Raw genomic sequence first — 144,179 nt, 5'->3', positions numbered from 1 at the left:
CGGTTCCATAAACAAGTTGTTCCTTCGATATCATAGGACATGTGCATGGTTTTATCTGTGACAGGATGACAGCTGACAAAAGGGAATTAGTGACGATGTCGGGTCAAACAGAGATATCGGTCATCGTACAGAGATACAGGTCATTAGGACATTAAACACAAAACGTTGACCAAGACATGTTTTTACTGATTGGGAACATATGGAGCCAGCACCAGATAGCAAATATGGAGCCAGCTACATGGCCTTGGTAGAGAAAGTATAGTAGAGTTACAAAAGGCATGTTTAAAAGACTGAAGTACAGGCCCAAAAAGACATCACTATATTAATTTGACTGGTTAGATCGATATTTCTAGATCATATCAATCTGGTCCACAAAATATATCTATCAATGGTTGTCTAATTGTGCTGAGCAGGGAGAAACATTTTGCAGAGCCTGAACGCCAAGATAAAATATTATATTCACACTTGTATTCACATTCTATGATAAAATATCGGTTCAATCTATTTGTGAGTTATCTGACTGAACTATAATGGGGCTTTAAGGGTATAGATGTCAGTCTGTCTGTCTGTCTGTCTGTGTGTATGTCTGTTGGTCCAACGCTTAGGTCCCAAACAAGATATCTAAAAAAACTACTGGCTGGATTGCCATTGAATTTGGCGTGGATCTACAAGCCCGGCCTAGAGGATGAACCGTGCTGATTTGACAGACACTTGATGCTATAGTCTCTGACAGCTTGTTTGTACACGATGTATACAATTTTGGCAAGAAATATGCCATGAAGTGCTTGATTAATCTACATTTTAAAAACTCTGAGAGACCTGACGGGTCCATTTGGTTCCATGTGTACACTCTCAGAGTTACAGGCCCATAAGGGCCCATCTGGACCCCTGGTGGACCCCAGACCTGATGTTGAGAAACAGTGGTGTATGCCTAGTTTACGCCTACAGAACGCTTCTGGTTGGCTGCTGCTCTGTCTTGCCACACAGCGGCAGAGTCAAAGTTGAACTTTTCTCAACTTTGACGCTTTGCATTTTACTGGCTCCCCCACCAGCCGTGGTGAGGAAGGCGGCAGTCACTCCTGTCCATAGACAATGCACTGAGCCTCGCCACTTTCTCAGAAGTGAAATACAGTGAAATACAGCTGCTGGTGTCAGCTTTTGTTTTGCATTAATAAGCTCAAATAAACTTTTACAGAGTGATAGTGATAGCACGTATTATAGAGGCTATTTTGCACAGAGATTTTGACTTGCCTTTTGGTGTGTCTAAAGCAAAAGTCTGAAAACTACTGTTGTAGGTTCATTCTGGAGACAGTCTATGGCTGCAAGAGACAACCATAGTAAACAGTAAACAATGTCATGCTAGTTGTCTATTTATGGGAGGTATACTGACCCACACTCAGGGATAATGGCCCCCAAAAGATGCTAATTAATCATCCCTGTCCCGCACCCTCTTAAACACAGTTTAGTTTAGCAAATTTTAAGTACTAGTCCATACCCGTGGGGGGATATGCGCACATGATCTGGCAAACCGGGAGCCAGCGAACACAAAAACGCTAATAAACAGCTGACAGCTGGGGAAAGCGAAAAACAGGCTTTGCTGTTCCGTGCACATGGTAATGGTCAATGGCCATGTGTGCAAATGCAGATCAATTGCTCCAGCCACTGAGGAGAACCGGGCAGAACAGATTTGGGCTCACCCCCCTCACAGAGCTTTGGTTAATTATTGGAGGATGGAGGATGTAGGGATCCTAAAACTGCTGTTTATCATATTATTGAGTGAGGGTTTTTTTCTATAAAAAAGAAAACAAATCTAATCTGCCACATAATATGTGGCAGGGGCCACATATCTCATTTGACAATATTATCATCCAATGAGAGTAGATGTGATTTCCGTTTTTCTTGTGTTTTTTGGTATACGATTAATCCCTATTTTATACTTTGTCGTAAAATGGTGCCATGCCAAAATAGCAACAATAGCAATAACAGTGTGTTGCATTGTGATGTTCTGAGATTGTAGATCAGCTAACTTTGCAAATTCTCTCACTAAAAATGCATTATTTTATTTAAAAAACACATTGATTAGTTTAACTGTTACACCCCCAAATGAAAGTATGATTAAAAGCAAATCAGGGGTGGTGTTTTTCTTTCTTCTTTTCTTTACTGAAATGTGAATGAATTGCCATAGCATTTCTATTTCTAACATCGTCATGAAACTAGGTCACTGTGTTATGAGGAATATTTTGCATTCTGACGGCACTGCCAGAAGGCTTATTTCATCCAAACAATTCCCAAGACATTATGGCATATATCAGAGAGAGAGAGAGAGAGAGAGAGAGAGAGAGAGAGAGAGAGAGAGAGAAGAGAGAGAGAGAGAGAGAGAGAGAGAGAGAGAGAGAGAGAGAGAGAGAGAGAGAGAGAGGGAGAGAGAGAGAGAGAGAGATGCAATGTGATAGATTACGTCATTACCCAGAAAACAGTTTTCCACCCCAAGATTTGTCACATTGGTGACACTGGCTGTTGAAATGGATAGGTCTTTTACCGTCTCTCAAATAAGTTTTCTCCTGCGTATCTGTATTCTCATGGTTCTCGTTGTCTCATTCAACGCAAGATATGCTTCAGAGGGATGTTTTTTTTTTTTTTGGTTTGTTTGTTTTTTGGGGGGTGGGGGGCTTTCTGTAGAATAAGACTTGAATTTCAACTGAAAATTCCCAAGAGAAATAAGTCTGACTTTGTTCTTGTATGGAATAAAAATAGTGCATGCACATATCTACATATTCAGAAAAAAATGGCATTCACTGAGATCGGCTTCAGGGAGGGAAGACACACTGATGAGGCGGCAGGAAGATATCTGTTTTTGGAGTATACCGCAGTGGGAGCTTGATCTGATTTATTTGTTTTGGTCCCTCATCTCCGCAGTGCCTTTGAGTTAAAGAGTCAGATCACTGTTACTACAGAGTCGTATCACTATGTTACTGCTGCATATGTACTGTATAATAAGGTTGGTTGGCCCTCCCTTGCGAATAGGAGATATCAGCATTGATTTTTTGGTTATTTATTACGTTTTAATTGGGAGTTTACCCTCTTATATATATTCTCTTTATATGGAAAACTAGTGCCTATCATACGCGCTTTCAGGACTGTTTGATGCTTGAGATTCTGTGTGTCTCCACTGAGTTTGGAAAGTCTGCTTTCAAGTGTTGTGCCCCGCCTACCTGGAACACCTTACTGGCTTTGCTTGAGTACAGCTCTCTTGTTCCCCTTGGTCGCTTTCAGTCAGATATATCAACTTTGGTCAATCAAAATTGTACCTTCAATTGATGTTGATAAATCAGGTTATTTTATTTATTTATTTATTTCATATTTCATATTCTTGCTTTTGTCGACTTGTAATCTCGGCACCACTGTAAAAGAGGGTCTCAGCCCCTGTGTTTTCTGATGAAAAAATTAAATAAAGGTTGAAATGAAATGAAATACTATAAACAGAGTCAGATGATTACGTTATATCACTGTTACTACACAGAGTCACATCACTATGTATGTTACAGAGTCACATCACTATGTTACAGAGTCACATCACTATGCTACTAACCGAAGTGTCAGATCACCTTGTGTTACTACAGAATCAGGACACCTTGCTGTGACGCTGAGCATCCAAAGTTGCTTATTTTTAGATTGTAGTCAAACAGAAGAACCTTAATAGAACACCTTTGACATAACTTCGTGTGTCAGCCGTCAACTGAGGCAACGTTGCCAGTAATCTAAAACAGAAACACACTGTAGCTCCCATTAAAATAGATTTTATTTTGGATATAAAAAAGTGACGTTTCGAGCGACTGCTTTTCTTCAGACTGTTTGTCTTTGAACTCATTTTTTGGGACCAGCACCTGCCCTTAAGAGGTTATTTGGATGTGCGCAACCTTCTTTGATCTTGTTTAGTACTCTAAAACAGCTTGCACAGCATGTACACACAGCTTTTGTCTTCGAGTAGGGGTCGGGTTGGGCCGAGGTGGGGTTAGTGTTTATTATAGCACTAATGAAGGAGCGATTGAAATAACGCACATTGCATTTCTGCACAGGACAGGGAGCATATGGGTGGAGCTAGAGGAACAGCCATGGGGTCACCAAAATCACTAGAGTTTGTCCTTTTGGGGGGCATAACCAAAGTAGTGGACAGACTTTTCAACACATTAAATTGAATTGGTCACAGAGGATCTCTCCCAGCTAAATTAATATTACAACAATATTTTTTTAAATTTTAAATCATTTCATGTAATATATACCCCCAGGGCTTTAACATTTGATGTACCACCCCCAATTTGAGCCACACACATGCACAGCACACACACACACACGCACGCACGCACGCACGCACGCACGCACGCACGCACGCACGCACGCACGCACGCACGCACGCACGCACGCACGCACACACACACACACACACACACACACACACACACACACAAACACCTCAATCAGCACACACACACAAATAATATGGTTTTCTTATAAGGTTAGGAAATGATTTAGGGCTAGACTAGTCGAGGTAAGAGTTTGTAACATAAAATGTTAAAGGTGTAAATAAAAGGGTGACCAAGCAATTGGTTTTACGATGCAAACATATGTAATGTATTTACAATACAAGTAAATGTAAACATGTATTGAATAAAAAAAAGAAAGACAACTGAACCATCAAAACAAAAGCCTGCCTACTGTACCTAACTACTCTAACCAGTTGGCGACGCCCCTAGTTGCCAAGTTGAAAAGTTTGTTTTTGTACTCTCTTGGTGTTTTGTTGTATTTGGGGATTATGAGTAAAATAGCTAGTCTTTGAGCGAGACCAGATATTGGTACCATTGAGTGGGCAAAACCTTCCAGGTAACTAAATAGTTTATACTACAAACAACATAAACTTTATAGGGTCATTATAAGTAAATTAATATATGATAGCCTTGCCATAGGAGTAGCTTTTTACTACTGTATATACGCAGACTTTCATTATTTGCGAAAAGAGCACAAACAGCCAAGCATATTAAAAATGTAATCTTGAACCTAAGGCAACTAAAACAATTATAAAGGTTGTTTGCTGTAGTAATAGCAGTGTGTTTGAATCTGCATACACATTTTGTTGTTTTGATATTAAATAAAAGCTGTTAAACCGTACAGACTTTCAGGCGCAGGCTCGCGCTCCCCCTCAGCCGCCCAAGCCCGGTTGCAAAGGCGGGTGCGAGTTAAACCAGCACAACCACACTACAAACAGACAGTTGAAGTGGATGAGCACGAGTGGGCAGTTGTCAGCAGATGGATTGGATGGAGTGAGGAAGTGAAGCTTTGTAGATGGAAGATGATTGGACACATACTAAAGGCAGGACCAAAACAACAACTGCAACATAGCAATGGCTTGGGCACCAGAACGAAAAAGAAGAAAACTAGGACCAAAGACTACATGGCGTAAATATGTGAAAGCAAGCAGGATGGAAAGAAATGGCCTGAAGTGTGGACTGCAGCAGCTGCAGCACTGGAAGTGGAAAGTGGAAGCACTCTGTGAAGGCCTCATGTGCCACAAGGCAGGAAGTGGGTAGGTGACAGGTAACAGATGGATTGGATTGGTTCAGTATACGTTCAGTCAGTGGAGCAGAACCAGAGAATGGGAAGGGAAAGCACAATTGGGGGAGAAGGGACCAGTTAATGGGTTGACTGACTGGCAGTAACTGACGAGATGATTGATGACTGGAGGTGCCTGCAGCGAAAGATAGAGGGGGGGGGGGGGGGGACAGACAGGGAGGACACAGAAAACCCAGACACAACAAAACCACATGGAATGTAACAGTGTACGTCTGGGAGTTACAGGTGTTGAACTTTTCTACACTTCATCTGTTTATGTTGCAGTTGTTCATTCACAGCTTTAGGTTTAATTTGTAGTAAAATGTTAGGGAAAACTGAAGGCTGGGCAAAATATATATGAGAGAGACCAGAAAGGAAGATGACACCTTTAGCAGTGAACTGTTCTGTCAAACTTGCCGACCCACGTTCAGGTGCTTCAAAACTATGTTCATGGTTAGAATTTTACAATAATATATTGACGCAGCATGAAATCCAAGACTTTGTTTTCCACTATACTCACATACTTTTAAGTGGTAAAAAATAATCGGGTACATATAGGAAAATCATTTGTATTGCACCTGCGCGGTCTCCATCTGCATTTGGCTCTTTCCCCCCCTGTGTGCCTCTGTATTTGTGTCCCCTGTGTGCCTGATACCCCATTAGCATTCCTCTGTGACACATCCTGACTGTTCCAAATCTTTCCACAGAGCTGTCTCTAAGCCATATCTACCCTGGATGTTTGAGACATTCTTTGGCTTGAACTAGATCATGTCAGTGACTGTGCTATGAAGCTGTACAAAGCTGCTGGGTGTATTGTCTGTAGTCGTGATCTTGCAAAACTAAAGTATTTTCTCTTAATCGGTGAATAAATGCCTGGATTGTTCTTATAAACAATTACATATTTGAAAATAGTGTTGTATTGTTGAATGGCATTTAATTTCCTGCAAGATGAAAAACTTTTATATTTTTTATTTTATATTTCAATTAAACAAAAGTTATCTTTCAGTGGTATACAATAAACCATTCCACATACAACAGTTTTTATGACATACTGTAGGCACCAGAAATGTACTGGAAATGTATTTATTAACTACAACTTGTTGCTGAAATATGTTGTTTATTGTAAAGTTACACATTTAGGGATAGGATTATAGTTCTATAGTTTTAAACTACTAACATCTATACCGTGCCATCTCGTAGAACAAATAACAGATCTACAAGCTCACAACACTGCGCGATATGCAATCAGCTGCTACAGGTGTGCCTTGAGATTTTTTGTTGTCCATTGGTGTGCCTTTCGAGCAAAAAGTTTAGGTGAGGTGAGTTTCTAAGTGGAGTCTTGACCTAACCATGAAATTGACTTTAATATCAGCAACTTCATTGTTGCACTTCGGAGGCCGGCCTCTTTGATGTGGGACCTGAGACGATTGCGTCAGGGACGTGCAGAGAATGTTAGAGAGGCAGGGGAAAAAAAATGCGGATCTACAAGCTCTCGACACGTTGTAGCTCGACACGTTGTGAGCTTGTAGATCCGCTATTTTCGGGGCGCGACCCCGCACTCTTTAGCTACTGTAGATGCGGCCTACGACATGGATTTCTACACAAGAAGACAAATTATTTTAACGCAAAATGCTGGGTTGAAGTTCAGGAGAGTTCTCCTGAATGCTGCCTTCGGGTATGGCATGGAAAGGGAGGCATTTGCATTTCTTTCACCATAGTAAATGCTGCATTCATGGTCTGGAGAGTGCAGGTTTTTACAGATGGGTAAAAGGGCATGGGGGCTCAAGCCCCCTTTGATGTGTATATGTGCACGTGCCTGGAGGGCGTGGCTGCACAACGCTAAGCTGTACATCTGATGATGATACTCGAAAGAAAAAGATGATGTCCAGGAATGGGGCCATGACCTAAAAACTTAACAAAATGAAACAATGAGCTATTTGCTTCATCAGCTCAATCAATCTATCTAATCATTTATTTTCAGAGTTCATAAAAAAAACATGCATTGCCAGAGAATCTGTCCCAGAAACCTTCTGCGGAAGTAGGCAAGCGACCTCATTTTGTAATGGCTGCAGGCCAGATTCATCATTCAGCCCCATGCAGCTCTCCCATTTCTCCTTCACCTGTGCGACTGTGTCCTTGTGTTTCTCAATGAAGCAATCAGTGCAGTCACCCAAAATAACAATACAAGTACTCCACCTGATTTGTAATGTTGTGTGATGGTGCCGTACTACTCGGCTTGTTCCATTGATAAAATACTCTCCTCACCTTCTGCTCAACCTGAGCAAAGAACAGCTTCCTCTTTCCTCCTCGTTCCTCCTCCGAGTTCTGTGTTTTAAAGAGCCTGCAAAGGCCCTCCACAGTTGGCTGCATTCTGCTCAGTTGTGGAAAGTGCTTTTTTAACCACTTAAACCTTATATGGTTTACCGGAGTACCTTGGGGATCTATTCTAGTGTATCTTCTGTTTTCTGTCATTGTGGGGAAAGCTTTCGCTGAAAATAGCTGATTGACAAGCTTGTCGATCTGCTATTTTCTGTGAAAGCTTTCCCACAATGCGAATGAAGGGGTTTAAGTGGTCTACTACATCTCAGAGGCCAATATATATTGTACCTTTTTACAACTATAAAACATTCATCATTCTATTGTATACTCAGGCTATAAAATAGCCAATCTACAAGTTTCACAACACGTTGTGAGCTATTCAGAATTTTTTGAACAAAGTTGGACAAATATTAAATAATTGCGACCGTAGGTCGGACGGACACCTGGAAAGCTGCTCCAGGTGTCCGTCCGTCACTCCGTCACTCCGTCACACACGTCACACTTTTGCCCTGCTCATATCTCCGCACCCATTGCCCCGATCCATGCCACATTTTGCACACACACTCCTTACCTGCCAAACTACACCCTCCAAGGACCCCCGGAGCTCCAGGGACCCCCAGCTGCCTCGGGGACCCCCAAGTGTAAAAAATGAGCACATGTGGACAAATTACCAAATGACCACCCCAACGGGGCTGCTCACGGGGCATTCCCGGGGACCACCCACTCCTGGTGCTCCAGAACGGATGCAAAAGTGGTGGCGCCCCCAGTGGAGGACCCCCTGCCATGTGACCTACGGTCGCTTATCTCCCGATTAGGGAGTCTTACTGGTGTTAGTACCATTGGAAGTATATTTCACCACGTATGGCACCCCTTTCTGTATCTTGACGCAATCTGCTATACTGCCTGTGTGTGTGTGTGTGTGTGTGTGTGTGTGTGCGTGCGTGCGTGCGTGCGTGCGTGCGTGCGTGCGTGCGTGCGTGCGTGCGTGCGTGCGTGCGTGCGTGCGTGCGTGCGTGCGTGCGTGTAGGTGTGTGTGTAGGTGGGGGGGCGAATTGTTAATCATCTTATTTTCATTGTGTGGAGATATGTCTTACATACATTTAGGCCTATTTACTAAATTCCACAACACTGCAAAGGCACAATCAATTAAATGACTTGAACGTTATCATAGACAATGGCCTCCAGAATTACCTCTGTCCCCTGCTGAAACGTCAAATTCACACCAGCGTCTACCGTTGCTGTTGTGAATTGTTGTGAATTGTTGCCTGTTTTCTGCAAGACAGTTTTCCATTACATTTATCGGGTAGATTTTTCAGCTTGAGTGAATGGTATAAAGGTCTTTTTTTCTTCCGTTTCCACATCTCCTGTCAATTCTGCTTAGATGCTGCGCATAAATATTTGAAAAGCAGTGAAAACCTTTTGTTTCGCATGGTGCACCGCTTTGTTACATTTTATATTTGACAGTTACAGATACTAATGTAGCCTATAAGGTCAAAGATAAATTTAGGAAAAAGAGTACAGTTTAAGCCTCCCGTGGTCCAGCAAGCTAAGTCATTCTGAGAAAATAAATTATTCTCAGCAACAGGACTACTTCGTATTGCTTTGTTGAGAACAATGTTCTGATAACAAGTTCATATCCTCTGTAGTCTGTGTGATATGGAGAGACTCTAAAGGTTATGGTTAGGTTTTGTGGTTATCTATCCTGGGGCCAGTCTCACCTTCAGCTGAGGCAAGGTTTACTGCTATTGCTTTACTCCCCTCTGTAGTACACACACACACACACACACACACACACACACGCACCGCGCACGCACGCACGCACGCACGCACACACACACACACACACACACACACACACACACACACACACACACACACACACACACACACACACACACACACACACACACACACACACACACACACACACAGAGAGAGAGAGAGAGAGAGTTTACATAAACCCACGCACAAAAGCACACATGCACATTCACATATGTGCACACATTACTTTTTCACATTCTGCAGAGCAGCAAAACGCTAGTCTTAGAGTAGGTAGCCTAGTTCATCATGCCAGAAATGTGGTGCAGAGCTTCACCTGCACTCTCAATATTTTCTTTTAGATGGAAGCTGGTCAACAGGCCTTGAGCAAGTTTTTTCCTCTATTTCTGGTACAGCAATGTGCCAGCAAAAGTAACAAAAACGCTTACATTAGAGGTTTGAGCTACCTCAACTGATCACATCATGGCAGTCAAATGTGAGCTGTACATGAGAGGGAATTCTCATCTTGGCAGGTCAACAAGAGAAGCTTCTCTTCTATTGAAGCTATCGTCTCAGAGGAGTTAAGTGCCACTTCACTGAAAGGTCTTTTGACGGCTGAATGTGTTTTTGTATAGGTTAGCTGTATTGATTTCAGACGGAAACAACCACAGCATAAGGATGTACAGTATACAGCATACAATATACATCAAACCTTGCTTTATTCTCTTCTCTGAAGACTCAGCAAAGCCAAGAGAAGCATCCACAGTTCTTCCTTACAGTATTTTTTGTAGAGATGAATTTTAGGCTCTGCAGGTGTGACCTTGTGCATTTGTAGAGTGTAGTGGTATTCTGCACCAAGCTTTTTAGCAGTGGTGGAAGAATTACACTGAATCAGATTTTGTACTTTTCATGGTCAGAATCAGGTCAGTATGTCAATATCATGCTAGTATCATGTCAGTATCATGTCAATATCATGCTAGTATCATGTCAGTATCATGGTCAGTATCATGGTCAGTATCATGTCAGTATCATGTCAGTATCATGGTCAGTATCATGGTCAGTATCATGTCAGTATCATGGTTAGTATCATGGTTAGTATCATGGTCAGTATCATGTCAGTATCATGTCAGTATCATGGTCAGTATCATGATAAGTATTATGGTCAGTATCATGTCAGTATCATGTCAGTATCATGGTCAGTATCATGGTCAGTATCACGGTCAGTATCATGGTCAGTATCATGGTCAGTATCAGTTGAGAAACAATAGCTTACATACTCAAAAAAAGTACAATACTCAAGTAAACATACTTTGTTACTGTCCACCACTGCTAAACACTAATGATATGCAAAATGAAAATGTACTCAGCTGTTCTTACCACAGCTGGTGACGGCAGTGATGCTGTGTCACTCTACAGGGGGTCTCTGCACACACACACACATACTGTCCAAGTGGATGCGTCAATTCAGTCGATGCATGTGGCGCTGCCTCTCATGCACTGCCAGATACAAAGTGACGTTTGCTCGCAGCCCGCGGTGCAGCCATCAGAACAATACGCTGTAATTGAATCCCTGTTGCCATTGTGTACATTCCTCTCTGTATCACTGCTACTCTCGCTGTCTCACTCCCTTGTCTCACTTCCACCAAATCTGGTGTTTTGTTGAAAAGCTTTGCATTTGCTTGTCTTTCTATAGGTTTTAAGTGGGGGCACCAGGGAGGGGGAATTAGAAGGGAGAGGAAGGTAGAGTGGCTGTCTTGGCACGGCTTGATCCCCGGCATCTCCTGACATTCAAGGGGGTCTTTGCTCAAGTGTCCTTGAGCAAAGACTCTGAACCCAGAACTGCTCCCAATGAGTGGGATGGTACTCCACCATCTGTGCGTGAATGGGTGAACGTGGTTCATCTTCCAGGGGTCACTCGACCTCATCACCTGACTGGAGTTGAGTCCTCCAATACCTGGCAGCTACCTCCTATTTAACCACTTAAACGCTCTAGTCTTAGAGAACTGGAATTGAGTTACAACTGTACGTTGCTTTTTTTCCATCTACACCAAATCTCTTCACCAAACTGATTGTGATGTATAAACAAATTTAGCTGGGGACCGCGTGGAACCCCTTCAAGGACTCCTGGTGGTTCCCGGACCCCACTTTGAGAACCACTGCTTTACCACACTGTCAAGTCCTTTTGTGTGAGCCGTTGTTAAGTGGAAAAGGAATAGGTAAGATTGGGGTTCCCTTTACATGTTGCACACATACTGTAGGTAAACTGTGTTACTACACTAGGTTAGGGGTTAGAGTGCCACCCAGTGTACTGTATGTTTTGTTTGGCTGTTGTTAGTGTTTTTGCTTGTATATTTCTACTCTGTTTAGTGCATGTTTTTTAGTTTTTTTGTTAATTACTTTGATTTGGTACCATCAGTCCTATCAAATGGGGCTTTGTAAATATTGTATATTTGTTGGCACCGGTTACCTGTGCACTCTTTCCTTTGTAAATACCCACTAATAATCATGGATATCCATGAGGCATGTTAGATAATTTGCCTGCTGAAGACCTATAAGGTCGAAACATTGTGCCAATAAATAAAATACATTTTGGGAGCTTTAAACCAGTGCGCAGATGTTTTTACCTTCTTCTCCAGCAGGTTATGTTTACATTCTTTATCCAGGATAGTGTTATTGTCCTTTTGCCCCACCACCATTGTGGCACATTTGCCCTGCTAGCTAAATGGTAAATGGTATATATAGCACCTTTCTCCAAAGTCTTTACAATGTGCATTACCAATTCATACACACTGAATCCATTGCATTTGTCAACAAACTATTCTGCCCTGCCAAGGCAGAGTGCAGTAACTACGAAAACAAAAATCACTGAAAAATGGGTTTAAAAGTGATTCAACTGGTCAGCCAAATGAGATATCGGCATACAAGTGATATTACACTAATTGTACATCTGTTCTTGAGGTCATTGTTTATCCCCCAACATCACAAAGGCTAATTTGACCTTTGGGATACCCAAATAAGTCGGTGTGTCCAAAAACGTAGTTACTGCTCTTTGGCTTGGCAGGGCAGTATTGCCAATTGTGTTTTTTGCTCGGCACAGCTAGGACATTGTTAAACTAGTGTGGATAATGGATAGTCGCAATCTTGTGGCTGCTGAATAAGGAGCCAAACAAATGTGTCCATATTATTGGCTACAGCCTGAAAAAGGTTGTTGTTACGGTGAACTTGGTGACTAGTTACAGTATGTGAATCCGATGCAGTCCCGAAGATCAAGGAACGATGCTTCTAACAACAGATCAAGAGCTGTGGTTCCCATCACGCAACTTCATTATTGAGTTTGAAAATGCTCATCCAAACTAAAGTTTTAAGGGATGGCAGAACTTTAGACAACAACGCTGCTGGAGAAACAGGCCTGTAGCCATCCCTAGCCTGTTTTCACCTGTACAAAGCTAAATGAGAAAACTTTTAGTTGATTTTAACTTTACATTTCTTAAATAATAGAACAGTAAAAGCCTTATAAGAATATAATTGAGTGTACTGAAGTGGAATCCATTGCATTTGTCAACGTGCACTTTTTTTTTAATGAATGACAAAGTTGGGAAATAATTGAGACTGAAGCCAGCCAGCCATATCAGACTCCCAACTACATATCTACCATAATTACACCTAGACGCACAACTTAACACCAACGGTCATGGATACACAAACTGTGCCACACTTGACTGCAATTTTAATGCAGGATGAACAGAAGTCTAATGATGAATATGTGCACTCTGGCATAAATAAATAAATACAATAAATAAAGAAGAAACACAAACACCCTGAAGAGCACCTCAAGTTTGCACACACAGTGCACATCAAGTTTTCTAAAGTGTAAAGGTCGGCAACAAGCCATACAATGTAATAGTCCCACTCACACAGGCTACGGGCATGTGTTGCTGCAATAGCAGTAATGACGAATGATTGATTTTCCTGGAGAAATACGTTGTTCGCTCTGTGAGGAAGGGTTATTAAAGAAGTGAAAGGTTGAATTTTGACTGATGACGTGCTATGTAAGTAGAGGTGTCTGTGTCTATTAAGTGGCATACACACAGTATATTGGATGTCTTCATTCTTCAACATATAGGTCAGTCTTGTCGACATCCACTTGAAAATTGTAACAACATTTTCTATGACTCATTTCCCATAATCATTGGGACACATTCTGGTACACACACACACACACACACACACACACACACACACACACACACACACACACACACACACACACACACACACACACACACACACACACACACACACACACACACACACACACACACACACACACACACACACACACACACACACAGCTCTGCACACATCCAGCTACAGCTTCAGTCTTGGACTTCAACCACTATTACTGAAATTACAGGCAGCAATCTCCTTCCGTCTACTAAAACTGCTCCTCTGGGACTTAGGACTAAGTTCCAACTCAGCACTGACAGGCTGTCTCATTCTTCTGAACATTTTGCATCGGCTATTTTTGTCTTTAGTCTTCTCGACAATTTTTCTCCACCAGGTCAGGTAGGTAATTGTGGGCCGGCAATGTTTGGAATTCAGTCATGTCTAGACATAATGTGTACCGATTTGCATGATATTTGGACAAAATATGTAGAAGTAATATAAAAATATTTGTTTAGCAAAATTCGGCCTCCAGGTGGCACTATAAAGGCCAATGTGAAAAATGTGGGCAACTGATTCTTCTTCATATTCACTCATGCTACCTTATTAGACCAGAAGCAGCTATCAGTTAATATTGACAAATAGGGACTCAAAACGCAAAATACGTAGACCTGGTTGTGGAGTGCATGGGAACTGGATGGTGCGCAAGGACTCTGGCTGGGACGACGAGACAAGGGGAGTAACTAAGATCTAAATAAGTTCAGCTGCAGGGGGTGTCAGAGAGACGTCCCAAACCACTGGTCCCCAGCTGATGACCCTGCAGCTAAAATGTTTTGGTATGCGGTCAGGCTTAGGCCTGGCTCAGGGAAGAGGACGGCCCTGCCATGCATAGGGTTAGGGTCTAACATGGGCACCGTTGGAAGGTCGACAGGCCTAAGGCCTAGCAGGAAGACCATCCCTCTGTATAGGTTAATAATAAATAGGAAAAGCTCATGCACAAAAGTGGAGATTTACACATTATAAAAGGCAACTGCATGTTATCTCTTTTTTTTAAATTATTATTATTAACAATTTTAGAAAGGGCAGTAATAGAAAGGGAAATATACATAATATATGTTTTTATATGTTATCGTAACGCAGAGAGAGAATATTCAATTCTTTCTTTTTTAAGACAATAGTTTGAGGGCTAACTTTGGGTAGAGAGTTGAAGAGGAGGGACAAAAGGGAATAGCGCCAAAGCAGGAAGAGGAACACTTTTTGATCTCGTTCTAAGAAGACAGTTTTTATATTTGAATGGGGAATAAAAAAGAATAGCAACTGAACCTTATTTTTGTCTGGACCTGAATTATTCATCTTAGAATATTGGTACTGGTAGTCAGAAAATGTGATGTCTTAATGCTAACTGATGGAAAAAGGAGCAATTAGGCAGGCTGTGAAGAGAAAAATGTAGAACAAGTAAAGAGCGGGAGGATTAACAAATGAGCACATGGTGGCATTTAAAGAGGTGGGTGAAGGTCACAGTTTCCCTGCAACCACTGAAAAACGTATAAGTATAACGCAGACGTCTATCACCGCCGGGCAAATCAGAATCGGCTTCATTATCACATCACAGGTTTACAGAAGTAAAAAAAAAGTGGGTGAAATTAGTTTTTGTGCATAGTTCCCATCATATCGTTATTTCCATAGAAAAGAAAGGGAAGAGGAGGAGGGGGAGGGGGTGGGGGGCAAGTGTGAAAGGAGATCAAAGAAGAGAAAAAAAGCTATCTACATATTCACACACAAGTACCTGAGATAAGATAAAGGTGTGTGAGCATAGCAACAGATGTAGCCTACAGTATACTGTGCATGATATACTATGGACGTATACTAACAGATCTTCCATAATCTTTCACATAGAATGGGAAACGCTGCAATCACTATTCACCACCCAACCAGTCTGGACCAGGGTATCCCTTACCTGGAATCCGGCAAAATAGTGGCCACAACAACCAGCATGATCCGATTGGAGAAGAAAGATGGAGCTGCAGTGGGCTGTGGTGGCCGGGTCCCATTCAAGAAGACAGTGTCGGAGAGCAACTGGACCTACAGCGTCACTAAACAAATCTCTAACAATTTTGACATTGGTAAAGAAATAACTGTCACAGCCTACACCCAGCCTGAGGCAACACGCAAGATTGCTACGAAGTTTGGCATCTCAATATCTGAAGCAACAGAGAGTCTAACCTTTATCAAGAGCAATGTATCTAATGAAATACCTACTCTGAGCTGTACTGTTATGTCGACTACCAGGGAAAGAATTGCGGAACGCACCGCTGGACCAGGAAGGATCTAAACCTCAACGCTAAGCACAGATGGGCTGAAGATTCAGAGATGATTACCGACATCACTTTTTAGAAAAGTTGCAATTCTGTTTTCTCTTGTCCACATTCATATTGTTGTACTCATATCTACTATTAAAAGGCTCATAGCCGAAACGCGTAAGCCTATAAAAAAGTGGAAATGTGAGTACTTTGTCCTCCATTGATTTGCTACCTTTTTGGGATTTTTTCAATTCCTATTTTTGATATGTATACTGTATTTTGGGTCTAGCACTCCACTGAGAAAACATTTTCTTATTAACCTACTATTAAGGCTTGCTTGTGGTAATAACTTGGTCTAATTAGCTGATTTATTTTCTTGAATATCAGAAATCATTGTAGAATGGGAACCCCTTTTCCTTCCTGAAGGGAAAGGTATACAGAGCCTTGATCAGCCTGATCGCCAGAGAAAACGTTGGTGCTGTATGTTTCTGCAAATCAGCAACAAGGGCTAACTGGAGAGGGAAAGGGAGGACAGAGTGAACTCAGAGGCAATCTGGAGAGGGACAGAGGATGACATTCATTTTGTATAGTAGATTCAAGTAGGCTATAAAGTCAAGAATCTCTGTCTGTATATCTGTGTGTGTATCTGTCTCTCAATATGCCAACATATTGAGGTGACTGATGTCATAGTGGTGACGTTATAGACTGGTCTCTAAGTACTCTGACAATGGGTTCTGACGTTGTAGTATTGGCGTCATTGTACTGATGTCATACGATTGACGTCATAAACTGTCATCTCTGACAACGAGTACTTCACTAGTATACCACACACACACACACACACACATCGCCGCTGCTGGGCGTCACACACACACACACACACACACACACACACACACACACACACACACACACACACACACACACACACACACACACACACACACACACACACACACACACACACACACACACACACACACACACACACACACACACACACACACACACACGTATAGATATCATCACTCCCGGCCGAAAACCTCTTATCTCCATATTCTTTTGTAAACTAATGCCCTCCTAGGCTACTTCATAAAATAGCACATCTAAGATCTCACAATGCATCGCAATGCGACACGTTGTGAGCTTGTAGATTGGCTATTTTCACTATTTTAATAGTTATTTTTGGGGCGGTGTAGCCGCCCCCTATAAGTGAGTTTTGGACACCGACCAAAAAATGTGTGTACCCCCTAACCCATCCATTGTTAATGCAAATCGATACTTTTTTCATATCAGCCAATCACATTACAGCTAGTGTCATCACCACTAACTGTAATGTGATTGGCTGACTTTGCAAATTCAGGACTGTGATTGGCTAGCGAAACACATGACACATGTGCAGCCCTATGAATAGCAGTATGGACTTTAAAAAAAGTCATTTATCCTTTTTTTAAAGTGAGTCATGTTGTGATGACCACACACCGCACACTTCACACTGGGTGTGATTTTTTTTATAATAATAAGAAACAAATGGTTTTGTTACTCAGGTATAAAGAGAGAGAGAGGGAATGAGACAAGCTTTCATTGGGACTGGCCCCCCCAGCCAGCAAGGACAATCTGGTGACCGCCACATTCTGGAGGTTGCTCAGGTTGCTCACAGTGTGACAGTACAGATGCAAACACACACACACACACACACACACACACACACACACACACACACACACACACACACACACACACACACACACACACACACACACACACACACACACACACTTCATGTCCTGGTGTGTGATAAGGTAATCCATTTACGGGTAGAGGCTTGTATCCTGCCATCATACTGAGCCATGAAAACCAGCCTTCATCTCTGACTGTTTGTCACACACACACACACACACACACACACACACACACACACACACACACACACACACACACACACACACACACACACACACACACACACACACACACACACACACAACTTCACCAGTAAGGAGCTGATTCCAAGAAAAGTCTTGTTGACCATTAACCCAGTTATTAAACTAAGACCTCTCAGTCATTTAGATTTTAGAACGCTGATTATACAACAGGTAGTTCCGACCAAGCAATCTGATTGGTTGAAATAGCTTTCTAGCCGTGCTTCAAACCAGCATCATAGCACGGGCCTAATCACATTAATAAATCACTCCGCAGTGCAGTCCAGTCCGCACCTGATTAGACCATTATATGGCACAGCTGTGCTGTGAAGTCACTCTGTCCCACGGTAGGAAAACAGACAGACAGTAGCCTGACCCACCGCCGCCACCGGAGAACAAACAGCTATGCAAAATGGACTATGTTGTTAATTTGGTGGATTTACGGTTGATCAATGGTTAGAAGGTTATAAATATCCTCCTGTGTAAAGTAAAATGACTCCCATTTCGTTAACAGTCCAGTAGGCTATATGCTCCGTCGTACGACCGTGTCACGCGGCCAAAATAGCCGATCTACAAGTTCACAACGCGTCGCCATCGCGACGCGTTGTCAGCTTGTAGATCAGTTATTTTGGCCGCGTGACACGGTCGTACGACGGAGCATATAGCCTACTGGAATTCATTCCACTGCGCAAGCATTGATAGCTCAGCTGTGTTGATGAGACGGTGCCTCAAACTCAAAGCACTGCTACAGGGACTATTTAATGTCTCTCAGTCAAAAACTCTTCTCTTTACAGGGAAACGGACAATAGCGAAACATTATTATTATTAATTGCCCCACAATATGAATACATTTGGATGTGTTTTGTTGGTAACTGTTGTATAATCGCAATATTACACTCGAGGGTGTGCTTTACCTTACATTATTGGCACTTCAGTGATGCTGGCGGAACTCGGCTTTGCCTCGTTCCTGACCGCATCACTGGCGTGCCAATAATGACGGTAAAGCACACCCTCTCGTGTAATATTGCTTAATTCTAAACCTGTGGGCCGCCAAATGACTGATAAATGGGAATACTGTGTTAGTTCCATGTTCCCTGATCCAGATAAGGATAACCTTAAGAACTCTAAGTCTGTCTACAGTGTGACACATCGTAAGCCAAAGGGAAGTGATGGCATTAACTCTGGGGGTATCAAAAGCAGAGGCATAGCTCCCCCCCGCCACCAAACAAATCTAACCCTGAAGGGTTACACGTTAAGAGACACCTAAGACACCTGAGACACCTGTTTCAAACTCCTCTATTGAGATCAGTTCCTGCCCACCAGTTAGCAGAATCTGACCACTGCCCAAAACATGTAATGTTGTTGTTAGTAGGAATACACACAGAAGCACCCGGGAGGAAGTGGACTAAGAAAGGGGAGGAGCGAAACCGAGTTCCTGTTTCTACACAAAAAAGGTGGTGCCCTCAGAGGAAAAAATATATGTTTTTATTTTTCCTTTTTTTGAAGAGGTAGTTTCCTCATGCAAAATGTATTTGGGGTTAAACATTAATAAGCTACTTTATTTTAGTGAAGACGGGTCATTTTAGTCCTGTAGGACAAGGGGAGTGAACAAAATGTGAAGACTATACAAGGGTATTGCTGCTGGATGGTGGAATGTAATTTTCCGAAGCAGTTTGCATCTCCTCCACATTTGTTGTTCATTGCGCTAGGATAAAGGCGCAGCTGCTTCTTAAAGGCAATGGCTGCCAACACTCCGATTGGTTTTATTAATGTAAAACCCAAAACACACCCATGGCTAAGTAGAGGGTTAATACCAACACCATTAGCACTGTGTGCTGATGTAACTATTGGGGTGGACACACATCCCCGACACAGTTTGCACCGTTGCACAGTTTGTCCGACAAGTCTCCTATTTTTGTCCATTTTAAATCTGCCAACCATTATCTGAGGAGCTTTTGGGCAGTCGAGTTGATCATCAGCATGATACCTAATGCTATGAATGAGGGCTGAGAGTAAGGTTAACACCTTTGCGTGTGTGTCCGTGCGATTTAGTGTGGATATGTGTATGTGCGTGCCTGTGCTTGTATGTGATGTACTGAAGAAATCACAATTTAGTTTTATGTAAATGAACGTGTTCTTTGTCCTACAGCCTGTTTCTTTGGCAGTGGATTCACCTTCTATTATTTGATCGTCTGTTATACAGTACAGCTAGAGCTCAGTGAGTAATGATTCTGTCCCATGGCCATTTGTGCTTCAGTCTCCCCTTTCAAATACTTGTTTGGCTTGGAAGAGGCTTATGCATGATATATACTTGGGTGCCCTCGAAATAGACGATCCACAACGCATAACAGCGTGATGCGTTGTGAACTTGTTGATCTGCTATTTCCGGTGCACGACACTGGTATGCAACCAACTCGGGGTTTACAATGCTTACGGTATAACGCGATCGCAGTTGTGGGTGACATTTAAACCTTCACAATCTGAGGTGGCATTGTGCCAATGCTTGGCTGGTACAGCAGCCTCTGCTTGAGCGACAGTGCGGGGGCGAGGAAAGGCAGAATTTTGATTCCTTTTAAAATTAAATCACTCTTACAGATGTAGTTGCGCTTTCTGTATAGAACTCAGGGAGGTTTGATTCCTAACCAGTAGGCTACGTACCTCCGGAGGTTCTGTGTGTATCAGACTTGAAAATGAAATGAATTATTCATTTGGATTTGTTCTTTCAATTTTGACCACTGCTGCAAGACGGTCTTAAATCTGAGCAATCAAGGCCATAGTCTAGAGCTTTGTGGGGAAATGGACCAGGTAAGTGGAAGTGGGTTCACCCTGAGTACCAACATCACTTTAGAATAATTCTTTTTTTTTATATCATATACTACATATCTTTGACCTGACTGAACTCTCACTGTGCGATCTGCAATATTTTGGTGTCTGTACTTTTATCTTTGCACTTTAAGATGTATTATATTTTACTTATCATTACTATCATTTATTTTCATCTGGAAAGATGTATTATATTGTTGCACTACGCTCTATAAACCAGTTGCACCCTGGCATCAAATATTGTGGGTATGTCATTATAGGCGGAAATGTAAAAAAAAAGAAATCACTTTATAAAGATAAAAGGGGTTGCACAGCTCATAGTCACGATGCAGAAAGATATTTACAAAACAGGTAACCAACATTTCAACAAAAGTCTTAAATCTGGGTTATTGATTTGTTTTGATTTTTAGTGTTTGTATTTGCTGTGGTCAGCACCTCTTCAGTGTTGGTCTGCTCACCATCTCCTTTATCCAAAAAAATCTAACTTTTCTTTAAATATTTATCAATATAGAATTCTGCTATTTTTGAATAGCTGAATTTATAAATTAGGGTATACAGTAAGTGGTTAGTTCTCCACTCTCATTATTCTTTATTTTCTATCCATATTATCTATGGGCATATTGTCTTTTTATTTTATTGTGTTCATTGTGTTGTAGATTGAGACAGATGCATATGGGAACAATTAATCTTACTGTCATGTCTATGCCGTTTGTGTGTGTGTGTGTGTGTGTGTGTGTGTGTGTGTGTGTGTGTGTGTGTGTGTGTGTGTGTGTGTGTGTGTGTGTGTGTGTGTGTGTGTGTGTGTGTGTGTGTGTGTGTGAGATCAATATCCGCCTTGGACCTCCCTCTCAAAGTAATGATACTTTACCACAAACAATACCACAAAGGCACAGTACCTCCTCACAGGAAGTTGAGGAGCCTTTCTCCCCAACATGGAGATACAGTAACATTTTTAAAGCTACAATCCGTAGTTTATTTTACTGAACTTTATTTCAACCAATCTGAATGGTAAACTCAGGCAGTTTTTGTTTAAGCAATAAGTCTGCAGTCTTATCCACCATACTGGCTCTGCCAGTCTCAGTGCAGACTTTACTGATGGTGGATAAGACTACTCATTCACACACACACACTCACAAGCACGCATGCACCTTTCACAGGAGAGCAACTTTTATATCTTTGTTAAAAGGATTTCAGTGCAGTGGCTGTCCATCTGTCATCCACTTTTAAAGCTGTCTGACTGTCTTGGTGAATGCAGGTGAGTGCGCACGCAAACACACACGCACGGCACGCACACGCACACGCACACACAACGAGGGTCTTAATGATCTGCACTGTGTAACCTGTTGTTTTGAGGTTTTATTACATTTAAATGTAGTGCAAATGTGTGGACGTGCGAGCCACTCCTGCAAAGTTTGGGAGGCACTCATAGCCAATTGGAATGCAATATGAGAAATCTGACAGTCACATCTTGATCACATGACGACAGAGATAAGGTGTACCGAATTGCGTGAGGTTTGGACGAAATATGTAGGAATAATAGCAAAAAAAAAGTTTTGCAAAAATCGGAACAGATTTGAGACGTTTGGGGTGAAGGTTCTTCCTTGGCCTACTGGGAGTATGCGTTCAAAGTTTCTCACCAATTGGTCCAGCTGTGTTTGTGGCATTTCGTGGGCCACTCCTGCACACTTTGAAAGCCACTTCTAGCCACTCATGTTTGGAAAAATCTGTATGAGTAATATCAAAAAAATTGTTTTGCTAAAACCGGTCTCATGGTGGCGCTATAACAGGCCAATGATACAAAATTTAGGTAGAGGTTTTGCTCTGGCCTCCAGGGAGTGTTCCTGCAAAGTTTCACGCTGAACGGACCAACAGTCAGTGCCGGAGATTAGTTGCTCTAAAACAGACACACGACAAACACATAGACTGACAGGGGTGAAAACATAGTCTACGGCTACGGCCTTCGGCCTGGCGAGACAATAATTAAATGGCATTCGTAAAATCACCATCCTAACATGTTGATGTCTTCACAAATATGGTTGTACAAACATGTGTGCGACACCGTTGTACGACAAAGTAAGTAGCAGGGCTTAAGTAGCTAATCAGACTAATCGACAGACAAAATTTTACGCGTCGATTCATTCATATTAAAAAAACATGCTTCTTGATTATTCGAAAAAGTAAATAATCGACAGCTGCAGCCCTACTCTCTGACATGTTCTGTAACAACACAGCGCCCACACAGTGCAGGGAAGCTACAGCCTTTGGACACCCTGAGGCTGTGATCACACGTAGATGCTCTGAGATGTGCATGTGCCTCGGCACATAATTGCGGTAAGCATGCTGACACGCATATTCAGCCTCTCCCCATGTTGACGGATGAAAGTGCACCTACATCAATGGAAAGGGAGGCGTGTGTAAGCGCTTGCATTGGAGAGATAAAAGCAGTATGAAATGTGCGCCATCCTGCAACCAACCACCCTGTAAAGAACTTCGGGTGACATACGCATATCTGCAGATACACCAGACAAAACAAAACAAATTATCCATTTCACATATAGCACTACTGCAGGGATGTGTTCCTTTTTAGGGCCTCCATGTGTCTACTGTACATCTGTACAGGGTCTGACTAGAGTGAAAGATTGGACGGTGTGCTCCATTGAGAGATGGCTTCTATAGCTTAGATGGACAGAGAGACAAATAGACTGGGAACCAAACAGAATGACAAACAGAAGCAGCTCTGATGACTTCATATCTTTCCTCTATTTATCCAACATCAATACTGTGCGCATAGTAGAAGTTCCTTCTCCATGGATTTATCCTGCATCCTGCTTGTCCCATTATTTATTTACTATACAGTGTGGAGACAATTCTTTCTTGAGCCTCGGAGAGAAGAAACTAATTAGAATGTCGAACGACAAAACCACAGTATTTACTAACTGGAAGAAAAATAAAGTAGAGCAACACTAACATCAGCTGCATAGTGACTGTTTGTCCAGTGAATTCCTCTTGCGGATGCATCCAGCACGCTGAAGCTGTTTCCCTAAGCGTTGCGGTAAACACTAGGAGATCAACTCCTCTCTGAGTCTACAGGTGCTTGGCCAACAATGATGAGGAATTGTTCCTTGTGGATTAAAACTGCGTTCTTCAAACATTTTCATGTCAAGGATTCCCAAATTGAGGGGGAGGATTTCAACTGAAATACTACCTACAATTCATCAATTTCTGTCTCTCGCTGATTCTGTTCGCAGATGACGCAGCTAGTTGTGACCCACACTCAGCACGAACTTCAGAAGCTGATGGACAACCTTTCCTAGGCCTGCAAAGACTTTGGACTGACCAACAGCCTGAAAAAGACAAATGTTCTACCTATAGGACAGAGCCCTGAGGCTCCACCAGTAATCACCATCGACAACTACGATCTGGATGCTGTCCATAAGTTCACCTACCTCGGGTCAACCATGCATGGATTAAAGCAAAATAAAATCTCACGACTGACAAAGGTTGTATGGCCAAGGCCCAATGTGTGATTTGAGAAAGGAGCCCCCACACTAGCACTCTTTCCTAAACAATTAACACAATATGTATAATTATGTTTTAGTAATATATTGTTCCTGCTGTACAGCCAACCAGGTGAATAAATCACAGATTGAGGCTTTATCCTTTGCTTTTATGAAATATCTGAGGCCATTAGGGTTTTATGGATGATGCCTCTGAATACATTGCTAGTTTGACCACTTACTGTAAATAACTCATCTTAAACTATAATAACCAAAAATAGCCTATCTACAAGCTCTCATTTGTAGGTAGGCAATTTTCGCTGCACAACATGCTTCCATGTAGAAGCTGGCTTCTATGGAATGCAAATGACTGTATCAAAATGTACTTAAAGTACCAAAAGTAGAAATTACTCATTATGCAGAAAGTCCAATTTCACAAGTTTTCAAATGTATAACAATCTTACAGCAGCTCACAAGCAGCTCACAAGCTCACAATGCGTCGCATCGTGACGCATTGTGAGCTTGTATTCTGACGACACAGCCATCCTCTCACTCCTCTCCGATGGAAATCAATCCACTCTGGACTACCATAACACTGTTTCCGTTTTTACCAAGTGGTGCTCAGACAACCATCTTCAAATTAATGTAAATAAAACAAAGGAACTACTGATCAGCCCCCCCTCCCCCCAGCCCCCCACCATCATAAACACCCAAACAGTTGAAATAGTGGACACTTTTAAATATTTAGGAATCACCCTGGACAATAAACTCTCCTTTGATCAGCACACCACGGACATCCAAAAAAGAAGTCAACAACGCCTGTCAGCCATCCGCAAACTCAAAGGACTATATGTTGCCCCACACCTCCTGTTACTGCTATACCAAAGTATCATTCAACCCATCCTTCTGTACTGTTCTACATGTTTCTTCACCATGCTTTCTGTCACAAACCTGGCCAAACTCACACGCATCACAAAAACAGCTGCTAAAATCATCGGTCTCCCTACACCCAACCTCACAGAACTGAACAATAGATCCATCACACGCATAGCCAGCTCCATAGTTCAAGACACCACCCACCCACTCAACAAATTCATCAATCTCCTACCCTCAGGGCGCAGGTACAGAACACTCCCATTTAACAGGGCCCGCTTTAGAAAAAGCCTGGTTCCTGCAGCCATCGAGGTCCTGAATAATAGGCCCCGCTGAAAAAAGATATGTCCTATTAACACCAGTTGTCTTGTTGCTTGTTGTCTGTCTTGTGTGATGTGAAACTGTCCTTTATGTAATGTACAGTCAGTGAAGACAAATTTCCCCACGGGGACCAATAAATCTAATCTAATCTAATCTAGACTGGCTATTTTCGAATGGCCGAAATGTATATACAGTAGGGCTGAAGTGGTTATGTATTATTATTGTTTTGTAATAATAATCTACAAAGTAACTAGTAACTAAAGTTTTCAAATAATTGTGGTGGAGCAAAAGTATAATATTTGCCTCCGAGATGTAGTGGAGTAGAAGTAAAAGTACTGAAAATTGAAAATACTATTTATTTATTTTTTAAACCCGTAGGATGTGCCGGCTAGGGTCAACCCTGACCGACGGAGGCCTAACACAGAGAGATAGAGAGATAGAGCTATAGATAGATGTATATTGGACCCATTTTTCTCTTTCATTTTCTTTCTTTCTCTCTTTATACCTTTCCTCAATCTGCAATGATGGAGCTAGTACGACAACTGTCGTATAAACCTGTAATGTGACATTAGGGCTGAGTTGAATTGAAATGTTCCCTGTAGAATACTTAAAGGTAGGGTATGTGATTTACTTTGGTTAAAATAAGTGTTAAATAGCTCTATATTCTGATAGTCCTCATTGCTATAGAGTGTTTGTTCAGTAAAAGGAGTCTCCCATGTCTCTCCAGCTCTTTATCAAACAGAAAATGCATTTTCAGTGCTCTCTCCTGATTGGCTTACATTTTGTCACATACCTGAAAATGATTCTGTTTACTAAAGAGCTGGAGAGACCCCTGTGACCAAACAAAGGCTCTGTAGCAATGATTACTATCACAATATAGTACTTTAACCTTTTTAACAAAAAAAAAAAGGACAGAGAGGGTCCATATACAGGATGGTCTCCATCCATCCATAAGGGTCAGCAAAGGACAATGAGAAATCGTCTACTCCAATTCTAAATCTACTAAAGCCATTATTGTAGCATTGGGAAATCTTCTCAGCCATTGTGTCAGTCGACTACATACAGTTGGCCTCAGAGTTCAGAGAGAAAGCCAGATAATGAGGTGGGGAAACAAGCCTCCTTTTCTTGCATCATGTGACAAGCTTTAGGATAAATCCCACGCTGTAACTGAAATAGAGCACAATCCCACATGAGGAACAACCACTTACAACACTACTCTAATCCACCCTTTGTAAGCATTGGATTTCAACTGAGATACGACCTACAATTAATCAATTTCTGTCTTTGTCTGTCTCTGTCTCTCTCTCCAAGTCGAGTTTTAAAAGCACACCCCCTGGTTTTTTAATCAGTAAGAATGAGTCGGGGCATTCTTTCAGGGAGGTGGCTCGGTATCTGGTTTTCAACCTTTTCTGGATCCCAGGGCCCACTTGAAAATCTTGAAAGCATTCACGACCTTTCGGCTCCCGTGTTAAGTGGTCAGATGGGTGGGCCGAGTGCATTTTCAGAGCATGTTTATTTCAATGATCGATCAATCGATTGTGTTCTGGCTTGGATCAGTGGAACAATGGAACAATTTATTGGCCTCACAAATGAAACACATTTTCATAGAGGTTTGAAAGAAATAAAAATACCATGACATTTAAAAAATATATATATTAATTCTATTATATATTAGTTATATTATCACTCAAAATCATAGTGTTTTGTCAATGATTTGCGGGCCCACTTGCAATGCCCTCGTGGCCCACAGGTTGAGAACCACAGACGTGGACCCAGAAGCAGACGGCAGGGTCACGTCCAGTATTCAAAAAGACTTAAAAAGACTTATGGGTCTGTGATACAGGCAAGGGGTACAAACACAGAAGCCGTCCAGACAACAAACAAACAAATGCATAAGAGCAAGCAAACTCCAGACTCCAATGTAAAGGCCAAAAAGAGATAATAGCAGATAACAAAACAAAAACAAGTCAAGATACAAAAACACACAGTAACACACTTTTAGCGTCTGATAGGGAACAGTGAAAATGGAAGTAGTACACGCACGCACGCACGCACGCACGCACACACACACACACACACACACACACACACACACACACACACACACACACACACACACACACACACACACACACACACACACACACACACACACACACACACACACACACACACACACACACACACACACACACACACACACACACACACGATTCTGCAGGATTGGTTGGAGGGGAATGACATGAACAGGAGAGTCAAGACCAAGGACCCCAATGGAAACAAGGACTTTTTTGGACGGACCTTTTAGACAAAGTATTATAAATGTAATTGCGATGTTTAAATTTTTTTTTTGCCTAATAAAATATTCAATCAATCAATCCCCCCGCCCAACATAATTATGCAGATAACCACACCGCCCAGGTAATTTCATTGGCTAAGGTCAATGTCACGGGCGGAGCTTAGCGCAAAGACGAAGCCAGAAGATGAGAACTACCATCAGTTGTCTATATACATTTCTTTCCCATAATAGAAACAACAAAAGTAGTTTCTGATAACATTTAGATGCTAATGACCTATTACATATTTTATTTTTACAAGTGCACCTGAGCTGCTGTCGAATCAGAGCCATTTGAGTTGCATACCAGCTGGAATCGGTTATGTATTCTGGAATAAATGTTGTAGTTTGTTTTAGTTTTATAAACATACAATACATTTTCAGTTATTATTTATATATATGTAACCAATAACCTTGGCGGGAGCTGTGGCAGACTAAAGCTTGCCCACAAGAGAATCAGCAAAAGGAAGAATTCAGCAATCAATTCTCGCCCACATTCAACTGGTTTCTCTCACACACACAAATCTGTTAAGGTTCAAGGTTTCTTTATAGTTACATCTTGTGTACTAGGCAATGCAATACAAAGATGGTTGACAGTCTTGACGGTGGTTGTATTCTATTGCACGTTACTTTTCCTGTCACAACAGCTCACAAATATTGCTGCTGTGTTGCATTTCTGTACTTCTGTTATGGAGATATTTTGTTATTGGTCATGTTTTTATGCTCTTTTTTGGTGTTCTGACAACATGTCACGCTGCGATGTGAGCTTGCAGATCTTGAGAGAGCTTGGGAGAGAAGGCATATTTTTGATTTGATCTTTTTTGACCAAAATGCATATGAACCTGTACATCTGTCAAACGGATTAAAACACAATGAAGCTTTCAGGGAACTACAAAGCCCAAAAGAAGCGACTTAATAGGCCACATAAGCACTTTAAAACCAACATGCATCAGCTATTTGAAAATAGGCAATCTATAAGCTCATAACGCGTTGCATCTGCTATTTTCCAAAATAATCTTGGACAAATACATATTAATTTGGGGGTCCTTGACAAATGTTTGAGAACCATGGGTTAAACAACATCAAAAGCAAGCAACTTGAAGAAACAAAATGCCCAAAGTCGCTTATAATAAGCAGACATGACAACACTGGTCTCTACCCCTGTGAATGGGTGAATGTAATGCACATCGTAAAGCGCTTTGGAGAAAGGCATTGTCACACACAATGTCACACACGCAATGCACACATGCACGCACGCACACAAAAACTGCATATATTGTGCCAGGAGCTCTGGTTGAATGGCCTAACTCTCCTCACAGTGTGTGTGTGTGTGTGTGTGTGTGTGTGTGTGTGTGTGTGTGTGTGTGTGTGTGTGTAGGATGGAAAGAATGTGTTTGTTTGTTTGTGTGGTGTAAAGCCCAGGTGGTACTTGTTGTCCTGGATAGAACTATCACCAAGGGGACAACTGTGCCAGCTTAGCTGCTCCCCTGCAACCTACACACACACACACACACACACACACACACACACACACACACACACACACACACACACACACACACACACACACACACACACACACACACACACACACACACACACACACACACACACACACACACACACACACACACTTACTTACTTAGTGGTGTCATGGTGTTTGAGAGGGGCAAGAGAAGGAGAGAAAAACAAAGGGAGCGAGACGTGGAAAAAGGAGGGAGGGAAGCAGAGGTCGGAACAGTAGAGCGGAAGGAGGGATGGGGTAAACGGAGAGAGAAACAGGCAAAGTGAGAGGCGAGGGGAGCGAAAGTAGAGGAGGAGGAGAGGAGGTGAACTGGGATGAGAAAGGGGTGGAGGAAAGAGGGGAGGAGGGTGGGCAGTACTCTCATTTTGAACTTAAGTAAAAGTATCAATACTGCAGTGCAGAAATACTATGTTACAAGTAAAAGTCCGGTAATCAAAATGTACTTGAGTAAAAGTACAAAAGTATTGGCATCAAAATATACTTAAAGTACTCATTGTGCAGAATGACCCATTTCACAAGTTCAAAATGTATAACAATCTTTTGAAAATAGCAGATGTACAAGCTCACAATGCGTCGCATCGCGGCGCATTGTGAGCTTGTAGATCGGCTATTTTCAAATGGACGAAATATATATAGGGCTGAAGTGGTTAATGTATGTTTTGTGATAATAATCTAAATCTGCAAAGTAACTAGTAACTATAAAGCTGTCAAATAATTCTAGTGGAGTAAAAGTATAATATTTGCCTCTGAGACGTAGTGGAGTAGAAGTAAAAAAATGGGAAATACTCAAGTAAAGTAAAAAATCCTCAAAAGTGTACTTAAGTACAGTACTTGAGTAAATGTACTTAGTCACTTTACACCACTGGAAATGGGGAGGATAGAGTTTTGTTTGAGGAGCTTGGGTAGAGGGACGAATGGAGGTTATGGATGCGGTGAGACAGAGGACATGCAGGTGGCAGCTGGAGTGAGCGATGAAGATGCAGAGAACAGAAACATATGGAGACTGATGGGAATCAATAATGATAATAACTTTAACTTATATAGCGCCTTTCAATACACCCAAGGATGCTTAACATCAACAAATAAATAAACTAGCTGCCAAACGCCTGTGTGAATAAGTGTCTCTTCAGTGCAGGCTTAAAAGAGTCCAGTGTTGGCGGCTGGCGAATCTCCACGGGGAGCCAGAGCGTTAATTTTCATTCATTTTTCATTTATTTATTTAGTTCGAACGTATTAAAAATATAAATGAGAAAAAGACAAAGGAGAAAAAAGGGGGGAAAAAACGAATAAACAAAACAAACAAACAATCAAGCATACAAGACAGTGGAGATGATGCTCCAGAACTAAACCTACATCTGTTATACTTAGCTAGTTCCAGAGGCTAGGGGCATTAGCCAAAAGAAGAAGAAGAAGGGTAGATGGATGATGGACCACTTAAGCATGGTTTATACGTTGTTGTCTGATAGTGTCGCACGGCAAAAAAAAGCTGACCGACAAGCTTGTACAACAGCTATTTTCAAGATGTCATTTGACAAACATTTTGTATTTTTTTCCGCCTATAAAGGATATAGCCAAAAGGGAGAGATTTCAAGTGAAATGCCAGGAAAAAACTAATATTTGAGAACATCAGGTTCCAGTCAGAAAGGTACTTGAAGGGTTATTATCCTCACCTGCTCCGTACCATGCAGAGCGGCCTTGTGGGTAAAATGTATACAGCACACGCCCCCACAAGTGAGTCTGTTGGAGTAGTGTAAAGTAACTATAAGTTCCAATTGTCTATACTTTTACTTCTATTCTACTACATCTCAGAGGCAAATATTGTACTTTTACCCCACTACAATTATTTGAAAACTTTATTTACTAGTTACTTTGCAGATATAAATTATAACTATTAATTAAAGCTAGAAAAGATAGTTGTAGTGGAGTAAGCAGTAAAATATTTGCAGTGGAGTATAAGTAAAAGTACAGTACGGAAATCCGGAATTCAACATTTTATGTCAACATAGTTAACATTTAATGTTTGAAAATAGCAGATCTACAAGCTCACAACGCGTCGCGATGCACCACGTTGTGAGCTTGTAGATCTGCTATTTTCAAATAGCCTATGTATAAAATAGGGCTAAAGTGGTTAATTTATGTTCTATAATGTAGTTACCCTGCATATTTAGATTATTATTACAAAACATACATCAAACACTGAAATCCCATTTTATGATTGATTATGGCTATTCAAAAATAGCCGATCTACACGTTTTGTACTGTAATCTTGATACCAATACGTTTGTACTTTTACTGAAGTAAAACTTTGAACAGGCCTCTGAGTTCTGCTGGGTCACCTGGGCGAGGGTGTACAGTATGTTGCGAGACCGAAACACCCAATGACCCCAGGCTACAACACTGATGATACGTCCTAAGTGCATCCACGTGATGTTTTTTATTTATACTTATTCTATTTATAGTGGCTCATAGGAATAAACTACGTGACAACCAGGAACAGTCTGGTGACCACCGGAGAGACGGTTGACAGCCGGAATGTAGATGGCACCCGGGAGCAGTATGGGTTGACGCCCCAGCCTGTGTCTTCCGTGAGGAAGAAGCCCACAATGACAATGAGTATTTGTATTTCTACATTGTGATAATGCTACCTTTACTTAAATAAATAAATAAAGCGTGGTGTAACGGAAGAGTATACTTCCACCACTGCTTGAAAATTGTCAAAATAACGTTGTCAGTGACTGGGAGCTACAGTCTGGTTACTGAAGCGCGTGGAGGAGGTGACGTCTGTGTGTGTTCCCTGCCAAGATCAGCACTCCTGCACCATAAAACGTGCACACACACACACTCGAGCAAACACTCAAATATGCTCACACATGCAAACAAATGATCTCCCTGTTGTCTCCGCCGTTGACAGCAGCCTGTACTCCTGATGTACGCCGAGTCCTGCTCAAACAAACAGTGGCAGCAAGCAGGGCTCCATGTGCCTGATGATGACTGAGCATGCCTGGACCAAATCCCAACCTCTGTTGTTATAGTGCATAATACTGTCAAGATTCCAATCCTATGAACAACACTTAACCACTTAAACCCTCTATTCTTAGTGAAACAGACCTGAGTGGCAACTGTGCTTGGTGTCTACACCGAATCTCTTTGCCAGAAAATAGCAGATCTACAAGCTCACAGCGTGTTACAATTGCCAAAACAACAATATTATTACATATTACTGATCCAAGTAATGGTGCATTACTGCGTTACAATGAACGCGATTTGTTTTTTTGACCGAGGTAAGAGCTCTCTCGTTTCTGTATTGTTTGACTATGAGCCATCCGGCTGTGTGTGTGAAGTGCCATAGTAAGAGGTTGTCACATGCGCAACAAGAACAGATCTAACTAGCCACTATCAACATGTTGCAATGCATTGTTAGCTTGTAGATCTGTTCTCTTTGAGCATGCCCCATGTGAAAAAGTAATATGTAATATAATATGTAGGCCTAATATAAGTAATTGTATACCAAGTAAAACGTATACAATATTATTACTTTTTAAAGGAGTAATAAGTAACTAGTAACATATTACTCTTCCTGAGTAATAATGCCCAACACTGTTCCAGAGTGGAAGAGTCCTGACAGCCTTTGTCTTCAGTCTCCACTCAGGAAACAACCAGCAGGTTTAATGACTATAAAACATAATTAGGAACCAGGCAATGGAAGTGCCTTAAAAACAATCAGTAAAATCTTAAAAATCAATTCTAAAGAGATTAAAATGTTATTTAACTCTACTGAGTAGGCTACATTATGCACAAGCAGCAGGGCAAGAGATCTGGGGCAACACTGCCCCCCTATGGTTTGCTCAAGGAGGTACGCATGTATAATTCTCCCCCCAAAACCTGACATGATTCAAGGCCACACATGTGGGGAGTGAATTTCATGTGTGGGTGAGAGAATACATTAAAACATTTGCATAGATATTAGAGCTCTTTCATGTCTTCTTATATGGCTTGTCAAGCAGCGTCATTCATCCTCATGGTATGAATGTCCTCATGCTGAACCAAGGGCTTCCCATTTGTCTCCATCTCACATTTTCTTCTGTCTGTCTCCCTCTTAGCTTCCTTAATGTCTGTCTCAACTGCAGTCTCCATCTCAGCTTTCCTACGGTTTGTCTCCCCTACTCTGTGTCCCTCTGAGCTTTCCTTCTGTCTCTCTTTCTCTTACACTGTCATTCTTTGGCATTTTACCATGCTTCAGTCCCCTGAAATAAGTAGCCCTGATCATCTTCATCAAACAGTCAGCCAGACAGACAGACAATCGCTGAAGTACTTTTCCTTCCTCACTCACAAATCGGATTCAGAACACAAGTCTTCATGCTTATTGATTTTACCGCTCTGATTTTACTGCTCTCTCCCCACCCACACTGAACAAGAGCTAATCTAGCGCATTGTCACTCGCTCACAACCAGTCACCACTTCCCCAGCCTTCTTAAACAATAAGACAATCAATCATGTGACTATTATTTATTTTTCGGAAAACATTTATTTAATTCCAATTGGATAGTTCTACCACGATCAAGAGATCCCTGGGCACATGCCCAAAGTGCCCATATGGTAGATCTGGCCCTGGTCCTAATGAGGATTTATGTATGTGTCTGGCTACCATTTTTTTTATGTAGGATCCACAGGCTGGGCCATCCCACACCCAGGACATAAGAGTTTAGCCAACTTCTAGTAGATAGACACATGGTGACATGTTATTGGTCCAGAAACAAAGGAATGCTACAATATTGTAATTCTATTCATTCATTATGGGGCCATGCCTGCAGGTGCGTAGGCACCCTACAGTATGGTGTATCAGTTAGTTTTATTCTTCCGCTGTTAACTGCATAACTTCCCAGTCACTTTTTATGAACCTTTTCAGAATAGTAGAGGGTCATGCTAAATGGCATTGAGACGAATCATACTCAGATTGGCCAATCTCAGCGGAATATGTTCTCTTATCGAGCAGGGTGAGGGGTGCTGCCGACGTGATTGGGGACAGTTTTTACCAAACTTCAGCAGCCCCAGGACATTATGTCGGCGCTGCTACTTGCAGTAGTCCAGTCTTTTTTAAATTTTGGTCAGGCGTTTTGATGGCCCCCAGAGCTTGGTTCCCTGGGCTGCAGCCCCTAAAGCCCATGCAAGAAGCGGGGCCTGGTTATATTTTGTGATTTCCTACATTTGTGGGTCATGTAATGTTCCATTTATTTTCATTTCACTTTTGTTGATTGGAAAGGGTTTTGTAAACCTTGATTTTGAAAAGGAATACACTAATTACCCCCACCCTCCAACACCTACACTGGCTTCCGGTTAAGTTCCGCATCACCTACAAACTGCTCCTCCTCACCTACAAAGCTCTCCATGCCCTAGCCCCACGGTGCCGGTCAGACCTCCTCCAGAATTACATCCCAGTGTGGAACCTGAGGTCTTCTGACTCTTGGGACTCCTCTCCATCCCTCACACCAATAACGGACCCTCTGCGATAAGAGCTTTCCGTGTGGCAGCCCCAACCCTCTGGAATGCTCTCCCCATGGAGACTCGCCAGGCGCCAATATTGGACTCTTTCAAGTCCGCACTGAAGAGACACTTGTTCACTGGGGCTTTTGGCAAATAGTTTGTTTATTTTTGTTGATTTAAAGAGTGCTTGGGTTTTTGAAAGATGCTATACATTCAAGTTATTATTATTATGAAATTAAACCAAATAGAAAGAAAAGCCATCAGTCTGTTCAAAACTAACACTAAACCCAACTCTAACCGGAAGCCTAACCCTAAACCGAGGGAACAAAGGGAGGAGTGTGGCTCTCCATGGATAACAGCTGCCAAAAAGAAAATGTTAACATAATACACATTTAGTTAACACACAACATAGTTGAAACATACACACACACACAATGTGTGTGTGTGTGTGTGTGTGTGTGTGTGTGTGTGTGTGTGTGTGTGTGTGTGTGTGTGTGTGTGTGTGTGTGTGTGTGTGTGTGCGTGCGTGCGTGCGTGCGTGCGTGCGTGCATGTATGTGTTTGATATCAATACAATCACGGTTCAGGCAACTGAATACCAATCCTCGCAAGTTAAGTAATCACATATTTGGCCTCTGGGGGACCTATCTGCTTTGTGCGTAAATAACGTTTTCTTATCCAGCCAGTGATGGGGCCACCCACCCTCGCTATGTGACATTTCAGGTTGAGGGAGCCACTCCACACTGTTGTGTTGGATGAATAATACTATTGAACGCCTGAGGGTCAGATGGGGAACTCGGCGAGAAAAGGAATAATAGAAATATGCAAATGCACTTTAATATCATCACAGTGCACTTTGAAGGGTGGCGAGGGGGTGTGTTGTAATCTACGAGACGTTGTGGCTTATAGACTGAGACTTGAGACAGGTTGCGGTGCTGAAGCTCTGAATGCCGAGTAGATGATGTGCGTGCAGTGGTGGAAAGTAACTAAGTACCTGTACTCAAGTACTGTACTTAAGTACACATTTATATGAACAAATCAACTCGACTTTTGTATAATCTATTACATTGATTAGTCTGATTCAAGGTAGGGTAAGTGAAATGTTTTGAAATGTTAAAACAAAAACTTTTTTTGTTAGAAGGTTAAAGCACTAGATTCTGATAGTACTCATTGCTATAAACATAGTGTATGACTATGTTCAGTAAATGTCCTGTCCCCGTCTCTCCACTGCTTCAATAAACAGAAAATACATTTCTAGGGGGGTTGTAAATTGTCAACCAATCAGGAGAGAGTACCCATTCATCAGCTTACATTTTTATAGTGTTCCAGTTCCAAATTTGTCTGCTCATTTCTTTGTATCATCACTTCCATTTCCACTTGTTGTCTCCGCCAGGCCGAAAGGCATGGCGAGAGAGTATGTTTTACCCTCCGTCCGTCCGTCCGTCCGTCCGTCCGTGTGTCCGTCCTTCTGTCTGCGACCAGCTAATCTCCGCCACCGTTGCCCCGGTCGCTGTGAAACTGCACACACACACTCCCTCGATGCCACAGCAGAACCTCTGCCCCAAAATAACACATTTCTTTACGTTACTCCTACAGATTTTATCCAAACATCACGCACATCGGTACACAGTATCTCTATAGTCATGTGATCAAGACGGATCTGTCCGATATTTCATATTCCATCCTGATTGGCTAAGGTTGGCTTCCAAAGTTGGCAGGATTGGTCCGTTTTGAACAAAATGCCTCAAATCATGAACGCAGCGTGTGATTTCCGTGAAAATGTACACGCACATTCCCACTAGGCCAAGGAAGAAAAGCCACCCTTTTCACATTGGCCTGTTATAGCGCCACCAGCAGGTCTAATTTAGCAAAACACATTTTTGCAACAAAATGCCTCAAATCATGAATGCACGCTCATTCCCACTAGGCCGAGGAAGAAATGCCACCCTTTTGTTCACATTGGCCTATTATAGCGCCACCAGGAGGCCACAATAACGACGTGACCTGGCGGAGACCTGTGCTCCGAGAAGCACTTTTTCTGTCCTGTCTGAGTTCTCTATCCTGATTGGACAAAAATGGTATCCTGACCTGAAAATGCAATGTCTGTTTTACTAAAGTAAAACGGTGCATTTATATAGCGCTTCTATCCGAAGCGCTTTACATAGATTGTGCCATTAACCCATTCACACACACTTCCATACACCGATGGCGGAGGAAACCATGCAAGGCACCAACCTGCTCATCGGGAGCAATTAGGGGTTCAGCGTCTTGCTCAAGGACACTCCGACACTAACTCTAGGGGAGCGCCCCAGCCCGGGATCGAACTGGAAACCTTGCGGTTTTCCAGTTCACTCTACCCGGCCACTTTACCCCTGAGCCACTGCCGCCCCAAAGTGCTGGAGAGACAGGGAGACTCCTGTTACTGAACAAACACTGTACAGTATATCAATGAGGACAAGCAGAATATAGGGATATACTTATTTTAACAACAAAAACATCACTTACCCTACCTTTAACCACTTTAGCTGTTTTATGTTTTGTGTTAAAACGGTGTGTCGCAGAAATTGTGAAAATAACCGATCTACAAGTTGTCGTTTCTTTATGTTGAATACATTAAATTAGATTTGCAAACCGTCTTAAGCACGCACTGACACGCACTCAGACCTGTACGGAAACAGTGAGATGTGCGAGTCCCTTTGCAATGTCAATGTGTCAAAGTCTTACTTCTAAAGCTCTGCTTAATGACAGATGTGGTTTCAGTAAGAGAAAGCAGTAAGGTTTTATGCTTTCATGAGGAAAAGCAGACACTTTAAATAGCTCATACGCTGTGTCTGAGACCAACACTTCAAAAGCTCAGGTCCTTTCATTCAAATTACATACTTTCTACCTTGCAAAATTGGGAGAAATATGCCCCTGGGACAATCGTACCAATTTCTGCCAATTGTTCCGTATTGCAAAATATGCTCTGGAAAGCCTTGAATTCGTATCAACTACAGTAATTGTAAGCAACTTGGACCAACTGGTCCATTCCATGGTCAGAGAAACGCAAATCAACTTCAACACCCTCATCAATAAACATGAGAAGCACTCCTCGACCAGAGGGTCATGAGATATTCTCACAGATTCACAAACCATCTTGTTTTCTAGCAAACAGTGTTTGAACCAATCCCATGGTTCTGTTTCTTTGTGCTTAACCACTCACAATTAGGCATTTAGCAGAAGCTCTCATCCAGAGTAGAAAATAATAGTCTATACATTGAAACTATAGGATACCAGGTAATCAATTAACTTATATATCTGTTTAAATAACATTAACATTATAATATAATATTAAACATTAAACCCTATACTTAGTTGACAGAATACCCAAGTGCCCTATACTTTGATCGCATTCCCAAGGGCAAAATGTTTTTGCCGGGAAATGGCTGATCTACAAGCAACGAACTGTGAGCTTGTAGATCTGCAATTCTTCGCCTAATGTCTGCCCCAGAATAGGGATGCATGCTACGGTTGCTAACGGGATGATAAGTGGTTAATTATTCACTAAATACAGATACTTTGTACAGTATATTTATTATGAAATGATAATAGGAAAATGGACGCACGCACGCACGCGCGCGCGCGCGCAAGCACACACACACACACACACACACACACACACAATTACACCATCGTGTAATTCACTGTTCCTCAACATCGCGTCCGGCGATCACCAGGGGTCGACATCATGGTCGACATGGACCCGTGCGGTCGGGGTCTGCAACTCTGATGGTGTACAAACGGAAACAAATGGACCCATAATGGTTCCGCTTGTACACTGTGAGTTAGATAAACACGGAGGATTTTACAGTGCAGATTGGCGTCGCAGAAATGAATGAAAACAGAAATTGTATCAAATAGGGGTCAGTGGCCTAGTGCACATCAAACTTGGGGTCCTTGAAATAAAAATAAAAAAAGGTTGAGAGTCACGGTTTGAGAGTTCACGCTGTGTAAATCCATGGTTCTCAAAGTGGGGTCCGGGGACCCCCAGGGGTCCTTGAGTGGGTTCCAGGGGGTACCCAGATAAATGTTGGATAGTTAGTAACCAAATGGACCCTTATGTTGGTGTAACTCTGAGAGTGTACAAATGGAACCAAATGAACCCTTACGGGTCCATTTGGTTCCATTTGTACACTCTCAGAGTTATGGTGGTCCGTGGTCTAATGCAGGGGTTCCCAAAGTGGGGTCTGGGGACCCTCAGGGCCCTACATACATCAGCTATTTTCCAAAAATCTTGATATTCTTTTTAAATGTTTGAATATTTTTTACATTTTTAACACCACATCTGGAACTCTTTTCAGATGGGGGTCCGCGACCAAATCCGCATTCATTTAGGGGTACTTGACCTGAACAAGTTTGAGAACCACTGGTGTAAATGAGTGTCTCCTGCTGAGTTGCAAAGCCTTTGGTTTAACTGGGCCTCCGTGGGCCGGACTCCAGGGCGGTGGACACCTGGTACGTCTGAGTCTTCATCCTCCTCTTCATCTCCCTGATCATCTGACAGACGGCCAGGGGATAGCAGCAGCACACCGTGGTCCAGTCCTCACACACACTGCCCTGTGAACGTGGTGGAAAGTTACTATGTGCATGTGCATGTACTCAAGTACTGTACTTGTGTACAATTTTGAGGTACTTTTACTTTACTGGAGTATTTCCAATTGTCAATACTTTGACTGATACCCCACTACTTTGTAGATTTTGATTATTATTACAAAACACACATAACCACTTCAGCCGTATATATATTTCGGCCATTTGAAAATTACAGATCTACAAGCTCACAATGCGAGGCATTTGCGTGCGAGGCATTGTGAAATGGGACATTCTGCACATATTTATGGGGCCAGGCTTCCAGCATGGACCCATATTGTTATTCGCATTATTCCATTTCTTCTTCTTCTTCTTCTTCTGCCACTTTTGGCAGTTCTGGCTGAACCGTGCAGTCGCTTTTTATGAAACTCGGCCATATGGTAGATGGTCATGAAAAACGATCAAAAAATAAATCTCACAATCTTTCGTCAAAAGGTGGCGCTATAGCACTCAGTTGAAAATGACAACTTTGAACAGGTACAACTCATGCCCTGTTTCACCTACAGCCATGAAACTTCGATGCACACATGCGTCTCCTCATGCTGAACAACTTTCACACTCTGACTTTTGACCTCTGACCTTTAGATCTCCCACCATTTTGAATTATATGAAAAACAGTTAAAACCTATCTCCTCCTGGGATTTTTGAGTAATCTGCACGAAACTTTTTACACATGAACTTTGGACCTATACCAAAAAACGTTTGCAAAATATCTTCCATAAGTGAAAAAATGAAGCTTTAATGAGCCAATGAATATTGCAGTTTTATGACAATTATTCATCTGCCCCTAACGCATACATGCAGACTTACTATTCTTTGAAACTTTGCAGAAATGTAAAGGGCCATTCCAAATATCACTGAAACCAATCTTACTCCAATTGGTCAAACGGGGGCGCTATAGCAATTTTTTGAAAATTGAAACTTTAAACAGGCAAAAGTCATGCCTCGTTTGGCCGACAGCCATTAGACCTGCTTACACATGTGCCTTGACTAATGAGGAACACATCTATCACGTTGACCAGTAAGCACCGCCCTTAGATTGTCCGCAATCTTGAGCAGTTTGAAAAACACTTAAACCCAGGATTTTTCAGCTATTTGCGTGAAACTGTATGATCTGTGTGATCTCCTTTTTCACAGGTTCTTGTCTGTTGGTGGCTTCTCGCTTAAATGTGTGCCCCACAACCTGAAGGTCACCAGTTCAAGCCTCACTTGGTGCAGACTTCATCTGAGTTGCATTTCACACAACATGACTATCAATGAATACATCTGCAATTGTTAAAGATAACATGCAATACTTAATTGAGTGTTTTTTACATACAGCTGATCTACAATCTCACAACTTTTCAGATAGCAATGAGAGTATGTTTTTTCAATGTATAACATACTTCATTGTGAAAATAGCCAATGTACAATCTGACAACTTTTAATGGTTTGTGAGCTTGTAGATCGGCTACTTTCACTAATTTTGGTTCTGAGGAGATGTACAATTTCTTCATTGGTAAATGGTTTGTGAACGAGTGATCTTAGTGTTAGTGAAACAGGGGCTTGGGTCATGACAGAAGGCAAGAGTTTGTGATCCTCAACAGACAATATCAGCCTGGACAAAGATATAGCACTATAGGTAGTGTTGCAGCTACCTAAGAGTGCTTCATGACCGTAAGGTTGCCGGTTCAAGCCTCACTTGATGCAGACTCATTTAAGTTGAAATGCAAAAAACATGACTCAATCTATTCCGTTTCCATGTCTTTCTCTTCAATCTATTCCATTTGTCTCTCTCTCTGTCTCTTCAATCTATTCCGTCTCTCTCTCTCTCTCTCTCTCTGTCTCTTCAATCTATTCCGTCTCTCTCTCTCTCTCTGTCTCTTCAATCTATTCCGTCTCTCTCTCTCTCTCTGTCTCTTCAATCTATTCCGTCTCTCTCTCTCTCTCTTCAATCTATTCCGTCTCTTCAATCTATTCCGTCTCTTCAATCTATTCCGTCTCTTCAATCTATTCCGTCTCTTCAATCTATTCCGTCTCTTCAATCTATTCCGTCTCTTCAATCTATTCCGTCTCTTCAATCTATTCCGTCTTCTCTCTCTCTCTCTCTCTCTCTCTCTCTCTCTCTCTCTCTCTCTCTCTCTCTCTCTCTCTCTCTCTCTCTCTCTCTCTCTCTCTCTCTCTCTCTCTCTCTCTCTCTCTCTCTCTCTCTCTCTCTCTCTCTCTCTCTCTCTCTCTCTCTCTCTCTCTCTCTCTCTCTCTCTCTCTCTCTCTCTCTCTCTCTCTCTCTCTCTCTCTCCCTCTCTCTCTCTGAGGGGTGGCCATAGCTGAGTGGTTAGGGAGCCCGCCTAGGGAGCCAGAGACTCTGGTTGCCCCAGGTACGATTCCAGGCCAGGTCAGCAAATGTGTCGATGAAATGAAATTTGTCCCTGAGCAAGATTTAACCCCTAATTGCTCACAGGCACTCATTGGAAACAAGACCGCAAGGACTTTCATGAACTGACCTGTTAAAGGAATTATCATTTCTCTTTCTCTCTCCTGGCCCCATATTATCGCTGCTTGCAGCTATATTGATACTTGAAATTCATAAATGAAATTCATAAAACATGCGAGTACTTCTTCCATCACTGCACACACACACACGCACGCACGCACACACACATATCTGTGTGTTAACATCTGTCCTAAGTATCGGAAGTGCACCATCAGCCCCTATAGACCACCCGCGTACGCTGGATTACAAATTTGACTGGGCAAGGTTAATGCGGTGCGGGCAACATGCGCCAAAAATTCATGAATGAATGAATTAAACAAACAACCATAAAACAACAGTAACAACACACTCTCCCAGTCTTTACTAGCACCATAATACTGTGTTGATAATCTACATGGTTCCGTGTCAACTTGCGTCTTTGTCACTTGTCACAGCAAGTGAGCACACACACACACACACACACACACACACACACACACACACACACACACACAGATAACTCAAATCTTTTCTTCTGGGGGGTCCCTGGAACAAAATATTTCACAAATGTTTAAAAAATATATATATATTCAAAGATTTGCCCACGTTTTCATGATTTAAAAAAAATAGCAGATCTACAAGCTTGTAGCGAGGCACTCGGTGCAGCGATATGAGCTTGTAGATCTGCTATTTTTTGAAAAACCAAAGAAATAAAAAAAAATGAGACGGATGCATTGCATGCACGGATAATCTTAATGGATTAAAGAAAAGCTTTCCCATCTTTCTTTACCCAAGCCTGGTTTTCTTCTTTCATTTAATTTCCTCAAACTGAACTGATTCAGTTTGAGGCTTTAAAGGTCCCTTAGTATAATACGATGGCAGAATAATTGTCATTATTTATTATTTTTCATCACAGGTCATTCTAAGGGGTCATGGAATCAGGAACTGTCTAGAAATGGGCCTGTTTGTCTGAGCTTAGGGCTCCAGAGAATGCCTACATTTCAGTCAGTCATCATGGTATTGCGAGACACCATCACACCTAAGACAGACAGCCTCTCTGGCACAGCTCAAGACCTATTTCTTCACTCTTCATTTTAGCTATAAAATAAGGGTTCAGGTCAAATTATGTGTACCCGTTGTTACATTTACTTACATAAACATTTTACAAACACAGACAATAGACAAACATGATAAAGTGCTAAAAGAATCAGACGTAAAAGGAAACAAAAACCCTCTAAACCAAACTCACCACACACGGTCAAATATAGCTAAAGGAATAGAAAAGTGCACGCCTCTGAGATCACACTGGGAGTGTGAAGGCAAAGTTTAACGCTGATAGGTCCAGCAGTGCCCGAGATTAACTGTAACACGCGTGCGCGCACACACACACACACACACACAGACACACACACACACACACACACACACACACACACACACACACACACACACACACACACACACACACACACACACACACACACACACACACACACACACACACACACACACACACACACACACACACACACACACACACACACACACGTCACCTATGTAATTTAATTCATGAATCCCAGGACCATTATCCATTCTCTTTTGGACTGCTTCAGGACATCTGACAGTAAACTATGCCTCCTACAGACTACAGTATTTAACAGGTCACACATTTGACATGCACGAGTCAGCAGCTTTTGGAGCTTGGTAAAAGGTGCGAATGGGGCAGCCAATGTATCTATTTGTCGGAGGAGCAGAATTTTTTTTTGTTGTCTTTCAGCAGCTAGACTGGGCCAATGCTCCATTGCCTGGGCCGTGGCCCAACAGACGCTACGCTTCTGCTATATAGACTATAGGTGTCTCGCATCCTCTATTTGGAGGCCTTGCGGTGCAAAAGGAAAGATTTGCACACACACTCACCCGTATTTTGTATCTCTCCCTGATGCCCACCCGCATGGCGAAGGTGGATCCAGGTAGCAGAGGCAGGCACAGACACTCTCCAAACTGGTGGGCTAAACGCAGGTCCAGACAGCATGGCACCACGGCCCCCAAAATACCTACAAGAACAAACAGATACAGCACAGCTTTATGTTTCTGACAGCCAGTGAAATCTATTCTCCACAGGTCTTGAACAACTCAAAAATCCTACATTTGATGACATTTGATGTTTTTAAAGTAAAATTATATAATTGTAAAAGTGGATAAATTAGCGCTCACATTTCTACTGTGTAATTGATTTAACCTGTTTCACCAGTTCAGTGTCTGGCAATTTCCCAGATTAGAATCCAGGGGGGTTTATTTGTTACTCAGTCACTAATACAGGCAAAAGCAGTGTGGCATGCTCCACTAGACTGCACAACATCACCAATGCAGTATAAACATATTACATTCGGTAGATAAGATGAAAATATGGTTAGAATATACAGACACACACTAACCCTCTTTAAAAGCTCTTAGCAGCCATGGGGAATGTACAGAAAGGAGGGGAGGTAAAGTATAAACACATACATCAAATACACTTATCTATGTGTGTATGTAGTGAAAGTACTGTAATAGTGTGAGCAAAACAAGCACGGTTATTTTCCAGATCAATGCAGTTGTTATTGTTTGGTCTTTTGTTTTGTTTTTGTAATTGTTCAGGGCTATGAAAAAGCTCTCTCTAAGCCTTGAGCAGGGCTTTGAGAGATTATATCCTATAGTATGCACATTAAGCTACTCCACACCCAAACAGTAAACCATACTGGTTAAACAAGTGCGGAGGATAACTGTCTGGTGGTGTCTTCTTTCCTGATTGAACCACTAAGGTGACTGAACAATGTAAGGGATAATATACACTGAGGCGGTCATTACTGTAAACTAAACCCAGACACGATGATGTGATTTAATTTCCAATAATGACCCCCTCACGGTACATTATCCTCGGCTACTTACAAACAAAATCAATAATTTGAAATGAACGTAAGCCGAAGCAGATCTCTGGTCAGTTCTACGAAATGTGCCTTGAATAACCATATTCAACAAAGCCAGATAAAAGGACTAAGATGTGAGCTGATTGGTCAGCTGCCATATCTTCCCTGAGTTGGGATAATACAAGTCCGGCTATGTGCCTATCTTAGAGTTATAAAGGTGCCTATAGCCTGAATCACTTGGTTGGGCAACCGTTTGACACAACGGGACTCCCCTGCGTCGGACATTGACGCGACAGGGCCCTCCTGTCTCGTTGCATGTTGATGAGGACGGATGATTTACAATTCCAAGCCGATCGATATGCAACTGGCACAGCTCAGAGTCGTCAGAAGCAGACATTGCAACCGCTTGGTATTTGGCAATCAGCACGGCCACTCGCTCAGCTAACGGCTCGCTCAACTTAGTTCACTTCTGATAGCTTTTTTTATGTTTTTTTCTCTGATAGCCTTTTTTATGTTTTTACCAGACACGTCAAGGTTGTGCGAGTTCAGAGTGAGAACAGCGGTTCGGCATTCTAGTCTAGTGGTTGGGAATACCGCGAACATTGAAAGCGGTCAAGGATGACACAATGGATGAATTATATAGCAGGCAGCGACCTGAGTGAGGTTATGTAGGTCTATTCTGTTCTTATTGTATTTGTGAATGAATAAGGCTATAGATGTGTGATAAACAAACTATCATTTAACCTTCAGTTGGATAACAACTGCCTGGGTAATATTATATCATTTGACAGTATTCTCCTGCTCATTGTACAGATTCGCACCTGGGAACTGCCCTTTACCACCACAGTCTGCCAAGTTCAAATCAGTTCCCATGCCTTACTCTACTAGTGTGTGTGTGTGTGTGTGTGTGTGTGTGTGTGTGTGTGTGTGTGTGTGTGTGTGTGTGTGTGTGTGTGTGTGTGTGTGTGTGTGTGTGTGTGTGTGTGTGTTGTACAGGTAGTCTTGTCTCTGCAGATATCAAACAGGCCAGAACTCCAGTCCCCTCCCGTCTGTGTAATGGTGGTGATGGTTGTCGTAGTGATTCCCAGGCCAGGCTGTGTGAGGAAGGGGTCCGGCGAGCCCTTCGTTGCACGGTCATCACCAACACCCGTGGTGGAACTGTCCGCTTCCTGTTCCACAAATGTCTGTTTTGGTCTGGAATTAGAGGGGAGACAAAAAATGACAACAACACATAAGTGTGTCAGAGACAAGAATGGCTGGGACACTGCTTATATTTTCCCCAGGACTTTTTTGCCTTAATGTCTTTTATATTTACGGCTAATAAAGCGTTCAATCAATCAATCAAAACGACTGTCTGTTTTCCGAGGAACATATATATAATATATATATAACTATATATATAACTATGATTACAATATAGATTCAAAACAATATTCTTCCACAGTTGACTAGTTGGCTGTCTGTTTACGATACTGCGTGTCCCAGAGCACTATTCATGGTTCTGAAAGCTTTCGTTTTGACCTCTGTACTTTTCAAATACAAAATAATCCTAAATTACTCATTTGAGTTATCCCACACATTATTTTAGGCAAAACAACCATTAGCACTATTAGCATAATGGTGGACGTGCTTCATAATTATAGCGTGCACTATTAGGGCCTGTCATAATAACGTGCACTGGGGCCTATCGTAACTATCTTACGCCACTTGGAAACACATAATGTAATGGCGTACCGTACCACCAGCACCGATACAATCCAAAAAATAATGCTGCTACCTAAGTTTTGGGGGTCACTGCTGCCAAGAAAAAACTATAATAAAAGTACGCCAAATAAATATTTGAATAAGTTGGGCTCCGCTATACACATTTATTATTCACAATGTGGGAAGGGGAAATAAAACCCAGCTCATTTTTACAACTCAAATGAGCAATTTATGGGCATATGTCCCCTTTTATTTCTCGAGTCCCGTTCCCTCCATCATTATGCATAATTCATAAAGGTAGTCGCAAGTTCCACTTCTTAAATTAGCTATTGATTATGGTCTGGCGGCTGGCCTGCAATCTAATGGCTTAAAAATAAAAGTCCCGAGGCCAAACTTAGCTGCCGACCCTTGGTCTAAGGCTAGGGTGCTAGCAGGTAGGCTTTAAGCGCCTCATTTTGGATTCAATGATTCTGAACAGCTTTTTTTCCCCCCGGGCAAATAAAGAGTTTGGTTATACGCTCTCCTTTTTTTCCTGTATCAGCAATTCGTTTTATTTTGTATCTGTCAGGGGCAGTGGTGGAAAAATACTGTTTTACAAGTAAAAGTCCAGAATCTACTTGAGCAAAAGAACAAAAGTATTGGCATCAAAATATACTTTAAGAACCAAACGTAAAAGTACTCATTGTGCTAAAATGTATACAAATCTTTTGAAAATAGCCTATCTGCTATTTTCAAATGGCCGAAATGTATATAGGGCTGAAGTGGTTAATGTGTGTTATGTAATAATAATCAAAATCTACAAAGTAACTAGTAACTAAAGTTTTCAAATAATTGTAGTGGAGTAAAAGTATAATATTTGTCTCTGAGATGTAGTGGAGTACTGACAATTGGAAATACTGAAGAAAGTTAAAATACTTTAGTTAATAGACTTAGTCACTTTACACCACTGGTCAGGGGATTACTGGCACCAGCATTGCTATGGTGTTGGGAAGTGCGCTAGATGTATACATTATTTGGCCTCATCCTAAACTGTGCAGATCTGGTGACTGTCTACAGAGGACAACTACAGGTCCTTACCCAGGTAGTCCTTATCAGACAGTTAACAGCACTTGTACACCAGCCTCCTTTGTTTGCACCCATAGAAAGGCCCAATTGTTTAGCATTTTCTAATCTTTCTATATATTTTAGTCCATATGAAAAATACGCTTTTTACTTTTATTTGAGGAAAATTGCCTTTTTTGCTATCTAAGGATGACCAGATTGGTCGGTCCATCTGTCCATCCAACACGCAAAACTACTTCTAATACTGGAATTTGGTGTGCACCTTCATGCTCACCAGAGGATGACCCCTCCTGAAAGGCAGATTCTAAGATGAACTTTTCCGTAAGGGCCACACTTGAGCCAAAATCTCCATTTCCCCAAGCCATTGACCGGAGGGGATGTGGTCCTCTCTCAACTTGCATGTGACAAGATTTGGTCAACTCGACGTCATCTTTTATTTGCATGGCACATTTGATACAAATGGAAACCCACCGAGAGAGCTACAGGTAGAAAGGAAAATGTGCCTGATGTTGAAATAATGTTTTTTTGATTTAACAATCCCCTTAACGTTACTGTTAAAGCAACATTTTTACCTTACTGTGTACATAGAACCTCTTACATTCATTCTCGGTGAATGTACTTCAATTCATTCTACTCATTCCATGTTGTTACATTCCTGTCCTCAGATAACATAGAAACTCCACAGTTGGTACTGTGAGTAAATGCACATTGGGAACCCTCTGTAAATAAGTGATACAACACTTTCAAAGATCTCATAATGTATAGTGTCACGTGGCTGACCGTGACACTAGAAGGATCATGATTGGCCGTGAAGGGCTCGCTATGGACACAATAACACAGGAGGAAGCACCCTGATGTATAATAAGAATTATGATAATTGTGCAGCCGTGACCCATATGTGCACTGATAGGGACAAAAATGACACTTACTGCTCTGTGACTGTCGTCTGTTCCATGGCTGCAAACAACTCTACCCTTCTTCTCCCTGCCAGGGCTGTGTATGTGTTTGCATTTGTGTATTAGCGCGCATGTGTGTGTGTGTGTGAGTGTATTTGGAGGCACACGCATGCATGTGTTATGGTGATTCAAAATGAGGAGCAATAGAAAGGGAATTAAAGGAGGGAGAACAAACGGGTACGAGGGGAGAGAGAGAGAGATCAGGATGTGATGATGGTGGGGGTGAGTGGGAGGAGGAGATAATGTGGCGTGGTGCTGGCTGGACCAGCGGCTGTGTGGCAGAGATAACCACTGTGGCTCTGTAGTCTGTGCTGCTGCATGAATGAGAGAGGCTTACACACACACACACACACACACACACACACACACACACACACACACACACACACACGTACGTACGCACACACACACACACACACACACACGCAGATGCAGGCACTCCAGGCACACACACTGACAGAAAAGTATGTACATGAAGGCGACTGCATGAATGCACATTTCTGCATGGCGAAGATACACACACACGGTAAGCAGTTCATGCAAACACGCCAAAGCGATACATGGTCTAAACTGATGGCTCCAGCATGACTGTATATACTGTACACTGTATAATCGTGCTGGCCTGGGTTTGAATCCAGTTGAGCCAGATACAAAACCCAAGAGCAAGCATTCTACTGTATGACCTACAGCATAATGAACCCTCACCTCCTTCTCTTGCTACTCACATCCGAATACAACAAAAAGGATCAGAGTAAATGGCATGAACCCTCAACAAACGACTAACTAATGCACTGCAAAGAAAACAGAGGCTATACCAAGCACTATACAGTATAACAACAGTTGTCATAGTTGTAGTGGATTCTGCAATCCACTCGAGTTTTTTAAAAAAGTATTTTTTTAATAGTTATTGTTATAGCTGTAATGGTTTGAACTATAACTATACCAGGTACAGCACGTGATGCGTTACACTAGGTGACTGCACTTAACTACCCGGGTCCTGGAACATGTGGATTTAGAACCACTGCCTTAACCTGTTTAAGACCGGGAACAAATCTGTGTCATTTTAAGATTTCTTTGGCTATTGCAATCGGTGCTGCGCAATGAGCTTGTAGATCTGTGCAAACATTTTGTGCAAATCTTTGAATACATATATTTTTTGAAACAACACTTTTAACTAAAATCTTTGCTTCTGGAGGTCCCTGGAACAAAATATTGTACAAATGTTCGCTTTAAACAAATAATATTGTAAGATTTGCACACATTTTCACGATAAAAAAAAAATAGCATATCTACAAGCTCATAGCGTGGCACTCAGTGCCACTCTATGAGCTTGTATATCTGCTATTTTTGAATAGCCAAAGAAATCTAAAATGGACAGATACTTTCCCGGTCTAAATGGTTAAAAGACTGTCAAAGCAAGACAGAGAGAGAGACAGAGACAGAGACAGAGAGAGAGAGCGAGAGCGACAGATACACACAAGTGGCTGCGGTATCTCAACCAGTCGGTCAGTTTGCCTGGGAGCATTTGACAGAAAGAAGCAGAGGCAGTGCAACCCAGAGGATTAAGCTTGGCAGGCCAACAAAACAAAACGCCACACAGAGATAGTCAAACACACACACACACACACACACACACACACACGATTACCTAGAGACTAGTGAGACAATGTGGTTCAATAGGTCATCCTTGCATAATGATCCACAGTTCACATGCATTAGAATATTTATAGCATTAAAAAAAACAGAATTTGCTTCAGGGGTTCAATCAGGGTCAATCATGCCACATTGCATCATGAGAAAAAAAAAAAGGGGGGGGGGGGGGTTTCAATGCGAAACAAACAATTTAAATTAAAACAGGAGTGCAAAGGAACATTTGATCTGTTCCCAAATGCTCAGTTGCCATTGGATGTGTAAATTAACCCATATGGGTTAATTAAAATAATGATTTCAATACATAATAATTATAGCCACCAATGGGTCTCTGTTGAATCCATCTATTGAACAGAAATTCTAAACTCCCCAGTAGAAACACACGCAGACGCATGAGGCTTAAGACTTAATTTATAAATCACTGGAGGAGGCTGTCACTTGTCAAAAAGAACAGATAAGCTATAAAAGCGTTGAGATGCAATGCATTGAGAGCTTGTAGATTTGTTCTGACTGAGTGAAACCATTTTAAAACGGAGTACAAATTAGAAAGGAACCAGCTGCTCAAGGACTAAAAAGTTCCCCTTCGATTTCCTGTACTCAGACATTGACCTCGTTATAGTCTTATTTTAACTATCTTATAGCGCAGCACTGGCGCCTGCGCAATGGAGCCAAGGAAAGCACCGGCTCTCGCACTTTATTAATGGGGGGAGCAGCCGGGCTGACCCCACCCTGTGAGTTATTTATGGGTTATTTCAAATCATAATAAATACATCATTTTTAAATACTTATTTAAAGAATCTGAACCAACTTTTGAAATCATTCACACAAACAAGATGCTTTTTTAAACACAACAGTGGAGTGCAAACACGGAAAGACAAAAAACATGTGGAATTGGCAATAGGGGCGGCAGTGGGCTCAGGGGTAGAGTGGCCGGGTAGAGTGAACTGGAAGCCGCAAGGTTCCCAGTTCGATCCCGGGCTGGGGGGCTCCCCCAGAGTTAGTGTCGAAGTGTCCTTGAGCAAGACGCTGAACCCCTAATTGCTCCTGATGAGCAGGTTGGTGCCTTGCATGATTTCCTCCGCCATCGGTGTATGAATGTGTGTGTGAATGGGTTAATGTGATGCACAATCTATGTAAAGCGCTTTGGATAAAAGCGCTATATAAATGCACCATTTACCATTTTACCATTTATTTAAACGGACTGTCACACATTTTGCAATTTAGTTAAGTTTGAATGACAGTAGGCTATGTGTTTCCATCACCAACGCAAGACTAAAACGTTATCCAAAAAAATTGCGGTGAGGTTTTTGCCCCCCCCCATCAATATATTCTTATCTTAATCTATAAAAATCTAAATTATTTGTCATTATTCATTTGCATTGTTAATCTAAATAGCAAACTATAAGGCATAAAGAAAAAAAACTACAACATTTACAGTGCACACCAAATTCCATGGCAATCCATGCAGTGGTGGATGGATAAACCAACTGACTGACATATCCATCCTTAGACCCCCACCGATAGTGGGGTTAAAAATAATGCATGACGCAGAGGCTAACTAGTCAATTAGCCTCCGCATCATGCATTTCTTTTTGATAACCCCGCGGCTAGTTTCCTACCACTCCGCTTGCTTGACTGTGTACAGTATGAGCAGAATCTTTTAGGAATAATTCGGATCCCTCCTGCTGTATTTGCTCAAGGCCACCCTTGACGCTTCTTGTCAAGGCACTGCTTTCATTGCAACATCTCGCCTTTCACAAAACAGGGGCCCGTGGCTACAAAAACGTACCGACATCTGATGCAGGTCTTCCGTCTAGGGGGGGCGACGCTCTGCTTGTTTTATATTCTGGAAAGAAACCGAGCAGAACAGGTAAACAAAGACCGACTGCATGTTTCATGTTTTTTTTATTATTATTTCCTTGAAAAAAGCACAATCCAATTTAACTGTCAACCACTGCTAGAAAATAGAAAAGCTGTCCGACATGCGTTTCTCCACCAAACATCAGGGCGAAAAATACTCCCCGATGTAAAAAATAACAGCAGACGTTTTAACATGAGTAATCAGAGCGATGACCCCGCAGGCAAGGGCTAGCCAACAGCAACGCAGGATGACAGGACGGCAAAGGGACGATCTATTTCTTTTGATCTTTTCTCCTTAACAAGTTCAAGCAGACGCTCGTTGAAAGCTCATTTAATTTCCCAGAGGGCCACAAAAAGGCCGGACGAAAATGCTCTAGCTTTGCTGAGCTCGCACTTTATTTGGAGTCGAAATGAGCAGACAGAACAAACTGAGAAGTTTTGTTTTCTCTATGTGACCGTGACAGAAAGGTGAACTTAAACGTAAGGGAACCAAATAGCACCTCCCACTGAAGGACAAGCAAAAACGTTTTGCACCTCATAGTTTATTTAGCAATCAACATGAGGCTTACGTATCCGACTCTTAAAAATCCCCAGACGTCCTCTGCTTTATTTCGTACGAAGCAGAGTATCAAATCTAACATGTTGCTAGAGTCTAAGTACATTAATAGGTCCCATATTCATCTGGTTCTCCAGGCATTTACTGTGACCATGTTGGGGAAAACTTAGTTGAAATGTTCAAAAACAGAATAAGGACAGACTGCATACTGTATCTGATAAACCTCTGTGTGTATGGCAGCGGATGGTACAAGTACAGGAGCACATGTGAAGCCCGAGTTATACTTGATTGTGCGCCGTGTCGCAACACCAGCATGCAACTAAGTATAAATCACCCTTAAAAGAAATCACATAAACCGCCTCCGTCTTGTTGTGAAGACGTGTGCTTCTGCTGGAAGAGTGATGTGTTGTTCTACTGGAGGAGAAGGTAAACCAGGGAGTCTCCGATTTCCACGGTGAGGCCGTTATCAGCCATGGTGACCCTCTTGTCTTCCAGGTTGATGCTGAACACAGACTTGTCTGAGACAGGCAGCTTGCCCTCTTCCTCGCGACCCAGAATAGGAACCCGTCGGGGACCCAGGACTGGGTCCTCATAACGCATCAACTTCACCCTGGACAGGTCTGAAGGAGGGCAGGGAGAGAGGGTGGGAGGGAGAGAGAGTGTGTCAGAGAGAAAGACAGTGAGACAAGGAGAAAGACAGGAGAGTGAACGTTGGGTGAAAAGAGTTAGAAAGTGACATTTGAAGGGAAGAGTAAGAGCTATTTTTGAATGTCCAAAAATCAAAAATGAAACAGATGCTTTGAAGGGAAGAGGGAGGGAAGCAGAGGTGAAGGGCAGCACAGCGAGAGCGAAGGAAAGAGGTAGGGCCGAGCAAGGGATGACGGAGGACAGAAGAGAACGCTGGTTAAGAACCCAGGTCAGAATGACAAGCATCTTTAAACGGCGCAATGATGGGAGAAACAATTCACCAACATGAACGGTTTCACTAAATGAAGGAATAGAAAACACAGAGGTACTGTAGGCTGTGGAATTGTGTCATTAAGGAATAATTAAAGAACAGTTCACCGCACTCTGTGTGTGTGTGTGTGTGTGTGTGTGTGTGTGTGTGTGTGTGTGCGCCACTGCTAGCATCGCCTGTGAAAGTCCACAACACTTCTTCCCCCGGCGATATCACCACGGACAATTTCCGGCGTGTTGTTTATTGCATTCGGCGAATACAGTGATTGAGATTAAATGAGCCACGACCCAAGGACACTGGCTTCATAAAATCTGGGCGGAAACGTTGGGGGATGAATGTACCGTCCTTACACTACTGACCTTTTATGAGTCTGTTGACTTTGGCTAGTCGGCGGATGACGCTGTCTCTGTCGTCTCCTTGTCGAATGTCAACGCTGGTTGAAAACAACCCGTTGAACGGCTGGGGGTTGATGAAAGACACAGACACGGCAGGCTAGAGAGAGAAAGAGACAGACAGACAGACAGACAGACAGAGAGAGAGAGAGAGAGAGAGAGTTCTGATAGGCTGTACCACAGTGTGGTTCGGCAACCTGACTGCTCAGGGCAAGTCATTATAGGCAAAAACTTTTTCAAAAATAGATACGACACGATGGTTGGAGGAAAACAAATCTACCTGGTTATGGATTTTAGACCATACATACTCAGAGTGCTGTAACTATTTAGGTCTCATAGTAACATATATACTATATACATATATAGTAACACATATATATATATATATATATATATTTCTTTCAATTAAAATAGCTATTAAATTAGCCCATTATTTCAAGCTTGCTGCGCTATTCGGAGGTTGTTTCTGGGCCAGATGTGGCCCGCGATCCACCAATTGAATAGGTGTGCCAGAGCACAAGTATTTAATTGTATTTTTAATACACATGACAATTAAGTTGAACATGAAGATAAAGATAAAGTGAGAGAAACATGCACTGCATAAGAATGGAAGACTTATTGGACAACAGTTCATCTTGTTAGTCATGGACACCCAGACACCACTCCAGAGATGGTGCATGGACACACACACACACACACACACACACACACACACACACGGTTAAAAATAACTGTTTGTCAGGTACACACTTAGCTGCAGACACACAAAACTTTCCATTGGGTGGCTGATGCAGAGACAAGAACACAGAATGCTTTTACAAGAAGTGTGTGGGTTACATATACTTGTTAAAGTAGTGTGTGTTCCTTGAAACTACCCAGTGGGTAGTTTTAAAACACCTCTCTCTGTGTGCGTGTGCGTGTGTGTGTGGTACATACGCATGCGACAGTTAAGACACAAGCGCCTACCTCTGATCTGAACACACTGAAGGGTTTCCCTGGGCAACAGTCCTCCTTCACCTTGTCATCAGCCTCCGACGCAGGCAGCACGTCAATCTGATCCAGCTGTCAGAGAGAAACAAACACACATTCATTCTGGATGACAAAAAGGCCTTGCAATAAGAACACCTCTCCAGAGAGAGAAACACGGAAATTGCTTTCAGTTTATTGGTCTGATGCTCGTTTTCCTTGAGACTGGGCTGGGGTCCATTAACCACCCTATATACTGTACTTCGTTGACCAGGGTCCCCCTGGGGTCTATACTTGGTGGCCCTCTCTTTTTCCCCCCCTACATCAAATCTTTTCATTTTAGATCTGCTATTTTCGGTGAAGAGTTCTGCTATTTGTTGCCAAATGTCTGCCTATTTTCGATGAACGTTCACCTAATATGACATGTCCAGAATAGGGACAGTAGGGTTTAAGTAGTTGCTGAGGTTTAGCCAAACCCAATCAAATGAGATGAAAAGTTTGGTTCCGCTCTGGACCATGGCAGATCTACAACATGGGTGCCAAAGGCTAAACCATATTTTATTAACCACTTAAACCCTATGTGATTAGCTGACCCGGGTTCATCCATGGCTTTATAGAGCGTAATAGTGGCGGCCATGTTTTTCACCGGTATAGTTTCCACCGATGCATTTTTCCATAGTCAGAAAATCCTTATATTAAGGGTTTTAATTGATATTTGATGTTTATTGAGTTTGCTTTCCCCCCACCCCTAAAATTGTAACAACCCCCCTAACAAACGCTGTGCACTTGAACTGCCTCTGCCTCGGTCTTCAAAGTACCTCCAGGGAGTTGGTGAGATACACCAGGTTCTTCTCCAGCACGTCACACTCGTCAAACTCCAGCTGCAGGTCCAGAACCCTGGCGCCGTTCTTCTCCAGGTCCCCCTGTGGATCACAGGTAAGGTTGTCACCATCATTACAACGTAATTGACGATTAACTGTCGCTAACTTGACTATTAATTGGGATGGCTGAAGGGGGAAGACAGAGTCTTCCACCTGGGCCCGGTCTTTAAGATACTCAAAGGAGCAGTGCCCCCTGTACCTGTCAAACTACTAGTGAGAGATGCCCACAGGCACAACACTACAGGCAGCTCCTCTGACCTTGTCCCCCCCAATATTCAGCACAACCATGGGGAAAAATGCATTCTACTATGGTGCCACTAAAATGTGGAATGCCCTTCCAACAGCCATTAAAGATCTTGACTCCTATGCACACTTAAAACTAACCTAAAATCATGGCTGACCTCAAATTACAACTGGTCTTAGATTCCTACAGTACCCCCACCAACTTGCCCCCTCCCCTACTTTCTCAGTAAATATATGTTTCTGCTACTGGAGCTTTTACCGTTATGTAATGTAACATATGTATTGTACAGTATGTCTTACTTAACTGTTGAATTGAGTACAATGGACCACCATGGAAACAAGTCCCCTGGGGTTTTTTGTTCAATCAATGAATCAATCTAACTTTCAAATCAAATCTTTGCGAAAATACATGACAAGCTCACAACGCGCCACATTGCGACGCATTGTGCGCTTGTAGATCACCCACCCACCCATCACTACTTTTCAACAAATTTAATTTACAGATGAATGGAAATTATTCTGATGATCGTGCTAAATAATTGAGATTATCTCAAATAATTCTGATCAGGTGATTATTATGTCATAATTGTGACAGGCATAATCACAGGGAGGTCAGAACCCATTGACACGTGTAGTTGCTGTCGAGCAGAAACCTCTCATCTCATTGCTACTTTTGCGATTTTTGTTTTTGAATCCTGAAAAGTGATTGTGTGTGTGTGTGTGTGTGTGCGCGCGCGTGCGTGCGTGCGTCTGTGTTAAGTGAGTGACTGAACTCTGGGGAAATGTATTGTTTTCTATTTATCAAGTAGATGAATGAATGAGTGAGCGAGTTACTTTGTGACCACATGCGTGATTAAGGACATGAATCGTCTGCACAATAACACAATAAAACCCACGCTGTCATTATTTACTCCCACAGTTGACAGCAAAGGACAAAGGACGACTAAACCGCCCACATTCTGTAAAGATTCTTTTTTGGATTTTGGACAAAGAACACTCAAGCAAACTCAATTATCAGACAAAAGATTTCATCTACAAACAAGTCAACAAGAACACCGGCAGGGAGAGACCAAAAGACCTGACAACCGAAGGGACACTATCAGAGTTGCACCGCAGGCTATCGCTGGGCCATCACTGGGTTCATCAATATTCATTCGGTATTTGTGGCTACAGGAGCACTTCAAGTTGTCCGTTAGCAACATGACACGGTATACAACAGTCGACCAGGATCCCCAAACGCTCTATACTTGGTCCCCTCCTGTTTTCCCCCTACATCAGCTTCAAGTGTTTTTTTCTTAGCTCTGCCAAAATCACAATGACAAACGTCATGCAGTTACTGTTTGGTTCATGATACAAACTGTTAATAGATGGAGAGAAAAAGAGTATAAAAGCAAGGTGACGTCGAAATCAATCATGGCTGCATAATAGAATCTACTTAAAAACGAAAGTTTAAAACACTGAATTTATTGCACCCACCAAGTGCCTGTGTACACACAGGGCAGGCACGGGTGCAATAAATTAAATATTTTAAATTGTCACAGTGTGACAATATTCTTTTTTTTTTTTTAACTCTGTTTTGTTTTCCGCTCAGCACCTGCAACATTATTCCACAGATCTCAATAATAAGACTGAAATTCCATGCGTAATGACAGCCAATGTCCAGGGTATCGTTAATTAGTTATTTGATGGGAGGCAGGAGAGGAGAGGAGAGGAGAAGAGAAGACGAGAGGAGTGAAGCGGGGGGGAGGAGAAGAGGAGAGGAAAATAATATTAAAGAAAATGAAGGAGATGAGGCAACACGAGAAAAGGGGGGTCTCTGGCAACTTGCCAAAGCTATACCTCTACACACAGACACTTTAATATACACACACCCGTCTGCCTTCAATCTTACCTTGATCATAGCTACGAAGGGCATGACTCTTTTCATGTATTTCTTGAGTTCCGGCAGGGCTCCCAGCTCAACGGCGATCACCTTGTTGTCTGGAAGGACTCCGCTGTTACTCTGAGAAGACATCAATCACACAGGCAAGGAACACCAGGGAGAGAGAGAGAGAGGGAAACATTAGCTTTCTAGTCAAGTTCCTGTCTAGTGTTTTAACAAGACATTCACGTCCTAAAGAGCATTACAAGCAGACGGTTACATTACACACAGCACTTTTCAAAACTGCCGTAAATAATAATGTGAATAAAGAAATATATATATATAAATGAGGAGAATAAAAAGGTAAAAATTAAAATTACAGTGAGAACAGCCGATGTACAAGCTCACAACTGAAAAGGCCTGGACACCTGTAGCTGTAGTATTCTACAGTCAAACTGACCCTGCCATAGGAACCACAGGCAGTACTTAAAAGGGGCTAATACCTCCAATATGTAACTGGAGGGAGAGAAGAGCTAGGGAGATGCGATGCTCATTGATTTGGTCTCGGTAGCTAAAAGCGGGAGAGGTTTTTGTGTGCGACTCAGACAACAAAAGGAGGGAGTTGCAGCCGTCTAGGCCTGAAAAAAGTGGTTGTCAATAGTTGGCTTTTTGAGGTCCACACTCCAACGATGATAGGAAATTACCTTCAGCTGGAAATATTTATTGACAAAAATATGTGCCTGGGAAATTCCACAAAAGTATAAGTGAAAAAGGCACCGCCTTTAGCAGCAGAAGTTTACTACGTTTAAAGATGAACCACTTAAACCTTATACTTCGTTGACCGGGGACCCCACAGGGTCTATACTAGGTGCCCTCCTTTTTCCCCCCTGTATACCAAATCTCTTTGAGGAAAATAGCACGTTGTGAGCTTGTAGAGTGTCTATTTTTGCCAGAAGAGGGACAATACGGTTCATGCTGTTAACTAATTCAGTGCCAAAACTATTTCTGGCTATATCACCCCTGTGCCAGAGCCAAAAATCCATTGTAAAAAAAAAGTGCTTAGGAAGCGAGATACAGCTTTTTTTCAGTAAGATGTTAAACAAGAAGTGAATGGAGCAGCAAATCTTCAAACCATGATATCTTGGGTTCTGAACATTTTTTTTCAAAAAAAAAAAAAAAACATTTTTTTTTTTCATTTTTTATTAATTGTTTATTCATGACGTCTCAGACGTCATTGGCACTCTGGGCTTATGAAAAACGTGACGTCTCAGACGTCATAGGCACTAAATGAGTTAAGGTTTAAGTATACAGGTTGAATGGACGAACTCTGGTGACCTTGATCTGCCACCAGTTCACCCATCGTATATAGTCTTTCAAGCTATCTCTTCCACAATCCAATGCTAATGTAAATAGTGTTTAATTACTCCTGCTAAAAGTTCAGAGGAGGAAGCTGTCATCTACTCTTTAGACCAGAAGGATATTTGACCAGTCATTCACGACACAGTGTTCACGAACATATATTATATTTTAATTGAATTTCTATTTCTAGCAAGATACTGTAGGCTTAGACCAATTTGTTTTCTAGTAGGAATTATTTACACGACTGCACATGCAAAACGGAGTGTGTGGGTGCTTGTCCATCTGATGTGTGTTGCGGACTTTTTCCTTACCTTGTAGTATTTGCCTAGTAGTGACAAGGCGCTGTGCTGCCAGGGAGGGTAACTCTTGGCCACGTAGACGGTACAGTGGGAAGGCTTGGCTGGGGGCTTGCAATCCCCTTTCTGTAAGGGGGGGGGAACAGAGAATATATAGCCATTGCATATGATTCATATAATTTGTCGAATTAATTGTATTTTTTTTCGTGTCAATTCAGTGATATACAATATGAAAAAGTAAAATACCATATCAAAATAAATAAGCAAATAAATGAGCTTCTCAATTATGTATTTATTCATTTTTTCTAAATTTGTATCCCACGATTTTGAAACCCCATTTTTCACCCAGTGCCAATCGTCTAAGTAATCCTGGGCGCTACACTCCCTCTGCCAGCCTAGGGAGAGCCCAGAGCCGAGCTCATGCCTCCTTCAATGCATGAGAGCTAACAAGCCTTCGTATCACCCGGCAGGGAGGAGTTTCCCCGGTTGGACGTAGCGCGTGGAAGGAACACGTTATTCCAACCAGTTTCTTTCCCCTCCATCAGGCGCCCCGGGTGAGGCAGTATAGAGACCAGGATTACTGCACACAGCAAGGCCCTTTCACCAACCCCACCTAGGGTATGGGCACTGATGACGCGGAGGAGAGGACACGCCCCCAGCGCCCACAGCGTTCCCAGCGGGAATCGAACACAGGACCTTCTAGCTGTGAGGCGACAGCGATACCGACTGTGCCACCGTGCCCCACTCAATTATTTGTTTAATCGAAAAAGTTGTCAATATAATAATCGCTAAGATGATAATCAATATTTGCAATTTTCCTTCCAGACATTACTATGCTGCTATATCTTGTGTCCAATATGGTGCAATGATAATCTACTATGCCAATTTTCACTTTTGCATAAGCCTCAACTTTGGTCTACACATATGCTTTTAATTATTTAAGGCGGCTGTGTGTGATGGTGCGTCACCTTATGAAACTGAACATACACTCACTCATTTTACAAGAAAACTGTCAACTCCGCTATGCTGCGTGTGCACACATTTCCTCAGATAAGTGAGGGGATGTGGCAATAGCTCATCACGCTGCCTTCAATTAAATATGTTCTTGCTCCATTTCAATCTGTGTGTGTGTGTGTGTGTGTGTGTGTGTGTGTGTGTGTGTGTGTGTGTGTGTGTGTGTGTGTGTGTGTGTGTGTGTGTGTGTGCATGCGTGCTGCAGCTATTTAGATTTTTTAACCGATTCAGGTTTTAAAGGGTTAGGGTTAGTATACTGAATAATATCCATATACCATTTACCAACAGCATAACACATTAGAAAGTACTGCTAACCCATCATCAAAATGATTTGCATTAATTAATGCTATTAGTGTCGAGTCAACAGTGATCGGAATGTTGTATTTATTATAAAACCATTAGCAATACTAGGCTCCATTCATCTTGCTTTGTTTTGTTTTTGTTGAACCTGGAGTCACCAGGTTTAACAGTAGATGACAGGATGCTGAGAACAATTAGTAAATGTCAGATCATTTCAGTAGAAAATTCTTCCAGGAAACTTTGCTCTCTGATATCAAGGGCATGTTGAGATTTCAGCTGTCATTTTTGATGAGGTATTTACACTATAATAACAAAAATGCTTTTTCATACATATAGCTCCGGGCGCTTTAAAGAACTGAAATACACAAGCCAACATAGAAATGGCCTCAGGCGGTTAAAGCTTGCTTCAGACGAATAATAATAATGATATTTATAAAGAACATATATATGTACACTGCAGCACTGCAGTATGTAGACTGCAGCTCTGTATGAATGTAAGAAAATCAAGTAAAAACCCAAGACAAACAGATCAATAATAAATGAACGAATGAATTCCCTCAAATAATACGTCGCATTAGAGGAGGATCAGCTCTAAGAGTCAACCAACAAGTAGCTCTCAAAACACTGGTCAACTTCAACTGATGTACTGTGATGTACTACTGTTGTGTGTAGGGCTGGGCAGAATTCTCCAAGATGAAAATATATGGCGAGCGACTGAGCGTTATAATTCATTAGCATGTATCAGACAGCTTCATGTGTTCTAGATTCAGCATTAAGCTAATGTAATGGGTCTGTCAATCATACAATGCTGTCTCTGGGGGTAATTTACAAAAGTATGATCCTCTCTCTCCTCTTCCCCGCTTTTCCTTCAACGGTAACAAGACATCTCCTGCCCAGCATGAATCAATCGCAGCAGCAGTCTGGCGGCCTGAGATATCTGCCAACATACATCTTGTCAATACCTTGTTTTATGTCGTCTGCTTTCTACCTGAGGCCACTTATTGGAGCACTGAATTGTTAATACACGATAAACTAACTTTCCTACCATGCAAATGACGGGGCCTGAAGGCATTTCACTTCTTACCAAGCACAGCTCAAGTACAATTCCAGAAACTGCTGACCTCTCCTGAATACCAAACCTCAATAATGATCAATAATTTGGAAAATGGGACACAATTCCCAAAGTTGCATTCAAGTACATAATCCAAGTTCATTGTTTTGTTTTTGTGATTGTTTTTCTGCACGGTAATTTTATAATCTTATTTTCTGTTTTTGTTTCCAATCTACAAGCAGAGTAGATTGGCTATTTTTGACTAATGTTCACCCCAGAATATGGATGCTGGTGTTCAAAGTGGTTAAATGGCCCGTCATAATGTGTTAATTTTGCTGCCTGCATGTCTTCATGCCTTATGTTTTAAAAAATTTAAATAAAGCACTTTGAATAGCCTTGTTGTTGAAATACTATAAATGCTATAAAAAATAAAGCATTACCCTCAACTGATTTCAAACTGGTAGAGTTTGAGCCATGACCATCAAGTCAGACCCAATAAATCACATAACATTGCTGAATCAAAGCAGTTATTTGTCCACAACTCTTCAGAGAACACTGAACCGTCCTATAATGCTGCTATGCAGCAAATAGTGGAAAATCACATTTGTAACAAGCACGTCTTTTATTACTTTCCACCTCGCTGTGCTGTGCCACCCCCCACAACCATGAAGATGCTACATATCACCTACACAACACATTGCCGACTCGGTCTTCAATCATCAAAAACATTAATCCATTAAGACCGTGAACGCATCTGTATCATTTAAAGCTTTCAAAAATAGCAGATACACAAGCTCATAGCGCAGCACTGAGTGCCGCGCTATGAGCTTGTAGATCTGCAATTTGTCTTTAAATCGTAGACAATTTGTGAAAATCTTTGAATACATATATACATTTTAATGATCTGTGCTTCTGGGGGTCCCTGGAACAATATATTTTGAGATGGGGGTCCATGTTCAAATACATATAATTTTGGGGTCCTTGACATGGAAAAGTTGGAGCACCACTGATATAGCAAAATACTGTTAGGATTTAGAAATCATTTCTAGATATGTATTTGGCCACAGACCCCCATCTCAAAATGTTTTGAGAAGCAAAGAGAAATATTTATTCAAATATATAGACAAATGTTCAAGATTTTTTTTTAAATAGCAGATCTACAACCTCATAGCTTCTACTAACTCATAACTCGGTGCCGAGCTATGAGCTTGTATATCTTCTATTTTTGAATAGCCAAAGAAATCAAAAAATGACACAGATGCGTTCCCGGTCTTAATGGGTTAATCGCCTTCACGACAAGCATCGCCTTTCAAAGACCCATTTTGAAACATCAATTGACAGCTCTATCTCTGCCTCTGAAATTACTTCAAAACCAATTTCGTGACGATGACCGGGGCCACGCTGACACGAGTACACACACTACCACGCATAAACCCTGTGCGCATACAGATGCACATGCATGCGGATCTTACTTTGCTCTTTGGCGGTTGCAGGTAGGCCTTCAAGCGCAGTCGGAGGTCGTGGGCGGTCTCCATCAGATACTGGGAGGAACGGATCAGAACCTCGTCGACGGGACCCGCCGCGGGCCATGACGCCTTCATCAGGGTAGTGGGCTGCGAGGGTAGGAGGAATGGTTGAGAAAGAGCTGCTATTTAACCAGTTAAACCCTATATACTGACCGGGGTCCCCCAGAGGTTTATACGTCCTTTTTTCCCCCTCTACATCAAATCTCTTTGCCGAACATAGCCGATCTACAAGCTGTAGATCTGCTATTTTTGTTCACCTATTATAATAGGCCCAAAATAGGGATGCTGGGGCTCAGGTCGCATCCATATTTTGGAGGGAACATTAGTTTCCCCCCCAAAATCGGCTATTTCTGTGGAAGAGATTTGATGTACACGGAAAAAAGCGGGTCCAGTTTACTGTCCAGAGGGTTTAAGTGGTTAAGCTGAGGGACTGCCTTGGGAAAAGCAAGAATTTAAAAATAGCAACAGAGAATCACTGATGGAAAAGAACCAGAGAGGGTCATTATCATACTGGAGCCGACTCCAGGGTCACCCCGCCTTTGTAGGAAACAAGGCTACCCCCACAAACTACAGAGGGTAAAGATACACACACATACATTTGTGCATGAGGCTCTCCCTGGTGTGCAAGTCTGGTAGAACAGAGACAATATGGTTAGCTATCTGAGGAGGTGTGTCCACAGAGATAGTCCCTGCAGATGAAGCCTGTATTTCTTTCTTTGCTGAGCAGACCACAACTCTATTCAATAACTTAAGAACTAGCATCCCTCGAGTTAAACTGTAGATTTTTTTTAATCGATTGTGCTAAGGTGTATTATTCACTCAAGTGTAGAGAAGTGTAACTACACTAGTCCCTACAGTGACCTCCAGAATTGGTGGCACCCTTGGTAAAGATGAGCAAAAAAAGACTATGAAAAATAAACAACAGGCTGCCACCAGGGTGCCACCAATTGTGGAGAACACCGTGTCACCTACAGTAGAGTGTGTAACTTGTGTGTCACCTTGCCGAGGAGGCCCCAAGTGTACTCGCAGAGATGTGGGCAGATGGGTGCCAACAGTAGAGTCTGTCTCTCAATGAACTGGAAGACAAGGTCTCTGTGCATACCCTCGATGGCCAGCTCACGATACTTGTCCTTGGCTGCCTGCAGAAGTGTACAGAAAGAAAAAAAAACACACACACACACGTAAGAAAGCAGAGGGGAGCCGAACAAAACAAAAGATAGGGTCACCGGCTTTCTGAGTTCTTGCTCATCGTTAAAATGCTACTTTGCAGTCAAAAAGCTGTTCAAATTGTATTTTACTTCTTAACAATACACAAAACAAGACACTGAAGATAATTCCTAGGACTTGATCTGGCCATGTAGATCTGGCTTGGATTTCCTTGAGCTTTTGGGATTACATAGCGTTTTTGGGCCTGGCACACAGAACCACGTTGCAATCTGGCGTTCTGACGTTTTATGCTTTATCGTTAGCGCTAAACATCCAACCTAACAATGTGCTGGACCAGTCAGGCTGCATTTGTTGATGAAATATACATAGGACCACAATGGAATTTTTGGATTGTTGTTATCCTTTTATCCTTAATGTCTGACTGTACCTCGTGCTGTTTACATTTCTGACTAATAAAGTATTCAATCAATCAATCAAAAAAACGAACATAAAAAAACAAAACAAGCAATAACAAGAGACATTAAATCACTCAATAGCTATATACAGTATAGCCGACTGGGGTCCCCTAGAGCTCTATACTAGGTCCACTAGCATTTCCCTCTACACCAAATCTCTTCACCAAAAATAGTCATATCTAGAAGCTTACAACGCAACACGTTGAGCTTGCAGATCTGCTATTTTCGCCCAACGTTCTCCCCTGTTAGGGAGTGTGGTTAAGAGACATTTCTACAAAAGGTCAAGTCATTTACCTGGAATTCGAAGAAGCCGCTCTTCAGTGCCTCCTTGTACATCATCCTGTCATAGTGCTGCTCTGTCTTCAGGATGCCTGCGTTCATCTCACTGGACAATCACACACAAACAGATGAGTCAGATAGTCAGTCAGTCAGTCTCTTAGCGCTGTCATCAGTCATTTGGTGCCATTCAAACATATATTAGTGAAAAAAGGAAAGCCCTCCAGACATGCAGATGGACTTCAGTCGATCTGCATGTCTGGAGGGCTTTCCTTTTTAGGACAGCTCAAGCGAAGCGAGCTGTCCTCTATGGAGAGAGATGAAAGGCATCTGAGGTATGTGGGATGTAACCTCTGCAGGCTTATAAAGAGAGGAGGTGGCTTAGGCGAAAAAGGGGCGTAACGGGGCGTGATTTGGTCAGGGACTCTCTGTTTGTGGGAAAAAGTGGGCCGGCTTGCTAAAAAAGGGTCTGGTTGCCACCGATTGGTTGCTGCAACTTGGATTCATGCAGGGAGACGCCCCCTCTTTGCTCCAAACACCGATTGGTTGCTGCAACTTGGATTCATGCAGGGAGACGCCCCCTCTTTGCTCCGAAAAATTTGGAACGGATGCCTGTTGTCACAGGCACTCAGGCACTGCAGAGAAGTAGACACAGTGGTGGAAAAAGTACTCAAATTCTTTACTTAAGTAAAAGTACCAATACTGCAATATAAAAATACTCCGTTACAAGTAAAAGTCCAGAATTAAAAATGTACTTGAGTAAAAGTACAAAAGTATTGGCATCAAAATGTACTTAAAGTACCAAAAGTAAAAGTACTAAATATTTGAAAATAGCCGATCTACAAATATTTGAAAATAGCCGATCTACAAGCTCACAAGGCGTCGCGATGCGACGCGTTGTGAGCTTGTAGATCTGCTATTTTCAAATAGCCTATAGGTATGAAATAGGGCTAAAGTGGTTAATGTATATTTCATTATATCATAGTTTATATCTGAAAAGTAACTAGTAACTAAAGTTTTCAACTAAATGTAGAGTAAAAGTGCAATATTTGCCTCTGAGATGTAGTGGAGTAGAAGTAAAAGTATTGTAAATTGGAAATACTCAAGTAAAGTACAAATACCTCAAAACTGTACTCAAGTACAGTACTTTAGTAAATGTACTTAGTTACTTTCCACCACTGAGTAGACATGTAGACTATAGACTATGGAGGCATCAGAATTTTGTATTAAATTATAGAATGCACCAAAACATTAATAAGTGTTGACTTGAATCTATTTAAGCCACAATAAAGCCCCGCTTTTATTTTTGATTTTTATTTGGGGTTTATTTAGCATAGTTTTAGATGATTTTCTGTGCACATTTCTTCATTTAAGCATCGCAAGCTGCGAACGGCCTTTTTGCATGTAGTTGAAGCGCAAGGGGCGGCGGGGGGGAGAGAGTCGCAGATAGACAGCTGGAGAGTTGAATAACCTCCTCTTCAAATAACCAGATTTATTTACCAAAGTAGCCTATGTAGGCGACCTACATGTTTATGTTTTAGCTTAGACACGGGTAGCCTACAATAGTTGGTAGATGATTGGTAAATTATTAACCACTAGAGTTTCGGGGGGCTACGCCCCCCTCAACCCCAGCCGCGCACGGGGCTTTGCTTTGTTGGTCCCTCCGTGTCCCTGTGTCTGGTGTGTATATGGGGGTAGACAAATTGTCTAAGTAACATTTGCAAAAACGGGAAAAAAAAAAAAATTGTAAGAAAGTGTAATGTAAAAGTTACAAAATGATGAAAAATAAGTAGAAGAAATTATATTTTGTATGTTTGGCGGACCACCAGGGGGTCCGCGGACCCCCTGGTGGTCCGCGCGGAAATCGTGGGATGAAAATTTCCAAAAGGAAAAAAAAAAAAAAAAAAAAAAAAATATGAAGGTGGTTGCTTGTTTTTCTGAAAGCTGGCGAATGGCAGCCCTTTCTGCAAGATGGCGGCCGCCTGGTGTTGTTGTGAGTACGTGTATTTGGGGGGGGGGGGGGGGCTACATAGTTCTCCAGAAGACACACACAAACATACACCATCTACAATGGACGAACTGAGCAGCAATATAGACATTCACCACACGAACGTGCATTGTTGACAAAGTGATTGCACAGCCGCTGCAGGCATGACAACCAGGTTAGCGTTAGCGACATGGCAGCTATCACAGCGCCCTGTCCGTCGTGCTGCAACTGCCTGTGATGGCTACAGCAGTAACAGCAAGCTGTCTGCGATGCCATTGTCTGGAGACTGCTCTTAGCGTGACACGACCAATGAGAGTGAGCGCTGTAGTTGTTGCTAAGATACGGTGGCGTCTCTGCCCCATAGCTTGTAGATCTCTCACACATGATTGGCGTAGGCTGCGTTGCCAGGTCTGACTTTGTGTGTAAGCAATGGTCGGCTTATTTTTGCGCGCCTTTGGGCTCGTTTGCATTGTGCGCACGGCAGCGCTTGTTTAGCGTACGTCAGCGCGACGTGGCAACGGACGTGGCAACGTGAAAGGTGATTGGCTGGTGAAAAGAAACACCCGACGTTACACCAGAAATGGTGCCTGGAGAAAATGGTGACCAAAGAAAAAGTTTGGAAAAAAAGGAAAAAACCCCCGCAGCGGCTGCCTGGTGTTGTGGTGATGAGGTCGTGCGCACGGTAAACGGTACGAAGCTGCCTCCCCTTCCGTTTTGTCCGACATTTGGTGAGTAGAATTAATTATGTTGCGCGGTGGAAAAGGTGTAGTGAACAGTGAGATGTCCCCTACGCGAGGCGTAAATTCAGTGCGGCCGCCGTGGCGAGTCAGTAGGCGACATGTGGTCTGGCGGTGCGTTGTTTATCCGATAACAGAGCTGTGGGGTGTCACCACCGAGGGTGCGGAAGTTGCTCGCCATTTATATAGTTAGATGACAACGACTCAAAGACTTTTATTTTGTACTTTCTTGAACCACAAGCATATCGCTGCACCAGTAGGCTACATGAGAGAGAAAAAGGGGGGGGGGACCACTTGATACACAAAAACAAAGCTGGCAATGTATTGCTAATATCCAGGGATGCTTTGTTAGGCTACAGAGTGCAAAGCACTACATTTAGCCAGTGAGAATTGCAGTGTACATAAAGTGCGCTCGGAAAGGTTTATTTTAGGAGCGCTTTGTGATGCACCGTGCAGTCAAATCCGCGGTGTCAATAAATTCCACTGCCCGCTCTTTGATGAGTCCTCCATCCTCCATGAATCGAATACAAACTGCAACTAGTTCCCGTTTGGAAAGCGGGATATCTTTATACGCGAGTAGGCCTATTGCAAAATATTGTCCAATGTCCACTGAGTTCAGCCTTTATTTTACCAAGCAGGACTGATGCTGCAGCCTGAAGCAGCTTGCCCTGAAAGTGGTTTAGGCGACCGTTCGTTTAGGCGTCCTCGCGTCGCTGAGTTTGCTCTGGACAAACTTTTTTTTTTACGCTGGTGCCATTGCTGCCTCTCTGCTGTCTCAAGAATCAAACATGAAGAGAACGAGGCCACTCAGGCCAGGACATGTGTGTGGTGTTTATATTGTGCGCTTATGTCAATAAACCGGTTCTGTGAATGAGGGACACAGACAGACACATTTCACACTCGAGTGTGAAATGGGATTCTGAGAATACACATTGGCTCAATTGCTCAAAAGACCCAACATCCTCCAGACACGCAGGACGTAGAGAGAGAATGGATGTGTATTACGTTATTTGTCAGCCTTAAGTATAGGGGCGATATTCATAGTAAATACACAAAAAGCTGTCTGGCGGAGTTAAGGCACAGTGGCCCTCATTTATCAACGCGGTGTAGCCCGAATAATGAACGTACGGCGATATCACCGCACCTTTCGGCATTTATCAATATATCCTGACGTGGGCTTCATCCTACTTTACGCTGAGATCTCACGTCTGGTCGAGACCAATTGTTGACGTTGGCTGCGCCCGTTTATTCCATTCTAGACCTGCGGAGCAGACGGTCTGACAGGCATCTGGACACATATATCCACTCCAAAATGTATATCTACACTAATAAATAATCCCTGTGAAAATATAACATTTTATAAAGTAATTTAAACAAACTGCTTTAACAGTCATTCGGTTAGGCTTGCAGATCTGCATGGCTGCGTTGGCTATTTGAAAATAGCAGATCTACAAGCTCACAACAGGTCCCATCACTACGCGTTGTGAGCTTGTAGATCTGCTATTTTCAGCGCAGCAGCGATTCTGCGAGATAATTTTCGGGAGCCCCGAGTCCCCGACATTCTTTTCATGGACAGTGAGGTCCAGAGAGAGAGAGAGAGAGAGAGAGAGAGAGAGAGAGAGAGAGAGAGAGAGATAACCACGATAACGCAATGGTGATTATGAACCACGTACCCAAACCCGTTAAAGGCTGCTTTTCCCAAGCTGAACTATACTATTGTTCAATGAAAAGCATTGTAATCCGATTAGTGGCCATTTTTTCATAATGTATTCGAGTGCAATACACCTACCAACCGATAGGGTCACTCTGTTAAAAGCATATGGCCACCGATCAGATTAAAATGCTTTTTATTGAACAATACGGATGATACAGGTACTTTTGAGAGCCCATATATACATGTAACCTCCGTCGCCATGGGATAAGCACTTTATCTTTGAAATATGAACGTTTATGTAGATGTACGGGTCATAAATGGAGAAAGTGCAAACACTAGGTTGAAGTTCATCCATGACGGTCGTGACAGTCGACCGTCGTGTATCCGTGGCTATTACTCCCTCTAACATTTCCCATGTTTTTAGCAGTGGTGGAAAAAGTACTCAAATTCTTTACTTAAGTAAAAGTACCAATACTGCAATATAGAAATACTCTTGTTACAAGTAAAAGTCCAGAATTCAAAATTTACTTGAGTAAAAGTACAAAAGTATTGGCATCAAAATGCACTTAAAGTACCAAAAGTAAAAGTACTAAATATTTGAAAATAGCAGATCTTCAAGCTCACAACGGGTCGCGATGCGACGCGTTGTGAGCTTGTAGACCGGCTAGGTATAAAATAGGGTTAAAGTGGTTAATGTATGTTTCATTATATCATAATTTATATCTGAAAAGTAACTAGTAACTAAAGTTTTCAAATACATGTAGTGGAGTAAAAGTACAATAGTTGCCTCTGAGATGTAGTGGAGTAGTAGTAAAAGTATTGGAAATTGGAAATACTCAAGTAAAGTACAGATACCTCAAAATTGTACTTATAAGTACAGTACTTGAGTAAATGTACTTAGTTACTTTCCACCACTGGTTTTTAGTGTATTGAAATAATGTCATGCATATTTGTCCAGTGCATAGCCTACTGCAGGCCTTGTTGACTAGATTTAGAATAGATTTTTAAGCTCTTGCTCCTGAAATGATCGATTATTTTTTAAGGGGAAACGCCATCATTTAACATGCAAGTCAATGGGTGAGAAGGACATTGCCAGGCACAAGTGTAGGTAATTAATGTATTTGTGCAAGATGACCCTGCTACTGTATATAAAATGTGTATATTACTCGTTCATCATGGTTCATGTTCAAATAGCTCAATCCAAAATATAATGCTGTAGGCCTAAGTGTTAGGCTGTATTTACGCACCTGCTTAATTGTAATTAATGCTTAAATATAGTTATGACCGGTATTTTTTATCAGATGTCTGATACATTTGATTCATTCCGGACATTGGGACCAGCAGGTTACAATCCTATATCGTAACCCCTGGTATTGACCACATTGCTTAGCAGAGTTCAGTGATGCAAATGCATGTCAAGTTGATCAACAGATTGTATTATTCTCCAATGCAATAACAGTACTGAAATGAAGGCTATAAGGGCAATAATGGGAGCCCTTTCTTTTTTAAAGTAACTTCAAAGTTACTTTTCACAGTAACGCATTACTTTTTGGTGTAAGTAACTAGTAAAGTAACTGAGTTACTTTTACATGACAAGTAACTAGTAATGGTAACTAGTCACTGGTTTTCAGTAACTAGCACACCACTAGCACAACACTACAACGGTGTCTAACCGAGAGTTATACTTCTCCAGTACAACGGTGTCTAACCGAGAGTTATACTTCTCCAGTACAACGGTGTCTAACCGAGAGTTATACTTCTCCAGTACAACGGTGTCTAACCGAGAGTTATACTTCTCCAGTACAACGGTGTCTAACCGAGAGTTATACTTCTCCAGTACAACGGTGTCTAACTGAGAGTCCATGCAGATCACAGTTGACAAATATTATATATTATCGGAGCTATTATTAATGTTATCGGTTTTATCGTGATGACGTCATAATTCCTGATATCGAACCGATAATTATCGGGCCGATACTTATCGTGCACTAATAATTTTATCGCAAATTATTGTCTCCGCCAGTCCGAAGGCATGGCGAGAGAGTATGTTTTACCCCCTGTCCGTCCGTGTGTCTGTGTGTGTGTGTGTCCGTGTGTCTGTGAACAGCTAATCTCTGGCACCGTTGGCTTGATCGCAGTGAAACTGTGCACACACACTCCCTGGATGCCAGAGCAGAACCTCTGCCCCAAATTTTTCACATGGGCCTTTTATAGCGCCACCAGGAGGCTGATTTGTGCAAAAGACATTTTTGGACAGTACTCCTACAGATTTTATCCAAACATCACGCAAATCGGTGCACAGTATCTCTATAGTCATGTGATCAACACAGATCTGCCTGATTTTCCATATTCCATCCTGATTGGCTAAGGTTGGCTTCCAAAGTTTGCAGGATTGGTCCATTTTGAACTAAATGCCTCAAATCATGAACGCAGCTTGTGATTTATGTGAAATTTAACACGCATGTTCCCACTAGGCCGAGGAAGAAATGCCATTTGAAAATGTTCAAATCAGCCTCATGGTGGCGCTATAAAAGGCAGATTTGTGTTTTTAACTATCTGCACCGATCTGCGTGAAACTTTGCACACATACTCCCTAGAGGCCAAGGAAAAATATCTGCCCTGCATTTTTCACATTAGCCTTTTATAGCGCCACCAGGAGGCCGACTTATGTAAAACTTTTTTTTTTTTAGATTAAGCCTTCACATTTTTTCCAAATTTCACGCAAATCGGTACACATGATCTCTATAGTCATGTGATCAAGATGCATCTGTTTGATATTTCATATTCCATCGTGATTGGCTAACATTGACATCTAAAGTTTGCAGGAGTGGCCCGCTTTGAACAAAATGCCGCAAATCATGAACACAGCGTCCAATTGTGGTGGAACTTTGCACGCACATTTGCACTACGTTGAAGAACAAACGCCACCCTTTTAACATTGCCCTATTATAGCGCCACCAGGAGGCAGATGTTTCTTTTTTATATTACTTTTAATTTTGTCCAAACATGCAAATCAGTACACATGATCTCTATAGTCAAGTGATCAAGATGGATCTGTCAAATTTTTTATATTCCATCCTGATTGGCGAATTCCGAAAATTGCTGGCCCACAATAACCTACCTGACCTGGCGGAGACCTGTGCTCCGAGGAGCACTTTTTCTGTTTTTTATATTTTTCTCTGTTGTTGGTGACAACTCTAGTGCGACGCCACGACGGCACGACGGTGTCATGAATGCGTCCTTTCACAATATTGTGCGTCAGCGACGCAGGACGCAGGCCTATGAGCATCTCTGCTCAGTGCGGCTGCAGAGTTCATGTGCAACATCGCATGGCTGTGGCTTTACAGTTTTCCTTCGCCGTGTCTGTAGGTCACCCCCAGGGACCCCCAAGGGTCTCCAGGGACCCCTAAGGGGGGGGGACGACCGCGGACCTCCTTTTTTTTTTTTTTTTTTTTTTTTCATCCCATGCTTTTGTACCCCCAAAACTATTTTCTTTTTTTTGGGGGGGGGGGGGGGTCCTGCGCTGTCCATCATGACATCTATGTCATTCTTTCTTGTTTCACCTCACGTACCTGAAGCAATCAGTCTGCTAGGTGAGAATTGTGGCTTATACCACGTAGCATTGTCTTTCATTCCCAATGGACATGAAATGAACATAAAACAAATGCAATCTATTCATCAACTTACACATTAGCGTGGCGGTCATTTAAAGAATGTGCTGAATTATTTCTCCCTCTCTCCATCTGCTGATCCTAGCCCCTCTCTCTCCTTTTTAACTCTCATCCCTTGCTCTCATTCATTCATCTCTCACTTACATCCCCGCCTCCCTCAACAGTGTGCTCTCTCTCTTCATTCATTCATCCATCCGTCCATCCACCCATCTCTACCTGGAGAACACTCTGTCGTTAAAGGTGTCTGCGGGGCCGGTCCTCAAGTTGTTCTGGTTGGCGATCATCTCCTTCACCCACTCCACCCAGGTGTAGAGGCGCAGGATGCCCGCGTCCGCCATGGTCTCCACGAAGTTGGCGTCCTCCACCGTGTCGCCGGCGTCGGCCAGGGCCAGACGCATGCCTGGAGCAGAGGATGGACCACAGGGACAGGGTGGAGGGGTTAAAACTACAACACGTTCCACCAGAAGGGTGCCAGTGCTCAGGAACCAGACACCTGCTCAAGCGTGACACTGTATACAATAGTGGAATAACTGCTTCTCACATGGCGTAATTAACTCTTGACTGCCATGGACGAGTTAACGCGTCGAATTCTGCCAAGGCTCAGCCTGCCGTCGGCGAGTTTGGACGAGTTTTTAGGGGTCCTTGAAATGAAAAAGTTACAACTTTTGCGTTTTTCAGAAAACAGTTAGGTTTTCGATTTTACTTTTTAGAATCGGCCTCAGGTCTTAATGGGTTAAGTAGGGTAATATGCTTCTAGGGCTTCTACTGGTTCTACCGAGTGAAGAGCCACCCTCGCTGCCCTTCCAGCCAATAGCATTTGTTTTTGCTAGTATAATAGTGGCTTCAAAAGGGGTCTGTAGAAACCAATGGGTGACGTCACGGCTCCCTTTGTACATTTTTTCCATATTTTTATGCTAGTAACGAAGATGCCACATTATGATGACATTAAGTTTTCCCCAGGACCTCTTTCCAAGGTTTTGAGGTGGGGCCAAATGGAATATTTAACAATCCTCTGCTAGGGAGCCGTTACAAGTGTGTCACCGGCATGCCCTCTCTAATGTAAAATGACCCACCCAGTGAAAAGAGCTCTTCTGAGGCTAACCTCTCGCTCTAATGTCCTCATAAATATTCCTCCCATCATTTCCCTTCCCTCTCACATCACTTAGTTGCCATCAAAGAGCACAACAGCAGTGGTGCAGAAAGAGAGACACAGAGACAGAGAGAGTGAGAGAGAGAGAAAATGAATGCATCACTGAACATTAAAACACATAGAAATAACGCCTATTCTGATGTAACAATTGTATTTCAAAGGACTGGACAATGTCTCTGTAGAATTATAAACTAAATGAGGGAATGCTTCAGAAACAATCAACTCCTCATCCTCTATAGTAATAATAATAATAATACAATTATTATTATAATTAGACTCCACAGAACTCTTTCAAGCAGCTAAATTATACAGAAGCAACAGTATTTATTGTTGGCTGTATAATCTGCCATTACAATATCCACAGGAGGCTATAAGAATGACAGGTGAGATTAGCTGAAAGCCAAACAATACAATTACAGGCTGAAAAGAAACGTACCATCTGCTGAGAACTTCTCAATAGCTTCACTGAGGGTGAGGAAGTTTCCTGTAGATTTGGACATCTGGGGAATATTAAAAACAGGGATGTTAGTAGAATATTGCACGCACATGCACACTTTAAAAGTTCCATTGACCATATTCATACCGCTGCCTTTTGCTCTTATACTATTAAATCATACTCTGAGGTCTGGCGTGATCACAACGCAATGCAAAATCCAATTTAGATTTAGCAACTTTTACAAACAACCATGCGACAAAAAAACAAGCGTGGAGGAGACTTTAAGGGAATAACTAATGACGCACCTTTTCAGAGTTGAGCAGCAGGTGTCCGTTGGCGCGTACCGCCTGTGGCCACTTCCCACTGCGAAGAAGAACACATCGGTGTCACCATCACATTATTCAACATGCATTAGGACTGCCATTCAGCAGCATCGTGCTCATGTTCACTCAACGTGTGAGGTGGCAGTTGCAGATACGTTATGGGTTCGCAGTAAACCAACCACCAACTACTGGTAATTGGCTGATGAATAAGATAGTTGCTGTCGGGCAGAAAACATATACGTCTACAACCGTTACTTTTCAGGAAATGGAGAAAAATAAATGTACTTGTGTTCCAATGGATTATTTAGTCACATTTAGTTGTATTATTTGTATTATTATCATTACAAGAGCGGTGCTCCGGCCTACTCGTGAACGATGCAAGTCGGGAACATGCAAGTTGGAAATGCATGCCCCACCCAATTATGCAAACCCGTTGTACCCGTTGTCAGAGTACTCATTGTATCCGTCTGTCTGTGTCCCTTTTATGCCTGTATACTACTGTATACTGCCCAACAGTGACAATATAAAAATATGGAGCTGGGGGAGTTATGTTTTTGCCCCATCCATCCATCCATTCCCGTCCATCCGTCCGTCCGTCCATCTGGATGTTAGCTAAATAACTTTAGAATGGATGGAGAGATTTCTATGATTTGTTGGAGGTAATGATCAGTAGGCAGCCCAGAAGAGATGATAACTGGTCCAAAAGTTCAGCATTCAAGGTCATATTTTGAATTAACAGTTGTCCAGATTGTCATAAAACTTGGTGGGAATTAATATAGGTAATTGGCTGTCAAAAAGATATTATGAACAAGTTTAACATTTTAAAAAAGGGTGAATTTTGATGAAACTTGGTGGGAATTATCAGCTGGCTGTCCCGAAGAAGTGATGGTTAACTTTAGAGTCACAAGAGACCAAGGACAAGGGGAAAAGAAGTCAACATTAATGTACACAATTTCAAAGTGCTAGCAGAGGTGCGCACTCTACAGAGTACAATATTTATAGTTAATGGACATACAATGCATGGACTAAACTTTCACATTTTTTATCTAACTATATAAATGGCGAGCAACTTCCGCACCCTCGGTGGTGACACCCCACAGCTCTGTTATCGGATAAACAACGCACCGCCAGACCACATGTCGCCTACTGACTCGCCACGGCGGCCGCACTGAATTTACGCCTCGCGTAGGGGACATCTCACTGTTCACTACACCTTTTCCACCGCGCAACATAATTAATTCTACTCACCAAATGTCGGACAAAACGGAAGGGGAGGCAGCTTCGTACCGTTTACCGTGCGCACGACCTCATCACCACAACACCAGGCAGCCGCTGCGGGGGTTTTTTCCTTTTTTTCCAAACTTTTTCTTTGGTCACCATTTTCTCCAGGCACCATTTCTGGTGTAACGTCGGGTGTTTCTTTTCACCAGCCAATCACCTTTCACGTTGCCACGTCCGTTGCCACGTCGCGCTGACGTACGCTAAACAAGCGCTGCCGTGCGCACAATGCAAACGAGCCCAAAGGCGCGCAAAAATAAGCCGACCATTGCTTACACACAAAGTCAGACCTGGCAACGCAGCCTACGCCAATCATGTGTGAGAGATCTACAAGCTATGGGGCAGAGACGCCACCGTATCTTAGCAACAACTACAGCGCTCACTCTCATTGGTCGTGTCACGCTAAGAGCAGTCTCCAGACAATGGCATCGCAGACAGCTTGCTGTTACTGCTGTAGCCATCACAGGCAGTTGCAGCACGACGGACAGGGCGCTGTGATAGCTGCCATGTCGCTAACGCTAACCTGGTTGTCATGCCTGCAGCGGCTGTGCAATCACTTTGTCAACAATGCACGTTCGTGTGGTGAATGTCTATATTGCTGCTCAGTTCGTCCATTGTAGATGGTGTATGTTTGTGTGTGTCTTCTGGAGAACTATGTAGCCCCCCCCCCCCCCCCAAATACACGTACTCACAACAACACCAGGCGGCCGCCATCTTGCAGAAAGGGCTGCCATTCGCCAGCTTTCAGAAAAACAAGCAACCACCTTCATATTTTTTTTTTTTTTTTTTTTTTTTTCCTTTTGGAAATTTTCATCCCACGATTTCCGCGCGGACCACCAGGGGGTCCGCGGACCCCCTGGTGGTCCGCCAAACATACAAAATATAATTTCTTCTACTTATTTTTCATCATTTTGTAACTTTTACATTACACTTTCTTACAATTTTTTTTTTTTTCCCGTTTTTGCAAATGTTACTTAGACAATTTGTCTACCCCCATATACACACCAGACACAGGGACACGGAGGGACCAACAAAGCAAAGCCCCGTGCGCGGCTGGGGTTGAGGGGGGCGTAGCCCCCCGAAACTCTAGTAAAATATAGTTGTTAAAGGACAAAGTTTCCAAAGCTGTTAAAGAGTCAGACGTATGGTTTTGCCGTAATTGGCGAAGTGTCTTAGAAAATAAATGCTCGACTCTGCTACATTGCTTGGGAATAGCGTCTTTTCCTTGCTTTCGTTAACACACAGGTGACACAGAAAATGATGACAGTGTAAATCGCAAACTTGGGATCAGCCAACCATTTTTCGAAACTGCTGAATATTTGGATTGCTCAACCACTTTTTGTATTTTGCTGCACCCTAGTACATCGCAGGGCATACCAGTCCTCATTATCCCTCTCCGTCTGTCTCACTATTTTTTATTTCAGTAAAGAATTCTTAAGCTATGGACTGGTACTATAAAAACACAATTTATTATCTTATATCTTTCTCTTATCTTTCTTTTATTACTATATTTCTCTCGTTCTCTGTATCTGTGTGTGTGTCTCTCTCTCTCAGCATCCCTTATGCTCATTTATGAGGCACTAATGACATATTTACATCTGAAATTCAATTTAAACCAGGCCATTTTGGTCAAGCAACACTTGTGTAAAGGCTCTTGAGTAGTAAGTAAGTAGGTCGGAGAGGCGCATTGTCGGTATCAGCCAGAGTGCGGGAATCTATCCCCGTTTCGCAGTGCGCTAGACCCCTGGGAGATGGACTGCTGAACACCTACCAACACCTATCCTCAGCCCCCAGGACTTACCACACCACATGCCACACCCAAGCCGGCGACTTGGCGGTGCCCGGGATCGAACCCATGTGGTCAAGAGGCGAGTGCTCTACCGACTGAGCTGAGACAAGTAGTTTTTTACCAACGTACTTGTCTTTGGGCCACATGGCCACGTGGTTGTACAGGTAGTAAGACAGGTGGTTTGGCACGAGGTCTTTGCCGGACACGCGCACGTCCACGGGATACCAGTACGCAAACTCCCTCCGCAGCTTCTGCAGGTGCTCGTTAGGAATGTCCGTCTTAGGGAACGGAGACGTCTTAAAGAAGATAAAGTCCCACACCTCTCTGGTCATCTGCTCTGGCCTGGGGGTGGGGGGGTGAGAGAGAGTGAGAGAGATAGATCTTTATTACGTGTGAAAGGAAATGGCCCTCATTTACAATAGTGCCAAGCTAAGAATACACTTAAAACCAACATTTGAGGGTAAAATAAATACATAAATAATATTAATGAAAATTGCACTAGTTGTCGTCAAGTAGCCAATGTGGAACTGTGCTGACTACAAGGTTCCTCCGATTCCGGATCCCAACCCTAGTTGTAGGCGTACCTGATGCCCAGCGGTGAGGGCCCCTGTCCGTTGAGCACGCCACCCTGCAGGAGGTGAGCCACCGTGTAGTACGCCATGTAGATGGTGGAGTCTGACAGAGACTCGATCAACCACTTCTCGTCCCACGGCAGACGTGTTCCTGTAGCAACAAAGGAACAACGTTACAGGCCTGTCACATTTGGTACATAATCAACCGATCGCAATTGTTTGAGATAATCACAATTGTTTTTGCGCGAGCGTCAGAATCGTTTCCATTCATCGCAGTATAAATTAATCCGTTGAAAAACCATGACGCGTCAAAATGTGACTCATTGTGAGCTTGTAGATTAGCTATTCTTGCAAAACTATATTTACAGGCCGCTATGTGGCCTTCAAATCTAGTCCCGTTGATCAGAGCAATAGTCACCGGGCTATGGACATTTGAAGTGTTAGATACAGCTGTAACACTGCTGTAGTGCCCCATATGTGTGCAATTTAAGTTTTTTGGTTTGACTATCCATGCCAGACCCCTGAACAGCGTTTGTGCCAGATTTGGTGTGGATTGGAGAAACAGAGCCACTAGGGCCACACTTATGTGACTATTTCCATGGCAGAACCTTGAACTGAGTGAGTTTTGCCAACTTAGGTCTGGATCGTAGCAAAGGTGCACCTGTGCCGGGGACCACATGTGCAGGGGTGCACATAACTGGTGCGCAGGTGCGCATGCGCACCCAAAATAAAAAATGCGCACCACATCAGACGACGCGAGGCGCTTTTGCGCACCAACAGCTGGGACAGGAATTTCCAAGCTTTTATTTTTTAGCAAAACTAAAAAATAAAAGCCTAGAGATCGAGGCTAGGAATTTACTTCCTGTAGCTACACTCACACAATCACGCTAAAGCACCCGTCGGCCATTAGGCCAGTACAGCCATTAGACGCAGGGGTAGAGGACGCATGCTGCACGTGATTGTATGAGTGTTGCCTCGCATCGCATTGCCTCGCTGCGTGCTGCGTGCACGCTGTTAGAGGCACTCGTCACCGATGATGAACGCACCATAATGGTGCAAAATATGCCGTGAACGTCCCAATCTGGCGGATTAAATCAGCGCAGCAGCACAGGGCACCAACCTTGGGGGCTTTACCTAACAGCGTGAGGAAAAAAAAAAGCCAAAATCGGCGGAAATAGAAGCAGAGCGTCATTTTATCTCGCGCAGCACCCCCCCCGTCGATAAAACTGTCCGGTGGGCACCGTGCTGAATCCCCCCCGCCCCCCCCCCCCCCCGTTGACAAAACGGGACGGGACCATGCGCACCAAGTCACATCTCCAGGTGCTCTTCTGAGCACCAGACCTAAAAAGTTATGTGCACCCCTGCACATGTGGCCCCTGGTGTGACTTTTCTCATAGCAGACCCCTAAACAAACGGTGCGAAAGGTGCGTCTCGCAAGTCCAGATTTACGTTTGTGAAGTCCACTGTCGGTCCACCATCGACCAACGCTCTAAGCAATTTTAATATAGGATGATTTTTGGAGTAAGAATATAGTTAGACGTATTAATGCCCGTTTTAGCCTTTACATCTTTTGTTTGCAAAGCTTAAAAGGCAAAAAGATCTTTCAATATTTAGTGCCAAAAATACAATTCAATTGTTAATCACAATTAATTTGTACGACAATTAATTGCCAACAAAAATTGCATGATCGTGACCAGTTCTGACAACCCTACATGCACACGCACACACAGTGATAAAAATGGGCAGTGACAAGCACATAAAGCCATGCAAAAGCAAATCAGTCACAGTCTACTTTGTACTGAGCGGGAGGTGTTTTATGTGAAGTTTGCCCTGCAAAGAAAAATCTTTGGACGGAAAATGCAACAAACAGCATGAGCTGATGTTTGAACAATTTACCTGTGGGACTTGGTGTTTTACCTTGCTAAATATATGAGGAGTCACTGGCGGTTATTGAGTTTGTTTAGCATGTCTGTCTATTCCTGTGTGGCAGTGGTTTCATCAGAAGTCCTCTAGCTCCCTCTACAGTCCACAGACAATCTACCATTAAACAGCTTAAGCACATGAACCCTACTGTCCCTATTCTGGAGCAAACATTCTGCAAAAATAGCAGATCTACAAGCTTGTAGATCAGCTATTATCAATGAGATTTGGTGTAGAGGGAAAAAAGGAGGGGGCCAATTATAGACCCCCGGGGGCCCCTGGTCAACGATGTATATAGTTTAACCCACTCAGAGTTACTACAGGGGGTCCGTCAAATCAATGTGATATGATTTTTCTTTTTACCATAACCACTCGAAACCTAGCATCCCTTTTCTGAGGAGAACTTTAGCCAAAAATAGCAGATCTACAAGCTCACAACGCCTCGCGCTGCTGTGTCTGTGCACGCCACTGTCTGCAGTGGTTGGAGGTGCTACTCTTCAACAAACCGACATACACGTCACACACACACTCACCGAGGCCATAGGTGCGAGAGCAGGCGTGCTCCTGGAGCCAAGCCAGTGTTGCTTCGAAGTTCTTCCTGGTCTCCTCACAGAACCTGCACAGTGGAACCAACGCACAGCACATACTGTCAGTGGTGGAAAGTAACTAAGTACATTTACTTAAGTACTTTACTTAAAGTACAATTTCGAGGTAGTTTACTTGAGTATTTCCAATGTCCAATACTTTTACTTCTACTCCACTATATCTTAGAGGCAAATATTGTACTTTTACTCCACTAAAATTTGAAAACTTTAGTTACTAGGTACTTTGTAGATTTTGATTATTACAAAACATACATTACCCACTTCAGCCCTATCTACATTTTGCCCATTTGAAAATAGCCTATCTACAAGCTCACAATGCGTTGCAAACTTCAACTGGGACATTCTCTGCATAATGAGTACTTTCTAATTTTGGTACTTTAAGTACATTTTAATACCAATACTCTTGTACTTTTACTCAAGTACATTTTGAATTCCAGACTTTAACTTGTTAACAGAGTATTTCTATAATGCAGTATTGATATTTTTACTTAAAGTAAGAAATGGGTGTACTTTTTCCACCACTGCATACTGTGTAGAGAACACTAACAGTACACACACACACACACACATAAAAACTATTGTATAGAACACTCTACTCTGTAAAGGATGCTCTAACAGCAGCCCCACATTGCAGAGAAGGCCAGGAGACAAGGGACATGCAGGTGTCTTACGTCTCCAAAGACTTGAGGGCTTCATTGGCCTGCTGCTTCCACTCCGCGTTACCATAGTCCAGGTACCTGAAAGACAGGACAGAAATACAATCGATGTTCATTAAAAACAACAGCTGTTTTGAAAAGAACTTTCTGCTGAATTGAGATTTGAACCTGCTGGTGTCAGACTACATAATGTGTGTGGCTAAAAGGACCAACCAACGCAGGATTAAGTAGGCATTTATCACCAATAGCACAACAATTATTATAGTAGCAATACAATTTAACTTTCTTTAAGAGGACACTTTTTTTACGTTTCAGTTCAAAATTTGTCAACTCACTTTTTTGTTTGATTACTTCCAATTTCCCTTGTTTATTCTGTATCGTGAATGAGTTCTCTCTCCTGAATTGGTTAAAATTGGTATCCCGACCTGAAGAGCTGTAGAGCTCTTATAACAAACAAATATCAATTACAGCACCTTTAACTAGTGTTATGTAACCCAGTGGTTCTCAAACTTTTTCATGTCAAGGACCCCTAAATTGACACTTATTAGCCCGTGGACCCCCATTTGAAAAGATATGCCAGGGACCCCCATAAGAGAAGATTTTTACGGCTCAAGCTGTGATTCTCAGCCATTTTAATTTCATGGACACCCAGTTTGACATGCATTAGGCTACAGACCCCCATTTAATGCCATTTCTATCTCTGGGACCACAATTTATATTTTAAAATTAATTAATTAATTAATTCAACTCAGTGTCCAAATGTTCCATTTGTACACTCTCAGAGTTACAGACCTATAAGGGTCCATTTGGTTCCTAACTATCCATAATTTATCTGGGGACCCCCTGGAACTCCCTCAAGGACCCCTGGGGGTCCCCGGACCCCACTTTGAGAACCAATGATCTAACGCTCTGACATAAAGCTACTGAGTTTATCTTAGAAACATTTTTCTTTTTTTCCGGCACTCACCACTGGTCACAGAGGGCCACCACACACTCGTCGGCTGACCGGGACATGACCTGCTTTTCAGGCTCCATGTAGACCAGGGCATCTCCCTGGGATGGAGAAATAAACAAGATATTACTCCACTATGTTCAGCTTCATTTACTGCATACTCCATCGAACGCTGTGTTGCTTGCCAGCCAGCACTGAGCTACAGGCTAACACAATTTAGGCTTTAATCAGCACATGCAAACTCACAGACAAGACTCACAAAATAACCATGGAACTTTGTGTGCACCCCTGGAACTTCTGAACTCTAAAAAGGTACTGCTTTTTAGGTTTGTTTACCACTTAAGCCTTATATAATAGACCAGTGGTTCTCAACCTGTGGTACGCGTACCACCGGTGGTACTTGAGCCCCCCCCTGGTGGTACGCGGAAGAATCTTCCCAAAAATGAAAAAAGTGGGGGGGGAAAAAAAAAAAAAAAAAAATTATATATATGAAAACATAATAAAACTATCGAAATACTACTTTGAATGGAAATAACATCACCATAATATCACTCAAATTTAATTTAAAAAAGGTTTTGTTGAACACTTTGTCAGTGTGGGAACAGCGCATTTCCTGGCTGTTACTTTGAATGCGCCGGTACTGGTAGCCACGATCAAAACAAACACGGTGAAGGGCAGGGGCATAGAGTTAAAAATAAGGGCAGGGGTGAAAGTGGGCCGGCACGGTCCGGAACGGCGTTCCGATAAAAGATTCGGTGGCGGAACGCCGTTCCGTTAAGAAAAAGTCAAACGGGACGACGGGACACTCTCACAGATCCGTGATTTCCCCCCACTGTTTGTCTGACTTTTTTTTTTCTCCCCCATTCCGCATAAACAGCTGCTTTCGCGTGAAGTTAAGTAGTTTCAACTAGGCTACCTGGGTACTTCTACTTCCAGTAGTATGATTTCAAAATAAAACGTGTGTTGAATTGTAACATTACAAGGATAGAGTTTTAAAAAACCTCTTATTCTGAAATGCACATCGTTTTGAAAGGAAACCAGATTTATTTTCTGGAGGCCACTTGACAGCTTTCTGCTCACGGAACACAGCTCCACTTGACTAACGTGCATCGTCAAAATGTCAATAACACGGACGTGGGTCATGGGACATTATGGAATATAAAGACTTTGTGGCAAAAGTTCATATTTACAACCATGATCTCTGAAACCAAGACAATGTGGGGCTATGGAACAAAAGTGTGTTTTCTTTCATCTTTTCAGAAGGTGAGTAATTCATCTTATCTAATGCTGACAGTGGTGGAAAGTAACTAAGTACATGTACTCAAATACTGTACTTGAGTATAATTTTAAGGTAATTTTACTTGACTGGAGTATTTCCAATTTGCAATATTTTTATTTCTATTCCAATACATCTCAGAGGCAAATATTATACGATATATACGAAAATGAACTGATATCTTTGCTTCTGGGGGTCCCTGGCACAAAACATTTTCAAATGGGGGTCCACGGTTGAATATCTATCAATTTAGGGGTCCTTGGCATGATAAAGGTTGAAAACCACTGCCCTAAATCCATCCTAAACCCGCCCAAAAAGCATCAATAACCGCTAATAACCGCCCAAAAAATCACGCGCGCTTCGCCAACGTGCACGCGCTGCGCGCGCGTGCACGTTTGGCGGTAATGGTACTTGGAATGACAGATAAAATCTGAGGTGGTACTTGTTGTAAAAAGGTTGAGAACCACTGTAATAGACGATCTACCTGCTCACAGCATGTTGCATCCCGATGTGTTGTGAGCTTGTTGATCAGTTTGCTATGTTTTGAACATTTTTGCCTAAAATGACCAGGTTCACAGTGGTTAAGTGCGCACACAGCTTTGAATTCATGTTGGGGTGGCAGTACCTTGTCTATCAACATCTTCTGGATGGGTTTCTTGACATCCTGGACCTTCTGGCCCTTGTAGCCATCAACCAGCATGATCTAAAGGAGAGAGGAACATAAACAGTTTACGTGACCGACTGTCCGTAGCACGCAAAAATGTACAATTCTCTTTAGGGATGTTAACAATTAATCGATTTTCGATTAACTACCGTTAAGAAATTATCCGATTAAATCAAACAATTAACAATTAATTGAAAAAAATTAAATAAAAAAAACTTTTTTTTAAATGTTCAGAACCCAAGATATGATGATTTGAAGATTTTCTGCTCCATTCACTTCTTGTTTAATTTACTGAAAAAGGCTGTATCTCGGCTTCTAAGCACTTTTTTTAAAATCTGAAATTAACACATTGAGTGCCAGGGTTTTTTCAAAACAGGGTACCTCCAGTGCCTGGAATTTTAACCATTTTTGGACCTTTTTCAAGTAGTCACAAAACATTTTCAGTGATCACCGTCCTCACGGTGATCCCCTCATTACACACATAGAGGTCTTGTACAATCCGGGGAAAAAGATTAAAAACATTCGGTAATCCGTTCCATAGTTGCAGCCAGTTGAAAATAGTCGAAAATACATCGTAAAAACAAAAAGTACACAGGAGCCGAGATACAGGCTTTTGAAGTCATAACTTAACCAGGAAGTGGATTGGAGTCTAAATCTTCGTAAAATGATATCTCCTGGTGCTCAAAAAAGAGATTTTTGCTCAAAAACGGCCATAACCGTTTTTGGCACACCTCGTTTGGATTATGAAAAACGGTCCGGACCGTTTTTGGCACTCAATGTGTTAAGATTCTCAGATTTAAAAAAAAAAGCCGCTTATCAGTTAACCGGTTAATCGGTCGATAAGGTTATCAATTATCAATTAATGAATTGATCGATAATTTGCATCCCTAATTCTCTGGATACTGGGTTGGACGCGTCAAAGGTTTACTCAGTGCTGTTTTTCCCGACTGAAAAATGTTGTTAGGCCAAGGTCCTATGAAAACAGTGTGAAAGGAGCCACCACACTAGTTTTGGTGGCCATACAGCCAACCAGTTGGCTGTATGGCTACCAAAACTAGTGTGGTGATCTGCTTGGAAATTGCAGGTTGAGGTTTTAACCTTTGCTTTTATGAAATACTTGAGATCATTAGAGTTTTCTGGAAGATTGAACATAATATTCTATTGCTAGTTTGACCACTTCAAATACTCTTTAATCTTAAAATAACAAATAACCGTAAATAGGCTATCTATATGCTTACAACGAGTAGTAAGTATAGTAGCCTATTTTTGGTGCGGGACATGCTTCCATAGAAGATACTGTATGCTGACATAGAATGCAAATGACTGAAATCAGTCGTGGTCACTGAGAACTTTAATCCATGAATACATAAACGTATTACACATACAGTATCTAATGAGTGCCCGGGGGCTAACACCATTATGGACAAATTAATTTGCATTAATCTGGCCAAGCCTAATGCACAGCAGAGGAATCAAACCATAGAATCCTTCACGGTAGAATGAAACTCACGCCCTCATAGAATCCTTTAAGGTAGACCTTCTCCTTGGCTTCGGCCAACTTCTCTCTGTCATTCTGACTCTGAATCTTCAGTTCGTCACACACCAGAGGAGCAGACAGGCTCCCATAGCCTGGAATTTCAATTATGGGAACCTGACACACACACACACACACACACACACACACACACACACACACACACACACACACACACACACACACACACACACACACACACACACACACACACACACACACACACACACACACACACACACACACACACACACACACACACACAGAGCATTTCAACAGACTGAACCAAATTACTTTCTCTCTGTGCTGAAGATGGTTGGGTGAAATATACAATTGTAAGTTCATGGAGGATATTAACTTACTGGCTCAAAAGGCAATACCATCTTGTCTTCAATTCCATACTTCTCCCTCAGGGCCTTTGGGAGAAAAATAAAAAAAGAAACTGCATCAATAGCCACTTGATTAATAGTGTGCAGAGTATGTTATGTGCAGTGTGTAACATAGCAACATCAAAATGGAACACTTCGCAAAAGCTACAGGCAAGCCTAAAAAAAATGATTCCTGTTTCTGTGCTATTGAATGAAATAGCAGACCTTAGTATTTACCTGGCATTCCAAGTCGGCAGCTTATATTCTTTCAAGATATGTCAATACCTTCTCAGATTTCTTCCTATGCTGAAGCTACAGGTGTCAGGTTACCACATATTGGACCATTATTATGTTTGACCTATTAGTGACATCATACATCGTCCTGGTTACATTACACATGCAACTCAGATTTCAGGGGAGGGGACCTTTAAACGAACCTGTTTCTTCTTGATGTCTCTAAGAGCAGCGATGTCATCAGGAGCATCAGATGGAACGCTGGTCACCACCCCGGTACCTGAGGAGCACAAGGAACACCACACAGGATAGGTCCTGGTTAAGGGACACGTTTTTGCTGAGCGGGTGCGTGTGTCTCATTCATGTTATCTGGCTGGATGTCCCTTGCTGGTCTAGGAACTCAAACAAGCAATTTTCTGGGCCCAACATGTTTGCCATCGTCATATGTATAACAAAGAAGTGTTACTTCATCAAAACGCTGTAAACCAATGCAGATATGCAAACATCTACTGAGATATTCTATCATCCTCATGACAGATGGAAGTTGAAATCCCAATGAAATCCCCAAAGCAACAAAGGCTGCTATGATTCATAGAACTGACAAATCAGAAAATAAATGAATAACAAGCACATTTTGAAGTGTATGGGTATCCCAGTGCACAACCAGCTGACAAATATGATGATACATATTATTAATGTAATGTGTGCACCTGTTGTATTGTACTTTAGTATTTTGCAAATATAAAATTTCAGTATCCTTTCTAGCAGGTTGACACATACAGATTTTATGCCTCGATTATCACAAGGGCATTCGCCCTTGTGATAATCGAGGCATAATAGGGCAAGGGCGAATGCCAAATGTTCATCACATATCAATGCCGCAACTGTGGCGGACAAGAGTTCCTTCCACAGCAAGGTTGCACACGCTCAGCGCGTGGTGACATTATAGCTTGCGTTGATGGGTCAGTTACGGCCCTATCAGCCCTAGGATTGATAACAGCTATCAGCCCCAGGGCTCAGTTATCACTCTCTCAATCCTTTTATCACACAGGATACGTGATAAACATGCATAGATGAGGTGCACTTTCCGAGAGGCACGCTGGCAGTGTTTAGCAGTAGTGTTCTGACATCCATCGTTTTTTTGTAATACATCATTTGGATTGTGTTATGACATAAATGTCTTAAACCCATACCTTTGTCCTCCTTGATGGTGAGCATGGGAAGAGCATAGATGACCTTGTAAGAGGTCAGAGGGGCATTCAGTGCACAGCCCAAAATATCCTGGTGAGAGAGAGAGAGACTTAGAACCACTCGTACAAATTATATCTGTTACTGAATGAAACCTTCAGTGACAGAACCTCGTACACAACCTAATATACAATATGTCATGCAGCTGGGAGCTACGATTTAGGTACCGGTATACTGATTTCAACAACGTTTCCAAGGTCCCTCCAGGCTAACAAATAGAAAAATAAAAAAAACATCATCTGCGGTAGGGCTGGCCAATAGTGACATGAGAGTAGATACCATGCGTGATTTAGCATATTGTATTATTATGATATGGCATAAATGTTGTCTTTTCCTGGTTTTAATGGCTACATTACAGTGATATTTATTTCTAAACTTCCCTGACTGTTTCTAGTTGTTCTATTATTTGCTTTTTCCCAGTTAGTTATTATATAGGAGATGATTATTTATCAAAAATCTCATTATTTAAGTATTGTGTGAACCCATAGTCATCCTCACAATATCGTCACAAAATCGATATCGAAGTATTTGGTCAAACATATTGTGAATTTGTGCCCATATCGCCTAAGCCTAATCCGCAGGAGAGCATTAAGTGCAGCGTTAACAAGCCGGATACCTGTCCCAGTATCTCCATAACCACTGGCACCACTCCATCGTCCTTGGTGAATCCCTGGTAGCTCATGTTTCTGGCAGACCTCCTGGTGCTGATGAACACGTCTCCGTTGGCCGTCTCAAAGGCGATGTACTTCATGTCGGGCCTCACCCAACAGTTGGTCTGGCCGAACATGGTCTCTGGTCTCATGGTGGCTGCCACCAGGTAGATGTTCTTACCTTTCAGAGCACTGAACGGAAACCATGATGATATAGTGTCAAAGTTGCACAGGTGTTATTATGACAGTGTTGTTAACCACACAAGCTGTAGCATCCCTATTTGGGGCATGTCACAATAGGTGAACATTCAGCAAAAAAAAAGCCGCTCTTCACGTCGTGAGTTTGTAGATTGGCTATTTTTGTCAAAGACATTTGGTGTAGAGGGGGAAAAAAGTACTACCGACCCAGGTGAATGAAGTATATGTGGTTTAGGTGGTTAATTCAATGAGAAGACAGACTTGAAAGGGCATTCTGACTGTTTCTCATTCATTCTCAAAAGTCCAGTTTAAAGGGTAAGACCACTTTGGTAGAGGTTTGGGTTGTGTAGTTACCTTGCCATGATGTAACTCCAAAGGTGGGCAAGAAATAAAAAAAGGATCCTCAATTGATTAGAAATTGATAATTCAAAATATGCTCCTCATTGACTTACATTGTACGGTGAAACAGCTCTCAAAGTCACTCTTTTAGCACATAAATGAACCCAAACATAGCTGATTCAGACAATATAGAACATCACCAAACCCAGTACTGTTTGTTTTTTTAATAAAAATGTCAACTTCCTGTTGATTTTACTATTTGAAGGTCTGGATCCGGATCCGCCGATCGAGTCCGGGTTTTCTACTTATTAAAAATGGCAAAATCAACAGGAAGTTGACATTTTTATAAAAAAAAAAAACAGTACTGGGTTTGGTGATGTTCTATATTGTCTGAATCAACTTTGTTTGCGTTCGTTTTTGTGCTAAAAGAGTGACTATGAGAGCAGTTTTACCGTACAATGTAAGTCAATGAGGAGCATATTTTGAATTATCAATTTCTAATCAATGGAGCAATTATTTTTTATTTCTTGCCCACCTTTGGAGTTACGTCATGGCAAGGTAACTACACAACCCAAACCTCTACCAAAGTGGTCTTGCCCTTTAAGCACATCTTCAAAGGTTTTACAAGCACCTCAGAGATCAACTCGCTTTCAAAAAGGTAAGTACTTCAAAGTATTACTTTGATGTAGCATTCTAGAATATAACAGCACGTATAAACGGTTAGAATCTTGTGAATAAATTCATGCATCATTTTCCAGTAATTTACTCAAACATCAATCATCTGAAAAGCCTTAAAATAACATTTAAATTCAGGCATTTTTTTACTGCTGCTGGCTATGCGTAAACATTTGACAAATCAGCTTAACTGAAACCACCAATTGGCATTTACAAAAACACACAGTAACCATTTTGACAGGTAAGCGTAGCTGCAGGTAACGTTAATCGTGGATGTGTTTCATTGAGGTGTTTGTAAAGGCCTTGTCCATGCTAGTAACACACAAAAACAATTCCACCATTATGCATGTTTACCTATTCAAATGGCTTCTGAAGAGGGCCTATAGAGTGTATAGCAGAACTGCGCTGTTGTTCTTGATATGCGGTTTGTACTAAAACAAGAATTGCTATATACAAGTACTTGAATTTGATCGTTACCCCCTCTTTAGAAACACAGGAAATTAAGTTCACGTAAGCTAGAGCAAAGCTAGTATTGTCAGAGCATATCCTGGAAATAAATCAAAGCTACTACTACCAGAGCAATCCTGAAACTAAATCAATGCTTCCACTATCAGAGCATATCCCGAAATGAAATCTATGCAACTACTATGAGAGCATATCCTGAAAATAAATCCATGCTAGTACTACTGTCAGAGCATATCCTGAATATAAATCCATGGTTCTACTGTCAGAGCATATCCTAAAAATAAATCCATATGACCTAGAAAGCTGAGACAGGAGCAACTAAGGACAAAGTAAAATAAATATAATTGTTTTGAATGGTCAGTATTACTTATATTTCTGAAATATTCTTTAACAATGCAAAGGAAAGAATCTTTCTGAATCATCTCCCGAATCCATCCAATGAACGCTATTCCTCTTGAGAAATGTATTAGAGAACAGAGCTCTGCACCTCCAGCAAATTCTATCAGAATCACATTTCTTTCCTGTGCTCATACATTTCTCATTTCAGCAGTAAACGTGTTATAGTTATTGCACAGCTTGGTTGAATGCTTGATTCTGATTGGGCAATCACAACGTACTATGACGAACAGACTGTTGCTTTGGATAGAGACTGAGGACCTGGATCATATCAATCCAAGGTGCTTGGTTTTTGCAGTATCCAACATGCCGGCCAAATAAACACACATTCTCATTTTACAGCTGAAGCAGCACACTAAAACAATGTCTATAGATGAGAAATAACATAATCATGGTTCCTATTTGACCTCATTGGCATTATCGAACTATTCTCTTTACAGTGAGCAATCCAGTGAGCAAATCATTTAAAGAAAATCAATGACATAATGTTGTTGTTATAACTTGTGTTGTAAGTATTGATTTGTTGGCCTGGGCCGTAGCTTGAGGCTCCAGGCACCCTAGGCTAAAATGCCAGCCTGACAACGTGTCGCGGGTTTGACTCCCGTTCCCGCCGACCTCTGCTGCGTGTCACCCTCCCTCTCTCTCCCCATTTCCTGTCAGCCTACTTTCCCTTTCTAAATAAAGGCATTAAAAAAAAAAAAAAATCTATTAGAAAAAGTATTGATTTGTTTTTTAAAGGACCACTTCACCCATTTTCAACCTATCTGCATATAATTGGTCCTCACTAATGCTCATTATAAGTATAATATGGCACTGTTTACATCTACTCGCTCTGTGAGGAGGGCTGTGGACAGTGCAATAACCTACCAGTGCCTACCAGTGACATCATCAGTAGGCAGGTTTGGTCATTTCAAACAAGATTCCAAACTTTTTTTTAATTATTAATGCAAGCTTCTACTTGGAAACCCGATGGACAATGTCATTGGTAGGCAGGTTTCTTAACTGTCCACAGTCCGCCAATGAGACGCCAAGTGAGTAGACCGAAATTTTGCCATCTTAAAATATAATAACTAATTATTATGAAGATAAGGTTGAAAATGGGTGAAGTGCTCCTTCAAGTAGCTGTGAAATAAGCGGTATAATTGAAAAGTGAGCAAAGTGACCCCTTCAGGGAGATCAGACCCCTTGCATCACCCTGTCAGGGTTAATTTCTCAATAATGACTGACTCATTGTTCATTATCCCTTACATACTGTGAATCCCTGGCGACGCTTTCACACAGCATTACCTTTTCCCTGCACAGTTGCAGGCAGAATAAGCAGTAATAGCTTTACAGGCCAATTAAATGAGAAGGCAAACAGTTTGTTACCTGCTATAGAATACTTTGGTCTTGAATTTCGCTGGGTAGGGCTCAACAATCTTCATCTTGATGAGAGTGTACTCTTGTGGTCCAACTCCCTAGAAATGGAGGGTGGGGAAGGGCGGTGTTACTATCATAGCAGAGCCCCAATCTTTGCCCAGCTTTTTCCGCACTATAACAAAAATACGGAATTTGGCAATGGCTAGCTTTTGTGAACATTTAAAAGTGCTTAGTGGTATGTGGTGGTAAAAACTGAAGTCTCTAGTTGGTGGGTGGTAAATTGGCATAAACAAACCAATGCTGTGTTTGTTAACGAAATATCCCATCTACCTACAGGTCGAATGCACTGGTGATAACTGATCAATGAAGCATTTGAAGCAATAGCACCACTACTAAAAGTATATATATGAAGCATTACTCTTCAGATCAACCCCCACCCCTTCCACAACCAACCAACCAGTATAACTCAGGGTTTAACCTTGCACACCGAGTCCACATTATTATATTACTTGCAAAACTTTCACCTAACAAACAAAACAGAGTCATCAAGCAGTGAGGATGATCGTGTGGTCCTCTAACTTGTAAAAAAAAAAAAAAAAAGTATTGGATCCATCCAATCCTGAGAGTGAATAAAGGAGGAGAGTTTCACCTGCTGATCAAGAAGCTGTGGAATTATCCCGATCGTTTCAAGGTTTATTTCAGTGGCCAAGTTTGATGCTTTGTTAGCAATACTGGAGCCACAAATTAAAAAGAAAAAACGACCAATTTCCGTGACCCGATCGATCCCCAATAGTGGCTGGCAGTAGATGTGCGTGCGTGCACACACAGAGTTTAACTGGCATTTCAAATTGTGTCATCGCACTGGAAAAGTGCACACTAGGCAATGAGGCTTTCCTGAATCCGCAGATATTCAGGGCAGGGCAAGACGATGCGAAAAACGCAGAAAATCAAACCTTATCGGACATCTTGTATGACAGATGAAAGTTTTGGAGGCGGTGAGTAAACGTGATTGACACAACATGAGATCGGATAAAAAAAAATAACTTGTGCCAATTTCGGACGAAAAATACGGACTCAGTATGCAAGAGCCTTTAGCGTCAGCTGTGCTGATTCCGCTGCTGTGTGTCAAACTTCCAAACCCATCAATAGCCAACGGACATTACTGCTACCACCTGAAAAACTAGAAACCAGAGTTACAGTAGCCACAGTTGCTATACCTCTCCAGTCTGCCTGTCATGGTCCATGCACGGCTGTCCATCCTTGGGCGAGTAGATGGTGTACCTGCAGAGGGTCAGTGAATGGCAAAGCCTTCAGAAATACATAATTCGCCACATTTAACACAATGTTTCGCGACAAGTTATAAGCTTGTAGATCGGCTATTTTCGGCAAAGAAATGTACAGGGTACAATTGACGATAGAGAAAGGTAATAAGACACAAATGTCTTATTATCTGACCTTTTGCCAAACTTGATCTTCCCCCTCTCCTTTAGAGTCATGAACTGCCATCTGACGAAGGAATCATAGAAGGGGTTGACATCTGTGGTGATGAATGAACGCCTCCAATCCACCTGAGAGAAGCACATAATGTTATTCAGCTGAGGAGGACAAGTAACCCGTTATCAATTTATTATAGCAATGGTTCTCCAACGTTTTTTTTGGTTTGTTTCTTCACCAATTTCAGCTTAAGTTTTAGGTCTTGTCTCCCTCTACTGACAGAGAGAGGTAATTGCAACAATGTCCAAACTACAATAAAGACACGTTATCTACTGTTCAATCCGGTGCAACGTCTGCTTCAAACAAGGGAACCAGGAGACCTGGTACTGCCAGACCCCTAGTGGTTGAAATCTGAATGGCCGGGCTTCGCATGACGTGTGTCCCTTCTATGTCCCTTCTATGACGAAAGGGGGACAGACTTTTTTGGCTGGGGCCGGGGGACAAAGTGACCATGCCCATGTATGGAGAAAACGGATACAAAGCCTCATGTAAGCCCGACCCCTTGGGTCTGGCAACAAAAACTTAACATTGACATCCTCAACTAGTAGGTGTCCTACCCTACACCAGGGTCTACATTTCTCAATTTAAGAGTAGGGGGAACCACTTCCAAACATGTGCTAGTTATATTGTATTACTATTAGCATATTCTACCATACATACTGGTTAAATTATTACGTTTTATTCATTAAAATAAGTCCTGGATTATAGTTTTAACTGAAACAAAACACTACTTTCAGCAAAGAACTCTATTATTATTACCAATTAGAAAGTGGTAATGTATTGCAACGAAGTGATGATAAAACTCAGTGGAAAGAAATATTGAAAAAAAAGGAGGCACATACTTTTGAAGCTTCAAATTACATCCTCAAATAGGGATGAAATCATTAATTGACTGAAGAGAACATTAATCAAATTAATTTGAACAAAATCAAATGAGTTAATCAAGAATTGTTTAATAAGAATAATTAGTATAATAAAAAAGTCAAATACTAGCTAAGTAGGCTAATCAGTTCAGTGATGAAAGTACACATCACTGAAATATACACATTTATAATATTGACAGAAATCTAAATGTTAATGCTTTTCTTTGTTCCAATACATAATACAATTAATGACTTGTGTTTTTCATTGCTGGGTAAACATAGGTCCACTCATATTTTCCCACTACACCAAATCGCTTACCCGAAAACAACTGATCTACAAGCTCTCGTTTAGCAAACACTACACATTGTGAGCTTGTAGATGATCTGCTATTTTTTGCTAGAATAGGGACAATAGGGTTCATGTGGGTAATATGCAGCACATTCAGCACTTTGGTCAACTATGGTTGTTTTTAAATGTGCTTCATCAATAGAATTGGCCTGACTATAATAGTTCTCCTCAGCAGTGTGCAGCTGGAAGCGGTCTTTTTCAACTGCACACAGAAGCACAGTGACTTTACAATGTGTATTCACTATACCAGCTAAATGATAGATTAGGCACCAAATGGACCCTTATGGGTCTGTAACTCTGAGAGTGTTCAAATTTGTACACTCTCAGAGTTAAATTGACATTGATTTTACAATATAAATTGCGGTCCAAGTGATAGAAATGCCATTAAATGGGGGTCTGTAGCCCTAATGCATGTCAAACTGGGGGTCCTTGAAATTAAAATGGTTGAGAATCACTGCTAGAGCTGTAAAAAAAATCTTCTCTTATGGGGGTCCCTGGCATATCTTTTGAAATGGGGGTCCGCGGGCTAATAAGTGTCAATTTGGGGGTCCTTGACATGAAAAAGTTTGAGAACCACTGCACTATACACATATATGCTAACCAAAGCTCATCATAAGAAGAAGCACAATATACTGAAATGTTAAGGTTTTATGAAGGTCTGTTGTACACCAGTAGTCACTTACCTTGACCCCCATGTCTTTGAGGTCTTTGATGGCCAGGGGAGGAAAGTAGTCCAGCCAGTGTTCAGCGTGGGCAAACTTGACAATGTCTCTGTCCGCCAGCCCGAGGGATTTCATTATGTCCCACTGGAACTTGGAGCCGCCAGCCTTGGCTGCCGCTTTACTCTGACAGAACCAGAGAGAACACAAGAGAATGGTATTGAGAACAATGCAAATTGGATATACTTGGCATGCCTGGCATGCTGCTTCGGAGACGGAAAGGGGACAACGAGGATGAATGCACAAAATGCTGTGTTGAAATAGCTGTCAATGCTTATTAAAGCCTACAAGGGTTACCAGATTGGTTTTCCACACCAGATTAATTCAGAGAGTGTCAGGTACATTGTTTGATCCCACAAAGTATATTAAACTGACTTTCACAAGTCTTCTCTGCAAATATAAACGCTGTGATTGATGTTGTCCTATTCGCCCACTGACAAGAGTCTTTGTAGGTGAAAAGTGTTCATGCACAAAAAGTTTAGAGAGTTTAGGTAATAACATATTACCTAAACATAGTTTAGGTAATATGGCGACTATGGGAACGGTCATGTAAGGTCACCATTCCCTATTCATCTTGATATGTAAGAACCTTGGTATTTTTTATGGTCACATGGGTACATTCACCACCAGATAGTAGACACCCTATCCAGAACCAAAAAAACAAAAATTTGTTTACATGAGGTTTTCAGAAGTGTAATAAAAGTAGACTAGACCAGGGGTTCCCAATCTTTTAGCTCAAGACCCAACCCAAAAGAGAAATTAAGCGTTTGCCTGGGACCCAAACTAGTGAAAATAGCAGATCTACAAGCTCACAACATTGTGAGCTTGTAGATCTGCTATTTTCATTACTCCTTATTTATGGAAATTATTAGATTATTTAATTTTAATCATGAAATACTTTTGAAAAATGTAGGAATTGTTCTTAATTGTAGAAAGTTTTTGTTTAATATTTTGAAATATTTATAAACGGAAAGAATATATTTTCTTGCGACCCATACAAATTGGGGTCCGTGACCCAAAGATGGGTCCCGACCCACTGTTGGGAAACAATGGACTAGAGTAGACAACACAAACAAAACATACTAAGTGTCCCAACATTGTACAGCAGAGATATCTATATTACTAATGACTGATCTTAATGTTTTTACGGTGTCACACAAGGATAGTGAAAATATCTGTAGATCTGCTATTCTTTCTCATTTTCAAAACTTTGGAAAATCTTTTTGTAGATTTTCACCTATAATGGCAAGATAGGGACGACAGGTTGAAAGTGGTTAACAGACATATAATTGTTGTAACTACTGATGATTATCTTGCTGTTCAATCTCACCTTCTTGCCCTTGGCCTTGTCCTTGATGATGATTTCATCAGCAAACTTGGGCTTCTCCTCCTCTTCTTCCTCCTCGTCTGGGAACTGTGGAGGGTTTCCATACACCTCCATCTCTCTCTTCAGCTTGTCTGCACAGGCCTGTGTACATGAGAAGATGGAGAGCAAGAGAGCCACGAGGAAAAGTCGTTAGTAGTGTTAGGGAATTAGGGATGGCCATAAATTAAAGTACCAAAGTACTGCCCTAGGGGCCAAGTGGCTTGGAGGGCGATTTTGTTTTCTAGTGACACAAGTATACTGTATAGCTGATATCAAATTAATTAATATGTCAAGGCCAAAAGGATCAAACATTACCAATACAACTGTACAGTATGAATTATGGTGAATTAATAATTGAATGAATGGTTTGTTTTCCTGTTTGAAAACTTTTTTTTAATGTAAACCTTATCTAGGCTGGTGTGTTAAGAATGCCAATCACAACATAGAGACATATACAATTTACTGTCATAGGTCATAGGAAAAAAGTTATGAATTGTTTTGATGCTTTGTGACTAATCATGCCATGCCTTTATTAACTATCTTAACAACACTTATTGCGGATCAGAAAGATATTACCAAGGCACTCCATCTTGCATATAAAATAGCTATTACTTGACTCAAACTACTGGACCACAACGATGACAGTCCAGAAGGCAACAATGTTGCCTCAATAAATGATTACTTTATAAGTCAATACACCACAGTGTTATTCCTTTGAGGCTGTTAATAAAAGCCAAGGAGTTTTAAACTATTGCTATGTTTAGGTACACCTACTACAGTATTGTGACTATGCAGTGGAGTGAAAGATAAGAAGACTCACTTTGATGGGCATTCCTGTGCAATGCAGCCCAAATGGAAAGAGACATTGCTTCCCTTTCATACGCTGGTATCCAACACCAAACTGTAGAGCATAAATAAGAGGGCAAATACAGTTTAGAGTTGAGTGAATCCACATGAGTCAACATGAGCAGATGTGTCTAATCTACCAGCATCTCCAACAAGTTACAGACAATCGGAAGCAGATACTGACTAGTAGTGGATGGAAATTATAGTCTTTTGTTGCCTGCCTGAAAGCTACAATCCGAGACTTATTTAACCCATTAAGACCTGGAACTGTGTCATTTTTAGATTTGAGCTAAAAAGCATTATTTTACACTTTGGGCTATTCAAAAATATCAGATATACAAGCTCATAGCGCGGCACCGAGTGCCGCGCTACGAGCTTGTATATCTGCTATTTTTGAAAAATCGTGAAAATGTGTGCAAATCTTTGAATATATATACATTTAAAGTGAACATTTTTAACTAAAATCTTTGCTTCTGGGGGGTCCCTGGAACTAAATATTTTGATGGGGGTCCGCGGCCAAATACATATAATTGTGGGGGTCCTTGACATGAAAAAGTTTGAGCACCACTGATATAGAAACATATGTTTTTCAGAATACTGTTGAGATTTAGGAGACATGTAGAATCGGCTTCAGGTCTCAATGGGTTAAAAGAATATGTATGGTAGAGCAGGGTTTGCTTTGTAAAAAAAAACATTTTCTTATATGTCCCTTAGTCCCTATATACAGCACGTTGTTGTACGGCAAATAGCAAAAAATAGCATGTATACACATTGGTGTGACTTTTACATCACTTGACAACAAGGCAGGCGTTGAGGCTTGTGAGGTCAATGGCCTTGTATTGTGCGTCGAAAAGCGCGCTGTCTGAGTTGGCAAGCCGTGGAGGATGGAATATGTTATCACCCGTTTCCAAATTGCACATAGTACTTGAATGACATGCACATTAGGCTACCCAAAGAGGGTGCAGCATAGCCACAGCCAATGAAAACGATCGGAGTGTGGTTTGCAGAATAATTTTACAATAATAAAATAATCATTATTTGTTGGAGGGAATAGCATATAAACGCAGATTGGATACGAGAAGCTCTGCGATCTTGATTGTCCTTCAGCCACCATTAAAATGGCCTCTCTCCATCAGGGGAGGGAGACAGCGGACACAAAACTTAATTGGAAAGTAGTTTGTGCAGGTGTGCTGTGGGATTATGAATCATTGTAAATCGATCGTAAGTGACCTTACCTCGCACTTGGACATACTGAATGTGTGGCCTAGATGCAGTCTTCCATTCATGTACGGGTAGGGGAAGGTGACAAGGTACTTATTTTTGCTGTGGTACACAAAAACAAGTGAATAAAAAATGCAACGGTTAGACCACCAGGGGCTGAAATATGAGAAACAGCATAAGAAATATAGCTGCTATCTAAACACTAAACAGCTAGTATAATTACTTTGTGCTTTCTCCAATAGTTGTTGGTGCATCACACTCAAAAGTCTTCTCCTGTTCCCATTTCTGCTGGATCTCCAGCTCGATCTTCCTCAAAAAGTCCAACTTCGCTGTACCCTTCCGCTCCTATCATGCAGAGGTGAGGGTGGAATTGGAATCAGCATGGTAAGGAGTAAGCACAATCCCTAGTTCGCCAGTCGTCTCCACCAGAAATCCCCATTCCCCAGATACTTTATAAGTCAAAAGCCTGCTCAGATAATAGAATACACAGTACATTTGTACACTCTCAGTTATATTAACTGATGATTTTCCACTATAGAATAACACAGAACAGCTATGGCTTTAAAGCTAAACTAACTTGGATATTAGTCCATTAAACATTATGGCTGCATGGAGTTTATTGCCAAGTTGCTCATAACATGATAACGGTGGATTTAATATTTTACTTTATTTTTTAAACAAAGTCTTGACAGAGACAAAGAAGATAACCCATGCTGTCCGTAGAGGTGCAATATTGGTGAGTTTATCGCCATTCAATACAATCAGAGATAGGACTTTTCTCTTTCATGAATGGGCTGTCAATGTTGCTACTTAGATGCAGATAGTGTCTAAGTTGCTTGCAGCTATAGGGGACCCCCATGGATGCTTGAAGAGGAGGTCCTCATGCAAATGAGTAGTTTAATTTAATTATTTCACTTGAAATTATTGTAATACAAGAACAATACATGTATGAATAATGTATGCATAATGTCAACTGTATTCAATATGCTTCAGTATCACCACCACTATGTTTTTCATGTGAAATTATGACATTTACTTAAATGTATCAAGCATAATAGGAAAGTCAATTTGGGGGTCCATGTCATGATAAAGTTAGAAAAACCCCAGAGATAGTAAACAGCTCAGTTATTATTACACACATACTCTGCATCTAGCCTTGGCTCAAGACAATCATATATGTATTTAATCAATGTTGACATTTTTATAAATATAAAAATACAAAAATACATCTATGATAGTCTAGATCCAAGGCTAGCTCTGCATCCATCTGTCCAGCTGCTGCAGCAGAGCTAACGTTGGCTAGCTAAGTTAGCATGCAATGTTATGTTAAAAACTACAACCACATGGCTACACGTCAACTCAACACGTTTGGAGTGGAAGATGATGACATGGCTGGCTGCGACCTACCGTCATTTTGATTTTGCAACGTTGAGTTACTTTGCTGTTGTTTTAATTCACACACAAGAAGAACCCACAGTCGTAACAGTTGTAGTGAAAGACCCACGCGATAGCAGGCACCGAGCTGTGTTCCGTGAGCAGAAATAACGGAGCAGAAATAAGACTTCCGGTTGACGATCTCTTCAGAATAAGAGTACCCTCTAGAGTAAAAAGAAACCATTGAAAACCATTGAAAAACTGTTCATTTGCACATTAAAACTATAAATGAAGCATTTAAATTAAGCTATACAACACATATTATGTTTCTGTGTAACAAAAACGTTTTTTAAAAGATAAAAAATGTATCTAAATGGATAAATGCTGTTCAAAGGAGTGCATAGCCTATACCAATTGGACACAGCACCGGAGACGGACACGTGTGCCAACACTTGTGACATACTCACGCGTTCGGGGAGACCCCCTCTACAACGCCACACTCTCCGCTAAGTGGCACAGGTGTAAAAAAAAGTGTGGCGGACCGTCCAGTGAGGTCAGAGGACAGTGCATAGCCTATACCAATTGGACACTGGACCGGAGACGGACAGGTGTGCCAACACTTGTGACATACTCACGCGTTCGGGGAGACCCCCTCTACAACGCCACACTCTCCGCTAAGCCAGACAGGTGTATTTGGAAAAGTGGCGGGCCGTCCAGTGAGGTCAGGGGTCAGAAAACAGCCATTTTCAGTGCATAGACTTCACAAATTGGGCGCTGGACACGAGACAGCTATTTGCCGGGGCACGTGTGACATACGCACGCGTTCAGGGAGACCCCCTCTACAACGCCACACTCTCCGCTAAGCCAGACAGGTGTATTTGGAAAAGTGGCGGGCCGTCCAGTGAGGTCAGGGGTCAGAAAACAGCCATTTTCAGTGCATAGACTCCACAAATTGGACGCTGGACATGAGACAGCTATTTGCCGTGGCACTTACTATTACTTACTTACAATTATAACAATCTGTTCTTGCTTACAATTGACCGCTGATCATTCAGGCTACAGTCACAATTTAACACAAAAAAATGTAGATTAATATCACAGACTGAGGTTACCTGTTGTCATGTCACTGTGACGCAGTGTTAATTTTCATTTAGTTTTAGTCATAGTCTTTTGAATAACATTTAATTTAGTTTTAGTCATATTTTATTCACCTGAAATGTTTGTTTTAGTGTAGTTTTAGTCGACTAAATATAATACGATTTTAGTCGACTAAATCTACAGTTGATTTTGTCGTCAAAAATGTATTTTGGCGGGCCTTGATGGCACTTGGTTGCATGCTGAAATTAGCCAATCTACTGCTGTGACTTCACGTATCAAATTAAATAAAATACCGTTTAAAAAGTTCTATTGATGTCACCTCCTTATGACTCCATAATAAATCAAACCTACTCATTGGCTTTTTGGAAGAGGATGCAAGTCCCAGGAAGTGCCACAGAATATCATCAGGAAGTTTTAAAGCATCTTCTGTGTATACAGTACTGTTGCGTTGACCAGTTATTGATAGATATGTGTGGATACTCCCACAAAACAGACATGGCTATGGACAAGCCTTGCTTCTATTTCAGTTTCCCAGTTTGACATCAGTATAAAATTTCAATACCATTAATGAAGGCACACACCAACATCTCGTTCTGTGTCTCTCCGTTCCTGAGATATGACTGATGTAACATCGACTGTGACTATGATGACCTTGAGCCATTTTTATAGGGCAGCCTAGAGATCATTTCTACCAAGTTCCATGAAAATCTGCAACTCTCTTCTATCAGGTAATGGATGTGGAGCCATTTCAAAATGTGTGACATTTTCAAAGAGAACTCTGGAACTAATCTGAACAAGAATCAAGAGGGATTTATTTGTCACTTACTCAATACAGGTACAAGCAGTGAAATGTTGGGAGCTGTTTCTACAGAGACTGTGCTAACACAACCAAAGTCTTTTTAAAATTATAGATAACAGAAATAAAATTAAAGTACAGATGGAATGGCATGTATGATAAACCTCTTAAAACATGTATGATCATCTGTAGCAGCAGTGCCAAATGTGCAAAAATAGAAGATAGCAACGCATTGCAGGCTTGCAGGCTTATGCAAAGGCTAAAATGTAATTAGATACCATGTTATGTAGACAGATGCCAGGCCATTGTTGACCTGGCATCCTATAGTTTGAATAGTTTCAATGTAGAGATTATAGATTTTTTTGGGGGGATAGGGAGCTGTTAGACTGATGATTCTTGGTTTACATATGATCCTAGATTACTATTTCTATGCATTTGATGTATTACCTTGCTTACTGCTTACTCGTAAAACAGTCTGCTCTGTTAGAGCCTCCCATCACTGGAACAGTCTTCCTACCGAAGTAAGAGAGACCAACAACTTTCTAACCTTCAAATTCAACCTTAAAAGATGGCTAAAAGCTAACCAAATTTAAATCATGAGTAAATTTCGGCTCCATTAATCACTGATGTGTCTTCTCCTATTTTACTGTATTGTTTTGTCTTTTGCACTATGTCTACTTGTTTTGTATAGTTGACGATGTCTCTTTTTGTATGGATAACTATACCACTTTTTTAACAGCCTGCCCAGGGACTACAGATGAAAATTAGCCAACTCTGGCTCATTTACATGGACGTGACTAACTGACATGTTGATCAATGTGCATTGTCCCTGTTAAATAAATAAATAAAAATAAATGTGCACTGACAAGTGATTCTGACGTATATCTGCATGCTAATCGTCTATTTTCACTATTTCAAAAATGTCTGAAAATGTTTTCTGACCCCTGACCTCACTGGACGGGCCACCACTTTTCAAAATACACCTCTCCCGCTTAGCGGAGAGTGTGGCGTTGTAGAGGGGGTCTCCCTGAACGCGTGTGTATGTCACACGTGCCCCGGCAAATAGCTGTCTCGTGTCCAGCGCCCAATTTGTGAAGTCTATGCACTGAAAATGGCTGTTTTCTGACCCCTGACCTCACTGGACGGCCCGCCACTTTTCCAAATACACCTGTCTGGCTTAGCGGAGAGTGTGGCGTTATAGAGGGGGTCTCCCTGAACGTGTGCGTATGTCAAAAGTGCTGGCGCCAACAGCCGTCTCCTGTCCAGTGTCCAGTATTGTCTGAAAATGGCACTTTTCTTACCTCAGGCCGCACTGGGCGGCCTGCCACTTTCCTTTTTTTACAAATTATCTCTCAAATGTTCACCAACATTCTGTACTGGTCTGTATCCATTTTCTATCAAGTTTAGGGGCGCTCAGTCATGGAGAAGTACACACACACACACACACACACACACACACACACACACACACACACACACACACACACACACACACACACACACACACACACACACACACACACACACACACACACTACAAATTAATATTATTTCTGTCCCCTATCTTTTTTTATGCTGTGTTTCCATGTTTTATATATGTTGTTAAATAATATACATTTTTAATGATTTTTTTCTGATTACATTTGTATTTGTATTGTATTTTAGTTTTTAAATAGGTGAGATCAACTTTATAAACCCCAAATTCTTCTTTTTGTTTTATCTCACCTGCACTATCTACTATTATTATTTGTAGCATATTTTGTGGTCTCTTTTATCATTGTTTATTTGCTTCTGCAATAAACAATATTATATCATCATCATTTTCCAAGAGTGACCTGGCCTAGAGTCAGCATTATTACAACAATGGACAAACAATACAAAAACAATACATATATGTAACACACACAAATCAATATCCAGTTAAAGTGCAAAACAGTGCTAAGTGCACATTTAATGGGGGTCAATAGCCAATTTCAAACTGGAACAACCTGGCACTTAGAAGTGATCTAGTATAAGCCATTTAAAAAGACATACTGTTCATCATAAATTTATTTTTTAAATACAATTGTGTCTTTTTTTTTTAAACTAGCCACTTAGAAGTGTTTTAGTATGAGCCATTTAAAAGGCATACATCATAAATGTATTTTTAAAATAGATTTGTGTCTTTTAAAAAACATAAAAAATGTACGATCTTATTTTGAAGGCAACCGGAAACCTTATTTCTGCTAGCTCGAAAACCGGAAGTCCAATTTCTGCTCACGGAACGGAGCTCAGGCACCGGTACCGATGACCGGTACTCTAGTCGGCTGATGACATCTATCTACGCCGGGGCAAAGCCCACCCGCATTGACTTCTGGGAAATGTAGTGCATGCTTGTGTACACTTTTTTTTGCCCTCCCCAACGAAACCACCGTTATTATTGTTATTATGATTTTGTGTGTATTTATGTATATATATATATATATATATATATATATATATATATATATATATATATATATATATATATATATATATATATATATATATATATATATTATCATTATTTTTGTATTATTATTATTAAGCTCAGAGTCACAACGCGTGTTGTGTGCTTGTAGATCGGCTATTTTCACTACTTCTTAAACTTACAAATATATATATAAATATGGAAATTATTAGATTTATTTTTTATTTTTTTTTCATTTTATTTATCAAACACTTTAGGGGAAAAAATGAGAAGAAGAAGAATGTAGGGGGGGCGACATTGCATCGGCGTTGCGACAGCGCCGCTCTCGTTACCATGCCGACGATGCCGTAAATCGCCTCGTCCCGACCTGACTGACTGACTGACTACTGCTGCAAAGTGAAGAAGAAGAAGAAGCAACGAACGAGGCCTCTCTCTCGCTCGCTCTCTCTCTTGCTGAAGCTTCAACATTTATCCCTACAAATGAAGAGAGAAGGATTCACACTGTTATAGTCTCTCTCCCCCTCGAACCCACACACCACGATGATCATAGACAACGTGGACGCTCTGAAGTCGTGGCTGGCCAAACTCCTGGAGCCTATGTGAGTTTAATAGCAGCATGCTAAGTGATGATGCCTCTCTAGAATGAACCGTTAGCCTGTTAGCCTAGCCATGCTAGCCAGTGTGACTGTCTGTGTGTGAGTGATGCGGTTGGTATTAATGAACCAACCGTTAGCCTGTGTTGGACATGCTAGCGCGCAGCAGCTGCTGCTGCTAGCCAGCCACAGCAAGACAGCCGTGTGTGTGTGAGAGTGTGTTGGCACATTAAATCCACGAATTCGTCCACTGTTGGCACAGACAGCCTGGCCCGGTTCCAAGTCACTTTTGTATAATGTAAAAGTTGCATAACCGGTGCAGTTTGCGGTGTAAAACTGTCGTCCCAGGTTGTTGGTTTAGTTAGCAGTACTATCAGAGGTGTGTGTGTGTGTGTGTGTGTGTGTGTGTGTGTGTGTGTGTGTGTGTGCGCAGCCTGGTGCTGCTGCTGCTTGCAGGGGTGATGTTCACGTAAGCTTCATGCTGTCACTGTTTACTGAACTCTGAGGGCCTCACAGAGACACCACTCATGTTTTACAGGTGTTTTAAGTGCATCACCTGGGGACCAGGTGACACATCTGGAGGATTGTGCACAGCAGTGGTTCTCAAACTTCTTAATGTCAAGGACCCCCATAACTCCGAAAGTGTACAAATGTTTGTACACTTTCTGAGTTACATACTTGTATAAGGGTCTATTTGGAGCCCTCTCAAGGAACTCAGAGAGTCCCTGGACCCCACTTTGAGAACCACTGGTGCACAGTAACGTCCCCAGAGTTCATGTAACTCTTGAGTGTACGAATGGTTACATTGTTTGTACACACTCTGAGTTAAAAATGGATACTTTTTAATGCTGAGATTGCTACTTAGTATCGTTGAATGAATTGAGACATTGTATGTTTTCCAGTAGGTTTGTGATGGACATCTAGAGTTGCGCAACAATGGCATCTATGATCTGGCTATGTCCTGTTGACAGTTTGTTTTAACAAGTCACCATAGTGACAAAGTCCCCTCTCCCCCGTCTCTATCAATTAACAACTAATTCTTTCTTTGTCAACTAATGGTCTTAGGAATTTGTCAACTAGTAATGGAGTTGTTGATTTTTAATCAACCAATCTGTACTTTTGAGTTAGCTGCATACTGTACAATCATGCAGAGACCAACCTTTTAAGGTTGGTGTCTTGGTGAGGTTGATGTTCTAATGTTGATTTAGCAATGGCTAAATAGACTGGTAGAATGAAAAGGTTAGTCTTTGTCGACAAAGATCAAGCCGACCAATTCATCGACTATGAGGGAACTGTCAATTAAATGACATAACTTAGAGCAGTGGCTTTCAAACTTTTTCATTTCAAAGGCCCACAGTTTACTACTGTATGCATTAGACCCCTGTACACTCAGTTACCAATCATTTAGCTGGGGACCCCCTAGAAACCCCTCAAGGACCCCTTGACTGGGGGGTCCCGCACCCGGACCCCACTTTGAGAACCACTGACTTAGATTTGAGAAGCCAATCTATTTAATTGTATTTTTTAAATATATATTTTTGGCATTTTCATGCTTTATTCAGACTGATACAGGGAAGAGATAAATAGGAAATGCGGAACGAGAGTAGGGGAGTCATGACCATGCAGCAACTGGTCCCGCCTGCCGGGAATCAAACCGCGTACTTGTCAGGCATCAGAGCCCTTGTGGTATGCAGTCTAATCACGTGGATATTGGGTTGTCCCAAGAAGCCAATCTTAACCACTTAAACCCTCTATTCTTAGTGAAACGGACCTGGGTCCGTTTTTTTCCCCATCTACACCAAGTCTCTTTGCCAGAAATAGCAGATCCACAATCCCACAATGTGAGCTTGTAGATCTGCTATTTTTTGGCGAATGTTCCCCCCCAGAATTGGGGTTCAATTTGTTGAGTAGAACTGATGATGTGTGTTGCTCCACAGATGTGATGCGGACCCCTCTGCCTTAGCCAACTATGTTGTAGCTCTCGTGAAGAAGGACAAGCCTGAGAAAGATCTGAAAGCTCTCTGTGCTGACCAACTTGACGTCTTCCTTCAGAAAGGTAAAGACTGTATACGGTTTTGTCGACTAGTGAATGTCCGAAACATTGGACACAACTCTGATTCTTGATTATTATTTTTTTTAAGGATGCACGATTAATCGGCCGTAAAAATGCAACATCGAACCTATATCCAAAATGATATATTGGTCTTAGCCGATATTTAATTTAGTAATATAAAGAGAAGAGAAAATAAAAGCAAACCAGTTGGATTTTTTTTTAGTACATTACAGTTGTTTGAACTAATATGTGCACCAGTAGGCCTAATAAATCTTTTTTGGAAGTCTGAATCTGCACCCAGAATCACAGTTACTATACAACTGGTGTAAGGAAAAACCCTACTGGAAACTTGTATTGCAATATCGGAATAGGTCGATTTGACCATGCAATCTGATATTGGCCAAAATTTCAATATTCAATATTGTGCATCCTAATATATTATAGAAAATAAGTCTCACAACAGCCACAGTAAACAAACTCTTCCTTTCCTCAAGGCCATAGCCTACTGTATATAATACAGTGGTGCATTTACATGATGCTGAAAGACTAGCCTGGAATCCAGACTGAGTCGCTGCGTTTTTCTTTTCACTGCTCTTCTCAGTCTGGTACTCTTCATAATGTGAAAGGGCCGGTTTCGGACACCAGGGAGCTGAGGATTCTGATTGATCTGTGGGTCGGGACCACAGACCATAGTCTCCCAATGTAAAATTCACTATCCAATCAGCAATGCCATGCCTACCTAACAGGTGACGTTAGGAAATCGGGCTCAAATGGAAGCTCTCAGACTGAAAAGTGCAGTAAAAAAAACACCAAAAAAACGCAGTGACCTGGATTCCAAGACATCATCTCCCAGTGTGTCAGCTGCCTGTTGTTTCAGAGTTACTGTCAATATTTTACTTTTTCCCTGTGAGACTCGCCTCATTCATACCTCTGACCTGTTCCCCTTTTATGAGACAATGCACAGCCTAAAGGCCAGACCGCACCAATGCAACTAGTCGCAACTCTTTGCAACAAAATAGTTTTAAGGCCAGTCCACACCAATGCAACTCCTTGCAACTGCCATTGGGGATAATGTTTGCAAGTAGTTGCTAGTAGTTGCATGTTGCAAGGAGTTGTATTGGTGTGGACCGGCCTTAACCCATTGTCTAAAAATGGGAATTCAAACACATTTCTTAGCAGCTTATTTTAACTCATTGTCTGCCAATCACGCATATATGCGTTCTATTGAATCCATCACTTGCCTGCCAATAACGCATAAATGCGTTTTTAGAAACTTTTTTTTTTTTTTTTTTGACCCAAAGACCAAGGAGATATGATTTTTTGAAGATCTAGACTCCCATCCACTTCCTTTTTTTTAGTTGGCAGACAACTGCAAAACAATCTGAAATAATTCAGGCAGGTTAAGTGTTAATGTTAGCTGCTTTTACTTATGCCGTTCAAGTGTAATTGCTGTGTTGACTCTATTTTGCATTCATTGAGGTTTTATTTTCTATGGAGTTGTTTTCCCCCCTTTTCTTTGTCATTGCATGCTGTCTCTGCTGTTTTCTCGCACACTATTTTTTAAATTACTCTTCTACGGGGAATCTGCCTGGGATACATTGGCCTGGCATAAGTAATTCAGAGGAAATGTCGGGTTGTTGAGTACCATGGGTTGGTATATTAATGGAAGAAGATTCTGAATGAGATTATTGATAGAATATTAGTCACAGAATAAGTCTTAAAATTGTAATCCGCCATTTCATTGCAGAGACAACAGGATTTGTCGATAAACTCTTTGAATGTCTGACAACCAAGAACTACTTGGGAAATCCTCCTGCCACGGACACACCCAAGGAGGAGGTCAAACCAGCTGTGGTCAAAGTAGAGGTAGAGGTAAGAATTGTAAATGAATAGATTCAGTGCCCTATCTTGCGTTCCGTGCCGCCTTACCCCTTATGCCTAAACCTTTTATGCATGTTTTACTATTTTAAAATGATTCAAATAGCCGAACTACAAGCTCTATTACTGCTATTTTCACTATTTTAAAATGTTTTTTAAAATAGTAAAAAATGCCATAAGTGTTTAGGCATAATTGGTAAGTGGCGTGCAAGATAGGGCGCTCGATGTCATTACATACTAAGGCCTCTTTTGCAGTAGTCGTGTATAAATGTAAAAAAAAATAAAAGTGTGGGGATGTATTAGATGCCAAAAAATGTAATATTGCTTGATAATTGGAAGCAGCTACAACTATCTTGCCTCACAACAAGTACTTAGGGGGGGTGCAACCGTTAATTGAACTAATCAATTGAATGCATTTATTATAATTTATACTTAAATATAGTTGCATAAATGGACCGTAATGGATGTAGTCCATTTTCCTTTTTTTTTTGTCTCATCCATTTGGCCCTTTTAATTCAATGTACTGCTGTACTTTAAAAATGTCAATAAAATATAATATTCGATCAGTCAATCAAGTAGGGCCGCAACATTTAATCGCTTTCATCCTGTCATAGCTGTTTTTGGGCATGTCATTATGGATAAACATTTTCAAAAATCCCTAAAATTGCAAGCTCGGCTACAAGCTATGCTAGCTTATTTTGTAAAGTACTTTCTATATACTGGTAGAAGGTCACCATGGGTGGACTTGAGACCACAAAGGACTGGAAGAGTTTAAGTTTAAATGTCTGCATTTGTGTGGTTTTGTTTTATTTTCCTCTCAAGGCTGAAACGGCCCAGGAGCAGAGAGACGTCAGGCAGAGGAGAAGTCCTCTTAGAAACCGTCCCGACTTCAATGAGTCCAGGTATGAGATCTAGATTGTTTCTCAATCATTGGGTTCGTGTGATTCTCTGACGGGGTCAGGGACAAATAAATGATGAAGAATGTAACCATTCAGGCTCAAGTTTCAAGTTCAGTGCATACCTCTCTTAGATATATATACATACGTATGTGCAGATGAGCAATCATGGCATCAAAGTGGAATGGAGCAGACTTGACTTTACAGTAAAAATTCACCAAAAAATAAAGTCCAAACACATAGAGGACATGAATGGGCAATATGGACTAATATTTTTGACTAAATACCTCTATCTTCAAAAATAACAGATCTAAAAGCTCACAACGCATTGCGATGTGATGCAGTGTGAGCTTGTAAATCACCTACTTCACATAGTTTTGAACACATTCATATTCAGTCATATCACAATATGACAACATCCCAGACAATATCTATTGTCAGGTCACGATATAAGACAATATCTATTCTCAGGTCACAATATAAGACAATATCTATTATCAGGTCACGATATAAGACAATATCTATTCTCAGGTCACAACATATTGCCCAGCCCTACCTGAAAGTCTCACACAAAGTAAATTGTCACCAACCTTTTGCTGCTTGTACCTGCAGGGGTGAGACAAATAAACCTCTCTTGATTGACTAACTACATATAAGACAAATGCCACCCTCAATCCTCCTCATCCACCCAACAAAACATAGTTAGTCTGTGGTTTTCTTCATAGCCCCCTTGAGGCCAACTGTTGCTATTTTCTCTGTCATTGTGTGTGTGTCCGGTGTACAGGGATTAGCACCTTGTGTACATCTCCATGGTTACATGGAGGTACAGTTGATTCCTGTGAGACCCACTTATAGCTTGATTAAGGCCCTGGTGTCCCTTGTCCCTGAAACACCACATACATCACTGTCAAGGAAACATTCTGCATACTGGGGATGGCATGGCAGAAATGGCTGAACCCATTTAGACCTGAGGCCGATTCTGAAAATAGCCTCTGAATCCTGACCGAAGTTTTCAGAAAAACTTACATTTTTATTCAAATAAATTACAAACAATAATGTTGCTATATACTGTATACAGCAACAACTACACCAAAAGGGGTTCCCGGATGGAAAGTTATAGTTATGTAGTGGTGTTCGATGTCTAAATCGGTTAATTCTTACATAAAAGGTAAATTATCACAAAATCCGTCTACAGTACTAGTAGACCAAGAAAAATATGTTTCCAACACTATGATAGATATTAATATGTATTATTAATTATGCCCATAGTTGAGACGAAATGTGGATCTACAAAACTGTATTTCCTACCTAGACTATCCCTCAGTTTTAGGATTTCGATGTTGTACGTGTCACCTATCGATCTATAACTAAATAACACGCACACAGGAGCCACGACGACCGGCGGCGAGATGAGCGCAAGCGGCGCGAGCTGGAGCGCCACGGGAAAGGCGGCGGCGGCGGTGGTGGTGGCGGCGGTGGTGGTGGCGGCGGCGGCGGAGTCGGTGAGTACCACCGGGAGCGAGAGCGTCACGAGCGCCGCAGGGGAAGCCCCCGCAGGCGGAGCTACAGCCGGAGCCGGAGTCGCAGCGGCAGCCGAGGGAAGAGCAGAGAGCGCGAGCACAGAGGAGGCAGAGGAGGTGAGACGCGAGCCAGCAGAGACCTGACCCCCGCACCCTTTTATGTCTAGTTTTCTTTCTCTGGAGAAGCCTTTGTGCAGCATATAGGCCTTTAGTGTCTCGGAGAGAGCACTGGACGCAGCAGGTTGCATAGTATTTGTTTGTCTACGAGGTGCCATGCAGACGATGCTGAAGACTTATAACTGGGGAGTTAACAACATGGACTGGAATTGGGACTGTTACCTACAAGGTTGTTTGTTCACCACAACGATCAGCTGCTTTTGTCGGTTTGTCCACCTCGCGTGGATAGCGTAACGTTTAGTTGAGATCCAGATACATATATGTTTTTTTAGCTTAACATTTGTTGCTCCTTAACCGCTTAAGCCCTATATACAAGTTTCTTTTATGATAATAGTGAAAATGTCCGCTCTATCTGGAGCTTTTAGATCTGCTATTTTTGTCCAAATGTTTGTCTGTTTTCGCTGAATATTTGTCTGTCTAATAATATAAGGTGACAATATGTGTCACCTTTTACGACATGCACAGAATAGGGACGCTCGGGTTCATTTGGTTAATTAGCATCACAGCATTGCCATAGCAAATATAAATGTATCTATCTGGAAATGTGCATTACATTTACATTAATTTAAGAGGACAATTGACGAATCAATGAAATTGGCCAGTTGAAAGTATGTTGTTGAACCACGGTGATACTAAAAGAAATTGGATCAGTTGTCTGACGTTTCTCTGTCTCTCTCTGTGTTCTCTAGCAGACTTCAAGTCAAAGTTTGAGGTAGAGAGGAAGGACACCTCCGGCACCTCTGGCTCTCAGCCGCAGCCGCACCCCTCCCCTCTCCTCCCAACCCCCCAGCACCCGTTCACCTCTCTCCCCTCGTCCTCTGCCGCCGGGGTGCCGGGCACCGGGGGCGTCCCCATATCCACCCTGGCTCACCTGCCGGACAGCACTACGGACAGCTGGTCCGGTTACTACGGAAACCAGAGGCAAGATGGCAACAAAGTGTTCAACAGCAAGGGCGCGTCGCTCAAGCAGCGCTGTCGGGACTACGATGGTACGGACCATGCCCCGTTTGTTTTTATGTGACCGTGCATGGGGTTCATTTAGGGGTTACTGTGTGGCAGCATGAATAACTCCTGTACCGTTCACAACGTCACGCTAGCACACACACAAACCTCAATGAAGCAAGCACACGACAGACACAACTAACATTATTACCTTCAGCTGTGTTTACTTGTCAAAATGACTTTTTTTTGTTTGTTCTGGTTATTCTGTGCCACTGCTGTGGTCCTTGTTTAGATTGCTGCTAATGACCCCTGTTTAATGTTCTCCCTCTCCTGGGTCCCCTGCCACCCCTCCACAGGGACATACCAGTCACTTCATACTTATCTCAGTGTCCCACAGGCTTAAAACAGACCACCAGCAACCACACAGCATTTAACAAAATCCATAAAAAAAATAATCTACAGAAACTGAAAACTAAAGATCTTTTGCTCAATTTATTAATTTCGCTTGCTGTTTGTCCATCTCTCCCTCTCCCTTCACTTAACTCTCCATCTCCTTTTGTCGTCTTGCCGCTCTACAATCATACCAGAGCGTCAGGGAGCCAGTCTCGCAAAGAAGTCGTTTGCTAGTGGATTCCCAGGAGGCAGCACCTTAGAGAGGATATGCTGGAAAAGACGCCCCATTGGATTATATTGAAACATTACCATCTTAGATAATTCTAATTTCAGCACACTCACCCATAATGAGATATGTTATGATCTTAATATATTAAGTTGTATATGTGACATGAGTCGACATACACTTAAGACTCAATTAGGTACACCTGTGCATTAATGTTGCTTGTTTACACATAGTCCGCTCCTCCGAATAAAACGGCCATCATGTGGCTGAAAATAAGTGTATGATTCATGCAGACATGGTCAGGAGGCTCACTTGCTGTTTGACTGAACACTAGTGTAAGTGCAAGCCACGTGATGTAAGCGACTTCGAACATGATATGATTGTTGGTACAAGACTTACTGGTTTCAAGTATTATTATTTTACTTATTTTTCCATGTTCTATCTTTTTATCAATGTTAAAAGTCTTAATTAAATCCACTGTGATTCAAAAGATGAAAACGTACAATGGGGTGAACACCTCATATACCCACTATAATATGCTAGAGGTACCTTGTTTAAGAGTTTTAAGTTTGAATGCAACAAAATGGAGAGACATGTTGGATATTATCGTTGGTCCATGCATGTGTTATACTGCTCAAATCTTGGGTCAAGATGGCGGTTATTTTGTTGGTGACATGTTTGTGCTCAACGGTCTCTTCCCCTCTGCTTTTCAGAGAAAGGTTTCTGCGTCCGCGGCGACCTTTGCCCTTTCGACCACGGCAACGACCCCCTTGTCGTCGACGACGTGACGCTGCCGGCCATGATTCCCTTCCCACCTCCGCCCGTCATGCCCCCCGCCGGGATGCCCCCACCTGCCGGAATGCCCCCACCTGCCGGGATGCCCCCGCCTGCCGGCATGCCCCCCCCTGCCGGCATGCCAATGCCCCCCATCACAGAGCCCCCGCCTCCCCTCCGGATGCCCTCCATGCCCCACTACGGCCAGCCACCTCCACCTGGGGTCTTCCCCTTGACTGGTAAGCACTGGTTTGGTACATGCACAGAAATACAATCCGAAACGTATCAAACAAAACGTATCCCAGCTACGGTCTTATATTGAATATCCTTGCTGTCGGGCAGAAACCTTGTATATCCATATTTCAACTTTGTATGTGTTTTTTTCCCTTCCATAAATGGATGCCCTAGTTCGTTGTACAGCAGTGTTACACGAATAGTAGCGGAAATAGACGACCTAGCTCACAACGCGTCGGGATGCAATTTCCATTGGAACACAGGTTCTTTTTTCCACTTCCTAAAAATAGTTTCAAACATAAAATGTTTCCGCTTAACGGCGACAATATGCTGTTTATATGCAATCTTTTTTACAACCCAAATAAACTGATTTCATGGTTAACTTTGCTCACTGTTAGCAAGTGACGTAAGCTAGACGTAACAGAAATGTATTGTTTCCAGTGGCAATTTACTCCTTTAGACAATACATTTACGCGCAATCCCCATATATAGTACCTGACTATCGCTGTGATTAGGGATGTCCGATATTATCGGCAGTTAATGGCATAAAAAAAAGTCATTTTGACAAAAAAAAAAGCAGAAGAATCACTAGTTTGTTTTACCGTCTGTTGCGCATCTGTGAGGTCTGAACTGATTCATAAGTTGTATTTTGCTATGCGATGCTTTGTGAGCTCATAAATCTGCAATTTATTTCTTCGTAACACCAGCACGCAACTACGTCTAAATCACTCTTAACGTTAACACATTCCATGCCAGAGGTTAATTTCATAATGTACTCACCAGTGGCAACGTTTTATTGTTGTTTTTTTCACGTCGCCATAGACCTTGTTAAAATCCTTAAGATTGAGCTCTAAACTGTTTGTTTTGTTCGCGGAGATCTCCCTGCATCTACCAGTGAAGACCACGTGTCAAACGGTGCCTCCATGTTGTAGTTAGAACGGTTTATGTTAAACAGTGATCAGCGAGGAGAAAAACTACAAAGAGAAAATGGAGTTTCAGTTTCATCATTAGAACGGAGGCCGACGGGATCGGCAAAACCGGATCCCGAATAATTCCGTTTCCGGTGGCGTTACAATGAAATGTGCCGTGTCGAAAATTGAAAAAAGTGCAATGTGAACTTTTTTTCGAGAAAAAGCACCCGTTGGCGTAGATCTACGCGACTGGCACGTGGCGGCTTTAAATAGGTTCGCGTAGATCTACGCGACTGGCACTCAATGTGTTAAGGCATCAGTTAAGGGCCCTTGTGTCTCCTTCAGGGCCCCCACTGATAGCCACCGGTGGGATAGAAACCCCCACCCACCAGTCGGCGATCACGGCCGCCGCTCCCATCGGACCGCCTGGTGTGGGGCTGCCGCCTACTCTTCCTCCTCCTCTTCCTCCTCCGCCTCCTCCTCCTCCTCTGTCCTCCTCGTCATCTGTGTCTCTGCTACGTCCCCAATATGTCCAGTCTGAATGTAAGCAGCGATGCTTTTCCTCTTCAGATTGTGTCTTTGGGGGGGGCACTTGCCCTCATTTCTGTCATTTATGTCTTTTTTTTCCTTCCCTGAAGTACTTTTTTTTTTTTTGTGACAGGAGTGTTCTTGTAAGAAGTACACGCATGCTTTGGCCATTTCAGCTTGCAATTGTAGCTTTTGGCCCGAGAATATTTAAAGCTGCAATGCTTAACCCATTAACACATTGATTGCCTAGATCGAGTTAACTCGATTTTAGCAAAAAAATGTTATGAATTTCCCCAGAAGCAACGATTTGAGTTGAAAATGTTCGCTTTAAAAATATATATATTCAAAGATTTGCACACATTTTCACGATTTTTCAAAAATAGCAGATCTACAAGCTCGTAGCGCGGCACTCGCTATGAGCTTGTTGATCTGCTATTTTTGAATAGCCCAAAGTGTAAAATAATGCTTTTTAGCTCAAATCTAAAAATGACACAGATCCAGGTCTTAATGGGTTAAGACATGTCGCAGATGAAAAGAAACACTAGTATGAGATATATTGAGGGCTTTTGTCAGACTGTAGGCAAATCTTTATTTGTGTCTCCAATATGGTATTTCAACTGTCCATTATTATTTGCAAGTAATCAGATTATGTATTCAGACGCTGAATACATAAATCGCTGAAAATGTCAGATAAAGAAGCTCGTTAGGCTATTTATTTCAGCAAGCAACATCGTTAGACGAATTATGAATCGGGCGTCAGCGTCCAAGTGTCCAGACCGAGACACATCTTTTGAAATCAGATTTGAATGGAATTTCAAAGCACATTCTTTGGTGGTTTGAAATGCCACCTAGGAATGTGGTTCCTAAGTTGTGATGTTTGGCCTATCCAGAATGGATAGGCTACCACTCTGAACATACAGTGGCTCAAGTTTGTCCTATTTGCAAACAGAGGTGTTTGCTTATTTCTTTATGCTGCTTCATAATTTTCTGCATTGTATCCTAGCATTGTGTCTTAATTCCTAAAAAGAATTGTAGTAGTTGTACAGTATGTATGTATAATGCATATCCATTTCTATATACTAAGTGTATATACTGTATACTGTGTGTTTTAAAGAAAAATGTCAATCTAGTAAAATCTGTGTGTGTGTGTGTGCGCGTGTCTGCTTGTCTCTCTCTCCATTAGATAACTACGACCCAGAGGGTTACAACCCAGAGTCTCCAGGTCTGACTGGAGCGAGTCGTAACCAGTACCGTCAGTTCATCCCTCGGGTCCAGACCCAGCGCTCCAACCTCATTGGCCTCACCTCAGGAGATGGACAGAGCTCCAGAGGTAGTCATTATAAAAGCCTGATAACACGCATAGCATTTTATTTCAAACAGCCTAGCCTAGAACAGTGGTTCTCAACCTGTGGGTCGGGACCCCCAGGGGGGTCCCCCTAGATGACAGTGAAGTGACAATTGAAGGACTTTTAAGACCTGTTTAAAACCTAAAATCAAATGCAATTTTAAACTATACTATAAAAACTGCTCAAACATTGGCCAAATTGTCATATAAGAAAGAGTCAAACATTTATCTGTGGAACCCGAGTTAAACAAAATGTAATGCCTCAACTCCTGCAATTCCAAGTGCTTGTCAGGATGGGGGTTTCATAATAGGCGACCATTCGGTGAAAGTAGTCGATCTATCGGCTATTTTCGGCAAAGAGATTTGATGTGGAGGGGAATAAGCAGGGAACCAAATATGCACCCCTGAGGGACTCTGGTCAACTGTATACATAGTTTAAGTGGTTAAAATGGTAGTACACAAATGTCAGATGTCTAGATTTTTAGGGCAGAAAAGACTAGTTTAATTTGTAAATATCATTGCCTAATTCAGATTAGGAATTTATTTTGAAACTAGTAGATAAAACCATAACGTTGTAATCGTGTCCTTGTGATTTTTGTGTGTGTTTATTATCTAGCTGCCAACATAGTGATACAGACAGAACCTGCGGTCGCCGCCAGCACTGCCATCAGCAACACGTCACGCTTCAGCGCCGAGCAGGACAACAGGAAAAGACCCATGGGAGCCGTTATAAATGAGGCTCCGCCCGTTAAAAAAACCTGGATGGACAAGTAAGGATTCACCACGATACAGGGTGGTGCTTATTAATAGTACATTTGTGTTCAGTGGTTCATTTCAAACAACATTGCAGACCCCCAATTGACGGAAGAACAATGGCTTCTATTTCAGCACGCAAACTTTCCAGGAAGAGAGAGCTGCCCACAGCCCACCTCTGACACACAGAGCGAGTAGACCATCTTATAATGAGCATTGGTGAGGACCAATTGTATGAATATACGGTTGAAAATGGGTAAAGTGCTCCTTATAATCATAACCTGAATCTGTGCACGGTGTGGTGATGGCATCGGCCTGGGGAAAAACATCTGTCGTTCATAGGAACACCTCTCCCCCTTTGTTCTTGTCCTAGTTATCGGGGCAGTCTGCTCAATGTTGGGAGAACCCCTCGGGTGAGTCTGGAACGTAGGCGTTCATCCAGGCTTTCGCCCTGACTATCGATCGCTCATAGGACATCCTTGGCATACAATTATTAAAATGAGGCTGTAAAATAAAATAAGTATGAATCATTCATTTGATCTCGCAAGAGAGCGCGCTTCTCAGCACCAACCGCGGCCAGCACATATAAAGAAAGAAAGAGGCTTTAGCTGTGTTTGAAGTTTTACGACATACAATATTTTATATTCAAAAGTAATATACTGTACATTCGAAAATCGATAGGTTCAACTGGATCGAACCCACGTGGTGTTTTAACCCATTAAAACCTGGAAAGCATCTTTGTCATTTTAGATTTTAGCTATATATATAGCACATTGGCTGGCTATTCAAAAATGGCAGATATACAAGCTCATAGTGCGGCATGAAGTAAAAAAATCGTTAACATTTGTGCAAATCTTTGAATATATTTTTTAAAGCTCTTTTTTACTCAAATCTTCACTTATGGGGGACCCTGAAACAAAATATTTTTTATGTGGGGGGTCCGCCGCCAAATACATTTAATTTTGGTTGGTCATGAAAAAGCACCACTGAATCTGATATAGCAACATACGTTTTTCAGAAAACTGTTTAGAAGACATTTGTAGACTCGGCTTCAGGTCTAAATAAGGAATATTCAAAACTCTGCCGGCCTTACCTCTAAGAGGCTATGTCTTAGCCACAGATCTAGATCCCATACCACTGATTGCAATTTCTAGTAACTTTCTAGTAACATGGCGATGATCGACATGATACAGGCTTCATCTTTTCCTGGCATTTTCTTTCTAAATTGTCTGCCAGCAAACCAAAAGATATCTGTACGCTAACGCTTTTCTCTCTCTCTCTCTCTCTCTCTCTCTCTGTTTTAGGCCTAACTTCAACAACCAACACAAGGGCAGCTTCCCTAAGAGGAACCACTACGTCAACACTAAGTTGGAGGTGCGCAAGATTCCCAGAGAGCTCAACAACATCACCAAGCTCAACGAGCACTTCAGCAAGTTCGGCACCATCGTCAACATCCAGGTAACGTCAGTGAAACCATGCACAATACCTTGACTTGGAGCTGGAGGTTTACACCATTGGAGCAGTTAACCCATTGAGACCTGAAGCCGATTCTACATGTCTCCTAAATCTCAACAGTTTTCTGAAAAACGTATGTTTCTATATCAGTGGTGCTCAATCTTTTTCATGGCCGCGGACCCCCATCAAAATATGTTGTTCCAGGGACCCCCCAGAAGCAAAGATTTGAGTAAAAAATGTTCGCTTTAAAATATATATATATTCGAAGATTTGCACACATTTTTACTATTTTTCTAAAATAGCAGATCTACAAGCTCATGCCGTGCTATGAGCTTGTAAATCTGCTATTTTTGAATAGCCCAAAGTGTAAAATAATGCTTTTTAGCTCAAATCTAAAAATGACACAGTTCCAGGTCTTAATGGGTTAAAACCCATGTCTAGAATAGCGTTGGGTAAAGTTGTATTTACGTGGGACGGGAAGAGGGAATAAAGAAATAAGAAATCCGCTCTCTGAAAAGTGACTTTCTCCCAGTCAGTTGGGAGTTTCATTTAACATACGGTTCGACCAAAATAGGGTCTTCTTCATCATTCTAATGAAGACCACACTTGATGAGCCTGGATTTTTATAGTGGATATGCAAGCTGTTTTTCTTTTTAACGTGAAGAGCAAATATAACATGCAAATCGGGTCTTCAGACAGATTTCACACCCACCTTTCACATGGTTCAGCAGGGTTCCCCCAGAACAATCCATACATCCACAGAATGTATGGATTGGACAATCCATAGAAATTACGGGGGGTCATTGCCATGCTGGCTTGTGGTGGACATTTTTGACAAAATTCTATTGTTGCCATGGACATACAATATAGACAAACACATAAAGAGCTAGCCCTAAATGACCATTACAGGTCTGTAACTCTGAGTGTGTACAAATGGAACCAAATGAACCCTACGGGTCCATTTGGTTCCATTTGTACACACTCAGAGTTATGTGGGTCCTTGAAAATAAAATGTTTAAGAACCACTGCACCAGTGGACTCATTAGCTAATGTGCCATACAATACATAGTGTCATAGTAAATCAGTTTCATACATAATCTGAAGAAAACCTGGAGAACGACATTCAGTAATTGGGTGATATGATCAAAATATAATGGTGTGTAACAACAAAATCTAACATTTGGCACAGCCAAGGCCATGTCTTGCCACGGACACATTGATGACCCCTGATGTAGACTCAAGTGCTACATCCCTGGAAATGTCCAGTTCTGTGGAGAAATGTGTTTTGTATGTCATGCGAATCCAAACACTGTCTCCCTGTAGGTGGTGTTTGGTGGAGACCCAGAGGCGGCGCTGATCCAGTACACGGCCAACGAAGAAGCCAAACGGGCCATCTCCAGCACCGAGGCCGTCCTTAACAACCGCTTCATCCGCGTCTACTGGCACCGCGAGGCCGGGGCCATCAACACGGCGCCCCAGCAGCAGGAGCAGAGTTCTGGAGTGACTCAGGGAGGCGTGCCGGGCCCCAGCCTGGGACCACAGCACAGCACTTTGCATAAGGTTAATACAGGGAGCATAACCACATAAGCCCTATTTTATACTTTGTTGCACAATGTTGTTTTCTGCGAAAATAGACTATCCATTTTGGCCTTTCACTTAATACATAATGACACCCAAAATAGGGACACCAAGTTGAAAGCGATTAGGAAAACGTTCGGCCGCTGCGATGAAAGAATAAATACTATTTCATCGATGAATTTCATTTGGACTTACACATGATTTTAAAAGTAAATTAGCTGGGACATGATGAGCACCTGACATTTGCCAAGTGCAAATATTTCGGTTCCGGTGTCTCGTTATGAAACCATGTGAAAAAATATTGCCCCTGAGGGGCTGTGGCTGTGTGTGTCTGTCACAATCTATTGGACCAATCAGTTTCTTAACACATTGAGTGCCAGAGGGTTTTTAACACATTGGGTGCCAAAACCGTATATATACGTTTTTTGCAATACTTACACGGAGTGCCAAAACCGTATATATACGTTTTTTGAAAAAAAATATTTTTTGGTTAACTTATGACTTCAAAATCCTGTATCTCGGCTCCTAAAAAATGGTTAAAAAGTCCTGGCACTCAGTGTACTCTGTTTTTAAAAAAACCTGGCACCCAATGTGTTAACAGCATACAGCCAGTGCCAGCGTTTTTAACAATTTGTGTACCTTTTTCAAGTAGTCACAAAATATTTTCCGTGATCACCGTCCTCACGGTGATCCCCTCATTACACACATGGGGGTCTCTAAAAACATTCGATAATCCGTTCCATAGTTGCAGCCAGTTGAAAATAGTCAAAAATACATGGTAAAAAAAAAAGTACACAGGAGCGAGATACAGGGTTTTAAAGTAATAAGTTAACCAGGAAGTGGATGGGAGTCTAAATCTTCGAAAAAGTCTAAATCTCCTGGTGCTGTGAAGGATTTTTTTTGGAAAAAAAAAAATATATATATATTTTTTTAAATATATTTTTTTCAAAGACGGCCATAGCCGTTTTTTGGCACTCAATGGTTGGATTATGAAAAACGGCCAGGGCCGTTATTGTCACTCAATGTGTGAATTTTTATTTTTTCATTTTTAACTTTTTATCTTATATTCGAAGCCAAATCTGATGTGGCACAGTTTTGCTGTATGAAATGCCAAGCTATCATACCACATTAGACAGTTTGACCTACTTTATTTTCCATCGTAACTCCTTTTGGCTGCAGGGAGCAAAAGGCTAGTCATTTCCTCATTGTCTCATCCTCAATGCATTTCCCGCACCATGAACACCTTTTTGTTTATTCTCTCTACAGGGGATCAAGCAACACAACCCGGCAGCTTATGTGTTGAACAAAACCATTCCCAAGCACCGGCTAGTAGGAACGACGGGGGCCGCGGCAGCAAGCAAGCTGGACGGCTTGCACCCCAGCACGGACCCTGCCGCGGTATGACTCGCTCTCCTTCCTGCACAATGTCATTGGACTGAGATCCTGTCCTAGGTCAAACAACATGTGTTGTTGTATAGCTGCAATCCCCCACTTTTTTTTTTGTGAATAAAATGTTATTTTAACCAATCTGTATGGTAGAGTAGGTTAATGCATAATATTTGCAGTGGTTGGAGGTTGTGCAGTGGTCATCTACTGATTGAGAGAGGTATTGCCTGAAGCTCAAAGTGCAATATATCCCCTGCCCAAAGCCGGCGTTCTGTAGAAATGTCCGCCCTCGCACGAGAGACCCATGTTCGAAATCGCACGGAATGGCCGCTTTAACCCGTATGGGGTTAGAATATTTTAGGATTTTAACGATTTACTAACTATATATATACATATATACAACAGGGTGGATTAACGCCACCCTGTTGTATATATTTTTTTATCTTAATCTTTTTTAAATTTTCATTAAAGTCTTCATTAAAGTTTTTGATTAAAGGTAAGGTAAGTGATATTTTTTGGTTAAAACAAAAAGTATTTTGTTAAAAGGTTAAAATACTGTATTCTGATAGTAATCATTGCTATAGAGTGTTTGTTCAGTAACAGGAGTCTCCCTGTCTCTCCAGCTCTTTAATGAACAGAAAATAAATTTTTCGGTAGGTGTCAAAATCTCAGCCAATCAGGAGAAAGTACCCATTTTTAAGCGTAATTTGTATAGTGTTCCAGTTCCAATTTTGCATGCTAATTTCTTAGTGTCATCACTTCCAATTCCACTTGTTTAATCTGTATCCTGATTGAGTTCTCTGTCCTGGTTGGATAAAATTGGAAATGAAACTGAAACGAAAATGCATTTTCTGTTTAATAAAGAGCTGGAGAGACAAGGAGACTCCTAATACTGAACAAACACTCTATAGCAATGAGTACTATCAGAATATAGAGCTATTTAACAATTATTTTAACCAACGCAAATCACTTACCCTACCTTTAACACAAATTCAATCGTACATACAATACAGTATTGCATACATATTATTGTAGTAATTCAAATTAGTATTGTAGTCAACTAGGCGGAAGCAAGCATTTGCTTGCTTCCTTCCGAGGATGTTGGTTTTACGTGACCGTCGCCTGCCATTACATTGGCATCTTTGTCTGCAGTCCTAGACATTGCTCCAAAAATGTTGTTCTCATCACGTTTGTGTCCTAGGTGTCCACATCAGCGCTGACGGCCACCCAAAAGGGCCCCTACGCGTCCATGGCCCACAAGTCCTCCAAGAGCCTCGGGAAGACGGGCAAAGCACTGGAAGCACAGGAGGCCCTGAGGAAAAAACAGGCACGTTCATGGGTCACCTCCAAGCATTCTGCTAGATTATGAAAAGGATCCATCTGAAATGCATGGCAGAGTCAGTGGTCTTCAGGCTGGTGTTAACCCATTAAGACCTGGAACTGTGTCATTTTTAGATTTGAGCTAAAAAGCATTATTTTACACTTAAGGCTATTCAAAAATAGCAGATATACAAGCTCATAGCGCGGCACCGAGTGCCGCGCTACGAGCTTGTAGCTTTTTTTAAAAAATGTGTGCAAATCTTTGAATATATATATATTTTTAAAGCGAACATTTTAAACTCAAATCTTTGCTTCTGGGGGTCCCTGGAACAACATATTTTGATGGGGGTCCGCGGCCAAATACATATAATTTTGGGGGTCCTTGACATGAAAAAGATTGAGCACCACTGATATAGAAACATACGTTTTTCAGAAAACTGTTGAGATTTAGGAGACATGTAGAATCGGCTTCAGGTCTCAATGGGTTAAACTGGTCTTGCACTTTATCACTCTGGATCAGAGTGTCTGCTAAAACATGCGGGCACCCAGCAGTAAAAACGAAGCAGATGCTACTACTAGCTTGTTATGTGTGAATGCTCACTAGGCCGTCAATTAATTATTATAATCATTAATGTCTCACTCTTAATATAGTCCAGTCTCTAGTTATTGTGCTTCATAGCTACAGTATGTTTTTATGGCGTTGAAAATGAAGTATTAGTGATTGTTTGGATTTGACAACCCATGGTAAAAATGTCCACTCATGTTTAGGGTTGAGATCCTTTTAGGATTGTAACGATTCTGGTTCATTAATGATTCCCTGTTAATGGCCCGACTCCTTAGCAATTCCTTTAGAGGGTACAAATGGAACCTTACGGCTCCATTTGGTTCCAAATGAACAGTCTCAGAGTTATGGTGGTCCTTGAAATTACGTTTTTCTTTTAGAACCAACAGTATTGTAATTGAATAGCAGACATTAAGTCCACATACCGGCTCTGACAGTGTGATAAACCGGTTCCGCTTCCATCCAAAATTCATCAAAAGTAGGAGGACATAATGCACATATTGCTGATCTACAAGCTTGTGATGCGTTGTGAGCTTGTTAGGATGGCTATTTTCTCTGAAGAGCTTTGGTGATGAGGGGAAAAAAGGAGCTCCACCAAACGTTCCGGCCCACATCAGTAAATGTCTGTGTTTTATTTTGTCCAGGAGGCGATGAAGCTACAGCAGGACATGAGGAAGAAGAAACAGGAGATGTTGGAGACCCAGATTGAGTGTCAGAAGGTGAGACAAACGTTTTTTTAACCACTTTAACCATTATTTTATACTTTGGCTATTCAAAAATAGCAGATACGACATAGAGATGAACATTTTTGCAAATCATTCATTTCAATTTCAATATAATCAATCATATATTTTTAAAGCGAACATTTGTAACTCTAATCTTTGCTTCTGGGGGTCCATGGCACTAAATATTTTGAGATGGGGGGTCCGTGGCCAAATGCATATAATTTTGGGGTTCCTTGACATCAAAAAGTTTCAGAACCACAATTTAGCAACATAAGTGTTTCAGAAAACTGTTAGGATTTAGAAGACATTTGTAGAATCGGCCTCAGGTCTTAATGGGTTAAAAGTGGTATACTGTAGACAACATTCAGCCACTAGATGCTGCACTAAACGCCACATCACAGCACCTCTGTTGCATACGTTTCTTAATTTCCTGAGTCACAGCTATAAGGCAACATTTCTGTAGTTTGCACCATTGTAACCCAGGGCAAAATAATAATTCCGTTCCCAACAAAAACGGAAGCAACATGGATAATGGCTGCCGCCAGCTTACACTAGAGCTGCCAACAAATATTCCATATTTGAATATAAAAAAATAAAAGAAGGTTTGACTATAAAAAGTAAGGTTCAAATTTAAATAAAAGAATCAGCCTTGTGAGGCATTGTTATCATTGAATATTTGTTTATAATGGATTAAATCGATTTGTTCGGTCAACTCTTGCACCACTATTTTTGATTGCTCCTCCTTTTCCCCGTAGGCGCTGATAAACCGCCTGGAGAAGAACAGGGGGATGAAGCCAGAAGACCGAGCCAACATCATGAAAACCCTCAAGGAGCTGACGGAGAAGATCTCCCAGCTGCAGAACGAGATGAACCCGGCCTCCCATGGGTCCCAGGCCGCCAGCAGCCAGCCCAAGACCAAGACAGACGTGAGTCCCCTGACTCCCCTCACCGCGCACACCCACACACGAGCTTTGACTAGGGTTGGGATCCTTTCGGATTGTAGCGATTCTGGTTCCTTAGCGATTACCCCTTAACCGATTCCGGTTCCTCAATGTTGGTTCTGGTTTCAGAACCGAGTTTCAGAACCGATCTACAAGCTTGCACGCATTGTGAGCTTGTAGATCAGATATCTTCGGGTGAAGGGATTTGGTGTAGAGGGGAAAAAAGGAGGAGACCCAAGTATAGAGCCCTAGGGTACACCGGTCAAGGAAGTACGGTATATAGGGTTTAAGTGGTCATGGGTGTGACACAAAGTATATCTAAGTAAGTGGATGACGAACAAACCTTGCGAAGTGCCCAGCTTTAGCCAAATTCATCATTCCACGTGTCCCATTCTATTACATAATGTTAATCCAGGCCCAGAAGGAGCTGTTGGATGCTGAGTTGGACTTCCATAAGAAGATGAGCTCTGGAGAGGACACCACAGACCTGAGAAGGAAACTAGGACAGCTGCAGGTGGAGGTAGGGTACACGCCAGTGTTGATGCCATACTGCAATTTCTAAATCTGATGCAAAACCTCAGAAAGCAATATTTTGTTACCACATGGAGAGGGAAACGCACAGTGCCGACCAAATGGAAGTTGTTGTCATTCCCCCATTGGTGGAGAATTGGTGATTTCTGTTGTTGTCGTTGTGTTTGCAAGTGGCACAATACTAGACGTGCGACTGGCACATGTTTACATTGGTAAACAAACACCAGTGCACTGAAAAGCTGACATTGTACTTAATGTCAGAAAACTAAAAAAATGCAGTGTGGCATTTTGGATTTGAAGCTGGCAAAAGAGGGCATAAAATGGATACAAAAAACGATTTTGTATGACATTTATCTGACAAACCTTACCTGATAGGCTTCGCTGTGTGGTGTTAGAGTCGATATGTAATGAATGCAGGACCTAGACACAACCAGAAAACAACAGTGTTTCCTTCATGTTCCACTCAGCTAGATCACATGTGTGTGTACCTAGTGTGGAAAATCAGAATTACTGGTATGATCCACTATTTGGCTAAATATCTAACCATTGTTGTTTTTTAAACCAACCCATCAACACTTTGAGGTATTTTGCTTTAAAAAAAAAAAAAAGTGCATCTTTGGTTGACACTGTTCCGTAGCATCGCTTGCATGTGGGCTGGCTGGCTGTCCTTTACCTTCGTCATGGAGACTCTGCATTTGGCTGTTCGTAACGTGCACACTGTGGCAATGTTCTGTAGCTAATGAGACAAATGATGAGGTGTGTGTGTGTGTGTGTGTGTGTGTGTGTGTGTGTCGCTGTCAGTGCAAGAAAATGCTGCTGGTTTACTTGACTTTTTCTTGACCTTTCCACTTGGTCAAAAAGTAGGTTATAAGGGTTCTGTTTTTCATTAGCCACAAGCCAAAGAAAGTAACAATTGAGTTTGATCCTGAATGGAGGTCCAGGTGTGCATGGTTTAGTTTTCAGTAACCCATATGACTTTCAAACACTTAAGTGATTAACAGAATCTCATGTGTAGTGTTCTACATGGAATGAAGCCCACCCTCTCATTCTCTTGGACCCCAAACACACATACATAAAGCATCAAGCCTGTTAAGACCATTACAGACTGGCAGTGGAGAAGTCACCCAAATGTGCCCACACACACACACACACACTCTGAGAGGAAGACAGACTTATTCGTAATCTGAGCAAGTAATGCTATACTATCACATCAGTAGATGACTTCTAGCTTTGGGCTGTAAGCAATTGCTTCCAGAAATCTTGTAGCAGTCAGATTATCCAGAGGATGCTAGCAGTGGAGACGGACGGAAGGCAGACCCTAACCCAAACTATCCCTCATCTCAGTCGATTGATTGTCATTTTTATGAACAAAAATGCATATACATTAACTAGTATACCGTATATGTACTTATCTCTTAAAAGGGTAAAACAAAATCTTGAGAGCTTATTTCTATCGTGGTCCACTTGTCTTTTAACAACATACTAGAAGGACCCACAGCATTGACACATGTCTGTGCATAATACAGATAGAATTCTCCCTTTCAGTTAGTTACGCTATCACTTCTTACAATTTCAGATGCAAAACGGTGATGTCGTTGGCTACACGTTGCATGTCTAAGACACATTTTACTCCAAAAGAATGCATTAAACTCACTATCAATGTGTTGATCATATTGTAACCTTACCCGACAAAACAAAAATCTACTGAAGAATCAACACATACACCATCTGTGAGGTCTGAGTCTGAACTTATTAATAATAATTCACTATGCGTGTATATTTTCAAACACTGAAAACTGATTGCTTCAGGCGTGAGTTCAGTGCCATGAATGTGTATGTGTTGACTTCATGAGTCAAAAGATATAAATCACATTCACTGGGATAATTACAGGTAGTGACCATGTGAAAAGCTCAACGTTTTGACGTGAAAAGTCCATGTAATTTGTTGTCGTGTAACTGGCTCCACTCTACCTACTGACAATTTGCAATACACAGTAACATGATTAAAAGTTAAATATCTCAAATCTATTAAAGATGAAGCTGGGTGATTTGATATATTACATGTGTATATGGTACAAAAACGATGGGAGTAGTGCCCAGACCAAAGCTCCTTCTAAGGCAAACACCATGACCGTGAACTCTCACACTCAAAGCAAGACACGCACACACGCCAAGAACATGGCTTGTGTTCGCAAATCCCCATCTGGCATGAGTGCCACCGCCCTCACTCTTCCTGCCCTGCGGGGTTTAAATTAGCCCCATTGTTAAATATGCATGCCCCCACCCCATCCAACCCTAGCCTCATTCTGCACATTAAACTGCAGCCACTTAAGGAAGCCCAGAGGATTGTCAGCTAAGGAACCAAATAAAGATACCGCTTGCCAGACTCGATAGAGGCACGCCTCATTAAAGTTTGAGCCGCCACTCTTCATGCCGGGACTCGAGGGGGGGGTTACAATTAGTGTGCGGGGAGAGAGTGGGTGAGGAAGGGATAAAATGGATGGGAGGGAGAGGCTGTGAGGTTCTGGCATGATGGAAGATGTCACTTTAAAAATGGAGGAGTGACAGCCATTTGTAAAGAAGGTAAGGGAAGGAGAGAGGAAGTGTTGGGTATATTTAGACTTTACCATGTGCCAAATACGTATTTTCATTTTGCTGTAAAAAAGAGAAATAATAATAATTTGATTACTTATCTTTAGATGACTGGATCAACGTTCTAGGTGATACAATTGTGCTTGGGTGAATACAGTAATTCAGCTTCACGTGCGCACCTAGTCCCCTTGGTCTTTTTTAAGAAGAGTGGGGACTAGTATTTTTTCTTTATTGAGATTATTGAGATAGCACCGTCTCCCTGAAGCTGAGGGAGACAATGTCGGAGAGATAGACAGGGAAGCTGAGAGGGAGACGGTGTAGAAAAGACAGACCGTAGGGAATCTGAGAGGAAGAAAGTTTGCGAGAGACACTGTAGAAAAGCTGAGAGGGACACCGTGTATGAGTGGCAGACGGCAGGAAAGTTGAGAGAGAGACAGTGTAGCAGGAAAGCTGAGAGGGAGTTGGCATTGACGAGACACCGGAGAGAAGGATCTGTCGAACTGTGGAGAGCATTTTAACCGACACTGACAAGCCACTATAGTGTGATAAATTGATTGTGATGACCATTGCTACCACACTGGCCAACACACCATTATCTAAAGCTCAGATTCCATTTTATGAATATGGGTTCATGTTTATTTAGCTCATTGCCAGTGAGGCGAAAACAACACTGTCAGTTCAAAGACAATGCCGGCTGGCTGGTGCATAGTTTAACACATCTGTCTCAAAGTGTGTGTGTGTGTGTGTGTGTGTGTGTGTGTGTGTGTGTGTGTGTGTGTGTGTGTGTGTGTGTGTGTGTGTGTGTGTGTGTGTGTGTGTGTGTGTGTGTGTGTGTGTGTGTGTGTGTGTGTGTGTGTGTGTGCGCACGTGCGCACACGTGCGCAAATATGCGGATGCTTTCATGCTTTTGTGCAAGAATGAAGCATGTGTGAAGCAAGTGAATCTAAAACCTAAATGAACAAGTCAATTCATGTCTTCATTTATCAATGAAGGACAGCATTTCTCCGGGACTCGTTCCACAAGTGGACTTTGATGACTTTTTAACTTCCTCTTCCAGGCGACGTGGCTGGGTCTGATCCGACCTCCTGGGGGTCGGGGACGGGGCAGAGGGAGGATGGCCTTGGATCCCGGTTCTGTGCACATGGGCCACAGCAGGGGACGGAGCAGGGACACGATGTCCCGGGGTGGGAACCGCATGTCGGTGGACCACCGAACCCGGGCCCTGGCCATCCTGGGGGTCACCCAAGAAGAGAAAGAGGAATTGATGCCGCACTTTGTGGTAAGTACAGGAAATGACCTTTACTGTACATTCACAAAAGCGTTCAAGAGCGCCAATACCTGTCATCAAAAAAAGAGTTAGTCAGTACTTTAACCCATCGCGTGCCAATCGCGTAGATCTACTGTATGTGAACCTAAATAACAGCGCAGCGTGCCAGTCGCTTAGATCTACGCGAAGTGGTCTTTTTTTTCCTTCTTTTTTTCGCAGTGACACATTTCATTGTAGCACTCTCTCGCAGTGACACATTTCATTGTAGCACTCTCTCGCAGTGACACATTTCATTGTAGCACTCTCTCGCAGTGACACATTTCATTGTAGCACACCCGGAAACGGAAATTAATGTCAATCGAAGATTTTCGTTCCCATCTGCCGCCGCTCTAAAGCTTCCGCTAAATCGCAATTATCTCGGTGTTGTTTTTCTCCGCGCTGAACGCTGTTTAAAACGCTTTTTTAGAAACTGCGACTACTGCAAAATGGAATGTCGCCGATTTGAAAATTTCTTCTCTGGGCCACTCACACAGCTAGCCTGTGTGTCTACAAACAGTTGAACACGCGATCATAAGGTATTTAGCGAGGTCTGTGGCGAGGTGAAAAAAACAAAAAAAGACGACAATAAACCGCTGGCAGTGGTGAGTACATTATGATATTAAACTCTGGCATGGAATGTGTTAAGGAGCATGAAACCCGGGGGTGATTTCATTTTTTTTTTTTTTTTTTTTACCTGATGTTGAGTCGTAAGCCATTGTTTGAGCTAAGCTATTTGTGCAAATAACACGACGGTCATTCGAACATTGCGCTTGTGAATAAATGCCCTGTGTGTGTGCGCTATGGACATGATATCCAAAGCGCTCCCCTCCCGGGTTTCAGCAGGCTGTCAGGAATTAAACCATTATGATAGGTGTAATGATTGTAAACTACGTATTGCGATCATGCAATGTTGTGTTACTTTATCCAGATAATAACATTAATAATAGGCTTACATTATAAAATAGCCTAATAACAGCATTTTCACAATCGGGCCACTGTATAATTAACGGCGTGACAATTAACCGTGACAAGAGGCCGTAGCCACACATGCGCTGTAACTACCAAACACAGCAGAATTCACAAAAACGCTAATAAAGAGCTTAAATTTGGGGAAGGTTTGTGGCCGTCTTCACATGCTATTGGTCAATGCCCCTGTGCAAGTTCAGATCAATTGCTCGACCCATTGAGGAGAAAGATGCGGATCGGACGGGCGGACTGACAGAGGTTCCTTTATTTTATGATAGGATTAGTGCAGTGGTTCTCAAACGTTTACATTTCAAGGACCTCCATAACTCTTGAGAGTGTACACTCAATTTGTACACTCTCAAGAGTGTTACAGACCTGTAAGTGTCTTATTTTAAACCCCCTCAAGGGACCCTCATGGTCCTTTGAGCATAAAATTTAAGCACGTTACGCCTCGTTCATCGTTTGTTTTTTTTGTCCCAGAAATTTGGCGAGATCGAGGATCTGCGTGACCAGGACGCCACCACTGTGGTGATGACCTTTAAGACACGAAGCGAAGCAGAGAATGTAAGTCTCACAGAATGGAACATCACTCCCTCTCTCACATAATCTCTCTTTACAGCAAATACGTTCTAAGAATTGTAATTTGTTGGCTTGCTTGTATAAACATATTTGGCCAAAAACTGTTTCCATTTACATTTGAATGTACTGTTGCATACATCAGCAAACAAGCTTGGTGGGCACAGATTATCAGATCAGATAGTCCAATAGATTTTATGCTGTTCAATATTTCCCATTGTTTTCAGCCACAGCCTAATCTCACACACTTCTTGCTTCTTTAGGCAGCAAACCAAGGGGCCAAGTTCAAAGGTCGCGTGTTGCAGATATCCTGGTACAAGCCCAAGACACCATCCGTCTCAACTGAGCCAGAGGAAGAAGAGGGTGCGAAGGAGGAAGACAACACGGTACGACACTCTTCATCACTTTCACCACTTAAGCCTTATATTATTGCGTATGACAAATAGTGAAAATGGCTGATCTACACGCTCACAACGCATCATGATGTGATACGTTTTGAGCTTGTGGATCAGTTATTTTCACTAGTTCTGAATGACATATAATCACAATCACAATGCCCCAAAATAGGGATGCCAGTTTGAAAGAGGTTAAAACATTTCGGAACAAGGTTTTACTATGCTGCTGTCTTAGTATAATATGCAGCATGGATTAAAGTTCTCAGTTGCCACGACCGATTTCAGTCATTTGGATTCCATAGAAGTCAACATGTCTTCTATGGAAGCGTGTCACTCATAAAATAGAAGAAAATCTACAAGCTTACAACGTGTCACAGACAGTCTATTTTTGGTTATTAGTTATTTTAAGATTAAAGAGTATTTGAAGTGGTCAAACTAGCAATAGAATACAATCTGCCAGAAAGCCCTAATGATCTCGGATATTTCGTAAAAGCAAAGGTTAAAACCCCAATGCATTTTCTTCTACTGGCCGGCTGTATGGCTACCAAAACATAATCATTTTACATATTTGTGTAAAAATACTAGGCCCTGTTGCCTAGCCCTAGTGTGTGTGTGTGTGTGGGGGGGGGTCCTTTCACGCTGTTTCAAAAATTGCAGATTAGGACTTGGACTTAACAAAAATCAGTCATTTCAGTCGTGAGATTTTATTTTGCTTCAATCCATGAGTATACAATTATCAATGAATTAAGACTCAAAGTTGGGCTAGGAATTTACGACGATTGCTGCCCTACTGGCCAGATTGAATATACGTATGATTTGGTGCAATGTTAGAAATGAGAAAAAGGTCCCTGAAATCAGAGGGGGTTGGGGGCAGAAATTGACCCCAATATTTGATATTGTGGTTTTCCCCAAATTGTCTTAGATGGCACTAGATTTGAGATGGTAATGCAAAATTTGCCCGGCTAAAGAAAATGTTGCTGCCTTGGAGAGTACAGTAAAACGTGCCAGCGGAGAGCGGTGTTGTAAAGTTAGTTTTTGGGGCATTTGTATTCTTTATTTCATATAGGTCTGTGTAGAGAGACATAAAACCAAGGGCAGAGAGAGAGGAGAGACATGCGAGACAAGACGGGGGTTCTGAATCGAACACGGGTCCTCACACATGTGCCTACCAGGGATAGACGATTATCTCGAGCATTAGTCCATTCACAAGTGTTGTACCATGTAGCTCAGGAAATCCACATGCAGCACCATGGGGCCTTGCAATTTAATCCATGATGTTCAGTGTGTCTTCCCCCCTCCCCCCCAAAAAAAACATGACGGAAAGCCCACACACTCCTGCAACACAACACCAGCAGCAGAGTGAATAAATGGTATTGCGTTGCAAAAGCAGCATGTGGGATTTCCTTTACGTTTGATCTCTGATGCTTCTCTCAATACACTTGAACCATTCACAATATTCTTGCCTTGTAGTGTTTTCAAATCTGAGAATCAGTGTCTTCTCCTGTTTTTCATTAATCTATGGATTCGGCATTACTCCTCTATACCACCCGGTGCGGGTAAAATGTGCGAGGATGTGTTGCCTAACGAGTGAATAAACAGACGTCTGAAGTATCAAGACAATGTAAAAATCCCACCAAATGTATGGTAATATTGAACGTGTCGCTCAAAATACGAGAAGGGGCCCACTTGAGAAGGGGAGATATTGCACTTTGAGGTCCAGGCAATACCACTTGCCAACCAGCAGTGTTGGTACCCGAACACAGGGTCTGCATTTCTCAATAGAAGAGCTGAGAGACCACCTCCAACCACTGCAGTTATGCTAGTTATATTGTATTAACATACTCTACCGTACAAATTGGTTAAAATAATGTTTATTTATTCAAAAAGTTCTTGATTGCAGCCTTAAAGGATAAATCTGCCCTGTTTTCTTCTTACTGTAACTGTTGCCATCCTGAACTTGCCTGAGCTTCACATGCCTGACTTGGCGGAGTTGTATTCATAAAATAGTTGATCTACAAGCTCACAACACGTTACATAGCAACGCATTGTAAGCTTGTAGATAGGCTATTTGTATTGTGCGACTGAGTATAAACAGGGCCTTAGTCAGTATGGTGGCAACACCTAGGAAAATGAGGCCCACATTGAAAAAGCAGATTTGTCATTCAAGCGCTGATAAGAAATACATTCGTTTTTTGGTCGTTTCTGGGTCCCATTGGGTACTAATTTCTCTCCATCCCACAGGAGGAGAGTAGCTCTTATTTGCCTGAAGAGGAAGAAGAGGAGGAAGACGAGGATGAAGATGACGAATACGAGAGCCGGTCATGGAGACGATGAAGGCAAAGCCAAACCACAAACCCCTTATTCTACTCACAGATGGCCGGTTCTCTTCTTTTCGTCCTGAGTTGCTGCGACTTGAATTCACCTTTTTACTCCTTTTCAAGTGTTTTGAGACTTGAGGCTTCTAATGAAAATGACTAATGTCTTGACTTGAGTTATTTGTGTAAAGAAACCTGGAGGGCAAAGCTTTTTTTTTTTTGTATCCCTTGACTTGACGGAAGGCATATTTAAAACGTCTCACTTTTGCTGAGAATTATTAAGTGTTAAGTTGTACTTATAAATAGAAAACAAAAATCTATATGTCTGTAAGTTTCAGTGTGGTTTAAGCAGATGATATCAGTAATGCACAACATTTGTGTCTACTGTGAATAGGTATTTTTATACATATTTAAGCTATCCTCTATCGTTCCCAGTTTTGTCCCTAACTCGGGGACAGCGATCTTAAATAGGACCCCCCCTCCCCCCCACCCAACTACCTAAAGTTACTGTGCCGTCCCTGTACCGCTGTAGTGAGGTATGATCATCCACTATCTAGTGCTAAGAGTTTATGAACTGAAAGTGTGCATTCATGAAGCATCCAAACATACATTACTACCAGCCCACGTGCAAATGAGTACAGGCAATCTCACCCTATTCACATGGCAGCCATGTTGAGCAAAATGGCTGCCATGTGAATACGGTACCAGTATGGGGTGTTGACACTGTATCACAACTGCATGTATGTCTTCTGCACCCGAAAATGTCACAAACCACTGCCTCCTCACTGTGGGTTTTCGCATCACTTGACAACCAGGCAGGTGCGAGCAGTCGAGCGAGTGCCCGCTCTGAGCACCCGATGGCCTCGCGCGCTGACAAGCGTGCCATCTGAGTTGGCAGGTGAACAGAACAGCTTAGCGGGCTTGCTAGCTACATAATGTAAACGGACTGGTTACAAACAGGCGCACGTCCCTTCCACCCAGCCAAAGTGAGGACAGCGTAGCCAGTGAATACGGTGGGGGTCGTTTTCTGGTGCAAAAGGCATACACACATCACAACTTTAGCACAGGTACAGAGCAGTCATGGTGCAAAGGTTCGAGAGACAAACCCCAAACAATGTTTACAAATGGCATCCCCTCTTGATTGTTTTTGTTTTGTTTTTCCTGACTTGACGTCTGGTGCCACTTTCTGTACATATTAGCCTAAATAATTACGTGGGTGTTCCACATTTTTCTAGTGTGACCGTTTTTGAGTTCTTAAATAGGCTCTGTGCATAACTGTAGTCCCGGGTTTCCCGAGGGTGGCATACCGTTTCATGTTCCAGTTGATTTTCCCATCACTTTGTTTGATTGGCTCGGCAGCAATCAATCAAATGAGCCAATCAATTGAAGCTATGGGAAAATGAGCTGGAACAGGAAACTGGGTATACCACCTTCTGGAAACCCGGGACTACAGTTGGGCACACAGCCCATTCCCCAGTCCATGTCCTGGCCGTCCAAGAGGCCTGTCAGGACGAGGATCATGTCACCCATGTCAAACATTTCTGACATCTATAGACGGGTGTTTGAATGTAATATTGAACATTTGATTTTAATATATAATTTCCTTCTCGCCTTACATAATCAGCTCAAGGCTGGATTTTTACAAGAATTTGTGATTTACTTTTGTAAATTTTGTAAATGTTTGAAAGAGAAATTACTGTTGATACTTTCTTTTTTTTTTTTTACTTTGTCTTTCATTTCTAAGTTGGTTTGAGTGAGTGGGGTTTTGTCAGGGGGGCAAAGAGTCGTGTAGCAGTGTGGTTTTAGTGCTAAACCAGCCCATGTACTTTGTAACGTCACCCAACAGTCATTTTCTGTGAACATTCACGACTTCACTGAGCAGTTGAATATTGGTTTCTCAAAGGGCATCGTGATTCACGCACAGTGCTGCAGAGTTGGTAGATTAAAGTTAGCAAGACGGCGCCCTAAGCGACAAGCTTTTCAGAAAGTGCCCCTTTTCATGACAAAAGCTATATTTTGTATTTTGTCTTGCATATACTGTATTTAATAATCCTCGGGTGGGAGAAATCCTTAATCTCTAACGCGGTAGACCCATATGACAAGTTAATACTTTTCTGTCTAGATGTGTTTTGTTTTGTGAGAGTGTTGTGTTGACAATATTATGTTATTATACAACCTATCATCTGCTACTAGAGCCAGTAGCCAGGCTATCCCAAGTCACAATACCAAAATATGATATATATTACTGCTTATGTCTACAAGGCATTGAACCCAACCTTCTCCTGTTCTACACGTACATAGGTAGAAAAGATGACCCTGTTTTCAGCCTGTGTGGAAACCTAGTCATCGTTGCCTCAGAGAAACACATGTTGTTGTGGCGGTAGAAGTTAACAGCTAACTCGAGAGCACTTTCTATTTCATTTGTGAATGTACAGTGGTACACTACCATTCACCTTTAGTTCTACGTAAAGGTGTAGAACTTCCTGACAATACAATTTTGTTTTTCTTTTTTCCCTGCATTTATCTCCATCGTTCCTCCTAGAGATGTGCCGTTTGCTCTAATGTTTGTGTTACATATCTCACAGAATGCAGTCTGGTATCTCAAGGCCTTCGCCAGTGACCTAATCACCTTGTATTACTAAGTAATACTTTACTCCATCAATGAATTCCCAGTTGAAATGACAGGGGTGCATGCTTTAGTTTTTTCTTTTACATGGGTTACTTTTTCCCATCTGTATGTTTGTAATATGATTGTCAATGTTGATTAACTCTGCTTTGAAACCTACAGGTGGCAGATTTCAAGGCCCTCTTAAAATAACATGCATTAGGTCTAAGCGAGATACCACACCATCTGCCAGAGCTACAATAACAATAAACTTATTTTAAACAGTGTGGAGCTATAATTATGTTAACCTTTAGATCACATTTTTAGATTTACAAAAGCAGCTCCAAGGCGCACAAGATAATCTGTTTTCAGTTTGCAGGAATCGGCTATCCTTTTCTATTTTTAGAAAACTTTTTTTTTTTTTAGAGCATTGATTGATAAATGCTTGAAATAGTTTGGTTAGGTCACTGGCGGTAGCCTTTATATAAGGAATTATCTACTGTCAGGCTTCTTGTGTAAATGAAGTTTCAGAAAGGATGTCCGTCTCTCTCTCCCCCCTAATGCCTAGTTAATGCTCCTTCATATGGTGGTGTTGCAGTCGCGCACCGAAAATAGTCGATCTGCATGATGCAACACCGTTGTACTCCGAAGTGTAGATCTGGCTTATCTTTTTGTACTATACTGTATGCTACTACGACACAACTGTAAAAATGTAAAACATTTATTGGATAATAGTTTTGGATTTGTTACTGTTTATATTTGCAGGATGTGGATGTATTTTCTTGATTTATTCTGTTTGTAAAAAAAAAAAGGATTTCTAATTTACTAGCATGTCTGCTTTTGCCAATAAAGATGAAGGAATGGGCTGTGTGGAGGGCGATCAAGAAAAAAAAAAACACCAAGGATTCATATGAATTGGAAAATCAAAACATCTATATTTTTAAAATATCTGATTTAAAAGATAAAAAAAAAAAAAAAAAAAAGATTGCTCAACATTGGTGGGGGAAAAAGAGAAACCATTCCGCAATATTACCTTAAAATCTTGTGTGGTCTCCTTTATTTGGTTCCTACTTCCTACCCGTTGACGTCATAACATCCAGATTTAAAGGTAGGGTATTTGTGATATTTTTTTGGTTTAAAAAAAAAACGATTTTTTTGTTAAAAGGTTAAATCACTATATTCTGATGGTAATCATTGTTATAAGAGTGTTTAGTAACGGGTCACCCCTTCTCTCAGCTCTTTAATAAACGCAAAATACATTTTCAGTGTGGTGCACTCAGTGGTGAGATCCATGAAAGTAGCCTTTGAGGAGATCGGACCACAACAGTCGTTAGATCAGCAGTCATTGCACAGGATGACAGGGACGTACTATAGGAAGCACCATAGAAGACAGGGACGCACCATAGGAAGCACCATAGATGACAGGGAGGCACCATAGGAAGCACCATAAATGACAGGGAGGCAACATTGGAAGCACCATATATGACAGGGTAGTACCATAGGAAGTATCATAGATGACAGGGAAGCACCATAGGAAGCACCGTAGGAAGCGCCATAGAAGACACTATGTCACTACCGAAACGGAAAAAAAATTACTACAGTACTTACGCCTAGTAAGCTCATTCATACTTTAAAATGTTTATCTTACTCTGGACATGTTTGCCTGAAAAGGAATATTTGAAATGTTGCATAGTTTTAGAATTGTACTCCTTTAAAAGTTCAGAGATTTAGAATGGAGGCGGATGGAAGGTTAGGGTTAGGGTATAGGGACCTCAAAAAAACACGTTCACCTAGAAACTCCATTCACAGTTCAAAAATTCCACCTTACTGTGGACATGCATGCTTGAGAGTTTTTCTTTTGAAATCATTTGTAGTTTTGGAGATATTTAACTTTAAGCGCCCCATTCATTGTCGATGCGGCAATGGACATTTAAAGGCAGGCTTACAACTACATACTTACGCCTAGTAACCTCATTCATACTTTAAAATGTTGATCTTACTCTGGACATGTTTGCCTGAAAAGGAATCTTTGAAATGTTGCATAGTTTTAGAATTGTACTCCTTTAAAAGTTCAGAGATTTAGAATGGAGGCGGATGGAAGGTTAGGGTTAGGGTATAGGGACCTCAAAAAAACACGTTCACCTAGAAACTCCATTCACAGTTCAAAAATTCCACCTTACTGTGGACATGCATGCTTGAGATTTTTTCTTTTGAAATCATTTGTAGTTTTGGAGATATTTAACTTTAAGCGGCCCATTCATTGTCGATGCGGCAATGGACATTTAAAGGCAGGCTTACAACTACATACTTACGCCTAGTAACCTCATTCATACTTTAAAATGTTGATCTTACTCTGGACATGTTTGCCTGAAAAGGAATCTTTGAAATGTTTAATAGTTTTAGAATTGTACTCCTTTAAAAGTTCAGAGATTTAGAATGGAGGCGGATGGAAGGTTTTGGGACCTCAAAAAAACACGTTCACCTAGAAACTCCATTCACAGTTCAAAAATTCCCCCTTACTGTGGACATGCATCCTTGAGATGTTTTACCTTGTAAAGATTTGTAGTTTTTGAAATATTTAACTTTAAGCGCCTAATGCATTGTCAATGGCAATGGATATTTAAAGGGAAAAGGGTACAAAGTTTTCGAGGCTAAGTTAACAAAACAAGTCAGAACCTCTGTGGTGCAGTGGTTTAGTTACAGGACCTGCAACCAGAAGGTTACCGGTTCAAATACAACCAGGACAGGTTTCCAACAAATACCTGACTCTTGCACCTTTATCTGATCTTTCACTGAACAGCGTGTAAGACACCATAGAAAGTATGTACCATGATGGAGCAGTGGTTAAGATTCAGGCCTTACACATTGAAGGTCCTGAGTTCAAATCTCGCAAGGACATCTTTCTAACTTTTACCTGGGGCTTTTACCTTTATATAATCTTTCAGACAAATTCCACGCAAGTCAACAGAACATTTAAGGACCTCTGTGGTGCAGTGGTTTAGATACAGGACTTGCAACCAGTAGATTCCTGTTTCAAATCCAACTGGCACACTTTTTTTTTCTTTCCCAAGACTCAAGACCCGAAAGAGTCTTGAGTCGAACCAATTACTCCCGCGGAGACATCAAATTTCTCTTTTGGGCCTTGAGTCCCAAGACTCAAGGCCCAAAAGAGAAATTTGATGTCTCCGCGGGAGTAATTGGTTCGACTCAAGACCCAAAAGAAGGTGAACTGACTGTAATGATTCAAAATGTCATATATAGAATAGAAACCCCATTCAAACTTTAAAATGTTAATCTTACTGTGGACATGTTTGCCTGAAAGGGAATCTTTGAAATGTTTAATAGTTTTAGAATTGTACTCCTTTAAAAGTTCAGAGATTTATAATGGAGGTCGATGGACGAATTTGGGACCTCAAAAAAACACTTTCACCTAGAAACTCCATTCACAGTTCAAAAATTCCACCTTACTGTGGACATGCATGCTTGAGATTTTTTCTTTTGAAATCATTTGTAGTTTTGGAGATATTTAACTTTAAGCGCCCCATTCATTGTCGATGCGGCAATGGACATTTAAAGGCAGGCTTACAACTACATACTTACGTCTAGTAACCTCATTCATACTTTAAAATGTTGATCTTACTCTGGACATGTTTGCCTGAAAAATAATCTTTGAAATGTTGCATAGTTTTAGAATTGTACTCCTTTAAAAGTTCAGAGATTTAGAATGGAGGCGGATGGAAGGTTAGGGTTAGGGTATAGGGACCTCAAAAAAACACATTCACCTAGAAACTCCATTCACAGTTCAAAAATTCCACCTTACTGTGGACATGCATGCTTGAGATTTTTTCTTTTGAAATCATTTGTAGTTTTGGAGGTATTTAACTTTAAGCGCCCCATTCATTGTCGATGCGGCAATGGACATTTAAAGGCAGGCTTACAACTACATACTTACGCCTAGTAACCTCATTCATACTTTAAAATGTTGATCTTACTCTGGACATGTTTGCCTGAAAAGGAATCTTTGAAATGTTGCATAGTTTTAGAATTGTACTCCTTTAAAAGTTCAGAGATTTAGAATGGAGGCGGATGGAAGGTTAGGGTTAGGGTATAGGGACCTCAAAAAAACACGTTCACCTAGAAACTCCATTCACAGTTCAAAAATTCCACCTTACTGTGGACATGCATGCTTGAGATTTTTTCTTTTGAAATCATTTGTAGTTTTGGAGATATTTAACTTTAAGCGCCCCATTCATTGTCGATGCGGCAATGGACATTTAAAGGCAGGCTTACAACTACATACTTACGCCTAGTAACCTCATTCATACTTTAAAATGTTGATCTTACTCTGGACATGTTTGCCTGAAAAGGAATCTTTGAAATGTTTAATAGTTTTAGAATTGTACTCCTTTAAAAGTTCAGAGATTTAGAATGGAGGCGGATGGAAGGTTTTGGGACCTCAAAAAAACACGTTCACCTAGAAACTCCATTCACAGTTCAAAAATTCCCCCTTACTGTGGACATGCATCCTTGAGATGTTTTACCTTGTAAAGATTTGTAGTTTTTGAAATATTTAACTTTAAGCGCCTAATGCATTGTCAATGGCAATGGATATTTAAAGGGAAAAGGGTACAAAGTTTTCTAGGCTAAGTTAACAGAACAAGTCAGAACCTCTGTGGTGCAGTGGTTTAGTTACAGGACCTGCAACCAGAAGGTTACCGGTTCAAATACAACCAGGACAGGTTTCCAACAAATACCTGACTCTTGCACCTTTATCTGATCTTTCAGTGAACAGCGTGTAAGACACCATAGAAAGTATGTACCATGATGGAGCAGTGGTTAAGATTCAGGCCTTACACACTGAAGGTCCTGAGTTCAAATCTCGCAAGGACATCTTTCTAACTTTTACCTGGGGCTTTTACCTTTATATAATCTTTCAGACAAATTCCACGCAAGTCAACAGAACATTTAAGGACCTCTGTGGTGCAGTGGTTTAGATACAGGACTTGCAACCAGTAGATTCCTGGTTTAAATCCAACTGGCACACTTCTTTTTTCTTTCCCAAGACTCAAGACCCGAAAGAGTCTTGAGTCGAACCAATTACTCCCGCGGAGACATCAAATTTCTCTTTTGGGCCTTGAGTCTTGGGACTCAAGGCCCAAAAGAGAAATTTGATGTCTCCGCGGGAGTAATTGGTTCGACTCAAGACCCAAAAGAAGGTGAACTGACTGTAATGATTCAAAATGTCATATATAGAATAGAAACCCCATTCAAACTTTAAAATGTTCATCTTACTGTGGACATGTTTGCCTGAAAGGGAATCTTTGAAATGTTTAATAGTTTTAGAATTGTACTCCTTTAAAAGTTCAGAGATTTATAATGGAGGTCGATGGACGAATTTGGGACCTCAAAAAAACACTTTCACCTAGAAACTCCATTCACAGTTCAAAAATTCCACCTTACTGTGGACATGCATGCTTGAGATTTTTTCTTTTGAAATCATTTGTAGTTTTGGAGATATTTAACTTTAAGCGCCCCATTCATTGTCGATGCGGCAATGGACATTTAAAGGCAGGCTTACAACTACATACTTACGTCTAGTAACCTCATTCATACTTTAAAATGTTGATCTTACTCTGGACATGTTTGCCTGAAAAATAATCTTTGAAATGTTGCATAGTTTTAGAATTGTACTCCTTTAAAAGTTCAGAGATTTAGAATGGAGGCGGATGGAAGGTTAGGGTTAGGGTATAGGGACCTCAAAAAAACACATTCACCTAGAAACTCCATTCACAGTTCAAAAATTCCACCTTACTGTGGACATGCATGCTTGAGATTTTTTCTTTTGAAATCATTTGTAGTTTTGGAGGTATTTAACTTTAAGCGCCCCATTCATTGTCGATGCGGCAATGGACATTTAAAGGCAGGCTTACAACTACATACTTACGCCTAGTAACCTCATTCATACTTTAAAATGTTGATCTTACTCTGGACATGTTTGCCTGAAAAGGAATCTTTGAAATGTTGCATAGTTTTAGAATTGTACTCCTTTAAAAGTTCAGAGATTTAGAATGGAGGCGGATGGAAGGTTAGGGTTAGGGTATAGGGACCTCAAAAAAACACGTTCACCTAGAAACTCCATTCACAGTTCAAAAATTCCACCTTACTGTGGACATGCATGCTTGAGATTTTTTCTTTTGAAATCATTTGTAGTTTTGGAGATATTTAACTTTAAGCGCCCCATTCATTGTCGATGCGGCAATGGACATTTAAAGGCAGGCTTACAACTACATACTTACGCCTAGTAACCTCATTCATACTTTAAAATGTTGATCTTACTCTGGACATGTTTGCCTGAAAAGGAATCTTTGAAATGTTTAATAGTTTTAGAATTGTACTCCTTTAAAAGTTCAGAGATTTAGAATGGAGGCGGATGGAAGGTTTTGGGACCTCAAAAAAACACGTTCACCTAGAAACTCCATTCACAGTTCAAAAATTCCCCCTTACTGTGGACATGCATCCTTGAGATGTTTTACCTTGTAAAGATTTGTAGT

The 144,179-nt window shown here is 41.7% G+C and overlaps 3 protein-coding genes across 8 annotated transcripts; 1 reads left to right on the top strand and 2 right to left on the bottom strand.

Moving 5' to 3' along the window:
- Nucleotides 1–38,616: 38,616 nt before the first annotated feature.
- Nucleotides 38,617–48,750, bottom strand: plac8l1 (PLAC8 like 1). Of its 3 annotated transcripts, none has more exons than XM_084074433.1 (5): nucleotides 48,604–48,750; nucleotides 45,903–46,102; nucleotides 43,920–44,056; nucleotides 39,325–39,517; nucleotides 38,617–38,906 (listed from the first exon to the last, which is right to left on the bottom strand). In XM_084074433.1, the coding sequence occupies exons 1-4, from the start codon at nucleotides 48,627–48,629 to the stop codon at nucleotides 39,371–39,373; spliced, it is 510 nt and encodes a 169-aa protein (XP_083930559.1). In that variant the 5' UTR covers nucleotides 48,630–48,750; the 3' UTR covers nucleotides 38,617–38,906; nucleotides 39,325–39,370. The 3 variants fall into 3 exon arrangements, with proteins under 3 accessions (XP_083930559.1, XP_083930558.1, XP_083930557.1); XM_084074432.1 differs by having other exon boundaries at nucleotides 39,328–39,517; XM_084074431.1 differs by lacking the exon at nucleotides 38,617–38,906 and having other exon boundaries at nucleotides 39,120–39,517.
- Nucleotides 48,751–51,916: 3,166 nt separating this feature from the next.
- Nucleotides 51,917–100,958, bottom strand: lars1b (leucyl-tRNA synthetase 1b). The gene is made up of 32 exons (XM_084073385.1): nucleotides 100,843–100,958; nucleotides 99,659–99,780; nucleotides 99,450–99,537; nucleotides 98,189–98,269; nucleotides 97,333–97,470; nucleotides 95,967–96,128; nucleotides 94,033–94,145; nucleotides 93,795–93,858; nucleotides 92,587–92,675; nucleotides 89,112–89,337; nucleotides 88,441–88,528; nucleotides 87,451–87,527; nucleotides 87,008–87,061; nucleotides 86,622–86,762; nucleotides 85,073–85,150; nucleotides 83,187–83,272; nucleotides 82,235–82,300; nucleotides 81,492–81,574; nucleotides 79,051–79,189; nucleotides 78,596–78,808; nucleotides 75,382–75,439; nucleotides 75,077–75,140; nucleotides 73,707–73,890; nucleotides 65,460–65,550; nucleotides 64,542–64,682; nucleotides 63,490–63,630; nucleotides 59,668–59,778; nucleotides 58,028–58,138; nucleotides 55,831–55,935; nucleotides 55,013–55,108; nucleotides 54,014–54,146; nucleotides 51,917–53,316 (listed from the first exon to the last, which is right to left on the bottom strand). The coding sequence occupies exons 1-32, from the start codon at nucleotides 100,846–100,848 to the stop codon at nucleotides 53,108–53,110; spliced, it is 3,558 nt and encodes a 1,185-aa protein (XP_083929511.1). The 5' UTR covers nucleotides 100,849–100,958; the 3' UTR covers nucleotides 51,917–53,107.
- A 4,614-nt stretch (nucleotides 100,959–105,572) lies between these two features.
- rbm27 (RNA binding motif protein 27) lies at nucleotides 105,573–138,650 on the top strand. Of its 4 annotated transcripts, none has more exons than XM_084075072.1 (22): nucleotides 105,573–105,751; nucleotides 107,683–107,801; nucleotides 109,546–109,670; nucleotides 110,499–110,578; nucleotides 111,959–112,209; nucleotides 112,962–113,258; nucleotides 114,544–114,843; nucleotides 116,095–116,292; nucleotides 117,461–117,607; nucleotides 118,239–118,392; nucleotides 118,511–118,594; nucleotides 119,680–119,833; nucleotides 121,154–121,390; nucleotides 122,675–122,806; nucleotides 123,996–124,121; nucleotides 125,321–125,395; nucleotides 126,157–126,327; nucleotides 126,758–126,862; nucleotides 130,523–130,744; nucleotides 132,218–132,301; nucleotides 132,577–132,699; nucleotides 134,950–138,650. In XM_084075072.1, exons 1-22 carry the CDS (start codon nucleotides 105,693–105,695, stop codon nucleotides 135,040–135,042), a joined length of 3,336 nt encoding a protein of 1,111 aa, XP_083931198.1. In that variant the 5' UTR covers nucleotides 105,573–105,692; the 3' UTR covers nucleotides 135,043–138,650. The 4 variants fall into 4 exon arrangements, with proteins under 4 accessions (XP_083931198.1, XP_083931197.1, XP_083931200.1 ...); XM_084075071.1 differs by having other exon boundaries at nucleotides 112,959–113,258; XM_084075074.1 differs by lacking the exon at nucleotides 116,095–116,292 and having other exon boundaries at nucleotides 112,959–113,258.
- Nucleotides 138,651–144,179: the final 5,529 nt, after the last annotated feature.

Source organism: Gymnoscopelus microlampas, assembly GCF_963454915.1.
Source record: "Gymnoscopelus microlampas genome assembly, chromosome: 12".
NCBI lineage: Eukaryota > Metazoa > Chordata > Actinopteri > Myctophiformes > Myctophidae > Gymnoscopelus > Gymnoscopelus microlampas.
This window is presented reverse-complemented; position numbering and strand designations above follow the sequence as displayed.

Coding starts and splice junctions, on each gene's coding strand:
- plac8l1 (XM_084074433.1), bottom strand. CDS start 48,629: ATGGAACAGACGACAGTCACAGAGCA. Junction 44,057..45,902: donor CTGCAGAGACAAGACTACCT/GTACAACACACA, acceptor TTGTTCTTGTAG/GTATTTTGGGGGCCGTGGTG. Junction 39,518..43,919: donor GGGAGAGATACAAAATACGG/GTGAGTGTGTGT, acceptor CCACGTTCACAG/GGCAGTGTGTGTGAGGACTG.
- lars1b (XM_084073385.1), bottom strand. Junction 86,763..87,007: donor TGGTATTGCCTTTTGAGCCA/GTAAGTTAATAT, acceptor TGTGTGTGTCAG/GTTCCCATAATTGAAATTCC. Junction 78,809..79,050: donor CCCTCACCGCTGGGCATCAG/GTACGCCTACAA, acceptor CCCCACCCCCAG/GCCAGAGCAGATGACCAGAG.
- rbm27 (XM_084075071.1), top strand. CDS start 105,693: ATGATCATAGACAACGTGGACGCTCTGAAGTCGTGGCTGGCCAAACTC. Junction 118,393..118,510: donor AAAAAAACCTGGATGGACAA/GTAAGGATTCAC, acceptor CTTCTATTTCAG/CACGCAAACTTTCCAGGAAG. Junction 121,391..122,674: donor AGCACAGCACTTTGCATAAG/GTTAATACAGGG, acceptor TTCTCTCTACAG/GGGATCAAGCAACACAACCC.